This window comes from Tasmannia lanceolata, unplaced genomic scaffold, assembly GCF_043159265.1.
Source record: "Tasmannia lanceolata isolate RefF3 unplaced genomic scaffold, GAP_Taslan_0.1 ptg000037l, whole genome shotgun sequence".
NCBI classification, from domain to species: Eukaryota; Viridiplantae; Streptophyta; class Magnoliopsida; order Canellales; family Winteraceae; genus Tasmannia; species Tasmannia lanceolata.
Genome location: NW_027518714.1, coordinates 11,890,488 through 12,025,855, shown reverse-complemented (window position 1 = coordinate 12,025,855; position 135,368 = coordinate 11,890,488). Strand labels below are relative to the sequence as shown.

At 37.8% G+C, this 135,368-nt stretch overlaps 5 protein-coding genes across 11 annotated transcripts; 2 read left to right on the top strand and 3 right to left on the bottom strand.

Moving 5' to 3' along the window:
* Positions 1-1,382: 1,382 nt before the first annotated feature.
* On the bottom strand, positions 1,383-32,577 carry PTAC3 (plastid transcriptionally active 3). 2 transcript variants are annotated; one of them, XM_077371458.1, is made up of 13 exons: positions 32,150-32,577; positions 28,755-28,926; positions 28,432-28,649; positions 23,985-24,045; positions 23,251-23,323; positions 21,084-21,161; positions 18,719-18,876; positions 15,533-15,701; positions 8,026-8,488; positions 7,100-7,489; positions 3,965-4,168; positions 1,929-2,062; positions 1,383-1,793 (listed from the first exon to the last, which is right to left on the bottom strand). In XM_077371458.1, the coding sequence occupies exons 1-13, from the start codon at positions 32,546-32,548 to the stop codon at positions 1,619-1,621; spliced, it is 2,694 nt and encodes an 897-aa protein (XP_077227573.1). In that variant the 5' UTR covers positions 32,549-32,577; the 3' UTR covers positions 1,383-1,618. The 2 variants fall into 2 exon arrangements, with proteins under 2 accessions (XP_077227573.1, XP_077227574.1); XM_077371459.1 differs by having other exon boundaries at positions 28,755-28,964; positions 32,150-32,288.
* Positions 32,578-40,174: 7,597 nt separating this feature from the next.
* On the top strand, positions 40,175-42,515 carry LOC143862702 (photosystem I reaction center subunit IV, chloroplastic-like). The gene is made up of 3 exons (XM_077373780.1): positions 40,175-40,471; positions 41,150-41,215; positions 42,283-42,515. The coding sequence occupies exons 1-3, from the start codon at positions 40,235-40,237 to the stop codon at positions 42,385-42,387; spliced, it is 408 nt and encodes a 135-aa protein (XP_077229895.1). The 5' UTR covers positions 40,175-40,234; the 3' UTR covers positions 42,388-42,515.
* Positions 42,516-42,873: 358 nt separating this feature from the next.
* Positions 42,874-48,867, bottom strand: LOC143862701 (LOW PSII ACCUMULATION-like protein). Of its 6 annotated transcripts, none has more exons than XM_077373777.1 (5): positions 48,532-48,867; positions 45,338-45,904; positions 45,200-45,250; positions 44,776-44,944; positions 42,874-43,333 (listed from the first exon to the last, which is right to left on the bottom strand). In XM_077373777.1, the coding sequence occupies exons 1-4, from the start codon at positions 48,720-48,722 to the stop codon at positions 44,803-44,805; spliced, it is 951 nt and encodes a 316-aa protein (XP_077229892.1). In that variant the 5' UTR covers positions 48,723-48,867; the 3' UTR covers positions 42,874-43,333; positions 44,776-44,802. The 6 variants fall into 6 exon arrangements, with proteins under 6 accessions (XP_077229892.1, XP_077229893.1, XP_077229890.1 ...); XM_077373778.1 differs by having other exon boundaries at positions 42,874-43,246; XM_077373775.1 differs by lacking the exon at positions 42,874-43,333 and adding an exon at positions 44,095-44,683.
* Positions 48,868-50,692: 1,825 nt separating this feature from the next.
* MSH1 (MUTL protein homolog 1) lies at positions 50,693-119,163 on the bottom strand. Its single transcript, XM_077371130.1, has 22 exons — positions 118,888-119,163; positions 114,960-115,092; positions 114,733-114,830; positions 110,045-110,120; positions 106,489-106,608; positions 104,924-104,971; positions 100,238-100,302; positions 99,253-99,338; positions 97,567-97,731; positions 92,175-92,284; positions 90,386-90,491; positions 90,203-90,278; positions 86,677-86,735; positions 69,514-69,581; positions 66,263-66,436; positions 63,322-63,525; positions 60,060-60,316; positions 59,772-59,915; positions 57,179-57,236; positions 56,522-56,821; positions 51,646-52,377; positions 50,693-51,522 (listed from the first exon to the last, which is right to left on the bottom strand). The coding sequence occupies exons 1-22, from the start codon at positions 118,995-118,997 to the stop codon at positions 51,292-51,294; spliced, it is 3,420 nt and encodes a 1,139-aa protein (XP_077227245.1). The 5' UTR covers positions 118,998-119,163; the 3' UTR covers positions 50,693-51,291.
* Positions 119,164-124,357: 5,194 nt separating this feature from the next.
* On the top strand, positions 124,358-135,263 carry LOC143862329 (monothiol glutaredoxin-S10-like). The gene is made up of 5 exons (XM_077373355.1): positions 124,358-124,731; positions 124,831-124,904; positions 129,087-129,161; positions 134,321-134,347; positions 134,989-135,263. Exons 1-5 carry the CDS (start codon positions 124,445-124,447, stop codon positions 135,072-135,074), a joined length of 549 nt encoding a protein of 182 aa, XP_077229470.1. The 5' UTR covers positions 124,358-124,444; the 3' UTR covers positions 135,075-135,263.
* The last annotated feature ends 105 nt before the right edge of the window (positions 135,264-135,368 follow it).

Below are 135,368 nucleotides of genomic sequence, written 5' to 3'. Positions count from 1 at the left end.
AGGAGGAGGAGGAGGAGGAGGGGGGCAGAATCAGACATCGGAGTCAGGCAGAATTATAATCAGATCCTTATTCAAGGGAAGTGATATATTCACCCCCTTTCGTCCTTGAGCCACACCCCTTCTAGCGTAAAAATAGTAGTCCTAAATATACTAGAAGAGGCGTGGTCAAGTAAGAAAAGGGGGTGAAAATATCATTTCCCTGATTTGAGCGCCTAATTCCAGCAATCCAAACGCACGCACCCTTAATGTACCACCAAGGTAGTCCCAATTCGAGATAAAATTATCCAAGCTGGGTATATCCAATCCCAATAGCAGCTCATCAAAGGATTCTATTATTGTGGGGTTATTCACCATGTGGATAGCAAGCTCATGTTTATTTTATCCTTGGATAAGCTTCCTATGCGTAGGGTACTATGCAAGTAGGTTTAGCCAATCCTAGGTATGTGCATGTTTTGCAGGTTTGCACGGACACATCTGCATAACACATGGAAAGTGCATGACCATGCACACAACTCTGCTTTTCTTTCAATCCTATCAAAGGTGTTACGGTCATAAATGGGGCCTGGCTAGATATGGGACTAGTGGAACCCCGCCTAATATGGGATGGGTCTGAAGGGCCTGGCCTAGTGCGTTTCATCAGCTCTAGAGCCTTTATCACATCACATGAGATATCACAATTTGATTGGTGGCCACGATGAGTTCAATCCCCACATGCATGTCAACCCAAAGATTACACAGATAATTGTTAGCACTGTATAGTTCAACAAATGCCTAATTAAACCAAAGCTCAGAAACGTCCCAATAGGGGATCTAAGACTAAACCATAGCTTACTTCTATAGGTAAATTGTACTACTCCGAATGAGTTGTACGAGCCGATTGAAAAAAATTCTTAGACCTTGTTTGTTTTGGATTTTGAAGACCGATTGTGAGTCCAAAACTATTTATTGGACTCAAATTTATGACTAGGCCCAGTTTGTTTTGGATTTTGCAAACAGATTATGAGTCCAAAACTGCATATTGGACTAAAGATTAAATGTAAATTTGAGTCCAACAATCAGTTATGGACTCGCAATCTGTTCTCAAAATCCAATACAAACAGGGGCTTAGAGGTGATCAACATTCGGTCACAGCAGTTCATGTGTGTAATCAGGAATATTGATCTGGTAAATCGCCATTAGGCAATGCACTCACATGGTCTCGGTCCCATCTTGAACAAATCTCATATGTGAGATTAAGATCTAAAAAAATTCAAAGTCTTCAACTTCTCCTGGCAAAACCTCAAGGCTACTAGATAAGGGTCCAGGATCATCACATTGAGACAGAACAATTGTGATGGGCTCAATATAGGGTCAACAAAACCACTCACGTCTACCTGGCTATCTAACATATTGGGGCCCAAGATCATCGCTGTGAAAGAGCACAACGGTCATGTCTCTTTGGCATTTTCTTCTGCATTATCTCCTGTTACACAGCTCAAATTCCAGCTACTTTAGATATAAAATGAGCAACTCAAAATTTGAAAATTGCTTCCCATATGTTAATCTAGCAGCTACAAGTTACAAATCAGCACTAAAAACATAATGTGTGACCTCTGGTGGCGTTAAAGTTCGGGTGCTATCATGATTCATCAACAGGATCATCAGGATTGCCACTCTGCCGAGAGGAAAGTACCTTATCTAGGACCTGGTCTGGTACTGTGATCCCCTTGGTTTCCATATCTGCAACAATTGCTATCGCCGCATCAACTTCTCCGAGATCAAGGCACAGAGAGATGACTTCATCATACAAGGGACTACACAGAAAAACAAATGATATCAGTAATCCAAAATCTTGGCGTAAATCCTAATGACCGGAGCAGTAAAGACATAAAAGTTGGCATAAATCCTCGGTCATTTGTCCTTCATCTTATGCTGAACTTGATGTTTACCTCCCAAAAATGTAACCAAGGCTATGTGTTGTCTGTAATATTCTCAAGAAAGCTGAGGGGAGGGGAGCTCTAATAGCTGCGCGTAGTATCATAGCGCAGTCCCCAATAGTTGGTGTCCCACCCAATTCAATCACCTGAAATGTTAACAAGTTCCTTCTATTCAGCTTGTAAGAACACAACTAAAATTCGGACAATTTCTTTCTGTGATAATGGTCAAAATTTGAGATCAGGTGACAAAGCAGGAGTAGCAACAGAAACTAGAAAGCAATATAGGGGTTGCAGCATCCAGGAAATGAGATTCTTAGGTTGGGTGGGTGGTTGGGGAGTTCTTTTTTTCTTTTTTCTTTTTAACATGGAATTCCGGCACCTTAAATTTTTATTAATATGATAAAAGAGCGGGCAGGGCCATATGAAATGGATTCTACACCTGAACAACCAAGACTTATACCTGTCAAATTCCCATGAGTTAAAGACTTAAGACAGATAATTACATTCATGTCATGTTACTCGGCCTTTTACAGTTGTATGGGCACCAAGGACATTTTAGTCTAGTCGAATTACTTTGTAATGTCTTATTTTCATAAAGTTACTTGCACAAATAGTACCCAAACGTATCTGTATAATTAGCATCCATATGAACATAACTATGATCATTGTCTCAAAAGATTTTGTCATTTGTGAAGGATCTTATAACTTTCTGTTACAAGCTTCAACTTGCCCTTATCCATTGATCACATCCTTTACATAACCAAAATTTGAGTTTCCTTCCACGATGAACTTGTTTCCAGTCAGGGTTCAGCCAACAGCTAGTTGCATGATGTTTTGGTCTGAGGAAGCTATTGGTCAGCTAATCAAAACTTTGCTAGACAATCCTGGGCTCCTTGGGGATAGGTGGTCCTGGTGGAGGTGACACTCCTGGAAGGTGTATTTCTAGAAAGAAGACAAATATTAGATGGAATACTCGGAAGGTAAACTAGCCCTTTTATACATAGTGAGAAGGCCTACATGGGTAAAATGGGGTCTCCACATGCATTTTTTATTTTATTTTTAAAAGTGACTAGGATGTATTAATAGTTCATACGAAGGTTACATGAAAAGGAACCAAGAGTCCCCCATGGGGTCCATCGTAGGATGGCCTAGGAGATAACTCCAGGGCCCTAGAAGATAAAGTTTTCAACACTATTCCCCTTTACAAAGCTATTCCTGCTTACATACCCCATTACATTTTCCTTTCCAAAACACAAAAAGTACGGAAAAAATTCTGTGACCTCCACGAAGGCAAGTTTAAAACACAATCTCAACATGCATTTAAACGGCATGATATTTTTTTTTGAAGGAAAATTAGAAAAGTAGACACTAACTTTAAACTTAAGCAGGTGGAGGGAAGGCTTCTTATACTCACGCAGGTGAAGGGAAAAGGATTAATTGAAGGCTTTATGGTGAGCAGAATCTTACCCTCATATGATTTACTAGTATTTTTATTTGTGATAACTAATAAGGATGAAGTTTGAAATCTCGCTGCTCTAAATTGAGATTGGTTGACAATTTCTGGTGAGTTCATGACAATTTTTGAGATACAAATTTGATCAAAGCAACCTTATCACATGCTCCACTAGAGTTTTGGGGGATCTTATATCACAATGACCCTGAACATTTACATGTAAAGGTTATAAAATTAAATTCTGAGACAATATAAGGAACTCAAATTTGATACATTAACAAAGAACCCTTCCTTGAATTATCATTACCTAGAAATACTAAGAATTCTTGATGTCAATTATAGTCAATTAAGCATGGGTTGCCCGCAGGCAAACATTCTTTTTCTGTACAACTCACTCCTTTTGAGGTATCACTTCAATGAGAAGATGTATAACACGAAAAGAGATAATCAGATTGTAGGGAAAAACAAAGAAGAAAAAACAAAACATAAGTGACCAGAACAAAATGAGAGGCCAAACATTAAGTAACGGAATAGAAACATCATTTTGTTGCAAGAGGAAGCAGTAGATTAGCAAAAAAGAAATATAATAACATGCCTTTAGCAGTATTTTGATGGCTAGCTCGACTTCCCATTCTTGCGACCATCTTCGAGGAGGTTTCATCTTGATTTCTCTCTCCCATGTCCAGCCCCAAACATCTGCAATAGTATACATATCTGAAACATCAAAAATCCTTCTTTGTCTCATTTCCTTAAATGCCTCGTGTATATCCAAAGGGAACCACTCATCATCGTCATCATCCTGCATACACATCACCACATCACCAACTTTACGAAATGAAGACCAGGTTTAAGTTACCAAACTGGCCCATACAACAAAAACACAAGCTCATTACAGCCTCTTACCAGAAATATTGAAACCAAAAGCCAATATACATGGTAATTCACACTCAAATCGTATTCTATACAATAAAGATGAGCAGATTTCTCTTTAATGTAAGGAAATTGCTAGCGTCCATCACAGAAGGCACTTCGCGGATGGTCTGTTGCATCTGACAGCAGCCACAGAGGCTTACTTTTCAGCTATGATTTGTGGACACGGACACGAGTGTCGCGTGTCGACACGGAGACGGAGACGGAGTGTCGGACACGGCAAACCCCCCAGAATTTAGAAACGGGGACGCGGATAAAATAGAAAGTATATATAATCATAATTTATCAATATGGATTCGTGTATTGAGTTTCAACACGAACATGAATTATCTGACATGGAAATATCTAAAAATCTTGAAATGGTGACACGTACATATACAAAATTATTGATTATTACACAAATATGTGCCCACACGCCCACATTAACTCTAACACTCCTAGCAATATATTTAAAATAGTCCAAAGGAGTGTCAACACGGCTGGACACGCGTGTCGTGTCGGACACAGTAGGACACGTGTGTCAACAATAAATTCAAAGTGTCGGCTAAATCATAGCTTTTCAGCAGATTTTGTCTTCATTCACGAGGTGGCTGCTGTCAGATGCAGCAGACCATCTGTAAAATGCCTTCTGCGATGGACGCTAGCAAATCCCTTAATGTAAATTTCAATTTGTCTCTATTCTGAGACTAATCCTTAGACGGTAGAAGTCAGATGTTGAATCAATTTTTTTTTCTACTCTGCCTATCAATAAAGAAACTGAATGGAGATTGCATAATGTAAAAAAAAAGATATAATGTTTCTGCAATTATTCCAAGATGATTGGCAACTACCAATTACTTGAAAGAGTTATTAGGAGTTTCAGCATGGATATTCCAACATATCCAATGACTGTCTTAACATAATAATTTGGGTGAAATTATCCAGATTTTTCGAGATTATTCTTGCGTAACTCACACTCTTAAGGCATGCTTGGATCTAAGGAAAAGAAAATTATGGAAAATTCATTTTTCCAAGAATTTTTGTATATTTTTTATTTTCTAGATTTTCTCTTTCTATGGTTTGGTTCACACCCTTCTTTTTCTGGAATTTTTTTACGGGGAAACCGACAGATGGGAGCCAAAGAAGATGAAGAAGAAGATAAGGGAAACCAAAGAATATGAAAATCAGGGAAAACCCGTAGCTGGTTCCTAGAAACCAAAGAGGAAGAAATGTTACCCATTTGCCTTCTTCTCGTTTTCTCCAATAGAAAATCGGCTGCCTTCCTTTCGGCTTCTCCAACCACTCCAGAAAGGGGAAAGGGGGAAAGGAAAGGGAAAAGGGGAAATCATACACATTTTGGGATGGTGAATCACCCACTGGGTAGTAAGGAAACATGTGTAGGGAGGAAGATGAAAATCTATTTGTTGCAGATGATGCTGAGGAAGATGAAAATGGCATAGGGAAGAAAATGTGAAGAAAGGAAACAAGTGTCTGACCCAATAAATGAGAAATAAGATAAATGAGAAATACAATTTCTTGGAAAAAGATAACTGGGTCGGGTTTTCTTCTTTCCTTGTTTTTAAAGGAAAGTCTTGAGCGGGAATTTTAAAATCTCCGTTAAATACTTAACCAAACCTTCGATTTTGCATTTTCTAGAGAAAGTTTTTCCAGGAAAGAAAGAAACCTAGATCCAAACAGGCCTTAGGGATTACTGGAATTAGATAATGCAAAATCAGAACTCTCAAAGAAACAATTGATTCTTGAAATACACAGGATCTGGGGATTATTTTCTCCAAAGATCCTTCAGAACCTATTTCCCAAAATTTGATTCTTACTGGAATGAAAACCAAAGTCAAGCATGGGAGACCACTGCGAGACATTCAACTGGATTTGATGACACTACATAATGGTTCCCAGAAACGAAGAATAGCCTTCCATACTCTTTAAAGTCCCGCTAGGGATACAAGGATTGACCATGAAATGTAGAATCAAACTTTTCTCCCGAGACACAAGATCACACCTGTAGCAATAAGCTTCTTCAAAGGAAGAAAATAAATGCAAAGCTTCTTATCTTACAAACTTGTTTAATATTTATATGGATTTTTACACTATCTGAGAATATCTTGATCAAAGATGGTCACACCACGTTTCCATAAATAAATACCCTCTGGTAAACTATCAACAGTATCTACAATGGGGAATCTCTCAAATTCCTTCATATAAAAACAATATGCAACTAGTTCTGAAATCATGGTGATGGGCCTAGAAGAGACGAGATGTGAATAGATACTAACTGGAACTGAAGAGTCCGCCTCGTGATTCATGAAAGATGTTGACCAGATAAAAAAATGCCATAAAAGAAAAGGAACAAAAAAAAAAAGGAATTCGTGATGGAAGCATGCAGAAATCTCTCTTCTAATATGCAACAAATGCCTATTCAGAAGAATTTCAATCTATATAACATTCGAACAACAGAATATAGGTTTTTCACATACACTGATATGTCAGAAAAATCAGACACAAAATGTTTACCACTGTTTCAAGAAAATGTGTTCGAAAGATTTAAAAGGATATTAACATACACAGTACAAATAGGAGACAGACAAAAGTTACCAATAGAAGAATTAAAAATTTAATCCACTAAGTCAGACACAAAATTTTAACCTCAGTTTAAAGAAAATGTGTTTAAAAGATTTAAAAGGATATTACCATTCAAAAAAAAAAAAAGATTTAAAAGGATATTAACATACACAGGACAAATAGGAGACAGAAACAAGTTGCCAATAAAAGGATTAAAATTTTGGATAATCCACTTTCATACCTCCATTGCTACTCGGGAAGATCTCCTCCTTGATTTCCTTGATGTGCCAGTCGTCTGGTCAGAATCCTTCAGCAACTGGACTCCAATCATTTGAAGATGCTGAGGCTTAACCGCTTCCACTTCTTTCTCCTTGACCCTGTCTTCTACTTGACTTTCAGCTTGTTCAACTTCCTCCTCCTCTTCATCTGTCTCATCATCTTCTCCCTCTTTTGTGGTATCCTCTGCAACATCAGCATCATCTAACATATCTGGAAGGTTGGAGTCTTCTATGTTAGTATGTTGGCTATGAGCATCATTTAACCCTTCCCCAAGAAAACGACGTTTCCAGAACTCTGTATTTCCATCTTCCAACTTGATCCGTGAAATTAATTCATCCAGCTCTTCATCAACCTGCCAAGAAGGCAAAGAGACTCAGAACAGGATTTCTGAAAAACACCTGCCATTATTTCTCAGTATCAAGAGGAAAATAGCATCGAAAACACAGTTACACGATGATTGAAAATTTTATGTATTTTTCAAATAAAATGTGAATGTAGCAAATAAAATATGATTTTTTAATACAGTAGTGAGAAGTTCGTGAATCTTGCAATAAATTCAGATATCCATTAAAACCTAACATAATGAGATGTGAAGGCCCACATTACCAAGTGAATGTACTTAACCCGCATACAATGCAATTCGCTTCCATCGTTATTTAATATACAAAAACACAGGAAAATTTCCCAAGATTTTAGAGCATTTTCCTTGCAGATTTATTCCCGAATCCGAACTTTGTAACCTGGAGTAATTCTATAGAAAATGTAAATAGGAATGTCTACACTAAAGAAGAAGTGTGAAGTAAAAGAAAACTCCTTGAAACAAAAAAAAACAAAAAAACATACATGGCAATCCTAACTTCCTAAGTCATGAAAGAAGAAACCATTTACCTCTTCTTCTTCCTCCTCAATAGGAGGAACCCAGAGAGGTCGACCACGTGAACGATTTATTCTCCTCGCTTTTTGCACTCGTTGGTAGAGCACTTGTCTGGTTCCATCTGTAGGCAAACCTTGTGCTTCTAACTCCTCCTTTAACTCAGAGACTACCATCTTACTAGCAGCCTTTGGCTTTAGAAGATTTTGGTCAGGACCTTTAAGGATCTTCTTCAATCTCTCCTCTACTCTGAGATAATCAGATTCAGAAACATCTCCTAAAGCTGCAGGTCCTTCATTTTGCAGTAGCTTAAGGAGCTTACGATGGTGGATTTTCCAATTCTCAAGACACCGTTGTTTGAAAGATGTTTCCATTGGATTGGAATAAGCAAATCCAATGGCATCGGGATCTAGAGGGGTTTTTCCTCTACGTGGTACCCAACGCTTGCGCTCACCTGTAAGCCCCCCCTCTTCTATATACCTGGCAAATGAGCATAACAAAGAAGCATTTGACAATGCAATCGAAACATGCAAATGGAGAAGTATCTTGTTACTCAATAGTAATGACAGATTCTCAAATGCTTCCTGAAGGAACAGAACAATGTCTACATCAAGCAAGGAGCTCCATATAAACTGATTTGTTCTAACTTGGAAGGATTACTAACCTATACTTCAAAAGCAGATTAAAGCCTTACAAACTAGAATTTATCAAATTGGCATGGGTATTTTGATTCATTAATAGATAAAACTGCTAGTTTTCAAGGTTAAGATCAAAGAAAGTAATATTCATAGCAACCATCCAAACATACATGTAATCATTTTAAATGAGCAAAACACAGAGCTAATTGATAATTCAGTATTTAAAAATTGCAAGAGCAAGATGGCTCTCATATGCATCCATTCTGTGTCATGGGAAGAATGTTACATGTGGGTTCTATCTTTAGAACTAGGTATCTATAGGTAACAATACTGTAATCTGCAATGGTAGGTCAGAGTTAGTGTACATCTTGACAAGCAGAGACAGGGTCTCATATTTAAGTGATAAAAATTGGAAATTTTACTAACAAAGGGGGGAAAGTATTACAATATAACAAGGAATAAGGGGTATCACAGAAGAAACAGCAAAAGTTACGACTTAGTCAATCCTCGCTATAATGGAAAGCATATTCCCAATGAGAAAAGCATTTCTTATCTACTCTCACCAACCCGATCAGCAATCTCGTTGGCAGACCTTGGACTATGCCTAAAAGTTGAGGAAGTCACCCTACTATGATCTAACACTTCCACAATGACTCTTTAATCTCCACAGAGGCGGGGAAAATTGTGTAGTCCATGGTAATTCTTTCTTTGATCCACTTCCACACCAACGTGCCTGTTAATTCCTCCTTAAAAATACATGTCAGTAAGGAGATCTCACACTTCAACCTCGTTTGAATCAATATTCCCTATCAGACAGGAAATGCCGTAATTATTTCCACCAAATCATTTTAAAAGACCCCACCAACCGGATCTGGATATCCCTGTGACTTACAATTGGAGCATTAGTTTAAATGAGAGAGAGAGAGAGAGAGAGAGAGAGAGAGAGAGTTTTCTTTTTCCGGAGAGGGGGGGGGGGGGGGGGGGGGGGGGGAGTATACAATACAACCTCTCGATGCCCTTCCAGAAGTTGACTTCCCGTCTTCATACAAATAATTATAAAAGTGAGGAATGTAAAAAGGGCTCACATGTGACTTGCACAACCTCCGGAGGAGATGAAATACATTAATGAGAGGATCTAGAATTTAGATTGTCAACGGAGGACTTTGCTATACCGAAAGATACGTTAATTTCATTATTTCCTATGTACAACCTACAGAGATGAAATACACTGATGAGAGGATCTAGCATTCACCTAAGCAAGAAGCTAGTGCATATGATGAGTGGATTAAGGAGGCTGATTAAATCATCACTTGACTGTGGAATAGTATGGAGACGACCATTAGCATTAGTTTTACGTTCCTAGACACTGAAAATGATATATGGAATACACTGAGTGTGATGTATTCCGAGGTAAAAAATATTACCAGAACATACTAACTATTTCAGGAGTTTTTCTCATTGCAACAAGGAGATAAGAGCCTCAACAAATATTATTTACCTTTATGTAGCATGTGGGATGATTTGCATACCTACCAAACTCTCACACTAGATATAGAAGTGCAACGTGAAGAATTATGGGCTGCTAAGTTATTGTTGGGACGAATTCTGGATATGAGCATGTTCGTGCTCAAATTCTTACTAGCAAGGAGGCTCCATCTCTGACTGAGGTGTATGCTTGTCTCCAACATGTTCCATTGACCGGCATTGGTTTCACAGTCTTCACTAAAAGGGACAGATCTGCACTTGCCGCCTGAGGTGGACTTGGACGTGATACCTGTGGTGCCCACGGGTGCAATTGCTATGCCTCATTAGTAATAAATGCCTAGAATTAGAAATAAAATAAATCCATTAGTCCCTAGTTTACTAAATAAATGGTAAATAGTCCCTGAGAATCCCATAATATCTAAATATTTCTGCTTTTTTTAAATTGTTGCCAAAAAAGTCACAAAATCAAACCCACGTCAATTTACTCCGTTAAAATTTTTAAAATGCCAATTTTACCCTCAACCTTTAAGTTGTATTTTAACACATTTTCGACTAAAAGCCAATATTTTCGGCAAATTTTTTAAAGATTATCACATACTAGAAAACAGTATCTCTCCCTAAAAATTAGGCAAATTTTCCAAAAAAGTCTAAGTTGTTATCATTAATGTGCCTTCTAAGTAACTTTATGCTCCATTTTTATTGGAAGAAAAATAACTCTAACATACATTATTCTTTGGTTAACTTTTGATAGAAATAATTTTCTTCTAAATAATTCTGATAGAAATGATTTTCTTGGAAATAACTATCATAGAAATAATTTTCTTGGAAATTTTTTTCCTTTCCACTAGGGAAATTATATGATTATGGTTAATTTGGAGGGATGGCATGTTAAATTGAAGGTCCCTCTAAATAAATATCTGATAGGGTTGGTGCAAGTTATCTTTTTTGTGTGTGTGTGTGTGTACATGTGTGTGAAAAAAGTATGGGATCTTTTAATTTAAATTTGGCATTGTACTATTTTCGAGAATGTGATAATCTTAAAAAAACTTGCCGAAAATATTGGGTGGAAAGTGTAACACATTTAGTTGAAAATGTGTTAAAATACGACTTAAAGGTTAGAGGGTAAATTTTTTTTTTTGAGACGGACGTTAGAGGGTAAAATTGGCATCTTAAATTTTTTAACGGATTAAATTGGCGTGGGTATGATTTAGGGACTTTTTAGCAACAACTAAAAAAACAGAGGATTATTTAGATATTATGGGATTCTCTTTGACTATTTATCATTTATTTAGTAAACTAGGAACTAATCGGCAAAAATCCCAATAAATAAATAAGGCCTTGTTCTTTCTTCTTGTATTGTTATCACATTCATTTTCCTTCAATTCAATTAGTATATTGTTTATATATTTAATTAAAGGGGATGATAAATTCGCACCCCCTGTAGGATAATTCACACCCTAACGTGAATTGACGTCAAAAGGCGTAAAAAAGGAGGGTATGTGGCAGACTTTAATGCTTTTTTACGTCAATTCACGTTAAAGGGGTGTGAATTATCCTACAGGGGGTGCGAATTTATCATCACCCTAAATTAAATGGAAAGGGTTTTGTTTTAGTGGTGGCAGAGATTCAAGAAGAGGTAGTGGACCTCAGAAAGGCTCTTGTTGTGGTCGTAAGGGGCATATTGCAGATCCCTGTTGGGATTTGAATGGTAAACACATGTACGCTAATATGCCTCTTATACTGATGATAGTGGTGTGACACAGATTTTCGCAGATCCTTCACATCATCCTGCTACCAGTGATGTGATTACCATCTCCAAGGATGAGTATGCCAAGTGCATGAAGGCACAAGAATCCAATCCTTCCTTAACTCCACCACTATTCTTGTTCACTCAGGTAAAGTTTTTCTTGTGTCCAAGTCTCCATGGGTCATTGATTGTGGAGCCTCTAATCATATGATCGGTACTCTAGGTTTGTTTTCCTCTCTTGATCATTTTGTTTCTTCTCAAACATCTTCTCTTGTTGATGGCACTATTTCTGAAGTGTCCAGATTCAGTATTTCACATCCTAATCCATCACTTTCCTTCCCTTGTGTTATATGTTGCTAAATTTTCTTTTCATTTGAAGTCTGTTAGTAAACTTCAAAAGTGTATTTTCTTTTCATTTGAAGTCTGTTAGTAAACTTTAAAAGTCGTTGAACTATTCTATTACATTTGATTCTGTTAACTTACCAACTTCTCCAATAGCTTAAGCTTTTGGAGAAAGGCGTTATATATCTTTTATACTTTAACACTCCCCCGCACGTGTGGCCCACTTGGCAAACACGTGGCACATGTGGTCCCACTTTGGGCCGACCTCGCATGTGGATTTTTGCTATCCAAGAGGTTTGAACTCGAGACCTTTGGCTCTGATACCATGTTAACTTACCAACTTCTCGAATAGCTTAAGCTTTTGGAGAAAGGCAATTTCTTTTATACTTTAACAGATTCTTTTGTGTATTTCAGGATCTTCTGGTGAAGAAGATTGATGAAGGGCACGCATGTAGAGGGCTTTACTATTTGGATCGTGAGACAGAGACTATTGCTCTTCAAGTTACACTTTTTTGTTATCGACTTTGTCATCCTTCCTAAAAGAGTTTGAAGTTTCTTGCTCCGGCGTTGAGTCATGTGCTAGTTTTAGATTGTAAAAGTTGTCAGTTAAGTAAGCTTCATAGGGTCTCTTTTCCCTTGAGATTAAGAATCACTACCTTTTGGAGGTTACTCGCATTGTTGATTCAAATGAAGGCCCCTAAGATATTTTGCACTAATGCAAATACTCACACTGTGTTACCTAATTAATTGAATGCCTTCATCAATTCTTGATGATCAGTCTTCACACTCTATCTTGTTTCCTAATATTTCTGTTATTTCTTTTCCACGACTTACTTTTGGATGTGTGTTCTGTCTAGCACCTGAGACTTAGTTTTGATAAACTCGAATTTGGCTCTTTTTACCAACTTGATGAGTCCATGGATCTAGAAATTCATTTCAAACAATTGAACCTCCTAAGTTGATAAACTTGATTCTCAAGTGTATTTTGCTAGGGTACTTGTGCACACAAAAGGGTAGTAGTCCAAGGCTAAGAAAAAAGTTTTTGAGTCAATGTTACCTCTTTTCGAGTCTGTTTCTTTCTTTTCTATTGAGAGTCAGTTTGTTGATGATTCCTATAGTGTTGTTCAATAATTTCAATTACTTATTCCTACTGAGTCTTCATCTTCTTCTGTATCTCATAATAATGTACCATAATGTACCGAATACTTCCAAGCCACCTACCAGTTCAGGTCTATGTTCCCCATGAGAAGGGCTCTTCAGATGAAGTGTGCCCCACTCAATTTTCTTCACTCTTGACAGATCCCTACTACTTTTCATCAACAGATGATCTTCCCGTTGCTCTTCGTAAAGATAAACCATCTGGTACCGGACAACCTATTTCTCTCAGTTTGTTTAGCTATAATTTGTCTCATTTGCTTCGTAGTTTTGTGGCTTCACTTTCTTCTCTGTCCATCCCTAAGACCCTGCAGGAGGCTTGGATACAAGAAATGGAGGACGACATGGCTTCCCTTCATTCAAATAATAATTGGGAGCAATCTACTCTTCGTACTAGTAAACAGGATGTTGGATGTAGGTGGGTTTATACAGTAGAGTATTTACTCGATGGATCTGTGGAATGAGTGAAGGTAAGTTTAGTTATCACAGGCTACACTCAGACATGCAATGATGATTATTCAAAAACTTTTTCTCTTGTGGCCAAAATTGGATATGTACGGATTGTAATATTAGTGGAAGTAATTAGATTTGGTCACATTACCAAGTTGAAGTGAAGAATGGCTTCTTGCATGATGAGTTACAAGAAGTATATACGGAGAAACTGCATGGAGACCTGTTGTTAATGGGGAGTCAAGGAAAGTGTGCAGATTGAAGAAATCAATTTATGGACTAAAGCAGCCACCCCGTGCATTGTTTGGTAAATTCAGCAAAGTTGTGATACAGTTTGAGATAAGGAGGTTTCAGGCTGATCATTCAGTGTTTAGCAGGAACACTAAGACAAGTAAAATTATGCTGCCAGTCTACGTCAATGATATTGTGATCACGGGTAGTAACAACTTAGGTATTGTTTCTTCAACGACACTTCCATATTAAATATACCGGGAAGCTTCGATATTTTATGGGTGTTGAAGTGGCTCAATCAAGGCTTGGCATTAATTAAAGTATGAACTAGATTTGCTCAAAGAAAAGAGTCTCTCAGTGCAAGATCGATCGACACGCTTATGGATCCTAATAACAAGCTCGTAGTTGACCAAGGAGAACCATTTGAGGATCGCGAAAGATCGGTTGGTAAACAAGTCTATTTAACCATTTCCAGACCAGAAATCACATTCGTAGCTAGTGTGGTAAGCATGGTTTTAAATTTCGACCGAAATCCGAAATTTGATATTTCGCGAAATACCAAATTTTGTCCCGAAATTTCGAGAAAATGGCATTTTTTTTTTTTAAATGTTACAATTTTGGTCCAAAATTTCGAAGCTTAATACCAAATTTCGGATTTCGGTGGGGTCCGAAATAGGTACTGAAACCGAAATTTAAAACCTTGGTAGTAAGTCAGTTTTCGCGGAATTCACATGTTTCACACTAGGAAGCTGTGACTGTATTGAGATACCTTAAAGGTGCCCCTAATCATAGGATATTGAATAAGTCGAACAAACACATTCGGATTGAGGGGTACATTAATGCTGATTGGGTTGGCTCTCCTTCAGATAGTATACCCACTATCAGTTATTGTACCTTCATTGAGGAGTAATGTGGAGAAGTAAGGAGCAAAGTGTGGCTGCAAGATATAGTGCAGAGGCAAAGTAACAAGTTACAGCCCACATGACTTGTGAGTTGACGTGGTTGAATATTTTAGTTCATGAGTTTGGTTTTACCGTTGATCACCCAGTCAAATTATTTTGTGACAAACGTCACCCTTCAAAACTTTATAACCATAACTTATATGAACTACAAAAAGATTAACTAAAATGGAGGGTGCGAAGAAGCCAAAAATCTAACTTACTCATTTTCCAGACCATGAATCAGGAAGCAACATCAGATTGGTTTTACCATTGATTGTTAGAACTTTGAAAAGGCAACTTATAAAAATTGGAGGGCGCAAAGAAGCCAAAAAGTCAAAATTATACTAAAATTTTTAAATTGTCAACATTTACAAACAATTCCACACGCAAGAGCAATTAAAGCTGGCTGAATTGAGCATCAAGTAAACGGAAAACATCAAATCAAAGGAAAATAAAAGATGTGATCATGAAACTCGTTGTACATGAATGTATAAGGATACATATTACTTAAATTATTGATAAATATAACACATACCTTGCAACATAATCGATCTCAAATCCAAGTTCAGCTTCTTCTTGTAAAGGTTCAATCCAAGAGCTCACCAAGGTACGATATTTTCTGCTCAAGATCATTGCTCTTGGTGCAATGGGTTGGTTATCTTTAGCCATTGCTTCTAATGCTTCAAGCAACTCAACAATCCTTCCTGACACCAAATACAACTACACCAACTCAGATAACTATTAAGTTTACAAGAAAAAGGATAAATCAAATCTCGATAGCTAACGGCAAAAGTGGAAAGATTGGTATGGTAGAAAATTCTTGGTGGACATTACTAGCATTGTCTTTTTCATTTCAAACGAGATGCTACCCATCTACATCACAGGTACTACTTACTAACCCCCCTCGTGATTTACCAATTTCTTTGTGTTGTACAAAAATTACTGCTAACAATACTAAAGGTTTTCTGAATTCCATGATAAATGATCTTTTCTCCAAGGAAGAGATAATATAGGTGATTGACAATGGGAATCGACATTAATAAAGAAAAAATGGTTCCCTAATAAAAAGCAACAATAATGACAAAGAAGGAGAATTTTTGTAGTAATCCGGAGGAGATCCCTAAGCATTTTTTTTTTTTTTTTTTTTTTTTTGCAATTGGTCTGCTCATAATCAGTAGACCACTTTGATCTCTGTAATACCTTCTCCCTCAGTTCTGATTTCTCCTCAATCGTCAAGCTATGGTATTGGTGCCATTGTCCTATTGGCAATGCTTTATTGAATTGTCTTCGCAATGTCTTTCTTTCAACCCCCCTCCCCTCCCCCATAAATTTGCATTTCTGGAAGGAGAGAAAATGTAGAGTTTCCATAGGGAAGAATAAGGCGCCATTTGGATACGCAAATTTTAGAATCTAGGTTTTAGTTTGAAAACAGTGTAAAAGAGGGTTCAAGATCGAGCTGTTGTATGCTGTCCAGACAGCGTTTCTTGGATTTTAAGTAAGAAAACCAGGTTTTAGAAATCTCTCCCCCATCCTGAGATTCCTGAAATTTCTAAAACCTGGAAACATGGGACGATCGCCTGCTCTCTTGCTGTCGGAAAGAAGGGCAAGAAATCAGAGAACGACGGCTGGTCTCTTTCTTCTCTTGTCTCCCATCTACAATTTTGAGGAAATCCAAGATTCTAAAATCCTTGTATCCAAACGACCCCAAGAGTTTTGGTGGGGAGGGGGGTGGTAATTAGTGATGAAATGTATGATGCCCAAACAAGCTTCTAAATGTGAGCTCTTCAAGGGTGTACATATGAATACTCTTATTATTAACTAATTTGATGCTTGCAAAGATTACATTCCCAATATTAAAAAGCCAAAAGTTTCGGCTGCAGCTCCTGAGAATTGGCTTGAAGAATTTCAATGGTAGTAGCAAGATCACTTGTGATTATCTTATTGAGCTCTTTGGGTGGAAAAGTGGTTTTGGCCTATGCAAGTTGAAGTGATCAGGATCAAGGTTTTAAATTTCGGTTTCGGCTTTGGTTTCAGTCACAATGGAAATCAAAATATTTCGGTTTCAATGGAAATTTCGGCTGAAATCTTGTAAATTTCGTGGAAATTTTTCGGTTTCTCTAAACTTTCAGTGGGAATTTCGGTGCAAATCCTGTAAAAAGACAATTTTGGTGGAAATGTTAAACAAAATTTTGGAATTTTGTTTCGGTCTTGGTCGAAATCCGTAATTTCAGCCGAAATTTAAAACCTTGACGAGGATAATATGATTGATGTTGAAGTAAAGCTGCTTGGAAAGAGATGAGAATGTTGGTGGACATTGGTTGTTACAAAAAATGTATAGAAGGTGATTCCCTAATCTTTATCAATTGACTCGAGAAAGTTTCTTCCGTTTCTTAGCATATTTCTAGTAAGCTTAGGGAGATATTTATATCCCTACAAAGTGCTCTGATTCCCACCTCGACCATGAAGGAATTATTAAGGAAGATCTTTTAGTAAATCTTGGAGTGCCATGTAGATATTTGATGACATGGAATTATATGCTCTTTTTGTATTTTGTAACCTTTATTTTTTTTCGTTTTTAATTTTCTTTTATCTTGGGCCAAGGTTTTAAATGTCTCAAAAATACCAAATAGACTCCATTACCAAATATAAAATAAATTTCGTTTTTATTTTCGAGCTATGATTTAGGCGACACTTTGAATTTTCAGTAGACATGAATGTCGACATGTATTGCTAGAACTGTAATACTTAATGTGGACGTTATTGTACTATGTCAAGTAAAATGCTATTTATTAGCAAATATTTTGTTTACCTCCTCTTTTATCAATAACTCTTATTTTATTATTAAATCTTCTTTAACTAATATTTGTTCTTATCCCACATCCTCTAAAACCTAAAACATTAAAGAGACACTCTTCTAATATTATATTCATTGTATACTATTTGTCTCTCTTTCTGATGCATATTGGGGACTGAAGATAACTAGATTAGATTGATGACTGAGCTACTGTTTGATTATCTCATGTTTCTTTGAGGCTTATAGTTGCTTAATCCTGAGATTTATTAGCTTGTTAAATGAATACCAAATTTATTTTGTTGGAAATTATGATTAGTAATAAGTAACTTTATATGTAAGTACGTGTATGGGCATATCCCCATTTCTAGTTTTTTAGGGGATGTCGTGTCGGACACCTCATATGTCTCGATACTCAACACACGAATCCGTGTCCACATATCATAGTTTTTTATCCAGAAAGAAGCAGATTTCCTCGTACATGATTTTGGTATCCGCAGATCCTTCCAAAGATGAATTCTTTAGCATTAGATCATCAACATCAAGCTTGAAGTTTTAACAGACAGACAATAAATTCAGTTGATTCTACAAATTTCAAGGCTTCATTGTATCTCAGAAGGGAAATTTCTAGTCACTCTATATGTAGGGCGACTCCATACTTGAAAAGGCATTTGATACCTCTGTACTCCAAATTAAGTGATACATAGGACTTCATACAAGAGGATACCTTTCCAACAAAATTTGATAATCAATATGTTGGTTCCCCGAACTGTGTTAGTTCTTGATGGACATTTTATAAATCCCTACCAAATAAACCTATACGAGTTCCTTGGTAAATTGACAAATTAAAACCTGCTATTGTGATAAAGCGAAGGAAGAGCATAACAATAGGACTTACCAACCAAGCATTTTAAATAAAACAAAGCATACCTTCTCGGCATAAAGCTCGAAGATAAAGAGAAAGTGGATCCCCAAAGTTTCCTTCATTATATAAAGCTTTTGTCCCTCCAGGAAAGTTCTTGAGGGCACGAAAATGCCGGATAGCCTCCCCTACCACACAATACTTCGTAAAGCACTCCACCAATAGCCTGCACTTGAATGGGTAGAATTTGATAAATTTTAAATTAATCAGAGAAACATTTAGTTTATCAAATCCAACCATCATAGAAAAAATTGTTGGCATCAGTTAATTTTACAAAAAGAGGGATATTGGCTTCAAAACCCCTACATTGGTCTAGACTTAAAAATCATCAAGATGCAGTACCCAATGATGCAAAAGAAACAATAAAACCAATAGTTTCCACCAGTAGATGCATAAATTGCCCTATGGAACAAAACCACAGGTTAAATGATCAACAGGGGGAGCATCTCATGGACCTACGAGTCGGTCAAAAATGAGTTGGGAAGCGTATTTACCTCACCATTAGTCACTCGGACATTGCCTTTTTCATAAGCATGGTTAGCAGGTTCACGCACTCTCCTCTGACTATGCATTTGGAAGCAGTTCTGAAGATCCTACGATATCTCAAGGGAACACCTAGCAAAGGCGTTATGTATGCCAAAAGCAAGGTTATAAATTTCAGTTTCAGTTTCAGTTTCGGTTTCACACACCAGGGAAATGGGAACATTTCTGTTTCAGCTTGAAATTTCAGTCTAAAATCACGAAAATGTATGGAAACATATTCTTCATGAAGTGCTTGAATAAGGACAAATATGCACTTAAAAACCATCACATAAGCAAGACAGCCATCCATAATGGCTTAACAACATCGAACACCTAGTGGCATGCAATGTAGTGCATGTCTGATAATTAAGTACATACCACATTTCGTATGTAATACAAAAAAATATAATTATGTAATACGTACTAATATAGTATACCATTAATACACTGACAGTTCTGGTTTCAGTGTGTGTTTCAATTTCAGCATCATTTCGATGGTGATGGAAGTGAGAATATTTTGTTCGCTTCGTATCGATTTCGGTAAAAATTCAAAACCATGGACAAAAGAGGCCATTTAATTATAGAGGGATACGCAAATGAAAACTGGGCAAGCTCTCAGGCTGACAGAAGATCTACTAGTGGCTACTCTACCTTTGTTGGGGAAATCTACTCGCTTAGAAGAGTAAGAAACAAGATGCGATCGTAATATCCCGTCATGATGCTGAATATAGGGCAATGGCTCATGCGACTTGTGAACATATGTGACTTAAGATACTCCTCACAGAGATGGGAGTAGACATACAAATGAAACTCTATTTCTAGAACTAGGCAATCATGCACATCATGCCTAATCCAGTGTTTAATGAAAGAACTGAAGACATCAAGGCTGACTTCACTTTGTAAGAGAAAAAGTGAAGGATAAAATCATTACAATTCTATACTCTAAATTATAGAATCAATTAGCCGGCATTCACACCAAAGCAGCTAGACATGTTCAACATTCACAGTCCAACTTGAAGGGGATTGTTGAAAGATAGCACACTGTGTTTTCATTTCAATTTTATGCATTTAACTTAGGTCAGGGGGTATTTTTTTTTCTTTTTCAATTTATATATTAACCCTAATTTACATGGAATTTCTTATCCCCTTCTCATTTTTTCCTGAATGGTAATCTTTCTTACCCCCTTTGTAACTTCTTATTCTTCTTAACCACTCTTCTCCTTCTTCTTAACCACTCTTCTCCATCTCCTTGATTCTAACTACAATTTATTCATATTAATGTCAATATAATTACATAACTGCCGCTCATAAGTGAAATATAGAAAATAACTATCCTATCCTCACAAAAGAAATTGCTACATCTCATAAATCTCTATAGTTTTCTACACCAGAAAACCCCTTTTTTCTCTGTTGTGGAATATGACACCACTGAAATGTATGGTCTTAGTGGTTCCGTAATCCACAATACATGGAGTACCTAAGCGAATTACCAATATGAGTAGTTCTTCAGAAAAAAAATTCATTTAAGGTTGAACAATAAAAAATGTACGAATTGCTGGAAAAGGAGAGGGACCCCCCCCAAAAAAAAAAAAAAAAAACCTTCTCAACCAAACAAGGCCATAAAGAATTTTAAATGAAAAAAAGAGGCATAATTTCCTATCTTTGGCAGAGACTAACACTAGCATGATCTATGAAACAACGAAGTTCTCTCAATTGACACTCCTAGTGTGATTCTCATTTTTCATCAGGGAATGCAAAACAGAGCAACGAACCATGGAAGTTTCAATCATAAGATCAACTTGTAATTAACCATACACTATTTTATTGACAATGAAAGAGATTTGTGTTTACGTGTATGTCGTCATATTGGGTTGCAAACGCTTATGATCTTCGACCATCATTCCAAGTAACTCAGCAACATCTTGCACTCTGCACATTACATCCAAGCCAAAAAAAAAATTACAGTAAGCACCACGAAACATAACAAGTGTTTCGCCATGTATCATGGCAGTCTTCTATAAGTAATTTAACTCAGTAAAATTAAAAATATAGAGAAACTTGACAGTTCCATAGATAGTACTTAGTCTTGCCCTTAATAGAAGCAAACTGATCATCATTAAGCACTGATACCAATCTCTCTCCCCCTCTGTCCATGGATCTTATTATTATGACCAAAAAAAGTTCTCTATAGTTCTTCACAACTTGTACAGGAAATGTTCCATCGATGTAGCCGACGAGATCCTGTCCCTGCCTAATCACTTGAGACAGCTGACCTTACTTCGTACGACTGATCCGTTTTAAATTGAAACATCCGGTCAATGTTGAGGACTCCCCTCCCCAACCTGCTGGGGTACAACCTGTAAGTCATCTGGTAGCGAGCCGCACTAGCCTATTACATTTTTCATCCCTTTTTTCTATAGTAAAAACTGAGTAAAAAGAAAGAGCCATAGCAGATTCTTTTCTTATATATCCCAACTCTTATAGTAAAAACTGAGTAAAAAGAAAGAGTCATAGCAGATTCTTTTCTTATATATCCCAACTCTTATAGTAAAAACTGAGTAAAAAGAACGAACCATAGCAGATTCTTTTCTTATATATCCCAACTCTCTTAGTAAAAACTGAGTAATAATTAAAAAACCTTAAAAACTTTGCCATTTTAGAAAAATCAGCTAACCCCTTCACAACTCGCAAGCCTTTCCAAGTGGAGTCCAAGTATTTCTCAAACAATATAAATAAATACAATATGTGGGAAGTGTAAGACGTCCAGAAAAAGTTTTCCAGGCTCCATTCTTCGGCATAATTTCTTTTAAAAGTTTAACACATCAAACTTAAGCCTAAACACCTGCTCCATTCTTTGGCATTATTTTTTTTGAAGTTTAACACATCCAACGCACGCACTGACGCACGCACGCACGCACCCACAAAAAAAAGAAAAAAAAACACATCCAACTTAAGCCGAAACACCTTTCTTAGATAGATATCTCCCTCTTTTGGTCAATACAGAAATATTTACTCGAAGAATCCATTTTTAGCCCTGCTATAAAAAGCAAAACTAATGTTATTAGGGAAATATTGATAAGTTTACTTCTTCATGTAGGTAACAGGAAAGCATAGGAATATTTACAAATGTTAAAAATATGAAAAAACCACAGCCTAAGTTGAAACGAAAAATTGACAAGATTCTGGTCATACACAGGTGGGTGCTAGTGACTGACAAAGAGTAGGTAGCGGCAGGCAAGAGAAAATCATGAACAGACCTATAGACATGGATGAACTTGAAAATAGTAAAAAAGAACCATACGATACTGAGTCTAAAATTTAAGTCATTTTTTTTCTGGAGAGGAGGGCAACACAGGAGTCGTTTTCTTCATACAATTCTCCACTCCCCTCCAAAAGTTGTAGACCTGATCTTGGACCACAAACTAAAGATAGAAACATGAATGAACCCTACACAGGGACTATGAAAGAAAGTGAAGAAAACCTAGTGACACCAAAGTAGTGTGGTGTCAGAATGGCTTCCATATTTTATATGGCCTGGACTAATATAAATTGAACATGCAAGATTGTGAACACTTTTAACATCCAATGATAGCATCTTAAAGATCCAATGATAGCATATTAAACAGTAAATTACAAATTAGTCACAAAAAATAGAAGGCCTTCAATGTGAAAAAAAAAGTATCAGATAAAATATCAAGCTCTAATCAGCTAATGAACCAATTGCATTGCTAAACAGGTAAAATAAAATGAAATTGTTAACTTCAACTTCTCCAAAAGCTTAAGCTGTTGGAGAAAGGCGTTATTTATCTTTTATACTTTAACACTCCCCCGCACGTGTGGCCCACTTGGCAAACACGTGGCACATGTGGTCCCACTTTGGGCCGACGAACTCAAGACCTTTGGCTCTGATACCATGTTAAGTTACCAACTTCTCCAAAAGCTTAAGGTGTTGGAGTAAGGCATTATTTATCTTTTATACTTTAACAGAAATAAATAGGTCCAACACCACAAGGTTTACCTATCATAGGATTCAGCTCTAGTATATGCTTGGATCACCCAATTGTACGTCTCTGTGTCGGGTTTCATGAAATCTGCCATGAAATTTCCCTGATTATCATCATTGAAATATCGAACAAAATAAAAGTGTTAACTGGAATCTATCCTGACCCAAAAGACGGACCTCCCTCCGCAAACAAATAGATATTGTTTCCATAATATAGAGGAAATTCCCAATGCACAGCATCACTCCAAAAGCAACAGCATGATTTCCTCAATTTGACATACAAGCTACAGACAGACTATAAAAATTGGTAGTACAACACATTCTCCAATGTACATGTGGCATATGTAGATGATTGGAACCCTTCAACTGATGTGACCTACCATGAATGTTCCATTGCCCAAATAAAAGGTCAGAGAGTAAGAAATGTCAAATCAATGAACTCTTTTCCCATCGGATGGGAACCATTGGCAATTTCTTTTACTGTCCCATTGTAGGCTATCAATTGAATAGCTGGGATCATCTGATCAGTAAAAACCTTGGAATGCGGCTCACCCAATGATATGAGCAGTTCCAATCACCTAGATGTGTCGCGTGTATAGTGGAGATTGTATTGAGAGTTTACATAGGTTTACTGCTTAGGTGAAGTGCTCTTCTACTTAAACCAACTTTTAGAACGGCAACTGGATACTTAGAGACATAAAGATTGTTTATACGACCCAAATGTAGAAGTTCAGAAAAAAAATCTAAACCTTCCCCATATTCCATGTTCTCAAATGTTGCAAACGCTACTTCAGGTATTCCGCAAGTAGCCTACACAATAGAATCAAAATTAAAACAGATTAGTTAGTTGCATGTAAACATTATCATGTGAACAAAGCTTACATGCGCAATTCAAGACAGGGCTTGAGACCATCAACAAAATAGTTGGTGAAATAAAATTAGTTCATGAGTTCAAGAAATGTGTTGTTGAATGTAACATGAACTCAACTTGTAAAGACCACTTTTTGACACTTTCTCTCAATTCCTTAAATTTTGAATTTTAGACCGTTAGATCGTATATCGAGGATCAAGATCATCGATCCACTTTAGACCAACCCTTGATCCCGAAATATGATCTCTTATTTATCCTTGATCTACTTAGATCAATCGGTCTAGAGATCAATGGCTCTTGTTAATCTATTCTATATTTGTTTCGGTAGCTTGGGGATTAAGTTTTCCGCGGAATAAGAAATCATTTGAAACATATTAAATAAGAAAGTACGTCATATTAGGGGAAACCTACCTTCATTAAATGAAAATCCAGTAAAATATAAAGAAAGGAGGAGATAAATAAGATAGGTTGGAGATTTGATCTCCACTTTTGAGGGAGATCTTGCACACCTCTTTTGGTGGGATAGATTGATTCACTTAAAATTTAAATTCCCTAATTAGTAGCAAATTACTTTATGGAAAAGATCTTGTAGTTATAAGATTTGGCAACTTACCTTTATTGCTAAACTCTTTTGGTGGAATAGATTGATTCACTTAATTCAAATCCCCTAATTAGTAGCAAATTACTTTATGGAAAAGATCTTGTAGTTATAAGATTTGCAACTTACCTTTATTGCTAAACTCTTTTGGTGGGATAGATTGATTCACTTAATTCAAATCCCCTAATTAGTAGCAAATTACTTTATGGAAAAGATCTTGTAGTTATAAGATTTGGCAACTTACCTTTATTGCTAAACAAAAAGGAAGGAATATAGGTGATTCCCCATATCATGCCAAAAAAAAGAAACCCACACCCCACTCTTGCTTCCTTTATATATTGCCTATATTTGTCCTTGCCTTAGTCTCCTTGCACACAATAACAGTAGGAAGAAAAGAAGAGAAGAAAGAGAAGTCATGTAGATCCTTAAGAGAAGAATTCACTTCCTTCTACTTTTCGTGACTAAACAAGTAAGTACCCTTATTACCTTCCTTGTCTTATTGTGTTTTCTCTTGGTCCCAAAATGGACCAGATTTAACGATGTAATGAGTAGTTTTCCTTGGTCCCGAAACGGACCGGATTTAACACTGCTTTTGTGTGTTATTGTTGGTCCCAAAATGGACCAAATTAAGCGTTGTTTTGTATGTTGTTCTCGGTCCCAAAACGGGACAGCAACTTAATGTCTTCACGTATGTATTTTCCGTCCCAAAACGGGACAGCAACTTAATATTTTCGCGTATGTATTTTCCGTCCCAAAACGGGACAGCAACTTAATGTTTTCGCATATGTATTTTCCGTCCCAAAACGGGACAACAACTTAATGTTTTCTCGTATGTGTTTTCCGTCCCAAAACGGGACACCAACTTAATGTTTTCTCGTATGTGTTTTCCGTCCCAAAACGGGACAGCAACTTAATGTTTTCGTGTATGTATTCTCCGTCCCAAAACGGGACAGTAACTTAATGTTTTCGCGTATGTATTTTCCATCCCAAAACGGGACAGCAACTTAATGTTTTCGCATATGTATTTTCCGTCCCAAAACGGGACAGCAACTAAATGTTTTCTCGTATGTGTTTTCCGTCCCAAAACGGGACAGCAACTTAATGTTTTCGCGTATGTATTTCAACTTAATGTTTTCGCATATGTACTTTCCGTCCCAAAACGGGACAGCAGTATAGTGTTTCAGTATGGGTGTTTTTACGCCCAAAACTGGGCAGCAATATGATGTTTTGATGTACGAGTTTTATGCCTTTAAACAAGGCAGCTATTAGTGTTTTTTAGTGTGACGGTTTGCTCGAACAAGGCAGCAATATGGTGTAATTAAGAGTATGCGTGAGTCCCACTACGGGACAGGATCAAGATTAATTAGTGTACAAATTTTTAGCAACTTGAACCTAGTCTAAACTGTCATTCTCTACACTCAACTATGTGACTTCAGGATCGTTGCACTCTACTCTCTAATATGAGCCATCTCATCCTACTGCGTTTGTAAGATTAAGGCAGGTGATAGCAAACTTTGCTCGTATGGCTTTCAATTCATGCAACAAGAATGGTGAAGTATCTAAATTTTTATGGTTTTCTAAACTATTCTATGATGAATGAAATTTTGTCTCTTGTATTACATGTTGGAAATGGAATCTGATTTCTAATAAAGAATTATCAGTTTAATTGCTTTTATCATATGAAATAACTTAAAAGTCGTATGGAAACATAAGAAATATCCAAAGAGTAAATGGGAAAGGGTGATGGGAAACCATTGAGTTATCCCCGTAATTAAAGGTATACAACTTGGGAGAACCGCGCAACTCCTAGTTGATGTTGGAATCCTACGGAGACCAAGAGTCCCTAGGCGGTATGATCTACCGTAATAAGTCCACGCGGAGTCGACCGTGTCGGCAAGGGCAACAAGCTAGTGGGAGCTGGAGTGACCTGGGTTTAAATGAAATTGTTATGATAAGAATGTGGTAGATTTATAATTGTTCCTAATGTTATTGAATTATGCTCTTTCAGTTATTAGTACATTTGTTCACCCTAAATGATTTTTCTATTAAGTTGCAGAAGATTTTGGTAAAACATTATTTTGGAAAATTACAATTGTCTTATCTATAATATATGGATCTTGATATGTTGTTTTAAATTGAATTCTTATACTGGTTCAGTTTCTATCATTCTGCTGACCTTATTTTCTCCCCAGGATTAGAGAATTCTAGTGAGGGTGCGTTTGCGCACGAGGACGTTTAGGAGCGTAGGATGATGGGAGCAAATAATTAAGGAAGACGATACCCTTCGTCAACCCCTTTGAATTTATTTTAAATTTGCTAGTTCGAGACTTTACTTAATTGAGTAAATTGGTTTTAAGTTAAAGTTATTGTAAGGAGACATTTTGGAAATGGAATAAAAGCGATGGCTATTTAATTTTCATATATGGTTTTTTTTTTTTTTAAATAAAATGGCAGGTGTTTGCTTGTAGCGATCCGGTCATGGAAATCGGGTCGTTACACAACTCAACTCAACTAAGCCTTTATCCCAAACTAGTTGGGGTTGGCTAAGGAATCCTTTAGAAAAATCTTCATGAAGAAGGTGAAAGGATCCACCCGGCTCAAATTGACTAAGTCTACTCCTGACACTAGTTGGGTTCGTCTACATGGATCACTTTCTTCCATTCTATCCTATCCAAGGTCATGTTCTCTGTTATGTTCCTAGCCCTCAAGTCTTTCCTCACTCTTTTTACTCCATCAACTTGGCACGATTCACTTCTTCTCACTGGAGCATCCAAAGGCCTTTGTTGGATATACCCAAACCATCTTAAGTGGTGCTCTCTCATCTTCTCCTCAACTAGTGCCACCCCCACCTTTTTACGGATGTCTTCACTTTTAATTCAATCTAACCTTGTGTGGCCGCACATCCATCTAAGCATTCACATCTCCGCTACACTCATCTTATGCACATTTGAAATTCCCAAGCACTATTCTACAAAAAATAGCACAACTCTATGTGTCTCGCAACTTCATTTGAAATTCTAGCGCCCATACTATGTGACCTGGTAGGTTCTGATTTGTTCTCGAGCAACACATGTACGTGTCTCCATTATGCAAAAACATGAGCTATCAATAAGGGGGCATTAGTAGACAAAAATGGGGCACTGTGTCAACTAGATTTTCACAAATAAATAAATCAGCTCAGTTTCACAAATCTCTAAATGCCCATGACGACTTCGGAACAGAAAAGGAAGATTAAGTTCCCCAATTAAACTCTGCTAGAGCATCATGGACCTTAGGCAAAGTGTGCTAAATTACGTTAAGCTCCCAACGAACCAATGTGTGATTTAGGCTTCATAATAGTTGATGAATTTTGATTTCCATGTGTCAAGCTCAGAAGCTAAAGACATGATAAGTACGAGTTTCATTTAAGCAATTGTAGAGAACCTAACCATCCAGGCTCAATTTTTACGAAAGAAGCAAAGCATGGAACTAAAGAATCAAGTGTTGCTAGAAATAAGCAAAAGTTGTAAGTATAATTGTGAATGCTGACCAGAGTTGCACCAGATTCTAGTTCTTTTGGCTGAATAAGTCAATGATAAGGGCACAAGAAACAAAAAAGCTTTTAATTGTTGTTAACACTAGCCAAAGATTTAACGAAACATACACACAACTACAACTACTGATCTGGGTAGCACCAGATATAATTCGGTTGATTTAAATACGCAATCTAATTGAGCTTTTGACTTACCTGAACACTGAGAAGACAATTGAAATGACGTGTAGTTGCCATTCTTCCTTCAGCCTCCATTTCATAAGCAATGGTCAAAGCATTAGAATGATCCCCAGCTTTACAGTCCTCTTCAATTAAAAGATCATATAGCTCATCAGTGGCCCTCAGTCCTCCTTTTGCACCCTTCAAGAACACTTTATTGGCATCATCCAAATGATTGTTTCTGACTAGTTCCTCTGTTTTTACATGAAATATCTTAATCAACTTGGATCAATCTTGAATAATACAATTCAACAGCTACAGAATAAGTCAAATAATATCGATATAATGAGATTGCATACCCACAAGAACTATCCAAGCTCGGCGGATGTCAAAGTTCAACTTCTCCATTGCTGCAAGAATTTCTAAACCCCTGGTAGCACGACCTTTAGAACCAAAAAGGCGAACTAATGCGACAAATGTTTCATGCAGAGGACGGAGGCCGGCACTCAACTCCCTTCGCAATGACTGCATCTGCATTGAGTATAGTAGTTCTCCAGCATGAGTAAGTTCTGAAATTCACATACAACCACATCAACCAGGTGCAATGGAATGGTAAATCAGTTGTTAATTTCAAAATGATTTATTCATATCATACTTTCCAAGAATAGCTACAACACCAGAATATCTAAAAGCATCCATAAGCATAAAGAGAAGTCGCATGTCAAGTGCTACAATAGGATGTAGCGTTGAGCCATTTCCTAATTTCTATTAGCCACTTACTAGTTTGTGAAGAGCAAAAATTAAATAGAGCATTACCCTTCTAAAAGAATTAAATAGAGAATTTTCATTGAAAAAGCATAGCACAGCCAAATTTAATTCTAGGTATGTTTGGTATAAACGTGTAAAAAAAAGACATAGCACATGTAAAAATAAAGATATAACACATTAACTTTCCCAGCTTCAGTTCTCAACACGCAGAAATATAAAATAAATACAACGGAGGCTCAAAAAGCAACTAGTGAGAATGAAAGGAACAACAATGAAAGTCCCATCCTTCTTATGATTCCCATCATATAATTAAGCAAGAATTTTTCTCACAATAAATTTGTACCCTAAAATTGCATGTGATGAAAATTCCAATTCTATACAACTGATCAAAAGATAACAAAATAATTGTACTCCGCCTCAATTTATTTTGTTTTCTCAGAGTAAGAATCATTGATAGATCATGAGGCCTCTTCCCAGGAAACTTTCTAGTTGGATTGGAAGCCCTCTTCCCCAAAAGCCCACTTCTGAAGCTAAGTTCTCTCACTTCCCAAATTTAAAAGAAGCATGCTTCCTATGTGTTCTCTCTTAATTAAGAGCACGTTTCCTATATATGTGATTATTTTTTCCTAAAAGAGTGTTCTCTCCTTTCGATAATGTCGAAGAAGCGTATTGAAAAGAAGAGTGTATTTAAAACTTAAAAACTCATCATAAGTTTCAATTGAAAATGATGTGGATCTTTTTCCAAAAGCTTAAAATTAAATCTACATGAATAAAATATGCGAAACTATAAATTCCTAAAACTTGTAATTGTAATCAGTTGTGAGGACATCTTTACTACTTCCTTATCCACATTAACCCTTCCTCCCCAACCTACTATTAACCTTATTCAGTCTATACACTTCTTGTTCGCTTCCAATGAGACTCTTTACACTCTTCATGTTGACTTTCAATGATTTTTTGTAATGAAGAGAAATTTTGTTAGAAGGAAGAGAGGAACAAGCCACGACCAAGATGGTCAATACAAGAGGAAGAAAGGTTGTGCTACCAAACAAAAAAAACAAGAGAGCTGAAATCAAGAAGGGAGAAAGTCTAAAAATCCCAAGCTAGCCCTTTCCACCCCAACACTGGGCTCGCCTCCCTGTTAGCTGATCTCATAACATGACAAAAAAGAGACATGCTTCCCCTTCTAGCTGATCCTGAATCTCCTCTATCTAATCTGCGAGCGTCCATGGATAAGGGCTTCTCCCATCCAGCCACCTAATGACATTTAGTGAGTCCCCTTCCAAAATAAGCCTACGCAAATCGTCTCTCTATAAGCCTGATGCAGGATAGCTCTAACTTCCACTTCATTTGAGGCCTTAAACCCAATCGGTCCTCTTGAAAACTTAGAGATCTCTCATCCGTCAAAATATGATGTGCAACCAGCATCAAGATGAGATGAAAGAAACACAATACACAAAAGCAAGAAACACAAGATTTACTTGGTTCAGTAGTATGCCTACATCCACGGGAGAAGACTTTCACTATTTCGGTTACAATCACAAGACTCTCCTTCTTTCCTCTCAGCCAAGAAAAAAACACAATAAACCTTACTCCTTGTGTAACCCTAATACGGGGCTTATATATTAATGTCACTACATCAAGAAATTCAGCTGCACAAAAGGGCCGTCAAGGTACTAAATCACTGCCAGAATACAAGAAAACTGCGCAACAAGGCCAGCAATGGACCATCTGGTCACTCCATCCTCATCTCTTAGGAGGCCCCAGATTCCAGCCAAACAGGGGTTTCCAAGGCTCGATCCGTCGAAATTCAGCTTTAGCATTCCTGGGTCCAGGGTCCAGCAAGGAGTAGGCTCATCACTTTACTTTCAGTGATACTCCTCACGTGTTTCCTCTTTACTTTTTTTAGAGCTTTTAGCTTCTCACATTTTTTCTTTTCTAAACCAGTCGCTTACAGCTTATGCTTCCTGCATCACGTCTTACACTTGCTTCCCACTCTGGCAACTATGGAATGATAAATTGTGATGGAAAATGAATGACTAGAGCAAAAGTCTTTATAGGAACCCGATGAACCCTACACCAGATAAAGGTCTAACAACCCCAAAATCAATTGTAACTCAGTAGTTACTCTAAGTCGGACTCGCCTCGAGGCTCGATCAAGTCAATATGGGTTCTTTTGTTTGTTTGTTTTTTTTATGTTTGGCATGTAAGATGGGCTTTGATGGACCCTTACAAGTTACTAATTCTGAACAAAACATTTATGTTCATTCGAACCCATCTCCAATCAACCATCCATAGTAGACTTTAGGTTCAACAGGAAAGACTCAAAGCAGCAAAATAAATGGGTGGTGCATAGCCAACCAAATCAGCATCAATCAACTTGAACACGACCAATTTCAACAAGAACTTGGATTAAACTAAATCAGGTTCAAAATACTTCCGGGTAGGATTTTTTTTTTAAGAATGTTTTAGACACACAACTAATACAATCACGGCATTAAAAATGCCAATCAAATTAGTGCTTGTTCAAAAGTATGTACTACCTAAATAGCCAGTTAATGATAGAAGACAAGACACCATCTCATGGTATCCAATTACATGCTCACTAATTATGGATTTTGTCCAGCCTCATGTTACAATTCAAGACCTCTTCACTTCTTTTCTATATTGCAATAATAATATTTTTATCTATAAAGAAAGAACCATAAATGAATGAAAAGCCCCTGAACCAGCGAGGGCTACTCATCGTGCCGTCCATAAGTCTCCATAAGCTTAATCCAAATGCAAAGAGAAGTTCCAAAATAGATAATCAAAATGCTCTCTTAATTCAAATTGCGGAAACACAACAATAACTTCCAATCAAAAGAAAATGCACAAGTTTTCAATTCCCAATTGGTTACCCACAAAATCATATCAAAATTAAATCATGAATTCCAGAAAATTTCGAAAAAAAAAAATAATAATTTATAAAGGTTAAGAGAATTACTGCTCCATCTTCGTCTCCGGTTAGGGTTTGGGAGACAATCAAACCGTGGAACGAATGGGGGCCAGGACTCAGCCCTGCGGCAATCATGTCATAAATAACATCTGAAACTCCAGTCACATCGCGATTCCGAGCACGCTCCATGAGCTCCTCCATGAAGGTGAATCTTAGACCTTTCTCAATTGTCGAGATTGCAGTACTAGAAGAAGAAACTGAGTCCTTTCCCTGCTTCTTTTTCCTCGTTTTCTTCTCAGCTGTGGAAATTGCAGAGAGAATAACTAGGGTTTGAGGTCGAGGAGGAGGAGTAGATGTTGAGGTGAAGCTGAAGTGCGCAGGATAAGAAGACCACGCACCGCTGATGGGATTTTTCGGCGCAGGGGCGCGGAATAAGAGAAGCGCCATTTTTCCCTGTGCGAGGGAGAAAATGGATAAGAGAAGAGGAGGAAGAGGTTTAAATACGCTATTTTTTGTTTTTGGTTTGAATCCAGGTTCAGTAGTCCTCGGATTACCAAAGGTGGTAGTTTAAATTAGGGCTGCAACTCGAGCCGGGTTTTACCCGACCCGCATCAACCCGACCCGAAAATAGCCTGGGTTGGGTTCAGGTTTCATGGGTTTCAGGTCGAGCCGGGTTGAGCATTCAAAAGCCCGCATGAATCTCGGGTCGAGCCGGGTTTGAAGGGGCCCGACCCGACCCGACCCGAGTTACATAATTTATAGTATGTAAGTTTTTTTTTCTATTGTTAGTTAAAAGTTAAAAGTGAAAACCCACGCACCCACTGTTATTGTATGTGAGTGTAATTTCTGCTTCTATGAGTTGAGTTGATTCAAGTGTTTGATTCAGCATTGTTTGATTGTAATTACAACATTGTTTGATTACAACATTGTTTGATTCAAGTGTACAATGTGAGTGTAATTACATCATTGTTTGATTCAAGTGTAATGTGAGTGTAATTTCTGCTACTATGAGTTGAGTTGCCTTGCCAAACAAGAATTTTCCTTAAAAAATTGCGTCAACGTGAAAAAACCCGACCTAACCCGAGATTTATCATGGGTAGGGCGGGGTTTGAGAATCGTGGGTTTTCCGAAAAAAAACCCAACCGACCCGATTTCTCGGGTAGGGTTGGGTTCTCCAAAACCCGACCCGCCCGACCCGAGTTGCAGCCCTAGTTTAAATAAATAAATGGGATTTGGAGGATGGATTTGAAACGGGGGCAAAATAGATGATTTCATATTCCGGATTCTAGCACTCTAAAATCTCTATATACACTCCCAGGCTACGTATTAGGAATTGGAATCGAGATCATATTCTGATTCCTATTCTGATTCTTCCTGAAACGGAATAGGAAGAAAATATATATATATGAATATGAATGTGTATATGAATATGAATGTGAGCGAGTTTACCCATAAAATATATATATATGAATGTGAGTACTCCAGATCATCTCCCTAAGAATGCCTCTTAGTGAAGTTCCATTTATAGTGAAAAAGTACAACAAAAGAGTACGATGAATTAAGGAATATGAACTAGGGTTAGGTTAGTTGTTAAACGACAATTGTAACATAGAATGTTGCTAGTAACAAAGTCCTACACCAGAGAGTTTATGCTAAGGCGATAAGAGAGATTACCTAAAAATCGTGGGGAGACCGTGCTTAAATTGAATCAGAAATGAGTGTCATAAATGATCTTACAATTAGTATAATTTTAGGATGTTTAGGAAATGAGAAAAGTGTTCCTGAGTTCTAGCTCGGATAAGCTTATCTGAGCTAGAGCTCAAAAAACATATGTGACCCCATATTTTTAGGGTAATCCAAAACATTCATTTGGAAAGCCCTTCTCTGAATAGGGTGTGTACCAAAAATCAGCCCTATAGGATCATCTTAACCCTGCCATTTGTGGAGGGAAAAAATGGGCATGGACACACATCCATTTTCCCCTCCACCTTTGATTGGGTTAGGATGATCCTATCCATTTGATTTTTCGTACACACGCCTTCCAAATGAATGCTTTGGATGCCCCAAAAAATGTGGGGCCACATGTGTTTTTGAGCTAGAGGAACACTTTCCACTTAGGAAATATTCAAAACATAGTATTAATATCTATAGTGGCCCAACACGTTTCCATTGATCACAAAAAATGTCCAAGTAATTAAAATAATTTATGTAACTTCTTTACTAATTTTTAGATAAAGTTTCAATAGGTTTCGGTGGAACAAACTTGGCTCCAAACCGGTTTGGAGGAACTTCCTCCAACCCCTCTAATAGCAAGGGGTGTGGAAATATGAGAAGGAATTGATATTTCCACACTCCTTGCTACTAGGGCTATTAGCAATGCGTTGGAGGAAGTTCCTCCAAACCGAGCCAAGTTTTTTCGGGTTTCGGTGGGTGCTAGATAGAGAAAGTATGAATAATGTTTTTAGGACAACAAAACTAATACACTTTCTATATTTATTTTTGAGTTTTTATACGATGCCCGACCGTCAAAAATCAAGGCCCTTGCAGATTTGACAGTCGGCCACCATATAATTTCTCTTTATTTTTTGGGATGCTCTAAAATAGAAGTTTGGCTTTATTTAAGTTGATCTAATGGCTAAAATTAACTATCAAGGAAAATGACACCAGTGCTGCAATGTTTTGATATTTCCGCACTATTTTCTTGTTTTTTAGTATTTAAAGGGCTTGTGAGAGCTTTTTGGGAACTGTAATAACCTTTTGACAGCCCTTTAAATACTAGAAGACAAGAAACTTGCACGGAAATATAAAAACATTGCAGCGCGCTAATATCATTTCCCTATATCAATGGCTATAATTAAACTAGGATTTTAAGGTATTTAAGACTATAAATATTAAGTTTTGATGTACTTTTTAGGAGGTCAATGAATGGTTACGAGTTTTTCCTTTTGACTGCGTTTCTTTCAACATAAAATGAAAGTCAACAAATTTTATGTGAAAAAATTTACAAAATTTACTTTACGCCTAATTTTGGTCAAAAAAAAAATAGAGCCATTGAGTTTTTTTTTTTTTTTTTTTTTTTTTTTTTTTTTTTTTTTATGACATAGGGTATCCCTACCCCATTTTAGGGCACGTACGGGCAGGGGCGGAGTTAGGAATTTGCCCCACGGCGGCAAACAACTCATCAAATTTGTGCAGCTCAATTACAGTTTCCATGTAGAAGATTTCAAATATTTTAAGTTTTCAAGCTCATTTTTACTTTTGCTCCGTTTCTTTCAACATAAAATGAGTGCAAAAACAAATTTTACGCCCATTTTTACACTAAAAATGAGCATACAATTTGTTTTATGCCTATTTTACGCTATTTCTTTCAACGTAAAAATGGACGTAAAATTTGTTTTATATTCACTTTTACAACATAAAACACATTTTACGTCCATTTTTACATCGAAAGAAACAGAGCCTTTTCGGATAGAAGTGTAAAGTACCTTCTCAAGCAAAACTACAACATAAATTATGGGTAAGTTGAAGTTTGTTAGAAAAATGCTGTAAAAGAGAGTGAAAGAGTAATTATGTTGGGGTTGTTAATAAAGACAACATAAAGTATTATATTCACTTTTACCACACGCATCGGGTAAGCCCGGGGGATTCGAACTTGCATCGAATCCCCCGATCTTGCATCAGTAGGGAGCAAAACCACGACGCCACCCAATGTGCCAACCCCGTACGGGTTTTACCTTGTTACAACTTCTCCTTCCTCTAAAGTCTTACCTTGTTTTCAATTTTACCCTTGGTTAGATCATATTTTCATCAAATTTGTCATGTTATCACTCTTTGGCATTATCTCTGAAGATGTATTAAATTACTCGAGTGATTGTTGAATTCTTTAGCGAGTTTTCTCTACTTTTGATGAATTCTTAAACGACTTTTCTACTTTTGAATTGCTGGGTAAGTACTGGCGGATAACTAGGGTGTGGTCTTCCGGAAGGGTGTGGCTCTTTGGCGTAAAGTTATGGGTTTGCTCCCCGGCGACGAGCGTTCGAATCCCCCCGTGTTTACCCGATGTGCGTGGTCTTCCGGGTGCCTATGCGCATCCCTAGGGAATAGTCCCGCCCTACAAAAGTGGGGTGGGGATACCCTATATATGGCATAAAAAAATAAAAAAAAGGATAACTAGCCACCGGAAAAAGCTTTGCCAATGTTCTTTTAGCCAGTGGAAAGTTGGGCACTGATAATCCACCGGTAAAGAAATGGCCGGCCGGTCAGGACTACAGACAACAAAAGGCTAGTTTCTTCTCCATTAAATCCATTTCACCATATTCTTTCTTATGTTTTAAAGCCATATACGAACTATAATTTTAGTTTCAAAAACTTGGTGATTGTAGAGCCAAACACACCTCTCGTAAGGAAGTGAATCTCCTATTACTTGAACATTTACGTATGGATAAAGAACTACTCTCCTTGTAGAAGAATGCGAAGGGAGAAGGGCGCCATCAAAATACATGTGCATGCACTATGCCTTGTAACTATTGAGATACGCACATGAAACTATTTTCTCCCATGAACATCCTGCAGTTGCGATAGTGGGTTTGGATTTGATGCGACGCCCAACCTTAAGTCCTGTTTTGTTTCACTAAACCTGATAGTATGTGGTTTGGTAGTGTGTAGTTTCTCATGAACACCACACATTTGTAATAATGGTGTTGGATTTTGATGAGACAACCAGCCCTTAGAGACCTTTGATGCAATTTCCCTTTTAATTCTGTTGGATAAAAAGTCCTCGACTTGTTTTACTAAACATAATATATCATTGGGTTGAGTGTAGTTTCTCATGAATACCCTATGACTATCTGTAATAATTGGTTGGATTTTGATGTGATGACCAACATTATAGACCTTTGATTTGCCGCATCATCCAAAGTGTGCACCATGCCATCTAATATTTTTATTTTTACCGTCTAAGCCCCTTTCACAGTTGGATCCATCAACCAATGACACAATACCTGTCAAAATAATCACACCTCCAGCAAATATGAACATAACATTCAGATGATAATAAGTTATCCTGAGAAAAAGTACATGTAACTTTAGAAGTTGGTCTCCTACAAAATTGCCTTGCTCGTATCAACCACTACAAGTGAAGTACTCTCAAATCATCGTCAGCCTTCTTATCAATCTGTTGATGATAATTTTCTTCAGGTAGCTATATTTCTTGCAACAATAACATTGTATGTCATTTTTTTATTGACCATGAATCTCAATCTGCCTTTATCAGATCCCTTGTGTCTTTTTCTTTGATTTCCACCACGAACAACTAGTCCATGCTCTTGACTCCCCCATGGATGGTAGGTTCCTTCCTCATCCCATTTGATAAAAGTGATGTTGTGACCTCTTCTTACTTCACAGTATCATGTCATTTAATAGAGTCGTCAGTAGGTTGTTGTATAAATCTAGAAGTAATGTAAGAAGCATAAGAGTCTTGTCTTCTTCCTTCAACTTTTTCATCAATCTTGTATATAGTAGATTCAAAAGCCCATCAATCTTGCCTTCTTGCATTTTTATCCCGTGCAACCGTCACTTTGATATAAGCGATTGGCTAAGCTTTTTCACATGTAAATATTCTTTAACATCTTTCATAATTTAGACATTGGTTCTTCTTCCATAACATTGAACATAACATTATTAGCTATACACATGATTGAATTGTCTTGATTGCCTTCGACTCAATATCCTCCCACCCAGCATCTGTCATCTTTTCTACCTTCACATTCTTCTATCTACATAGCCCACAACGACAAAGAAATTGGGGAAAAAAGGAAAAAGAAAAAACGCATTTACTTGTAGGAAAAATACCATTTTCTCATAGCTAGTGATCTACTACTTGATTCTTCCTCCTTTGAACTGCAACTAAGCTCTAATACCACTTTGTTAAGTGGTGTACCTATTAGAATTTTGAACCCAAAAGTGAAATTTGAACTCAAAATTTTGGAGGGAAGATTCAAAATAAAGAATCTCCATTTGCTTTCAAAGCTCTTGTCTTTTGTGTTGCCTTGAGACCTGAACTCAAAACCTAGTATGGTGTGTGAGTGCGGTTTGAACTCCAATGCTAGTTTTTTAGCTCCACATTGGAAAGTTGAGGAGACTTTCACCTCCTTATAATAGTTATTGTGGAGTAAAGGCTTGGGCCTTCTATGAGGCATTGGAATTTGTTAGGTGGCCCAGTAACCAAGGTTCATAAAGAATCATAAACAAAAACGTGGCCGTGTTCCAGGTCCGGGTTGGGTAAATGGAATTTTTTTTTTTTTATTTTTTTTTGTAAAAACGGTTTTTGTTTTCTTTAATAGAAGTTTTAAGAGAAAATATCTTGGGTTTATTTCCTAAATAGTTTTTAATAAAACCTTAAATATTTATTACTGTTTTGAACCGTTTCACTCCTCCCAACAGTCACAAGTGTTGGAGAGGGCATTTTTTCTCCTTAAAGGGGCATCTCTTGCTGTATAAAAAGAGAAGAGTACCTCCGGCCATATTACGGAAAACACATTGTTTTACAGTAATAGAGAATGAGTTTCTACGCTCTGTTCTTCTATCATTTCGTTCCGTGTCTGAGCATAGTTCTAAAGTGATTCGAAGTGGACCAGTAAGAAAGTGTATATCTACTGGAGCCTGTTAGGGCTATTTTATCTTGGAGAGTTGATTCGCAGATCCCAATTGCACCGTAGTGGACAAATATGATTCCTATGGAGAGTGATCATGTGCCACGACTCAGCCATTTTTCCTTCTTCATCAACAATCTGATTTGCAAAGGGTTTTTCATCAAATCGATATGTGAAATCTAACTTCTTAATTTATCCTCATTCTGGATTTTACAACAGTACAGAAAATTTGGGTTCAAGTAACAACAAAGTTTGGATCCAGTAAGCTAAAGATTAGTCCCTTTATTGAATAATTTCCAATAATCTTAAGAATCGTAGTATTCCGAATTGTCATTTTTCTAACAATCTTAAGAATTGTAGTATTCTGTTTATCACGTTTTCCAACAGTACCCAAACGAAATACAACAAAGTAGAAAAACTAGCATGTACCGTAAGAATAAGAACACGAGATGTATGTGGTTCAAAAACCATGCCTACGTCCATAGGTGGGATGTGATCTTCCACCATGAGAACATTGGTGACATGGATCTAATGGGGGTACCCTTGCAGCTGGTTTTGTAAGGGTGCCCTTCAGTTTAGCATTCGTATTTTATATATAAGTTGGGCTGTCATGAGCAAGGCAAGAATATTTAAGACCAAACCAATTAAATAAATAGGAAAATCTTGTTTTTTATGTGCAGGATCTTGTAGTTGAAAATGGCTAATATCTTTGATCATCTAGAAATTAAAGGTAGTAGAAGATGTAGCCCAGATGAATCATCCACCATGGCCGATCAAGGTAAGTTCCTAATATCTTTGTTCATGGTTAGATTAGATTAATTTCAGTAGATTGTTAAATAGTTTTGATTAGATCTATTGTGTGTGATCATGGCATTCTAGATCCACAAAGTTGTGGTTTGAATATCCTAATCCTAGATTAACACCCTAATCAACAAACCACTTCAGGACTTGGCCAACAAAAGCTAAACCATTCATATGCCCCCAAAATCATTCCCATTGGTTGATCCTAATCCATAAACTTGCACTTTGTAAATGAAGGGCTAAAAAAGATATAATTATCTCCACAAATTAGTTTATGATTGTACGGGCCCACTCATTTTAGGATCACCAAACCACTGGACCCCACCAATGCTTTTGCCTCAAAAGCCCATTTTCGTAATTTGTCAAAAACTCCAGTGGCACTTTCCAAACCCCTACCATTTGAAATCTTCTAATTACAACCCCTTCATCCGTTATCCATACGGATGGATATGGTGTCCATCGTGGCATAACCCCAATGGTCGAAATCCTCTTGCAATTTCTTCAATGTGTGTAGATAATTTAGCTAGAAAAAGTCGTTTGTTTTGAGGTCTGAATTCTTTCAATATTTTTTCTCCCATCTCATCTAAACAGCCACTTTGTTATACTACACAAATCTATCTAAGAAACAGTGAGAGAGAGAGAGAGAGAGAGAGAGAGAGAGAGAGAGAGAGAGAGAAAGGCCATGGCTACCTCTAACATGGCTTCTGCAGCCTCTAGCTTTGTTCTCACCTCTAACATTCCCACCACCACCACCACCTCCTCACGTACCTCCATCTTCTTTTCCAAGAATAATAATAATTCAAGTTATAAAAGGTTTGTTGTACGTGCACAAGAAGCCCCTCCACCTCCACCTCCACCTCCACCCGCCCCTGAAGCTCCGGTCAAGCCGCCACCCATCGGACCCAAGAGAGGCACAAAGGTATGATGTTAATCTTCTTCAATTACTGCTTCTGTTAGTGCTAATTAAGCATATTCATCAGGAGCACCATTACCAATTTACTATATCCTCTGTACATCTATTGGGCGATGTGGATAGTAAGCTGGGGTTTATTTTATCCTTGGATAGGCTTATCATCTTACCTTCATCTCGTGATCAGTCTTGATTGGCAGGGTATATACTATGCAAGAAGGCTACCTAATCCTAGGGGTTTATTATGGATATAATATCCAAGCAGGATAGTCAATCTTAGGAACAGCTTATCCAAGGATTTCTATCGCCATGGTGAACCACTTCATTATTGATATATTGTGGATATTTTTACTTTATGGTAAGGAACATATTGAAAACGCAGTTGTGTTAAGGGTGTCCGAAACAACCCTCCTGATATTGCCATATGGACCTAAGTAGGGGTATATTTATCATTTTGTTAACAATTTGGGAGTACTTTTGTCATTTAAAAATGATCGTTGCTGTTTGGTAAGTGGCATAAAGGAATTATGGCCTTATTTTGAAGAAAAATAATCACCACCAGCTCCTATTACAGTATTTGGTTAATATTGATTTGGTCATAAGCTGAACCCAATACCTTAATATTGCGACCTTGCGTGATTAGTGCTACTACTAATTTGATTACTTTTCATATAATTCTCTGCTCAGGTGAAAATCCTTAGGAGAGAATCTTACTGGTTCAATGGTATTGGATCTGTTGTAGCCGTCGATCAGGTTTGCACGCCTTCTTCTTCTATCTTCATTATTCATCAACAACAACAGATACAACTACCACCGATTGAATATCTCTAAAAATTATTTGCACACACACACACATATATATATATATATATATATATATATATATATATATATATATATATATATATATATATATATATATATATGAGAAAACGGTTCCTACACATGTGTAGATAAGTTATCTACACACAAGCTTAAAATACAGTGGGGGCCACATTATTTGGGTGATCCAAACCATTCATTTTTAAGGCCCTCACATAGATAGGGTGTCCACAAAAAATTAGATCCATAGGATCATCCTAACCATTCGAACTGTGGAGGCAAAAAATGGACTAATTTGTAAAGGTTTAAAGACATCCATTTTACCTCCACAAATCGTAGGGTTGGGATTATCCGATGGATCTGATTTTTTGTAGACACCCTATCTATGTGAGGGCCTTTAAAATGGATAGCTTGGATCACCCAAACAATGTGGGCCCCCACTGTATTTTAAGCTAGTGTGTAGAGAACTCTCTACACATATGTGTAGGAACCGTTCTCTCTCTCTCTCTCTCTCTCTCTCTCTATATATATATATATATATATATAGGACAGTGATAAATCGACTCCCAAATATCTTAAATCGACTCCATTTGTGTCTTTCTCTCTCTTCTGGGTTAGAGAGAGAAAAATAGGAGAGAGATAGACACATGGGGGGTCGATTTAAGATATTTGGGAGTCGATTTATCAGTCCCCTATATGTAAATGCTTTTGAAATCAAATATTATTATTTGTAAATAACGGTTATATTATTTTTAAAATGATATATTTAATGGTTTCCAAAGAGGCTTTAATGTCCTATTTGCAAATAAGATTAACTTCGGATAATCAAATTTGGGTAGCTTCCAAAGAGGTATTCTTATTCCAATATTAGAAAGATGGATCGTCTTTAGATGTACCCAAGATGTTGGTGTATGACTGTGAATTGTAGTTTTCTCTATATTTTTGCTCATTTGTCTCAATATTTTCTGTTTTTTCCCCTCTTTTGTTCCCTGGCACAGGATCCTGCGTCCCGCTATCCGGTCGTGGTTAGGTTCAACAAAGTGAATTATGCCAACGTCTCTACGAACAACTATGCATTGGATGAGATTCTGGAGGTGAAATGAGCCTCGACTGGACCATTCTGAGATGCCAATGTATTTTTCAGTTGCGACTGTCTTTAAGAATTTGTAATATACTTTGCTTCTGTGTAATCTCTTTCTCTATTACTCAACCAGTATTTAATTCTCTATCACTCTATCACCATATACCGACTTTGCCCAACTTCATGTCTTGGTCATGGTGAATACATCTACTTAATTTTAATCAAGCAATGATAAGTAAAGTAGGTAGAGTTCCAAAAAAAAAAAAAAATTTGGAAATTTCAGTAATTTTCTCTTGAACTATAAAATGTGCCTCCTTTTTTTACCGTGTAAACCTCCTTATAGTGGTTTTATGACAACTGAACCTATTTTTAATCTTTAATCCCTTAGAAACATTTACAAATACATACTCTTTTGACCACTTCAGAGGATTTAATCAACACATAATTCATACCCATCTCCTTTTTAGTCAAAACAGAATTTCATCACAAATCACTGCCTATATCAACATACAAAATCACAAATATAGACAACAGTAGTTTCTTGATATGTTTTCTCACAACAAAATTTTTACTCAAAACCATTTGAGGATTCCATATACACAATCAAATTCAGATCTATCAACGGTGTCATGGCACATTGTCTTATGCTAAAAAATGGTAATGGGATACTTACCAAGCTGGAAATATCGGTTCAGTGCGACCCTCCAGGGTCGGGGATGCTTGAGTAGTAGTACAAGTGGTGCTTCCTTGTAGTCATGTTATACAAGTAGTGCCACCCTGATCGATTGGTCAAATCAGGGGCCTTGCGGGATTCCTCGTATGTTGGGCAATCTTTGCCAGCTGACTTGCACTTGTAATCTCCTCTCTTTTAATACAGTTATCTTTCGCTCAAAAAAGTAGTACAAGTAGTGGCCCGAAAAGTGCATCAGTGTTTCCACAGACAATGGTTGGATCATGTAAGAACCAATCTGCTAGAAGTGATTGGAAACAGGAGCATGTGTGGGAGTTGCAACAGAAATTTATGACACAAATTTACAAAGGAAGTTTCATATTAACAGAATATGAGATTCGTCCGAAACAAATCGATCAAGTAAATAAGAGATTGCTTATGGATGGACCAAACTAAACAACATATGCATCTTTTTTTTTTGGGTGGTGGTGGTGGTTGGGAGGATCGGAAAGCGGGAACCCACAATCAACACAAAGCACCTTCCAAATGAGATAAAGCACCTTCCAAATGAGATATGAGCCTAAGCCAATAACAGAGGCATCTTCCCAGCAAAAAGAAACAAAGTTACATGTTATAATCCAAATAATTAACAAAATATCAGAAGCTTAAGAATCCTACAGATGCCATAGCAAAGACCGATCTTCGCCTTTGTAACAGTGGTAGGATCACATCAGGCACAGTTCCCGATTACCAGATAATGATGAGAATGACAGCAACAAAGTTTCGATATGGGTTTCTGATTCATGGATTCCGATCTGCTAGCTCATGTTGTTCTAAATTAAACTTCCATTGGTTTTAACAGTTCTTTTAAGGAATTGAAATGACCAGTTAAAGAAAGCTTGAAAACAAAGGAAAGGGGAAGTACCCATTAAAACAAGTTCTTCCAAACACAGGAGAGTTTGTTTCAGTCACCAAATGAGGGCTTTCATCAAATCATACTGCAAACCCACCTTCTTTTAGACAACAGAATTTCTTCACAAATCACTGCCTCTAATAACATACAGAATAACAAATATATACAACAGTAGCAAGTTCTTTATATATTTTTTCACAACAAAATATTTACTCAAACCATGGAGGATTCCATATACACAACTAAATTCAGATCCACCAAAGGTGTCATGGGGCAATGTCCTACGCCTAAAAAACTAGTCAAGCAGTATAAATGGTCATGGGATACTTACAAGTTACAAGACTGGAAATATCAGTTCAGTGCCACCCTCCTAATCGGGGTCGGGGATGCTCGAGTAGCAGTACAAGTGGTGGCCCGAAAAGTAAATCAGTTTTTCCACAGACAATGGTTGGAAGTTGGAGCATTTTAGAACTTAGTTACTAGAAGTGATTGGAAGCAGGGCATGCATGGGAGTAGCAACAGAAAGTAGAATATACGATACTTTATGACACAAATTTCAAAAGGAAGAGCTTTAATATTAACAGAATATGAGATTCAGCTGAAACAGATCAAGTAAATAAGAGATTTCCTGTGGATGGACCAAATAAACAACAGCTGCATCTTTTTTTGAACCCACAATCAACACAAATCACCTTCCAAACGAGATATGAGCCTAATAACCAAGAACAGATCCATCTTCTCAGACAAGAGAAACACAATTACATGTTATAATCCAAATAATTAACTCTAATACAATCAATGCGATTGAATGTAACGAAGATACTAACCTTCTTTATAAAACTGAAAATTTTGGTTTAGAGGACTCTTCCATCCATGCCATCAAAAAGACCCGACCATAGTCCCTTTACTGGCGGTAATTGTGCAACAAAAGCATTCCAAGGTGGGTAACCAACACCACTTCCACGGACACGTCCATCCAAGCGTAGAGAGATATACCTTTAAAAGTAACAAAAAAGCAGAATTATTACCATAAACTAAAAAATGGAAAATACACAGCAGACATGCAATGGAAAATATACAACACATGCAACCCAAATTTGCACATTTTTGGATATGAGGAAGCATAATAATTTATAATTCTCGTACTGCCGACTGCAAGTCTTATTAGTCCAAAAATAACAATGCAGCATCCACATGCATGGCATGATTTTCAACGAGGAATTCATGAGAAGAGCAACAAAATGCACTTACACTGGAGCATCTAGAGGGACATTAGCCATTTGCTTCTGCTCATCTAACCACCTGTTAAAAGTAAAAAAAGAGAATTTACTGCTAGAAAATGAAGAAACAAGGCTTAACGAGTTTTGTTTTCTCAATGATCTCTCTTACTTGGTCCACTCAGAAGTGTATACAGGAAGCAGCTGCCAGAGCTTCTTTTTCTCAACATTAGTCACATCCTCACTCTCTTCAAATTTCAAACTGGGCATCTCTCCATCAGTAGCAAAAGGCACCACCAACACCCCCCGATCAAGAAGGTCATCTGTGAAAGGTTTGCAAAGTCTGAAGGATTCCATAATGAAGGAGGCAGGGCCAGCAAGAATGACAAGTCGTGCAATTCCTCTCAAATCACTGAGAGAAATAATCTTATTTTGGTCCACACGCAACTTAAGATTTGAGAGATTTTCCTCTCTTGAAAGCCTAGCTATTTGTTTATTCTTAGACTTATTCTCTCTCAAATAAAGAAATGCAAAGACAGAGACTGCTCCGATGTCTATGCCGAGACCCTTCGCGATCTCTGGGATTGCTGCTGCTTTAGATGAATTTGTTAGCGCAGATATCAATTGTGTGGTGGCAATTAGGCTTCCCAGAGAACCACTTGCAATGAAGGCCAGATAAAAAAACATCCGAACAGAGCGAAATGGAGAAAGAACTTCACTTCGAATCTTGGCTGCAGAACTGAAGAACAAAATAAGGATCATGCCAAAGCCAAGCTTGCTAAACAGAACCTGATAGCCTCAGAACCATGTGGTAAATATTCACTAAGTTACAAGAATCACCAGACATATCAGGTTTACTGGATTAGTAGCTTACTTTTATTTTCTGAAACATGTCCAAAAAACCAAAAGGGTAGAACATAGAAGGCCATATATTTTTAGCATGCATCATTTTCATTGTAGGGCCTAAGTTACAAGAATCACCAGACATATCAGGTTTACTGGATTAGTAGCTTACTTTTATTTTCTGAAACATGTCCAAACAACCAAATGGGTAGAAGGTAGAAGGCCATATATTTTAGCATGAATCATTTTCATTGTAGGGCCTAAATAATATAGGGACAGCATACGTACCATCAATATCATAAATTACGTAGTTTGATAATTAACAAGCCATCCATACATGTGACAGAGCCATCAATTACGGGGAACCCAAGACAGTCAAAGACAATCAAGCATGTGTTTAATACAGAAATTGTGGGCAATGTATAATGTTATTTTCACATCATTCAAAAAGGAAAAAAGAAAAAGAAAACAATGTTATTTTATTTGCAGCAAAGCAGGTCTTAACCATTGACATCTTATTGTGCTTTTCAATCTCATTACGTCTATCCAGAAAAATAAAAATCTCTAAAATTGAACCCAACAACTCACACGCCCAACCTAGTTTCATTGGGAATAAGTTACTGAGAAAGTGCTCCATGTATTCATTAGAAAGCTCCTCATCAGATTGTTAGGACATTACAAAGTATAAAGTTTAACTGGAAGACCAATCAGTATTGTTCATGCCAAAGCCAAACATATTCTGTAAGGAATAGGCAGCAAAAAGACTATCAGATGTTCCTTTCTCTATGATTGGCCAATGTTAGAGACATTGCATGCATTGTCACAAATGTCTGCAACTTTTAAAAAATATCTCTATTTTTTTCATGATTCTCTGACAAAAGGATAAAAACCAAAATTATCCTGAGATGTTGAAAAATATCATAATAGCTTCATATTTTATTTTATTTACCACGAAATATCATCGAAATATTTTATTTTATTGTTTTTTATTTTTCTAACAATTTATATGTCAAATATTTGTTTCTGTGATACTGTGATGCGTGCAGAATATGAAATGGAAGAAGAAAAATGAAAAGCTTACTAAGCCCGTCTCTGACCGTATGATACATGCAATCTTGATAAACGATCTTCAGTAGACAGCATAGTTGCATCCCCAGAGTCACAGTTGAAGAAAACTGACACTTCTCTTGGGTGATTTAGAGTACCTAAGTAGGAAGCGTGAGAGGTGATGCTTGGTAATCAAGCTGAAACGGTCTACAAGATGGCAAGAGAGAACAGAATGTGAGGAAGTGGCAAAAGTATGAGAGACTTGTGTTCATAATAAAGGGAAATAGAGCAGATTATCAATGAGCAGGTCTGATAGAGTTTTTGTTTTTGTACGGGCGATGCACTCGAAGATAGTTCATTCCATGAGCTGGTTAGTACTAGTCTAGAAAATGAGGAGTTTAGTAGAAAGATATACCCACATGGTTTTTTAGTAAGGAGGACACAAATACGTAGTGTTCATTCTTCATACGAGTTCAACCACAACAACAGGTAACAAAAACCAAAGGGCAGAGCAGATAAAACTTCCCCAAACACGGAATCTGGCCGCATCTATCTTAGGTGCGTGTAGCATTATAAATGGGAGTGAAGGTCCCTAGGTATCCATCTCTATTGCCGATGACTTGCTTTTACCGAGATAGAAACACAGGCATAATCCTTATGTTAGGTCTGTGCAGTATTACATATGAGAGTGCATACTCTAGGTGCCATCTCCAGTCCTTAGGACTGCTCATTTGACCAAGATAGCGACGTGAAACATAATCCTTGCAATGTTGGAAGTGATAAAAGCCCTACGACTACGAGCATTTTGTTTTACGTTTCAACCATGGTGAGAGAGAGAATTCCCTGAATATGCTTCTCTTATGTTTATTTGTCCAATTGATCCAGAATAGATGGAATTGGGGACCAAATATTTCAAGAAGATCTTGCTCTCTGTCATTCCTCTTAGTCCGTCCCATAACAAGATATCAAACCTTCCCAATCAAGTTCGAGGCGTAAGTTGAGAGTTAAAGTCACTCTTTTTACTGTTGTTGTATAACAATGTATGATGTTACTTTGTATCGCCCATTTTCATTCTACAATCGAATTGAAACATTTTCACCCACAGGTATCAACCATCAATTTCTAGGGCATACACTGTTTACCCTCCATCAATGAAACAATCAACTCTAATGTGACCCAATAGTTTCAAACCAAAGACTGAATCGAGCCATCGATTGGTACAAGTATAAGATGACATTGTCAAATACAGTAGAATCTCATTCCTTGTTGTCAATAAGATATGCGCCAAAACGTTATGCCCAATGAAGTTAACAATAGTAAACGCAATGCAATATATCACCCACGGGATTCAACATAAGAGCAGAAGCAACAGCAGGCCAATAGATCCACAGAACACCGTCTCAAAAAATTCAAATTGACAGAGAATAGAAACCAAAAACTCATTCAAAAGCGGTAGAAAAGAAGTAATAGAGGTACCTGATTTCCGTGGAGGGAGAGGGCTTATTTGCAGCAGAGCAGGTGATGTTGAAGCCTTGTTTTCTCCTTAAGGTTTTACAGATAAGAAAGTAGGTTTTATGGATGGAAGAGATGTTCCTTTTGAAAGAGAGGGGTTTCTGATGAAAATTAGGGCATCCGAGAAAAGAGGAAACGTGCACCACAGCAGCCATGGCGGACTCAAAAAAACGAGCCTACGAACGAGAATGTTTTTAATTTGCAGGTACATATAAGACGTGATCATGGGATGTGGCTAACGTGCGCTGGTGGCGTTGAGCGCTTAGCCGGAGCCACGCTATCTCTGCCTCGTCCGTAGTATGGGTGGTGATCTTAGTGCCACCCAAATTGCTTTTTACGGGAATTGTGGAGCGAGAAGCTTGAGATCGCAACGGGCTAATTCGATCCAACGGTTCAGATTCTCTTGGCTTTATTCTAAGATAGTGGGTCCCACCTTTAATACGCAAAGAAAAAAACGATGAGGAAAGTTACTTTTATGATCAATGGTAAAAGACAACTTTTAGGGTCTTACAGGGGGTATATATTTGAGATCTTGTAGAGAAAACATCATGAGCCATGAGGGACGAGGTTTAGTAAGTAATCAAGATGTTCTCAATTCCATTTGGATGGCCTTATGTTTACTGTTCCGGATCAACGGATATGATTAACACAAATAAGGTAGAAGTGGGGCCCGATATTTTATTTTAGGAGGAAGCATAAAAGTAGGTTCAGAAAAGGATATAATGGTTAGAAGAAAGTGCCTTTTACTCTCCTTCCTAAAAGATATTTATTAGATCCCACTTCTGTATTGCTTATGTGATCCAATCCGTTGATTCAAACACAAGAACCCTAAGGCCAGCTAAATTATGCTAAGAAAAGCTAAAATGTTGATTTTGTAGACCTTTGTCACACACATGGGATGTCTGTTCCGGATTCAACCAAAACCACGTGGGCCATGTTGTACACGATCAATGGTCTAGACTTCTCATGCATGCCTCTGCTGGGCCCTCTTGCAGAAGCCAAAAGTTATCTTTTACTATTGATCGTAAAAGTGACTTTCTCGTTCTCTAATGGTTATGATAGTTTTAGAAATGATGTAGTTAAAGCTGGGGTTGAGCCTCAAACTCAATGGTAAAGGCTTTGCCTTTCGACCTTGAGGTCGTAGGTTCAATCCCAGCTTACCTAACAAAAAACAAGTAGTTAAGGGTGCGTTCTTTAACCATTGGCATGATTCTCATTCTGAAAGTCAGAATCAATTCTTATTTTTTGAAGTAATTCCAAAATTAGAATCATGTTCTCTAACTCATTTTAAAAAAATTTCTTTTTCTTTAACTATATACCCAACGATTCAACTAGGTGCAGGTTTTCAGAATAGACTGGATTGCTGCAGCAATCCGGTACTTCCCCTATTTGATTTTGAGCGGATTTCGGTGGAGACCACACCGAAATCACACTTACCCGAAAGTGTATTTATTTCGGCCGAAATTTCACCCAAAAAACCTGTTTTTTTTTTCCCGAAAACCACAGAAAAAGAAATCAAACCCCATTCAATAGATGCCCTAACCCTAATCAAGATTCCTAACTGACAATAGAAAATCAAGAACAAAAACCACAGAAACAGAAATCAAACCCTATTCAACCCTAATCAAGAATCCTAACTGACCATAAAAAATCAAGAAGCATAAACGGAGAGAGAGAGAGAGAGAGAGAGAGAGAGAGAGAGAGAGAGAGAGAGAGACATGGTTATGTGTAGAGAATTATGAGCGTTGGATTATTCTGCACAGTTGCAGATGGATGATGGATGGGAGGCAAGATGATGGTTACGGTGAGAGAGAGCTTGAGCTTTCCTGTTTTGTGAATATGACAGACGAAGGGTGCTTTGTCGCGAGGGTGGATGGCGAGAGACACCCCGAAAAATCGCTCCAAAAAACAGTTAACAAAAAGGCAGTCATCTTCCAAGAAAGGGGCAACGTAATTGCTAAAAGAACACCTTTTTTTTGGCTCTTTCATTCTTTAGAGCAAAAAAATGCAAAATTAACGCTAAAGAATGGTTAAAGAACACGCCCTAAGCTTCCAAAGTGGCGAAAACAATCTAGTTGTCCAAAAAACAATCTAGGTGACCCTTAAGCAGCAGAAAAGCAAAGCGGACACCAAACAACCAATGATCAGTTTCTACTCCTTAAAGAATACACATCCAAAGAGTAGTGTAGTGTTCACATATTTTTTTCCAAGCTGGAACCCATATATAATTTCTCTACATATGAATGAAATTTTTTTTGGCCACTGATATAGGCACTACCATGCTCTGTAATTGCACTAACTCGCCTTGTCTTTTATTATTTAACCAGCTGTCAAAGCTATTACAATTCTCAAAATGCTCAAAGAAGGCAATTTAAAAAAGAAGACACGACAAGTTAGTGCAATTATCAAAACATGGTCATGCCAATATCACTAGCCTTCTTTTTTTTTTTAAATATGCATGCAAACACTGTCACTAACAAGTACATTTGGAACAAAAATTACGTTCTGCAATTGAAAAATAGATTACAAAAGACAATTACAACCGGCATATAGAAAATTGGCGCAAGCACCATCACACCCAAAATTGGTGCAGCTCCTACGGATCCATCGGCGATTCCTCATGTTCTGCAACTATATGATTACAAAAGGTGGTGTCGAAAGAACCCTCTAACAAGGCTTCTTCTGCGACTTAACTCAGCGGGCTTCGGATAAGTTTGATTTGAGTCATTGGTGAAAGGTCAGACTTTCCAATGAGAGATTAGTTGTCCCAAAGTTTCGATGCTTACCATCAGATTTGTTGACAATCTGGAAGCCTCGACAAGGAAGTTGATTGATGAGCAGAGTTTCCAGTTCACTAGCCACGCTTTTTCCTGGGACTGTAACATAAAGGAATGTTACATTTTGCATGCCTACCTTCGAACGATGAGCACGGACTCGGCCCGCAAGGTCATCCGTCTGCATCAAGAGTTAAACATCTAAAATTTGAATAATTTGCCCCTTTCAAGTTTATTAGAATATGCAGTAAGACAAAGGAATAACCAATGTTGAAACCCCAGTATTTTGGGAGAGAAAAGTAACCTGTCCAACGTATAATCTCTTATCCGGCCTGAACAGTACATAGACACTTGAGGCGCCTATTGTTGAGGGAGGTGGTTGTTCCCTAGCACCAATCATAACACAAGTGATCTCTGCAGGTTCTGATATGCTCTTCTGCTTGTAAAGCTCCACCAATTTGTTCTGGCAGATGATCGTAACAACACTTTCAACTTCCCTCTGTTGTATCTCTCTAGGGTTTCCGGTTTCTGTCCCGGAAGAAACTTGCCCTACAACAATCCTTTTCAATGACTCATCAGCTACATCAAAACCATTGACAGCAGAATCAGCACCCAAATGTTTGAATTGTTCATCAGCCTTTTTGGAATGCGTGGCCGTACCATTCAATGAAAGATATAATTCCTCAGCTCTTCTTATTATTGTTTCAGGAATACCTTCCTTCTGAGCAGTTTCAAAGGCAAGGCTTTCTCTGCAGACCCCATCTATCAGCTTCCATGTGGGTCGCGTTTGACCATCTACAACCTCTGTTCCCATTGCTTTATAGACAGTGCTCCTAGCATTTAGAGGTAAATGAAAAATGCTATGCAAGTGAGTAGATACAATACCCAGGCAACCTATGCGATCGAGAGTTTCAATGATGCTACCAGCAATGCATGTCCCTTTCACCATTTCTGTGCCCCTACAGATTTCATCCATGAGCACGAGGCTTCTTGGAGTAGCTCCAGTGATTAGAGAGCGTATCTCTGACATTTCGATCTGAGACAAGTCATTTTAGACAAATGCAATATTTGGGAAACATTCCAGGGTTTGATTTTGTAAAATGAAACCAGACATCACTAATATTTGGGAAACATCCAGAGGTTTGACTTTGTAAAATGAAAATGAAACTTAATGGCAAGGTAAAACTAAGTCTCAGCCAAATATTGGTTATGCTAGGAATAATATAACAACAAACAAAATTCACAAATGACAAAAAATAGGGCTTCAAGCAACTTTGCTCCCCATAAGAGGAGCTATTTTTCTCAAGAATCTTATCATCCAAAATCCCATGTTCAGAAAAGAAAAGAAGCTGCAGCAAGGGCACATGAAGAACAAAAAAACTCCAAATCCTCCTTTCTTTCATGTCACAAGAGGCTCTAAAAATTGAGCTTACATCATATTAAACTAAAACTAACTACAAAAAAAACCCTGTGAATAGTGAACAGTGAACATTACGTGAATAGTAATGGAAAACAAAAAACTTAAACTAACTACAAAAAAACCCTGTGAATAGTGAACATTACGTGAATAGTACTGTAAAAATACTGCATGAATAGTAAATTTGACTCTCTTTTATTCAAAAAGTCACTTCCTACCAACCTAAAAGAAATAAGTGATTATGGGTCCAATGTCCAAACTTATAACTTAAAACAAATAAATGAGCCCTATCAGCTTAGCTGACACAACTTAAACAAACTCCAGTGAAATCAGAACGTGAGCCTCTATATCGTGAGATATGGGTTTCCATTCCTTTGCGTAGCCTTTGATATTTCCATCCCTCTTTCTTTCTTTCTTTTTTTTTCTTTTTTTTTTTTTTGAATGGCTTTCGATCCCTCTTTCTCTCGTGCCTTTTTGCGACTTCAAAGCTTACAGGAGGATGTACAACATCAGTAAATCTACAATTCACATTTTGCAAAGAGTTGTAATTATGTCATTTTGAAAATGAACTGTAATAGACTTTTGATTGGTGAAATTGTGACTTGCTTTGAGAGGCATGATTTGCCATCCTAATTGCTATTTCTTGTTCTAGGGTTTTGCAAACCCCAATGGCGTGTTCACTTAATTTCTTTTTGGCGTGTCTTCTGCGGAAACCTAGCTTTTTTTCTACGGAAACGCATTTTTTACACGCTTTCTTGTTTTCCTCAGAAAACCGAATAACTGATGTGGATATTAAAATTAATGACGTGGATAATAGGTTTCAGCGAGTTTTCTCCCAAAATGGTTCCGATGCTGAGCATAGGAAAAGGTACTTTTCTCTGTCGGGGAAACCTCTTCGCATGTCCATCTACATTTAGACCAAGCTCAAAAACCCCTTTCCCATCTCCACAAATCTTCATCTCCCTGAAGCTCCCATTTTCCACATCTCCATCTTCATCTCTATGAAGCTCAAAACCCCCTTTTCCCCATGTCCATCTTCATCTCCATGAAGCTCAAAACATTTCCCACCTCTATCTTCACCTCCACGAACCTCAAAACCCTAAATTCCCCCATGAAACCCGCATCAAACAGAAAATCGCAGGAAGATAGCCAAAATACTACAATCTTCGACGTGGTTTTCCAGTAAGCAGACATATTCGAGCTCCAATAGGCCACAATCGATGGTTGCTTCGTGTTGATGGCATGCTGATGGAGCAAGGGACTGGATCTCATGTAATGGCCGGTGAGATGCTAAGTTCGAACTTTTTTTGCAGTTAGGTCTTAGAAGCTTCAAGATGAGAAGGTTCTCTCGGTCTCCGCCCCATCTCACTGGTTCAAAGATGAAAAGGGATGCGTTTGGCATTTTAAATTTTGTTTTCTTTTTTTTCTTTTTTCTATTTTATTAATTGGTTTCTTTTTCTTTTTCTTTTTCTCTTCTTTTCCTTTCTCTTTTGCCACGTCATTTTCTCGGGGTTTCCTTTCTGCAGAAAACAAGTGAACAGAGCATAAGGGAAAACTAGAGGAAAACAAGTTGCAAAGCTAATATAACTTTCCAAAATTTCGAACTAAATGGAGAAGAATGCCCTACTTATTTGTTATGTCCTTTCTCTTCGTCACTTTTTTTGTTTGTCCTTTCCGTTTCTTCTTTTGAGTGCGTTCGTGTAAGAGGCATCTGAGAAATGAAAATAAATCAAAAGACAAGCATCCATCTTCTTCCTTCATGTTTTTGCTTGAATTGAATGCAAGGTTTAAATATTGGTTTCGGTTTCGGGCCGAAATCATGTAAAAATATGATTATGAATTTTATATATTTTTTTAAATTTCGACTGAAATGTCTAAAATTTTGGTGTCAATTTCGGCTATTTCGGTGGAAATATCATAAATTTCGGTGGAAATTGTAACATTTTGGTGTACATTTTTAAAATTTTGGTGGAAATTTTGTAAAAAAGTCAAAAAATGAAATTTCGGTTTTTGGAGACATTTTGGCAAAATTTCAATAAGATTTCAGCGAAATCTTGTAAAGAAACGACTTCATGTGAATTTCGTTTCGGTTTATGCCGAAACGAAACGTTTCGGCCTAAATTTAAAACCATGATTGAATGAACATAGTAGAATGATTTGTTTTATTTGATTGAATGAACATAGTAAAATGTTTGGTATTAGGTGCTTTTATACTTTTAGGATCAAAATGCATTTGATCTTGAAAGGAAATAAGGGTCTCATGTTCGCCCTCTGCTCACGGAGAGAGAGAGAGAGAGAGAGAGAGAGAGAGAGAGAGAGAGAGAGGGGAGGGGATGAAGGACCAACTAATTCTCCATGGTCAAAGAGGAAAGGGCATGGAAGGAGAAGGGTAGACTTCTATAAATGAACAGGATTTTTATAGTGTCGTGGGGTGGGGTTGCTTTTAAAGAACTGGGAGTGGTCTTCGGAGAAAAGGATTAAGGATGGTCTACATTTTTGGGCTTGCCATGCAGATGAGTTACCGGCTGATTCCTTTGGGAGTTAGTAACCTCTTTAAGCCTCCTTTTAATCCATAAAGTCAAACTCAGATGGGCGGGTAAATGTGAGCCTCTTTAAGGCCCCTTTTAATCCATAGTGTCAGACTAAGATGGACGGGTAAAATATGTGCCACACTTTAGTTGGGTGAGGTCACACTCTACTAGAGCATTCCTCTTGGGAGCATAGGCGCTTTACCTTTTTTGTAATAAAATCCTGCTTGGTATACTTTATATTTTTGTAATTTCAAGAATGGTGTTTATTGTTGCTCAGGCATTCTTGACTGGAGATTATGTTAAGAGAAACACTAATAGAGCCTAGAGAGGCGCTAAAGTAAGGTCTTAGTGTTGTTCTTAGGTAATGATTTTCAAGGCAGTATATTTGTACTATTATCACATGATGTGGTATAGAGGTATAAAATCGTAGCTCAATATTTTTTCACCTAATGAACAATATAGCTCTTCTACTCTTTATTATGTATAAAATTCCACCTTGTCTAAAGTTTTGTTTTTTCCTCGCTCGTACTAATCCACGACCAATTGCTACACTCTTGGTGATGGTTACAAGTTATACACATCCAAAATGACTAAAGAAAGAATATTCATAACATCATATATCCAAAACAGACACAAACAAACGAATATTTATAGTATCATATATCCAAAAGACAGATACATCAATAGAGCCAATGCATATGATAACCATGATGATTAAAGTTTGGCACTGCAAGCTTGTACAGGGATTGCAGCCCCAGTGAGAATGTAAACTTTTTATTCCAACACTACTGTCATGTCATCTACATTTACAAACAGTTCTCACACATTTTTCGAAATTTTAGAAACCAAACAAATAAGGCTCTCAAAACTACAGGGGTCATTCTATCAAATTTACGCCCATCCAAAAAGTAAAGACCTTGACAGTGATAATTTATTCACACCATCATTGCAATAAAACCACATTGCGACTCAAGCTTGAAATCAAAACTGGAAGAATTTTGGATGGAGAAATTAAACTCTCCCCTAAGCTTTGCTTCTTCTTCTTTTTTTCCCATTATTGTAATGCAGATACATTTTAACACCTCTATAGACAATCTATAGATGCCAATCACCTCTAGGAAATAGTAATCAGAGATTTAAGACAATAGATCTTGTGTGTAACCCTAAGATAATACAAAAGCTACAAAAAAGGAAAATAACTAAGAAAATCTGTATCGGAAAACAATAGGTACCTGAAATGAGCTTTTTCCATCAGCAGGACTATCATAAGATTTCATGTGAAGCATAACAGAATCAAAATGAGGAATAACAGCTGACTCAGCTGGTACCATCAATCCACATATTCCAAGCAACGCTGCCGCACAAATAGATCGAAGCATGCTTGATTTGCCACCACCATTTGGCCCAGTAAGAAGAAACAACGACTGCATTTCAACTGTATTTCGTATAGCATTGCCTTGTGCCGCATCAAACCAATATGGTGACAAGCCTATTATCTCCATTTTGCTAATTTCTTCAGACGATTCATTTTCCTGCATCCATTTATAACTAAGGTATGAGAAAGTCCCTTAATAAAGATAGGGATGAGAAAAAAACCACTAAACATGGAAACATATGATGCAAAAGATTTATACAATGGGAGTTGATGAGATGAACTTCATACACTTAGTTTCTTACTTGGTAAGAGATAAACCTTGAAACTTAGGTAGTAAATAATCAACAAACAATTCCATAAGGAAGCATAATTAACGAGACATGAGCAAATTTTGCAATGTAGCTATGTTATCTATGGTTTCTTTTTAAATATTGAAATAAAACAATTTATTCTCAACCCTGTATTGGTGGAAATGAGAAATATGAGGTAAATCATAAGCTTGCTTACGCAATACCGGAGAGTTGCAGAATTCGACAAGAGCTGGAAACACCCATCTTCTTCTTCTCCCTTCACTGCAAGCATGTGAACATGGATCAGTATAAGAACACAGATAGGTCCCTCAGAACATTCGAGAAAGGTTATTTATGCACATAAGCTATGATGTGATAGGTGTTTAACATTTCACAAAATAATAAAAAGAACTTATGTAGCATTTGTCCAGAATGATAAATGCAAACAAAGCAACATCACACAATATCAAGCATGTATATTTCAAAAGTATGCGCCACAATAAAATATTCCACAAGGAAGAAAATTCAACAAGAGCATGTGAACATAGATTAGTATCAGAAAGCAGAATTAAATAGGTCTCACAGAAGATTCAAGAAATGCCATTTATGCACATGATTTTAAATTTTCATAGAAACCGACATGAAACAACCGAAGCGTTTTCATTTCCATCCCCATCGAAATGATACCGAAACTGAACCGTACACCGAAACCAAGATCATAAGTGCATTAGTGGTATACAATATCAGTATATGTTATATAATTATATTTAGATGCATGTGAAACGTGATTGCGTTACATAATTATATTTATATGGATTGCATGAGAAATGTGGCTTATGTATTATGTATAAATATTTATATGAATTACAAGTGAAACGTCATATATACTGAATTATCCTATGATTAGCCGACGTTGTGATTGCTGACACACGTGTCCTGCAGTGTCGGACACGACACGCGTGTCGACACAGCTTTGGAGACTTTTAAATGTACTACTATAAGTGTTAGACTTAATGTGGGCATGTGGACCCATTTTTGTACCATGTCAAGTGTGACATTCTGTTTTATTATTTAATGTTGTGTTTACCTCTTTTACTATTATCTCTTTTTAGCTCTTCTTTAACTAATATTTGTTGTTATATCCCCTCCCGAACCTAAAACCTTTAACAGACTCTTATTCCAATAATATATTCATTGTATCATATTGGTCTCCCCTTCTCATTGTATATTAAAGATGGAATGGAAGAATATTAAATTGATGAATGCATAATTAATTCTCATGTTTGTTTTAGATAATAGTTGATTAATTCTAAGATTTATTAGTTTATTAAATTAATACCATATTTTTATTGTTACAAGTTATGATATGTGCGTGTCACCATTTCTAGATTTTTAGATGTTGCTAGGTTAGACAACCCTAGGGGTGTCAACGGATCCACTTCGGGTCGGATCCACCTATGTCAGAGTCACAATCCATTCAAATTCCTTATCGGTCGGGTCGGGTCGGAGTCGGATTGTTCTTCGGATCCTACTTTCCACGCCATGATCACGATCCATTTTAATTTGGACCGTCCATCGGAGTGTCCTATTATGTCCCACTAAGCTAAGTAAACGGTTAATTTTGTTAAAAAGAAATAGAATGGCAGTCCACTATTAGTGTGCCTATGCATTTTCTTCAACTAAATTAAAAATTTATCTATGTTTAATCTATGCGTATAATAATGCTTGTAAACAATAAAACTAATCAAAATTACATACACAAATATAATGTATAACTATTATCAAAGAATATGATGCATAAAAAACAAAACCCTCCTCTCTTTTCCTTCGTGAAAGTATGAAATGAAACGACTGAAATAAGTGAAATCGCATTCCCATCCGATTCATTAAGTGATAAGAGAGGTTTCTACCAAAATACCCTTCATGGAAGGGTTAGCATTAACAAAATTTGGAGGGTATTTTTATAAACCATTTCGGATCGTGACTATCCAATGGGCATCTGTGGTGTGCCCATACACAACCCAAAAATTTTCGGATCCAAGATTTGATGATCCGAAATATGCCCATGGATCCTATTCATATGTTTAGATCCGTTCATTAACGTTCGGATTCGGGCGATCCATCAGACTGTCTGGATCCATTGACACCCCTAGACAACCCGTATCCGTGTTGAAACACGACACACAAATCCGTATCGACAAATCATGATTATACATACTTCCTACTTTAGCTGTGTCCCCATTTCTAAAGTTTGGGGGTTTGCCGTGCCCGACACTCCGTGTCCGTGTCCACAAATCATAGGAATTATCAGACATGAGCGAAAACACATGTCACTACGTGATCAATGTTATTAAGCCATTATAGATGACTATGTTGTTTATGTGATGGTTTCTAAATGTGTAGTTGTGCTTATTCTAGCAATTCCTGCAGTTTCATCTTAAAGTTATATCATTCGTCAATGTTACCATACATTTCTGTGATTCTATAGGATTTCCATCAAAATTTCCAACCGAAATAGAAATGCTTCCGTTTCAATGGTGACCAAAACCGAAACCGAAATTTTAAACCTTGTTTATGCACACATACTATTAAGTGATGGGTGTTTAACATTTCACAAAATTCTAAAAGAACCAATGTAGCATTTGTCCAGAATGATAGATGAAAACAAAGCAATATCATGCAATGTTGAGCATATAAATATGCAAAAGCCATATAAATATAATGGGAAATTAATGGGATAACCAACAAGTGCTTACAAATTCAGAACTAACAAATTTGCTTGATTTAAGGGAGCCATATAAATATGCAAAAGCCTACCACACATGAGAGAATAGCGCCTTAGCTATAACAAGTAACATAGAAGAGAAGACAAGGATGTTTATTTTAGTCTGCAACGCAGCAGAAAGTCCTCTCAACAGTTCCAAGACATTAGCCTTTGCCCTAGCACGTGCTTCATGGTACCTAAAGTACAAAATAGATATACCAAATTAATCACCATGAAAAATCTTTAAAAAGAAAAAAAACAGTTTAAAACTAACAGCACTTAATATGAAGGGCACGGGGCAAGAGATGATGTTTTAAACCATTGAATACCCATGAACTCACCTAAATAATGCATCATCCACTTTGGTCGTGGTAAACCATTCCTCTCCAACCTTTCTACCTTTTGAATCTGTAGCAGGTATGAGCTGTTTGATTTGTTCTTCTCCAGGGGTACCGGACCACACAGATGGTGAAAAACGTTTTCCCTTAAACCAAACAGCTTCATGCTCTCTTGCATAGGATATCTCACCCTTTGGGCCACCGAGTGGTGAAATGACGGCCTTTACTCTTAAAACAATTGGAAGGAAATCTTCCATGACCTAGATGAAACAGAAAGTTGCAAATAGCAAAACATCAAAGCAATAAAAAAATGTGTGGCAAAATAGGTCTAGAAAAGGATAGAAAAATTATAACAGTTCCATAAAAGGACTAATTGCCGGCCCATGATAGATGACCTCATGCAGTAATGGACGGAGAAATTACTTAACCATTACAATAATAATTGTAAAATTGCAATTGAACTTGTCACTTAATGAACTGAGCATGGAATTACTCAATCGCGTATTAATTTATGAAGTTTAATGGCTCATGGTTTGTAATGATGCTGGGATTGATCATGAAAGCAAGCAGTGTCTCTTCTGTTTTAGGGTTTTATAATCAATGGGAATGGAGAAGTTTCAACCTTGTATAATTAAGGGTATCTTATGAATAAGCTATCCACATTAATGCTCTAATTGCGCGCTAATAGATTTAACTTCAGCAATGAGTTGGTAGATGTGTGACATTAACGCATTAAAATGAAGCCCACATTTAGACATGTTAACACTTTAAAAAGACGATTCTTCATAAGTTGTCATGTTGAAGCTTAGATCAATATCTATGCTCCATTGTTTCAATAATGGCACTTCAGTTTATTAAAAACTTTTTTTTGCATGGCTTTCGGTAGTAATTTGGGAATGGTAACAGCCTCTAAGAGCTAATTAATAGTATAAAGTAAAGAGAGTTCCATTACTAAAAATTGGAGAGAGAGAGAGAGAGAGAGAGAGAGAGAGAAAGAGAGACAGAATAGAGTTCTTGTGCTCGAGCGCAGCTAAGCTTACCTGCGCTCGAGCACAGAAACAGGGTGGGGCCACATTTTGGGTGGGATCCAAAGCATTCATTTGATGGGCCCTTTCATGGGTACGGTGTCCACCAAAAATCAGCTCCATTGGATAACCTTCGGGATTCCATTTGTGGGGCCAAAAATGGACAGATTCGTGGACAAACAGTATCTGTCCATTTTTTGCCCCACAAATGGACACCCATTGGTGATCCAATGGAGCTATTTTTGGTAGGCTCCCCATCCATGATGGGGCCTTCCAAATGAATGGTTAGGATCACCCCCCCAATGGCCCCACCCCCCTGTTTCTGTGCTCGAGCGCAGCTAGGCTTAGCTGCGCTCACGCGCAGGAACTCTATTCTCATATATATATATATATATATATATATATATATAGAGAGAGAGAGAGAGAGAGAGAACATTTCCTACACACTTGTGTAGGTAAGTTACCTACACACTACCTTAAAATACAGTGGGGGCCCACATTGTTTGGGTGATCCAAACAATTCATTTGAATGGTCCTCACATAGATAGGGTGTCCACAAAAAATCAGATCCATAGGATCATCCCAACCCTACGATTTGTGGAGGTAAAATGGACGTGTATAAACCTTCACAAATTAGTCCATTTTTTGCCTCCATAGTTTGAATGGTTAGGATGATCCTATGGATCTGATATTTTGTGGACACCCTATCTATGTGAGGACCATTCAAATGAATGGTTTGGATCACCCAAACAATGTGGGCCCCCACTGTATTTTAAGGTAGTGTGTAGGTAACTTACCTACACAAGTGTGTAGGAAATGTTCTCTCTCATATATATATATATATATATATTGTTATTTTGGTGCAGCACAGGTGTCCTCCTGAGCTCTTGAAATTTGACATGGTAGTAGACCCAGTGAAAACCTAGCTCCTTTGATTCAGATCGATTTCGTACTATGCACGCCTGTGCAGAAACTATTATGCCTCATTATTCTTCTCTTCTTTCCAAGTCCCTGTCAGTGAAGAAAACAATCTTGAACAGATTCTGACCCTTGTATTTTCATTACAAGAAAACAAATCTGCACAAAAACCCATACTGCACAGATCCTTGTTTCTCGCTCTTCATTTTCTTCTGCTATCAGTTATCCTCCTTCCCATTCCTTCTCTGTAATGAGTAAAGATTGATGAAAAGCTATGATTCTTCACCGCATTGGGTATACCTACACGCTACACCTAAGCAACTGGATCTAGTTGCTATCACATGCATCTCATATCTCGCTATGATAAACATTTAACGTGCATGGCTACAACATGAGATTCTACCATATCTAACATCGCGATTCTAATAATTATCATATATTAAACATTCTATTCTAGTAATTAAAAACTCATAAATAGAGAGAAAATCCTCCAAGGTAAAACGGAGTCAACTGTGGCGAGTCATGGATCAGTGTGATGCTTTTTTATCCAAACAGGCAACAGATTTTTGATTGACTTGGTGGCCAAAAACGAGTTATCGACGCAAGGAGTTTTAAACAGTGTTTAGTTCAAAATGTGCCCATTTAACTGTATGAATCTATTTTTCAAAACTGAAAGAGGTTCCATAAATAGCAGTTATGAATCATTCGAAGTCATTATGTGATGCTAGAATGAAACCGGAGAAAATGAAGAGAAAGGCATGATTGAACATAACAAAGAAAATGAAGAGAATGGCATCATTGAACATAACATGAAGTGACTAGGAATCTCTTTGGAAATCATTTGAAGTCATTATGTGATGCTAGCTGGAGAAAATGCACACTGAATAATATGGAGTGGATATCAAAGTAAACTAGTATGGCACAAGAGAACAAATAGCATCAAATACATGCCATGAATTTGAGATGTGTTAACTTACCAACTTCTCCAAAAGCTTAAGCTGTTGGAGAAAGGCGTTATTTATCTTTTATACTTTAACACTCCCTCGCACGTGTGGCCCACTTGGCAAACACGTGGCACATGTGGTCCCACTTTGGGCCGACCATTGCATGTAGATTTTCGCTATCCAGGAGGTTTGAACTCGAGACCTTTGGCTTTGATACCATGTTAACTTACCAACTTCTCCAAAAGCTTAAGCTGTTGGAGAAAGGCGTTATTTATCTTTTATACTTTAACAAGATGCATCTAAAAGAAATTTATATATCAAAGAAACACAATGAGAGAAAATTCAGATAATAAAAAAAAGGTGTTTTCTGAAATATACCGCTTTAGATAAAGCCTCAGCGGCCCTATCCAATTGTAAAAAAGTAATTTCTGCATGGACCCTCTTCACATGGCCTTTCCAAGGGGACTCCATATCCTCAAAAAAGTCTCCCGGAATGTTTGGGAATGAACTTATTTCATCTGTTTCACCATCCAAAGAGATCATTTCACGTATTTGATCTGAAATCAATTTGCACTCATTTACCTAGAAAACAAAAAGTTAAACATAGTAAATTTTACAAACAAAATCTTGCATACTGGTAAGAAGAACTACATTCATCCAGTTTCTATTTGAAATGAGAGTCAATCAAACAAACATAGCAAAGTGAGATAAAATGCACATAAACTGATAGCATACATTCCATAAAACGGAGCGTGTATCCGATTCAATGGGTGTAGAACTAAACAGAAACTACAAACAACTGCACATTTATAAATCCTTTGAGCATACTGAACTCAACTCAACGAAGCCTTTGTCCCAAACTAGTTGGGGTCAGCTAAAAATCCATTGAGCATGCTTGAACATATTAAATACATAGATTTTATAATGCATGTTAGTCATTTAAATAATAACAAAAAGCAAATCTGTTAGATTCATAGTTATCATCTATAATAATAACTATTCCAAAAAAAGAAAAATAATTATAAGAGTCAAGTTCTTTTTAGGAGAAACTGGGAAACATCGATGACTTATATAAACTAAGATTAGTTGTATGAAAGTCAAAAGAAAATACCTTCGTAAACAAGTGTATACATCAAGTGTACATAATTTGATCAGAGTTACCTTTACATCCCTTGGGCCTTAGTTAATGTACTATGGTGAAGGGCATACTTGTAATTCGATCAAATGGGTATTAAAAATACAAGGAGAGACTCATCATTGGGGCTCATTTGGCTTCTCCCTTTCCTCTCATATTCATGTGCTTGCACTAGGGCAATTCTTCCTCCGCATTTATATGCTCCCTTTAAGAGATTTCGTTAAGATTGTCATGGTATCAGAGCACAGGAGATTCATAAAGTGAGGCCATTTGGGAATCAGCGAAGGATCAAAGCATGACATCTTTTCCCAAACCTCTTCTCACCTCCTGCCTTTCTTTCTATTTTTCTAACTCTTTCATGTATTCAAAATTTCAAATCGATCACTATCAATTCGAAAAACTAGATCTACGCTCTCATACTTCTTGAACCTATAGATCTGCTCCTCTAACCCATTGAAAAAACTACACTCCTTCGAAAATCTAGATCTGTAACCCAATCTCATTCGAAACCAAAAAATCTGCAATCCAAACCCATCAGATGTGAACGCACCGATCCTTCAAAAACCTATACTGGGGACCCCCACTTATTTGAAACCCACAACCCATCATATCTGTGCATACATACCACTAAAAACTAGAAACTCATCAGATCTGACCACACCAATCCTTCGAAAACCAAAACCCAACAGATCTGTCTATAGACTCTATACCTATCATACGAAACCTAAAACCTTAGATCCACAATCCCAAAATCCTAGATATACCCTTCCAACCTATAGGTCTGCGGTCTGCCCTCCAAACATCTAGATCTAAAGCCTTCAACTATAGATGCGTACCTTGAATTTCTAGATCTGCACCTACACACCCTAGGCCAAACCCTTTACACCGGAATTCTACCCCTCCTAACTCCATTCAAATCATTAGACCTCCATTTTACACTACAACCATCATTATAGTTGTCTGTCCCGATTAAGCTTTTGACCTCTCTTGCGGTTTCCGGACATGCTTACATTTTTAGCCATTTTTGTGCTATGAACATTGGATGCTTCTAGAAGCCTGCATCTTCCTATGTGGCATCACCTCAGAGGCAAGGATTAACAACCCGAAAAGATAATCAAAGATGTGTAAGATTTAAAAAAAAAAAAAAAACAATAGAAGAGGATAGCAAAACTTGAAGCAAATCAGATAAAATCGTTTCATGATGTTATGGAGAATATTAGTCTAATAGCCAACTTGTTGCATACAGTATCAACAACTTACTGACGCTTACTCTTTTTGTGTGTTAGATTTGGTGCCAAATCTATGGATCTATGACATTTCCAGAATCTACCTGAAAATGTGTAGAGACACATCCATTGAATACACAAATAAGTCTAGGAAGCAAAGTCCCAAAAGAATGGTACGCTGAAGCTGTGTTTGATTTGCTGACTACCACCCTTATCAACAACTCAATAGTTTACTTTAACCAGCACCAAAGTCATTTTGCTTTGATTTAGAACACTAAACAGTCATGAATTGCTGGAAGACGGGTTTTGACTTCAACTCATATTTCTTGAGCCGAAGAAAAAACAATTCGTACCTTCAAGCTATTGGAACATTACCAAAGGCAATCATGTCAATAATTTTGAAACAGTGAAGTATGCAATAACCACGAGTACAAAGAAGCACTCAAAGGTTCTTTATCAAACTATTTAGCAAATTCTCATTGACCGGTTTGGCTGCCAGAGGTTTGCCTTACATAGGTTCCACCCAAGTTCTGACAAGTGCCTCCAAATCTCTAATCATACGATGCTTTTACTGTCAGATCTGACATAAGCAGCAATATTCCAAATCAAAAGTAATCATAATGTAGTTAAAAGGTTCAAAACCACTTTAACTTCAGGATGTATCTCCTCTATATGTGCTAATAAACAAGAGATTCTTCTTTCAGTTGATACAGACCCATAAAACATTCATTTTCATTTGTGTGGAGCCATCAAATGATTATATGTAGCAAGTCACATGAGATTTGGAGAGATTTGGAGATAGCGCTTCAGTTCATTAATACGGATAAATTCAAAAAGGTCTTTCAGAATGCATTATTAACACAAATAATTAACTTTTCATAAACGCAAGTGCCCCAGTTTGACATGCACATCTTGCGCTTAAAAAAACAAAGCTATAGAAGCATGCATAACAACATACCAGGATCTCAGATTCAACTTTCAGTCCAGTTGCCATCCATGTAGGTTCTAATAACATCTGAAGGATGGAAGATAGCTCAGAGTTCCCATGCATATGCAAAATTTCATCAACCACATTCTTGATTCTAACAAATTCAACATGATTAGCTTCCATAGACTCCAGCAATTTCACAAGCTGCGAGCAAAGAATCATTCAGAGAACGGAGGAAATTATAGCAAACAGATGTGTTTGACATTCGTAACTGTGAAGAGATAGTGTACTAAGCATTTTCGTGTAAGAAAATAAGGGGCTGATAGTTGGTAAGAATGTTAAATGTAGATTACAACATCACTCCAACAGAACTGTACTACACAACAATAGAATTGAACTCATATAAACTTATGACCAGAACCAATCAACGAAATTTTGATTGCCAATGACATAAGACAGTATTAGATGAGTTATATTAGAATGAGGGTATACTGGTCATTTCACCATATAACCCTAACTCTACACACACATGTGATATGTATATGTGTGCGTGCGTGTGTGTATAAATATATATATCATATTGGTAAGAGGGATATGAGGGGCTGATAGACCCTCATTTTTCCCTCTTACCCTCTTTGTTCTCTCTCCTTCTCTCATCCTTCGATCCCCAAGTCAAATTGGTATCAGAGCCCTATGATTACTATGACACTTATAAAAAAAATGAGAGAGAGAGAGAGAGAGAAGGGGACGAAACCCTGGGAGCACCCCCTCACAAAACCCGTTTTGGGTTTCGCTGCCGTCGCCCCCTCCCAAACCCTTTATTGAGTTTTGTGCCCCCCCCCCCCCCCAACACACACACACGCGCACAAAAAAAAAACTTCATGTAGTGACTGTTCGCAGTTGTGATTTGTGTTTGCAATGTTTTATGCGTCGCTTGCTTATGGTTGCCTCTGCTGTACCCCCCACTATGGACTTTCAAAACTTTCATATGACATCCATTAAATTGGTTGGATCCAATTATCTGCCATGGAGAATGACAGTTGAAACCTTCCTCCTTGCCCGAGGAAAGCTTGAGTACATTGAAAGAAACCTTCCTAATAGTGATGATAAGTCTTATAGCAAGTGTAGACAGGAAGACATCGTTATCAAGACGCTCCTCTTGAACAGCATGGAACCCAGTGTTGCGGGACCTATGATGTACCTTAAATCATCCGAGGACATCTGGAAACGAACCGAGACTCTGTATTCGGGCGTCAATAACTTGACCAAATTTGTGATGTATACTCCGAAATGTTCAATCTCAAGCATGGTGGTCGGTCTCTCTGAGTTCTACTCGCAGTTCATGACTCTTTGTGAGCAGCTGGATATGTATATGCCCTTTACCATGGATCCGTCGGTTCTGGCCACGCGTCAGCAAGATTTACGGGTGGTCCAGATTCTTGATGCTTTGGGGCCCGAGTTTCTTCCCACTCGCCAGTAGATCGTGGGTTTAGGCTCTCTACCATCTCTTGAAGAGGTGTTCTCCTGTGTACAAAGGTCTATGAGGACGGAAGGGTCCTGTGAGTCCACTGTTCTTCAGTCTGGTGAGTCCCCTGTTGACCGTTATGCTCTTGCTTCTCAGTTGGGAGCCGATCGTAGTGGTCATGGTGGACGTTCTGGCTATGGTTGAGGCCGCTGTGGCCGTGGAGGCGGTCGCGATTCAAGGGGAGGTTGTGGCAATGGTGATTGTGGGACTTGCTTCTGCATGCACCGCCTGATGGAGGACCATTCAATTGACTATTGTTATGACTTACATCCCAAGTTACGGCCTTCCCGTAATGTCGACCATGCCGAAGCTGGTGTGGTTGAGAGCTCATAACCAACAATTTGATATAGTTCTGCTTATCATGTCAATCTATGAAGCACGGGTACAGTTTCAGGGTGCGGGTACGTGATTTTCCAAAAAAAAACGGGTACGGGTACGTTCGGGTACGCTGAATATAATAATATATTTTAATATTTTATTATATATTTATAAAAATTAAAAAAAATAAATTTGGAGAGCAATCAAATAACAATAGCATCACCAAACTGGAAAATTCTAATATTATTCTTCTTTTCTTAAGTGATTAAGTTCCATATTTCATAACATGAGGCATCAATACGTCATTCATTTGAAAAAAAAGTCTGTCGCTAGTGTGTTGACCAGTGCCTAACAAGATGAATAATTTTTAAAGACTAAATTATGAGATTTTTTATACCAAACTTCTGGGATTTAATAATGTTTGGACATGATAGATTTTATGAATTTTTAAAATTTGAAAAATACCCCACCGTTTGGAAGTTAAGAAAGTTAAAATTTTGACCCGACCCTTTTTCTGCGAATTTTGTACTATAACTAAATCTTAAGGACAGGACCCTACCCTATTCTCGAACCCTCTGCCGAGCTCTACCCCGCCCGCATTTCTTTTGAAGGGGGCCAAAGAAATGTCTCCACCTGACCTGCTGCCAACAGTCTTTCTTTGGAAAACGTTGACTTTTTTTCCGTTTAGATTTAGGTCTTGAAACTATTTTTAATAAATCCAAATGGGGGTATTCCGTTATTTACATGTAAATTTTAAGTAGACATTTACTTAAATAGTTTACATGTAAATACTAAGTACAGGAAAGGAGAGAGAACAAGCAGGAAGGGTTTACAAACCAGATTAGAGAAACAGGACGTGTCGAGTACGCGTGGGTGCGCACCCGACACGCACCCAGTACAAGTTATTTTTTAAATTATGGGGGTGCGTACCCGGGACGTACCCAGGGCGTACCCGAACGTACTCGCACCCCATATGTGTCGGGTACGGGTATGGGAGGCCCGGGAGAGTACCCGTGCTTCCTAGATGTCAATAAAAGCATTTCAAAATCCATTTTTTTATGAGACATCTAGGAGGAAGTCCCATCAACCTTTCTATCTATGCTCTGAGTCATCTCTTGAACAATAGAGATATTGTCAAAAATATTTCAAACTTTAACAAAAGCACGACGTTCGGACAAAATAACTTTTTGAGAGACCTCTGTCACACTGTTAGTAATAACTAATGATATGATTTTATAGCTAAAATTGCAATGACCAACAGGCCAAAAGTCAGAAATACCATGCTTAACATAATATTAAATGCAAAACCATAAGTACCATCAAATATAATAATCATGTCAAATAATTTGCAAAAAGCGTAGGTTGATGAGCCAAACATAAAGAAGTTAGCGTTGAGAGAAAATATTATTTTACAATGACAAGGAACTGAGTATACAACCTTTGCAGCAGGTACACAAGTAAACTCAGGAATTGAGCAGGTTACACTGCTCATAAGCTTGCATGTTGCTGCCAAAAGAACTACGACTTAGTACATACAAAAACAATAACATATATGTGACATGAGCACATGCCAAACAGAGATGTAATACACAGAACTAATTAAAAAATGAGTATGCACAAGTCTTTCACATGAATCACAAAGATAATAAGAATCCACAAACATTTTGAACAGCCAATAAAGATGAAACAAAAATTCATACTTTGATACATGATAAAACAATGTTTCCGTGAAACCCCTTTGTGTTACCAAGGAGAAACGCATGCCAAAGATCAGTCACACGCCTTTTCCATGTATAAGTAGTCAGTTACAAATATAATTTAGTGACTAACAAGTATACTAGTCTCGCAAAAGTAAATGTCGTATGACGTAATAAAAAGAACAAATATGACAGCTTGATATAATGCTCAAAAGGCAAGGATACCATATACAATTAAATAAAAAAGTGAGGGTTATAGATCAACCTCCTCCAAGTACGACAATGGATCTTGGAGACTAAAAGCCGCTTCCACAACTAAACTTTCACCAAGAGGAGTCTAATGTGGTGAAGAGCTAGCTTTATATTCACATTGTTGCCTTGATAAAAGGCAAGGAACAAAGACCAAGTCCAAAAACCTTGATGATGTCGTCTGGTTCTGCATGAGGGTGAATGTATGCATTAGTGCTCCAATTTCTTTCACAATATGATGAAGCAACTGATTGTAAAAGAGGTATTGCGGTTAATGCTGATAACATGAGCACTTGATCCACTCTTCGCCCACAATACCATAGACTCCTTTGAATATAAATTTGAGAAAACATCCTATGGCCAAAGTCATCAAACCTAACACCAAATCATCTATACTCAATAGAATATGATTTTTCGCTCTAATGTTTTATAGAAGAGGCTCCTAAAGTATCTATCTCGGTTAACCGATATTTCTCTACAAAAAATAGTGAGGTATCTAGAAAAGAGTCTTTCATCTGATCAGCAAAAAAAATGCCCCATTCTCAATCATAGAAACCCACATCTCATGCACAAGATACAGTGTAGTATGATCAGTGTTGCGAGCCCTTAACATACACATAATAGGCTCTGTGAAAGCCAACATATAGTCGAATTTAACCTACCATGGATCAGATACCACGAACTCATTTAGCTTCGTTGCTATTCCTGTTTTTGCAGTATCTTTATAGTATTTCCGATCCTCAAGCATTACCATCAATTGAATGAAAGATTTGAATTGCCTAACTCGATCCTCAAGCATTACCATCAATTGAATGAAAGATTTGAATTGCCTAACTCGCACCACCGTTTAAATTGTCGGTGCAGATCGTGCTTCACTCATACCAATAACTTTAACTTAAAAATTCTAGTGAAAGTGGTCGACACCATTCAATGTTTAATAACGAAGTTTTGAATAAACTCCACGTCCTTCACAATATCTAAATCTATTGACTGCGTATGCACTACACACGGTATCCATAAAGCCTAGTTCAGCATATGCACTACACATGGTATCCATAAAATCTTATCCCTGCAAATCTACAAACAAGTGTATTATCGGTAGTAATTTGCACAACTCTCTTTAATTTATCCCAGACCCAGGCACAAATCCAGATAGAAATCAAGTAGGGAGGCTATTGTAAGATTGCAGCAAACAAAGAACAAAAAGAAATCAAGGATTCATGAGAGTCCAATAGAAAATAATAATAAATAAATAAAATCGCAACATCCGATGATTTCAAATGGGATTTTAGCTGCCATCAGGCTCAAATCCTATCGAAAGCCTAGAGGATGTTGCAATCTCCCCACTAAAAAAAGAAAGAAAGAGAGCTTTCTGTCGAGGGCTACGAAGGATTTCCAGGAAAAAAGTCAGTACATTTTATAGCAGACTATGGCTGCTTTCCATCAAGGACAATCAGTTTCAATGGTTTTCTGGTAGACTGTAGGCCTCCCTTGTCTCCTCAAGTGTCTGCAAGGCTGGGATTTTGCATAAAAAAAGGAAAATCGATGAAAATCCTAAACTAAAAAAAGTGCTTCACATATCATAACCTTAAAGATGAATCTGCCACAAAATGTCACTTAAGGACATGTCAGATTCGTACCGCAAATATGCAAATAGTCGGAACACAGGTATGGGAGCAATCATAACGTGTTCTATGTGAATCTGTGTTGAAATGAATTTCCATGCAATACGACAGCTTTCCCTAAGTGGGTTGAGCTGGAGTAGTCAGGAATACATGAAACTTAAAGAGAAACAAAGGCCTTTACAAACATTGCTTCATCTTGAAGTAGTAAAGGCTAAGCATAACAAACATTGAGAGACACTAGTGTGTCCTAAGTTATAATGGACCAACAAACATTGAGAGACACAGTTGTGTCCTGTTATAATGGACCATTCAAGTAGCTTAGATTACTTTTCATTCGTGACAAGCAAATAGTTTTGTAATAATCAGATAATAGAACAAGATTTCGGATCACTCCCCAACAAAGAATTATGATATCAAAGTAGAATTATAAAGGATGTTAGGAAAGCTTACTCTTAATAATGAAATAAGCATAAAAAAAATCATTTGCAGAATGGTAGGTGCTTTCCTTAATTGCATGACTCACCAGGTAAAAGTCTTATAGATTTAGTTTCCGTTTCTTCTTTTTTTTCTCCTTTCATCATACAAAGAGTATTAAGAGAAACTTGGCCCCTCAGTAGCCCAACTTCTTGTCATCATGCCAATTCACTCGCACGTCAAAAACCCACAGCATAATTTGGATCATACCTAAGTTATAGGATAGCAATGCTTCACTAGTCGAAAAATTGTTTTGGTGCATGTTTTCAAATGCATCGTTTGCGATTCCTCTAAATGTTTTTAGTACATTTTTTTGGTACTCATGTCACTGGAGCATTTTTGGATTTTATTTTGACAAGCCAATCAATCAAGGCTAGTTGTAGTATATACATTAGTATAATTATTTTGAAAGATGATGTATTTCATTAATATTAAGGTGGCATTCGGGACCAGAAGTCCCAACCTGCTTTACAAAATATTAGAGCAAATGCACGGGCATACCCGAAGCCAAATTGAAGGAAGTACAATATCTAAGATTACTCCTTCCATCCTTACAGCAGCCTGAATTGGGTTTATAGGAAGGATGCTATTTCAATTTCTTCCCTTTGGGCTCCAGCCTTACCTAAGCTATCCGCTACCTCATTCGCCGATCGCCTACGGTGTTCAATCCTCGGATCAAGTACCCTTATCAGATCTAATATTTCCACAACTAGTTCCTGCAATCTCCAGGGTCCCTTAGAGAAACCAGAGGCCCAGGCTACAACATTCGTAGAGTCCCCTTTGACAATTAGGGGACGTTAGTTGTTCTCAAAAGCCTAACGCAGTCCGAATAGAAGAGCCCTGATTTCCGCTTCATTTGCATCACAGATACCAGCTGGTCCAAAAAAAGTCATAACCATCGAGGCACTAGAGTTTCTGATAACTCCCCCTACACCAGCCTTCCCTGGATTACCGAGGGAGCAGCAGTCAAAGTTAAGTTTCAGCCACCCCAGTGGCGGTGGAACCCATTTTGGTTTGGGTTTGGTTCTAATTGCTTTGTCCTGTATGACTGACCACCAATTCCTTATAAGATCACCCATCCCATAGGTAGTTCGTTTCTTAGCCTTTGTCCATGAAACTAATTCAACTTTAATGTTCGAAGCCAGGCGACCAGAAGTTCTACTTTTTTCCTCAAATATCCGCCTGTTACGCTCCTTCCAATGGTTTCAAATTATGGCGTAAGGGAAGGTCAACCATAATGTTCTACCTGTGTCACTGAAGGGGCCAGAGTGCCACCTAAGGAGCAAAGAGCTAATAGATTCGGGACATACCCAGGATATACGGAAAACTCCTACCGCTCTTACCCATAGGCAGTATGAATACGGGCAATGCAACATAAGATGATCCAGCGTTTCCTCTTGTTGCCGATAGAGAACGCACACACTTGCCAGGATGAAATGTCTTCGCTTCAAGCGAACACAAGTATTTATTTTCCGATGGACTACCGTCCACCCAAAAGCGACCACCCCGGAGGGGCTAGAGATTTCCAGATTCGCCCGATTGGTGATGGATGGCCATCATTTAAGGCCGAGAAAAAGAATTTTGCGGTAAAATCTCTGTTGGATGTCGGCATCCATATCCGTTCATCTTCCTTAAACTATGAGCAGTATTTCAACTCCAGAGCAGATAGGAGCCTCTGTAAATCATGGATTTCCTTCTCCTTAAGATTCCTACTTAAACGTACATCCCAGAAACCTCTGCCTCCCTGCCCTTCTCGCACTAAATAATTTGAAATCGTTGCATCAGGACTCACTGCAATTTTAAATAATCTTGGGAATTCTGTACTCAGTAGTGATTTACCACACCAGAGGTCTAACCAAAATCTTACATTCGCGCTGATACCCACTTTGTAGCGTATTTTCCATTCGAAGCCTTCCTTAACAGAACAAATGGATTTCCATGCTCCCGATCCCTTTCCTCCCAATTGTTTTTTAATATTTCAGTCCCCACATTCAGACCCGTATTTCAACCCAACTATCCGGTGCCACAGTGCCGTTTTCTCCATACCGTACCTCCATAACCATTTATCGAGTAATGATTTGTTTCGCAATCTGAGCTTACCAATCCCCAGGCCTTCGTGTCTTTTGGATTGGGTCACCTTCTCCCAATTAATTAAATGTTTCAGCTTTTTTGACTCACCGTCTCCGTCCCAGAGAAAATTCCGTTGTAATCGTTCAATTCTCAATGCAACTTTGACCGGAATTTTCAAAAGAGACATGAAATAAAACAGCATGTTAGAGAGTGCCGCTTTTATTAGTGTTATTCTGCCCCCAATAGAAATATGCCTTTTCTTCCACATTGCTAACTTCCTCTCTATTCTTTCCACCACCAGATCCCATTGAGCAGTTGATGAAATTCCAAACCCATGCTCTATTTGGTTGCTAGGTTTTTTTTGGTTCCTGGGATTTATGTGGGAGAAAAAAAATCCCAGGAGATTGGTGGGGAAAAAAAAGTCCTAGAAGTATCCTGGTAAAAGAAAAATCCCATGTTTGGTTGACCAGACTATGGTGGGGAAAAAAAAACCTATGTTTGGTTGCTTGAACTGTTGGGTAGAAAAAAATTCTTCTCAAGCTTATTTTTGGTTCCTGGGTTTATTTTTGTTCCCTGGGGTTATTTTGGGATGGGATGAAAAGGCAATCATTTCAAAAGTGGGATTAAAAAATTCACCACACAAGCAATCATTACAAGAGTGGGATTAAAAAAAACCTAGTGCTAAAAGGCAACCAAACATGGATGGGACCAAAATTTTACTAAAACTTCCTGGGACAAAAATTTAACTGGCAACCAAACGGAGCAGGGTAGGCCCAAATACGACACAGCGAAGGTTCCAACACTACACCCAATTGTCCTTGCCAGCCTTTGGATCTCTCGCTGATCCATGTTGATTCCCAAGAGCATGCTTTTGCTGAAATTAATTTTAAGACAAGAGGTGACCTCAAACCATTTGAATATCTTCATGGTGTTAGGGATCGCATGGGGGTTGCTTTGCAAGAATACTAGCTTGTCGTCCGCAAATTGAAGGTGAGTAATTTCTTCACTAGTAAATCCAGCTTGCAGCCCAGGAATCAGGCCTGATCTATTTGCTTTACTCATCATCTGACTAAGGGCCTCCACCACCATTATAAATACGTATGGGCTAGGGGATCCCCCTGGCGGATACCTCTAGATGCCATGAAAAAGCCCTCTGTTGCACCATTGATGAGGACTGAGAAAGAATTAAATAATATGAGTGACCTGACCCACATCCTCCATTTTGCACCAAAACCCATCATTTCTTGTATAAAGTCAAGAACGTCCCAGTCCACATGATCGTAGGCTTTCTCAATGTCTATCTTAAACACTAAACCCAAGGGTCCGCTTCTCTTCACCGAGTCAATAAGTTCATTAGCAATGATGACCCCATCCAAGATTTGTCTTGATTCAACGAAGGCTCCTTGGAACTGGGATATGATACCTCCCATGGTATTTTTCACTCGTCTTGCCAGCAGTTTTGCAATGATTTTAGGAATGCTATGCATCAAACTAATTGGGCGGAAATCCTTAATCCCAATCACTCCTTTTTTAGGGATTAGAGCAATAAAGGTTGCTTTTGCAGCCTCACTGATGATGCCCCTTTGCTGGAATTCGTGGAAGAAAGCCATAATGTCTCCCTTTAATATGCTCCAAAACTATTGAAAGAAGGCCATTGGAAAACCATCCGGACACGGGGCCTTATCCCCGGCCATTGAGAGAATGGTCTGTTCAACTTCCTCTTCCGAAAAATTCCGATCCAACATTAGTCTTTGATCCGGAGTAATACTCTTGAATTGAACTCCAGCCAGCTTCGGTCGCCACTCCGAGGATCTAGAGTATAAAATCGAGTAGTATTCCACAATTTTTGTTTTGATAAGAGTTTTGGTCTTCAAATATGGAATCCCCATCCTTCAAGCAGTTAATTGAACTGATTCTCCTTCGCGAATTTGCAATTCTATGGAAATACTTCAAATTCATATCCCCAACTATAAGCCACAAGGCACGAGATTTTTGCCTCCATCATGTCTCTTCTCTTCGTAAAATCGCCTCATTTTCCTCCATGAGTTTGAGGCGAACCAATTATTCCTCTACTGATAACGGTCCGTCCTCCTCTTTGCTTTCTAAGAGGACCAAACGACTAGAGATCTCCTCCTTCCTTTGTTTAGTTTCTTTATCAACGGTCTTTTGCCATTCTTTAATTTTCAGTTTTAGCCCCCTCAATTTTTGGCAGAGAATGTATCCTTTCCAGCCTCTGATTTCAATTTCTTCCCACCACTGCTGGACCTTGTCTTCAAAACCCGTTACCTCCAAGAGGTCCAAGTCAAACCTAAACGGCCGGAGTCCCCCAGAGAAGTTAGAGATTTCCAGAATAACCACGGTATGATCAGACACAGATCTTGGGAGCGCCTTCTGAGAGATAAGAGGAAAGCATTCCTCCCAATTCTCGAGTGATAAGAACCCGGTCAATTCTGGTCATTACCAGACGGTCCTGATAATTGGACCAGGTAAACCTTGCTCCATTTAGTGCAAGATCTATCAATTCACAGTCTTGGATAAAGATAGAGAAGTTTCTCATCCTAGTTGTGATTCTAGTATGTGTGTTCTTCTCTGAAGGGAATCTTACTGTATTGAAATCACCACCAAGGATCCACGCCCCCTGCCAGGCTTCTCTAATGCTCATCAAATCACACCATAGTTCTCTTTGAGGCCCTGACCGGTCCATAAATGACTGTAAGTCTGTAAGCATCCATTTTTCATTCCAGTCGAAAGAGTAGATGATCGATATCGAGAACCTCCCCATGCGAACTTCCTCCCGATGGAATCGCCCTTCTTTCCAGATTACAATAATACCTCCTGTTGTGCCCATCGCATCTTTTGCAACCCATTCTCGCTGATTTCTACCCCAAGTCTTGTTGATGATTGTGTCTGCTACCCCCAATAGTTTGGACTCAATAACAGCCACCAAGTCTAGCTTGATTTGGTAGATAAGATCATTCACCGCCTGTGTCTTCATGCCTTCCCGTAATCCCCTAATATTCCAAAAACTGAGCTTCATTGGGAGCGGGGATTATGACTCCCAAAGGCTTCTCAGCCCTCTCAGACTAGGACTCCCCGCTGACAGCAGCTCAAGCGAGCAGGGGCCCGCCTCCCCAAAGCTGGAAGCAACTTTATTAAATTTCCATGGTGTGGTTGGTCGGTCTTCATGACTGTCTTAAATTGATTATCCTTTCTCCTAGGAACTTCCTTTGCGAGTCCCTCCCAAGGGTTTGACGACTAGTAGTCCCCTATTTTGCCACACTCCACGGTCGTTTTTGTCCTTTTGCGATCAGTCCTAAAGCTCCTAATTTTTTCGATCCCTGTTTTAAGACTCGAAGAGCCTTGGCGATTTTTTCCTGCAAGCTTGTCGAGAGGAGGCAAAGAGGGTCTTTTTCCGCCCCTTTGCGATCTTCATTGATTCATTACGTGCTCTAGCAATGATATCCGGTTTGGTGACCGCTTGGGATGAGCCTGTCAGAGGCTTTTGAAATTTAAAATTTGAAAGCTATCTCTGGGCCCACTTTTGATACTTGGGACCAGAGCCACCCTGTTTCATGACACGAGGCTGCCATGTGGCAGCAGGGCCAACGGTCATCTTCCCGGTGGCCGACGAGTCATCGAAAAGTGCCGGCTCAAGTTCCGGTGTCTTTCTTCGTTCATTCCAGCCCGTAATTTGTTCAAGTTCCTTCAGCTGGCAAACATTTGGTCGATGGCTTCCCGGTGGATGGAAAGAGGTTTGGGGATCTTCTCATGGGGTCCTAATGGGCCCTCAAACCTCCTCTCTACCCACTATCTGAGGATCAAAAACCTCAACACCTATTTTGAACAAGATATTGTGGACCTGCAGGTCAACGAATGGCCTTGTTAATTCCACTCCGGTGCAAAGATTTTTGCCGACACAAACCTCATACAATCTGTATAATGCCCTTTCATATCCGTTTCAAGAACTGTACCGAATATCTTCCCCAGGGCTTCCACAGTTGAAAGAGCCCACGCATGGAGTGGGATTCCTAGGAATTTGACCCAAATTGCTTTAGACCCTTGTTGATAATCCTTATCCCATGCTCGAAGAGATAGCAACTAATGACCGCATGCTTTCCCCCCAGCTGCAATATTTTGATGGCCATACTTTCCTTCTCAAACATGAAAAGGTCCTTGTTGGAATCAAGGATGGAGGGTTTGGGGAGAGTTGGAATATCCCAGAACCATTTAGCCCAGTTTCATAGATCTTCTACGTTCCACTCAGTTTGTTTTAGTCTCCCAATTAGACATGACTTTAAGATCTGCTTCCTCTCATCAATTTCCTTTCCAGTTACCGAGACCACCGGTATTCCATCTCTTACACTAAGTGAGGTCATCCCAGAATCTGGCCAAACCTTTTCCTCCTCCGAGTTGCGGTGTTTAAGAACTTCCCATTTTGGTTTAGAAGAAACAGATGGCCTACAGCTTCTTCCATCGTGACACCTTCCACAGGCCTTGCGCCATTTGAAGTTCTGATAACTGCATGTCGTGCATCCCCAATCCCCATGTCTTAGAAGCCCCTCAACTTGGGCCACGGCAGCTTTGTGCGACGTCTTGTTTCTTGCCGCCATTACCTTAGAAGAGAAGGAATCGAGACGGGCTTGGGCCCTACAAAGATGAAGAGGAACCAGAAGGGCTTGCACTCACGACACCGGAGGAGAAGCGAGCCACTTCTGATATTCATCGTTGTCCAGGTTATGACCAACCTTTCCACACTGTTTTCTGCATGCAGAGAAGAGAAAAAAAGAGACAAAAGAGCAGAATCTCAGAAGGCTAACGAAGCTGTTACAAAATGAGTTTCATTAGTATAATTCATTATAATTTTATGCTATTTTGAAAAGTATTTTGATTAATCATAGAATTAAGAGATTTACAAGAAATAAAATAGATAACACAACCTCCATATATATATTTATGCAAAAGAAATTTGGTTATGTTTATTTTTAATAGATAGAATATAGAATTAATAATCAAGTTTAGCTGTAAAGCCCAGACTACTCTAAGATTTATGCAAAATAAATTTGGTTACAATTTAGATTTAGTAGATAGAATACAGATCTAGTAATCAAATTTAGCTTTAAACCAATTTCGAGATTGATTGGAGCCTATTCCCATTATAAACAAAAAAGGTTGAAACTTATCAAAGCTAAGGTTGAAAGTAGTTTTAAAACTCCCCCGCGTCATCTTCGACTCCCCCGAGTCAACTCTCTTTTCCCTTGGCCGTGTTCCCCGTTTTGCAGCCGCATTCTGCGTTCTGCCAACAGAGTCAGTAAAAACTCTTTTGACTCTCCTCTGTTGTGGTCGTGTCAACTGAGTACTTAGTTGCGCAAACCGAGTATTCGACCACATCGTGCCAGTCAACTAGGAATTTCTTTGACTGCATTTCGTCCCGCATCCGCGTTTTGAACCACTGGTTGAAACACAACACAAATCCAATTCAAACTTTTTCCAACTAGATACCAGATACATTCAATACCCAGTTCCTTAGTAGGTGGGAGAAAGACACAGAATAGATTAACCAAGGATTGCTTTGAGTAACTATGATCTAGCTTTGGCTGCTAGCACCACCAATAGGTAAGTTAAAAACTTCAAATGTCCTGGGGAACAATCCAAAACCATACTTCCACATATGGAAGCGGAACAACCATTCCAGAAGCAACAAGATACTTCCCAGCATTAACGACATTCTCCACCAAAGATTCATTCACAATCCTAAACGAAAACAATTAGTTTTCCATAGAAGAGGCCTACCAATTTATGATGGTAAACTTACTTTTGCATAACAATCTAAGTAAATAATATGGCAGGAGGAAGAAAGATGCAAAATAAACATATATTAAGGAATTTGAATGTTTTTATCCAAAGGAAAAAAAAAATATTTACTTGTACACCATGAATCATATCCAGTGTCGAGGCATTTTTCTTCAACAGGTCAACTTAGATCAAACAATCTTATATCAAATCAGATGTAATAAATAGCACATGCTATTCCGTTGGTAAAATGTTTCCACTTGGTTTTACACGAAATAACCGTGAATAAAGAAACATTGTGATGTAGCATCGTGAAGAAAAATTGAGGAAAGGGGACAGAAATAGATGAGAGGGAATAGCATTAGAAGAATATGGGAAGAAGAGACGAAAATAACCTGAAGAAGAGACGAAAATAACCAGAAGAATACACGAATTTGGGGAGAGAAGAGAAGAAGAAAACCATAATTAGAGGGAGAAGAATCTTTATTCTCCACTGAAGTAGTAGAACGCGTAATCTGGCGGAAGCAATTATGATGTCTAACGCTCGAGACAATCGGGAGAGCATCTGCAAGGTCGGCGGAAGAAGAGGGAAAAAAGTGCCCCTGTAGACTCATGCGAACAGAATCTGCGGTGGAGAAGTAAACTAGCTGGGAAGATCGCAATGTACTCCTCCTGGATCCGCAAAACAGCATGGGCAGTATCAATCCATGATCAGTATCAGGATGGTCATCTTGTGCACTGAAATCGGAGGCTCGACCTCCATAATCATCTCGATCGGGGCATCTACTGGAGAAGCAATGCTATCAATGTGCTCATGTAAAGATATGGAATCGGCATCCTCAATGATCAGCTCGTGCTGTGTATGCTCTGGTAATGCCTCAACGATCTGGTCACTCGGCTCGAACTCAGGCAATGGATCTGCCTCACGTGGATCTGCCACAATATCTGCCTCAGAAGAGTGAAGCTCACGCTCTAGATAATCGGCAATTGGTGCGGCAGAAATCTCAGAAGCATCATGCGCAACGATGTCGATATCAGTAATCAATTGAGTCTCTAACTCTGGATCGTCCATCTCAGAGTCTGAATCTGATGGAATCAAAGGCTCAACATCAATGATCTCATCAATACTAGCATCTGGACCTGTAAGAATATCAGCAACGGGTAAGACGGATGAAGTAATGGAGCGGCTCTGCAAATCTAACTCACGCATGCGACGCTCTAAATTCTCAGCTTCAATTTTAGCTTCGTGTGCACGACGGGTTGCTGCTTCTTGTCGAGCGGCTTCTTCGCGCTTCAATCTCCGTAGATAGTGGAGCGTATGAAGAGTAATAAAAAAATCATGAACATCCTTCCAATGACAGATTGGAGGCTCGCTTCTTCTCCGACGGTACGTTTCCATGTGGTCCCATGAGCATCGGCCTTGTCGTCGCACAGTTTCTTTAGCCCAGTAGATAGTCGCTTGGTGATCATAGCCAGTGTACTCATGACATGCGTCTAGAGCATCAATCCACTGTAAACATGCATCCTCATAATAGCTAAAGGGAGTGCGTCCATTCCAATAGCTTTCGTCGTACCCATCAAAATATGGAATAAATGGGGGAGGCATAGGGATCAATGTCGAAAATTGAAATCAACTGTCTGATCTGTCTGGCATGTCGAAAGAAGCACAACATCTGTCGCAGATCTGAAATCGGATGAGTAAAAGCTGATGGTCGGAAGAATGGGCGCGATCAACGGCTGAGATGGCTCCTGAAACTGTGTTGAAGACTGCTGTCCGCTGATGAAAATAGGCAGGATGCGCTCTAAAACTGTGTTGAGGGCCAATTTTGAGGAGAAATGGCTCGGGTGAGGAGGGAGAAAATGAGATGGGATAGAGAGAGAAGTTGTTAGCCCAAGGGTTCCCCATGGGTTCATTCAATCACCTTATTTTGATGATTAACAAACGCAAATTGATTAGTCTTTTATGGACTAATTGTTTGGCTTGAGTGTTGTGGTATGGACAGGAAATTCACAGGTTAATCCATGCTAGCACACAACATTTATGGCCTATGCTTGAAGATGAACCAAACACGTGTCAAAGGAGCTAGAGCATACAAAAGATCAATCATACCTTGGAGGATCAACCAAGAAGAAGCTCAACATTAGTCATCTCAAAGCATTGAACAAACAAAGAAAGATCAATGAAGGCCAAAGCTTGGAGATCAACAACTTGAAGGAGTGATCCATGCAAGAGACCAAGACTTGAAGATGAGCTTTAAAGTTGAAGATGTGAATAATGAGTCTTGTGTTAGATTGTATAATTTAATCCCACTTCGGTATCCCTTGTTGAGGCATAATCAAATCATTAATAAGGTCCCAAACAATATTAGAATATAAGGAAAAGACCCGTGGACCAAAGCCCTAGTGCCATGATAGCTTAGAATTACAAAAGATTCAAATTGGCACACTTGGCACTTGAATTTTGAGATCAAGTCATAAATCCTATCATAATTTATCCTAAACATTTTTAAATATTTTTGAAAATATTTTTAACAGAAAGCGCTCATCATTTCCGTTCAAATCAAGTATAAGAACATCGAAATCCGACGAGAAACGAGTGAGATATGAATTTTACAAAACCGAGTCTGAAATCTGGAAAATGTCAAAAATGCCCTGAAATAGATCCGTTGGGAAGTTGCCCAGAATTACAGAAATGCCCTTGTAACGGCTAGTTTTGGGTTTTCTCTATATATATGGGTTCTCTAACCATGTGAACCAATCTCTCTCATTCCTAAACTTGTTGTAAACATATTAGAGAGTGGAAAACACCCGTGCCTCAATTTGGGAATATCTGAAGGGATTAGAGCTAGGCTTATCTTTGTAATTATCTTTGAGAGACTCTTGTGAGCTTTACATTGTATCAAGCCTTCAAAAGGCTAAAGAGTGTGCTTCAATCTTCTTCTTCATTGTAAACTTGGCAACAAAGGGCGCCGTATTTAAGACCCTTTGAGCTTGGACGCTTGGATTGTACAAGGCGAAAAGAACGCCGTATTTAAGTTCCTTGGAAGATAGTGGATTCCTTAAGGAGACAAAACTTGAGAAGAGTGGAGTAGGTCTTGGGGTTAAGACCGAACCACTATAAATCTTCGCGTCTCTTGTGTGGTATTTATCTCTCACCCTCACTCGTATTTGTGCTTGCATTTATACACTTAGAATTGAGTGAATAGTTAGCAATGGTAATTAACTTGCTTATCTAGTACCTTGCTAATTAGCCCATTTAATCTTGTTAATTAAGTTTGCATGAGCCTTCCACCAAGTGTTTGATAAAAGGCCTAAAAGAAACCATTCATCTAATTCCTTTACCTTGTTGTGGGATTTACAATCTTTAATCAACCACCAAGTATTTTCATAGAAAGATTAAAAAGGGAATAATCAACTAGGGTTTTCAAAAACCATCTAACAAGTGTTTGACAAAAGGTCTAAGAGAGGATATTCATTTAAGATTTTGAAACTAATCTTACAAAAGTTTTTAAAGAGGATAAATTTGTTTAAAGACACCCAATTCACCCCCCCCCCTCTTGGGTTGCCTAGTGGGATTTCACTTGGTATCAGAGCTAAAGGCTCTTATATAGATTTTTGAACTTTCAAATTTCTTCAAGAGAAAAGATCTATATTGGTAACCTAATGGCTTCTAGACTTCATTGTTTTGATGGAACCAACTATGGATCTTGGTCGATCCATATGAGGTCTTATCTCAAGAGTCTAGATAGTGAATTATTGAAAGTAATTGAAAATGGTTTTGTCTTGAACTCCAAATCTAAGAGAATTAGTGAACATGATAAAAGATTATATTGCTTGAACTCAGAAGCTATGAATGCCATATGTTGTGCCTTATCTTCTCATATGTTTGAGAAAATAGCTAATTGTAAAAATGCCAAAGAAATATGGACCTCACTTGAAAATATTTTTAATGTTAAATGTTTTATGGCATTAGAAAACAACAATGAAGAAAATAATGATTTTGATATGGATGAGCCTCTTACAATTGAAGAACTTCTTGATGGATGTGAGAAACTAAATAACGCCTTAAATCTTGAAGTCTCCAAGAATCAAAAACTTAAAAACTCTCTCAACTCAATTTCTAAGGAATTTGAAAACCTTGAAAATGACTATCAAAATTTGCTAAATGAAGAAAAGAAGTTGATTAAAGATAACAATATTCTTGAAAAGAGAAATTTTGAATTAATGGAGGTACTCAAAATCTTGATGGAAAAAGAAGATGAAGTAAAAACATCCCCATCTCATGAAATAAATCACTTGAAAATGAAAATTGAAGAAATGAGATTGAAAAATAAAAATCTTGAGTTGGAAAACAAATTCCTACAAGAAATGAATGCTAAACATGTTTGTGTGCCTATGCATTCTTGTAATTGTTCATCTAGATCATCATCTACCTATTCTTATGATTCATGTGATTATTGTGGTAGATTAGGTCATCACAAATCTATGTGTAGACTTAGGTTTGTGAAATCTTGCAAGTTTGTGTGGATTAGAAAAGATGATCTATTTCATAGAACAAACTTGCATGGACCCAAGATGGTTTGGGTTCCAAAACTCCCTACTTGATCTATTTATGACTTAGTAGATGTAGGGATGTGCTTCAATGTTTATATCATATGAAAATGGTTGTTTGGATACAAAAATGTCTATCTTGCATGAATGCCATGTATCCATATTTTGTGCTTAAATGTTTATCTTTTTTTAAAATCCAAAGTCTATATGCTTAAAACTTGATTTGTATTAGACTTTAACACATTGCACTAAATTGTTATATCTATTGGAAAATGTTCCCTAGATATCTCACTTGATGTATAGTTTATATTTGAGCTAAAATTGTCAAATCCCATGGAATGTATACTTCTAGATACAATATGCTTGATTCCCATGTATCTAGTTAATCTTGAGCTTAAATGCCTAGTGGGATTTCAGAAGTATAGAGAGAGAGAGAGAGGGAATTTTCTTTCCTACTTTTTTTTCCTTTTTTCTGATTTTTGTTGGGGGGGGGGGGGGGTTCCTGAAGGAAAAAGAGGGGGGTTAAATCTAGTAGTACTAATATGCGGGGGGGTGACCAAAGGAAGAAACGGGGTGGAATATAGAAGTCTCTCTACCTTATGCAAGTGGGTGGTCCAAGGAAAAAAGAGGGTGTATAATTAGTTCTATATAATGAGTGGGGGTGTGCAAGGAAGAATCGGGGGTGTTAATATAAGCTTCTTTATATTTGAGCAAAAAGGAGTCGTACTCTGTTACCCAACCTCCTTAACCAAAAGTAATAATTACTTTTAACTGTGGTGTTACCAAAAGTAGTCAGGCAAGTACCTTTTCACGAAAGTAAAATCCCTTTTTTTGTCTTTTTGTGAATACTTATAGTGCAAGCAAACTTACACAAAAGGAACCTTACTTTGTGACGGTAGGCTTTCCTTTAGCATACGTTCCTTTTGAATGACATATACAGACAAATAAGCCTTACCTTCTATTTCTCCACTTGTGCTTATCTGTCACTTGCCCACTTTTTTCACCAACCATACTTCTCTCACACGCAACATGAACATAATAGAAACCTTTCGGAACAGAGAGTCGTCTGCTACCTTACGATTTGCGCGTTGCAAATTTGGGCTAAAACTCAGGGATTGCACAACCTCACTTTTTTCCAGAGATTTGGGCGACCAGAAATAGGATAGGAAAGGGGCGACAAAATCTGGGCGATGGTGAGATGGCCCAATGATGGGTTAGGGTTTATGATAGGGATAAAATAATGGGAACAAGGGGCTGGTTTGGGGTGACGGAGAATAGAGGAAAGCGATGGTTAAAATAGTAGGGTACTGGGAGTTTATGGTGGACTACAAGTTTATTGAGAAGAGGCCTCAAAAACTGGGGAAAGAACTTGAGGTTATGGGCGGTAACAGAGTTCTTGTTATAGCTGCGCTGATGGTAGGAGAGGGTTAAAGTACTGTTTTAATTTAATTATAGAAGAATTTTGGGTGCTGAAAGTTATGGGTACAGACTTAGGTATATGGGTGGCGATTAGGCAGCAGGGACGTGGTGGAAAAGGGGTTCTAGGTTAGGGAAAAAGATAGGTTGGGGCTCATTTTTAATGGGAAAAAAAAGTGATAAACGAACCTGAATTTAAGGGTGAGTCGTTGCTTGATCTTCGGAGACTTGGACCTTTTGGCTTTGATACCAAATTGATTTAGCACGGTGAAGAAAAATTGAGGAAAGGGGAGAGAAATAGATGAAATGGGGTAGAATTAGAAGAATAAGGGAAGAAGAGACGAAAATAACCTGAAGAAGAGACGAATTTAGGGAGAGAAGAGAAGAAGAAAACCAGAATTAGAGGGAGAAGAATCTTTATTCAATATCAATAATCATCAAAAGTTACAAAATAAGTTGTAAAGGGGCCTATAAATAGACAAATAACAACCTAAAAGATAGAAACCTACTAAAATAAGCATTCCTAAAAGACTAAATTTCCTAATTCTAAATAACATGGAAAATAAAAGCCTAAAAACTAAATAGCATGGAAAATAAATGCCTAGAAATCTAAAGGGCAAAAATGCCTCTTATTTAAGCCTAAAATCTGCATCACATTGTCAAACAATATTAATAATAGCAAAGCATAATTCTCAATTCAATCGGTATTAAGAATTAGAAACATCTGACCTTGAATTGCTGATGCAATGGCATAACTGGGAGGATTGAGAAGAAGATCTCTAACATACCTGAGAGATAAGCATATACCAAAATAATAAGACATTTGAAGCACCTTCATAGCTGTGACGATTTCAAAAAGAAACAAACAAGAAGGATTGAATGATCTGACAGTATACATTAAACTTTTTATACGGTGGAACATCTCAGAACCGATCTGTTTATGTGACACGTCAAATTATTTCTGCCACCTGGTCTATCACTCTGACAAAGGCCCACATAATCAATTTCCTATGTTGTATTGGACTGTGATTTATTACAAGTATAGCATAATAGTAACATGTTTAACACCAAAATCCATATTTTCTAGTAATAACAAAAGAAAAGGAAAAATGGCTTCAAAAACAATGAGAGACCATTCAAGGAAATGTAATTTTTTTTTGGAAATGCATATCATACGGAAAAAATAAAGGTTGATAGTCTTGCCAATTTTGACAAACTGTTTGGCAATGATGCATTATGATATACTCTTTGCCCTACCCTATTTTTTATGTTGGTGTTTAATTAATAAATTGTAGTTGCCAATTGAAAATAAAAACAAGAAACAGGCGAACCCATTGGGGAATCCTGGTCCTATTGGAATTGGGGGAGTCTTGAGGGACGGATTTGGAGCTATGAAATGGACTTTTGCAGGTCCCATTGGAGTCGCAGATGTTAATGAAGCCGAAGAGGAATAAGGTATCTTGAGAATGAAGATTTGAATAAGGTAGCGGTAGAAGTAGCGGTAGAAGGAGACTCGCTCAATGTGATAAGGTGGCTTAGTGGCTCTCATTCCTTCCCCTGGAGATTTGTCCTTTCTTCGATGAGATCCAAGACAGGGTGGTGGATGCATCGATTTCTTTCCATAATGTAGGCGATCAACTAATGGTGTGGTGGACAGTTTACCTAGAGATGGTGTCTCTAGGGAGAGAGTTGAGCTATTTAACTCCATTCCTCCTTGACCCATGTAGTGGGGCTTGTTCTTGTCTTTCTTTTTCTGTCTCTTTATTTGTATAAACCTCCTCGGTCTTTTTTCGCATTTAATGCAATTGCCTACCATTCAAAAAAATAATAATTAACTTCTAAGTTCCAAGTTCCAAGTTTTCAACCATCAAAACAAGAAAGCCCAGGCCCAGCGACTCGACTTGACTCGTAAGAGTCTTAGTTTTTCGACTCGACTCACAGCGACTCGTAAGAGTCACCAGACGACTCGTAAGAGTGATCATCAGAGGCGAGTCGCATGAGCGACTCGACTCAACTCGACTCGAGAGTTGACTCGTACGACTCGTAAGAGTTTGACAACTATGGGCACCGCAAGTAGGGCTGAAGAAATATAAAGGTGGGGAGGTGGGGCCACAGATTCGCAACTTGCTCAAACACCCATGCAAGATATAGCTGATAAAACCACTATGGCAAGCGCCCGAGATCACATATACCATGGGTCCCATACAGAAGGGCAACTGACTTGGCTTTGATGTGAGAACGAAGAAAAAAACCCATGCATATCCCAAGATCAAAAGTAGGAGCCTGTTAGGACAAAATGAACATAAGGATTGCAAGAAGAAGGAAAAGCATGGATAAAAGAAAGTTACATAAAGTGGAGACCATTGATTTATGAATGATTAACTAATGCATACAATATTGTTTGAGCCTATGAAGGTAGAAGCAATGAAGCACGGATACCGGTACGGGCAATGTTCTGAAAATCGGAATCGTATCGTAAATCCTAAGAGGGGTCGAATCGTATCAAATCGTAAATCGAATCGTAAATCGTAAGATTTTTCAGATTTATAAATATATATCAGAAAAAAATAATAAAAAAAAGGAAAAATTATAAATAAAAATAAAAAGAGTAATTATCAATTTTCCATTCAAAACCATTAAAATAAATAACATGAAGTGCTTGACATGTGGAAACAGCCACACATGGCAGATTTTATCTTATTCATTTAATTCATCAGAGGCAAGAAAAAAAACATATATATTGGAGGAGAACCCTACCTCAGCTGGCTTTGGCATGTGGGAATAGACACACGGATTGATTTTTTGGCAGAGTTTATTTTATTCTTTAATTCATTTGAGGTGGTTGTTCCCACATGCAAAGACAAGAGAATAGCAGATATATATATTGGAAGAGGAGAGAAGACAAGAAATAAGAAAAAAAAGGGAAAAAACTGCAAAATCACTCACGGGCTCAAGGCACAGTGAGGGTTTCTTTTTGTTCTTCTCACGGCACAGATTTTCTTCCTCTTTTCTTTCGTGCTAGCGAGGAGCAAGGACGCCATCAAGGGTTTCTTCCTCTTCCCAAACCATCAAACCCTAGCTTGCAATCCCAAACCAGCAAACCCTAAATCGATTTGGGTTTTTTTTTCTTGCCGTCTTGTCGTCTCACAGATATGTGTTAAAGAGAAGGAGTCAAGAAGAAAGGTAAAAGTCGATTGGGTTTTTAACTTAAGACCTGGGCCCACTTTTTCTAACAAAAACGATAGATATAATGAATCGTACGATTCAAGATCGAATCGTACGATTCAACCCAAAACCAATTCATTGAAGCGATCTGAATCGTTACCTGTACGATTCGATTCAAATCGTACGATTTTGACAACATTGGGTACGGGGTGCGGGTACGTGGATACGTGATTTTAAAAAAAAAAATAGGATACGGGTACGTTGGGGGTACGCTGAATATAATATATTTTTATATTTTATTATATATTTATAAAAATAAAAAATTAAATATTTTGTTAAAGATTCAAACAATTTAATTGGAGAACAATCAAATAACAATAACATCACCAAAATCTAATACTATTTCACCAAAATCTAATATTACTTCTAAGTTGTTAGGTTTTTAATTACGGGATATAGATATATTATAGATATTTTGATATATTCAACCCCCCTTTTGTTAATTGGGACAGCCCCTCTATTGTAAATCTGTAATTTTCAATTTAATTTGCATCGGGTGCGCACCTGATATGTACACAAACCTAGGTGCGTACCCGGTACACACCCAAAGAGTACCCAAGAGCACCCGCACCCGACACGAGTACGTGGGCCTTCAGAGAGTACCCATGCTTCTTAGCGTGGAAGTTGTGGCCCAAAATCAAAAAGCAGTTCAAATATAATTGAAATGTTGAACGTTGACACGCTGAACATTGAAATTATTTCAAGATTGACTAAATATAGCATAAGGAGGCTTTAAAATTAGGGTTTACCAAATATAATTAGACACGAATTACGGAATAGCAACAAGTGAACCAACGTCAATATACATATTTCCACATGATAACAATAATCCAAGTGAGTCGAGATTCATGTAGAACACATATTACGGCCATTTAAGGTGCCTATGTTAACAGGTAATAGAAGCAACAAAAAAGAAAAGAAAAAATCACTATCATATAAACTAAGATGATATTTCACCAACACTAAAGCCATAAATACATATATTTTTTCTACAATGTAGGGAATGGACAGAATGAAGTGTTCCACTTACACTACAGGAAGGCCAACACAATTTGATGGAAGCGACACCTTCAACAAGCTAGGTATCCCCTCAGTAGGTATGGCTCCTACGTGACGAAAAAATGTATTTTTCAATTATCGCTAGTGATGAAAGAACTAAATAAACAAAAAAACTATCAGTTGGAAAATTTTCAAGAAGTATAATGTGTCTAACCAATTTGTGTAGCTGTTCCAAGATATAAAGGACGAGGTCTTTTCTCTGAAGAAACAGTGACATTTCGAAATGTTGCTTCTGGATCAAGCCCATAGAGATCCCTTACCTATAAAAGAATACAAATACTTTAGCAATGCTAATTTCAACCTAACTACAAAATTGATGACAGTATATCAAATAACTCAACAATTGAGTTGTAATATACAAAGGGGCTACAAAAAATGTTTCTAGAGACGTATCATTCAACAAAAAGAGCTGTCTAAGGGACCCTCACGAGTTCAATCGCCGTCGGTGTTTGCTTGGTAAATTTTGGTCGGTGTTTGTCCTCCACCAATTGATCACCAGGTCTCGTGGTTGGTCGTAATTTGCAAGGCCAAACAAAGTGTACATCCATGAGGATCGGACCATGGCCCCACATGTTGACTTTGGCGGGCCAAGCAAGAGTATCAAAAAAACCACTCTTGGAATATAAATTCTCCGTTTTAGTTGCTCTATGAAATATGTTTTTTTTATTGAAGCCTCCCTTTTAAAGGTTGTCTTTGTGTGCGCGCGTGCAAGCCCACAGCTATTCTATATGAACTTTATGTTTTGAGGAGAAACATTATGGATGACCCACTTCTTTCTCCAAGCTTCACTTTCTATTTTACTTTTTACTTATATTTGCCTAGTGTTCTTATGATGCTTGAAAAGAACTTAATAAAAAAAATGTACACTATGGATGACCCAATTAAGGCTATAGTTTTCAGAGTTCATAGTTAACGATAATATCTACATTTTTTGTATTCATGTGTTACAGACATCATTATATTAATGGGAAAAGGGGATGAAAGACCCAACAACACCATTCTTTATTAATATATCATAACTATAAACTCCAATTTTACAAGGTAGATGGATGGTGTGTGTTAAAGTTGGCGATGGATGCCCACACTAAAGTTCGTAAGTAGAAAGGAGGAGAGACTATGAGAGAGAAGGAGAAAATAGCAAGCACAGGTTATAGTGAAAATTGGCGTCCTCACACCCCATCCTATCATTCTTTTATATAAGCCACTTAAAAGAAATTACATCACATGCCATTACAGTGATCCTAATGATGGGCCCTATCAAAAGAAAGCAAAATCTTAAAGAGCTTTACCAAAACATAAATACAATGGAGCATGCACTTATTTAACTCTCTAACACTCCCCCTCAAGCTGGAGCACGGATAACAGCATGACCAACTTGAAACAAATACTTAGTGTAATGTCAATTGATCATTTTATCTTTGAAAAAAAAAATACATCAATTGTTTGACACAACCACTTCCTCATCCAAAACTTCAAGAACGTGAGGAGGGATCCACACCAATGCTTCCATCTACTAAAATACAATACAGAAGCAGCTCACACATCGAACGAGGGAATGGGAATGCACATCGACTCGCATAAATGGCATAGTAACCACACAAATGGCATAATAACCATACAAAAAATGGCAGAACATCTACATAATCGCTTAGCAGCCACAATAATAGCTTAGCAACCATTGCTCACAAATAAGGCTTTGCAATAGACCGCATAAAGGCTCTGCAACAGCCCACGCATAGGGTAACAGCCCACAGAAAGGCTTTGTAGCAGCCCACAGGACCGCTCCAAAGTCGCCCACAATAACCCACATAAAGGCTACACAGTAGTCTGAAATGCAGTAATCCTCACACCAATAGTATAACAGTTATGAAATAGAGGACAGCAACCTCAAACAATAACAAAAGAATCATTCAAAATAGCTAAGCCCATTGTAAGATGCAAACCTTGAACAAAAGCTCAGTGACAGTAATGCCATCAAACCATTCAAAGTGCTTGCCAGAACATTCCCCCCATAGAAGTCCACCTTCACCAAATTCTCCCCAACGAGAAGTGCCTGCAGTTGGAAGTGTCTAACATAGTAAACATTCAAATATACACTCGCAACAAGATAGTAAATAGACCCCTATTTTGTAATGGTGGCAAATGCTTTAGGTAGTTACAATAAGATTTGCAGCTGTAACTTGTCATTCAAAGAATGGTTTGACGTTACTAGATGGTTAACAGTGTACCATGGTTTGTCCCATTAAATGAGATTTTGTGAAATTTTAAATTACTTAATAAGTAATGAGAAATATTTAGGGGTCGACCACAACAGAAATCCTGACAAAAATGGATAGAAATCAATTCGAAGCTTAAACAATTGATGATAATGGTGGTATTACTTCAAAGATCTAGAGGGCTATGTCAAAGGACAATGAATCAATGAGCTGAAATCCTGCCCTCAACACGCCCAAATAAAATAAAGTCACAAAAGGAAAAAGAATTGGCATCCACTTTAAGTCATGTTCCATGGAAAAACAGATTTTAGCTAAAAAAAATATTGGTATAGATCTATTATGATTGACTACTAACTCCAAAAAAAAAAAAATGCCTTCTCGGGTTCTTAGGAGCAACACCCATTTACAGTCCACAACCTGACTCGTTTGCATCTTGCTGCACTACATGTTTTGTGTATTTTCTTGTTCAAAATCGTGATCTTTACAGATAAATTAGACAATAGTGCCACAATGTGTGTCATTATTAGATACCTATGATTTGGCCGACACTTTGAATTTATTGCCGACACATGTATCGTGTTGTGTCCGACACGACACCCGTGTCGACACTTCTTTAGACACTTTTAAGTGTACTGCTAGAAGTGTCAGTAACTTTATATGTATGTACGTGTATGAGTGTGACACTATTTCTAGATTTTTAGGGGTTGCCATGTTAGATACCTCATATCTGTGTCAAAACTCGGCAAACGAATCCGTGTTCACAAATAATGATTATATGTACTTTCTATTTTAGGCATGTCCCCGTTTCTAAGTCTTGGGAGTTCGTCGTGTCCGACACTCCGTGTCCGTGTCGACATGCAACACTCGTGTCCGTGTCCACAAATCATAGTTAGATACTAAAACAACTTTATACGTTAGATAAGCTTATGCTGAACAACATATGTGAGGGGAAGTATCGTCTATAAGACATTGTAATACACAGATAAACTGATCAAAACACATTTTCTCCTTTATGTTTTGTCCCCTCTCTACTCTTACTTCACATTTCATCCATATTACATCCCTATTTTTATTTTTATTTTAAAGGAAATTTACATTAAGTAAAGCAAGGAGACCGAGATGGTCCACACAAGCAGAACCAAGAACAGGAATAAAGGACCAAAAAAAAAAAAAACCACACACACACACATCCCCACGATCAAGGTGGAAGTAAATAATCTCTAACTCCTTCCTGACGACTTCAAACCGAGCAAGAGCATCAGCCTCGGGATTGGACAAATGCCAAACATGCCAAAAACCAAGGGACCCTCGACCTTATCTATGAAGCAAAGATTCAAAGTAGCCACGGAACTCCTGAACGGTCATCACCCACTACACAATAGTAAGAAGAATTTGGGATTTAGCCTCCAACTCAATGGCCAAGACTTTGTTCTTCAACATAGAGGTTGGAGGTTCAATCCCAGCTAACCTACCCAAAAAATAGTGAGATGAATTTGATGTTGTATAGACTGCACCTTTTTTTTTCAAAAAAGCCTCAAACACTGTTATTGTGTTCCTTCCAATGAATCCCAATAGCTGCTGCCAACGCAAGGCTACAAAGAATTCGACCCTTGACTAGCCAAAGGACTAAGGACCATTGCTCAAACAACTCTCTAATATGGCAAGCAAAGATCCAGACTATCCAGCTAAGTTAAAACGACAGAAAACTTTTCACCAATTCTCCATCCAGCCCACATAAGGCACAATGATTAACAATCAAGCGATGTCAGCTCCAAAGAATATCCACCATCAAAAGTTAATTCAGGAATGTAGTCGAGCAGAGACCATCAGAGGTACATCAATCTCCCAAACTTTTTCAGCAAGGGAGATAAGTCAAAGGGGAAACTTTTTTTTTTTTTTTTGAGAAGTCAGTCGAAGGGGAAGCTAAACGCCAAGATTTATCAACGTAAAGAAATATTTCATTCCTTTTTCAGCTTGTTAATCTCTTCTAGATTCCATATTTTCCCATCTTCGCAATCAGCATGTTTCTTCCTTGTTCATCATCAAAATCATACTCATTCTTCATCCCACCTTTGAAATCCTAATTTCTCAACTTTCTTTCACTCGAAGTCACATTTTTTACTACTTCAAGCCTCTATCTCCAACCGGAGAAAATTTTATACGGCTTATTCTCTTCTTTTCATCTAATTTTTCCCTCTTGCCAACATGCACCTCACTTAAGAGTCCAATTACCATTTATCTCAAGTGAGCAGCCTTTAAAACACAAAGAAAGATCCCAAATCAGTCATGTGCATTTTAGCACCCAAGCTAAAGAAAAGGCACATTTTAGCATCCTCTTCATAAAAAATGGCCAAAACCCACAATAAATAATAAAAAACCTGATAATTCAAAAATAATAATAAAAGACCTAGCTTCTTATCCATTTAAATCTCTTAAATTAACTTCTACCAACTTTCAAACCCTAACTCTTCTCCCGTCCCAATTACATTCGTAAGGCAAATCTTTTTAACCACTTTCTTCTCATATCCATTTTGTCTCATGATATTTCTCTTCTTTTCATCATCAAATTTGTTCATATACTCTAATGGCCACTTTTCCCTCCTTTCTTTCTTCAGCCCCTATGGCAACTCCTTTCATCATCCTCCCTCACAATCATGCTTACCAGTGACAATTATCTTCTTTTTAAAGGCCAAATTGCACATGCTCAGGGCATTCTAAATCTAGATCATCTCGAAGGACGCTCGAATAAACATGGTGAATATGTGAAGATAGGAGATGGAGACTTTTATATGAGAGGAAAACTAATCATTGGGAGAAAAAATCTAGTGCATGAAGCATAGGCATATGGAAGCTCATCACATGATTGCGTGGCTGAAATCTACAATGTCTCCAAAAGTTCCAGCCTAGGTTCTAGACATCACATCTGTAAGGGATCTATGGAAGCATTACGAAGATAACTTTTCCTAGCAACCCAAATCTGACATCATGCAACTTCGAGACGAAGTGAAAAACTATCAGAATGGTAATGTTATGAATGTCAACCGAAAAAGTATTAATTCTTTTTTGCAATTGGATTTGCATTGTTTCAGTATCAATATTTTTTGCGATAGGATTTGTAATGTTCCTATGGATTTTGTGTCGAGGGCAATCAAACTAATACCTTTCAGCCAAGAACTGAGACCATGCTCTTTTGAACCTCAGTACAGATACAGTTGAAGCGGCCGAGTACATGGTTGAATTGGTCATAACTTGGGAGAGTCAAAGGAGTTTTGATTGAATTTATAGCGCAAAACGCAGACCATGCAAGAACTTTGCCAAGGTATACAAGATGACAGGGAGGAGTTTGAAACTATGGATGAGACTTATTCCGGTACTAAATTGCACTAAAGGGAATCAGTATCACACAAATTGATGCTTTCACCAATATACTCCTTGTCAATCAAATCTTCTACTTGCCTCCGCCATTCTTCATCTTCTTTAGGCGACATCCGGTATTATTGCTTGTCTGGAAACAAGACATCGAGAATGAGATCCATTTTATGCTATATATCTCATCGTAGGTAAATCCAATTGCAACTTTTGAAGCCATTTATCTATCTATACCAATTATGACTAGAACGTTGAGGTTGCCATGAAGAACAATCCCTATCTTTAATACCAAATGCAAATAAAATAAATGAAAATTTAGGCTGTTTTGTAAATCTCTCTATCAAGCACCTAGGCTATTTAAAACCCTAGAAATGCAAATCTCTCTCTCTTAATCATCTAGGCTATTTAAAATTCTATAAATGGGAAAAAGGAACGATCAGTCCCTTCCAATGAAGCTTAATTTTTATATTTTGTCATGTAAGATGAACTCTATTTATGAATATGAATGGATCATGAAATAATCTAGTATAGGCATTTGGAGGTTTGAATAAAGGAATATTTCATTCTTTATGAAAATTTTCTGGTCTCTGTTGCGGAAAGGTTTGGATTCGTATAAACTTATGCTGGAGAAGATTACTTGTAATGTGCACAACTCACATGCTAACCAAGTTTAACTGTAGCAATAACCAACTTAGGAAACCTGTAAATCAAAACTGTCTTTGAAATCTATTTATAATATATACTAAGCATGTTTCTTTCCATTGTCATTCATTTTCTTTCTGTGAAAAAGTTTTATTGTAAAAGATTTTTACTAGAATTTTCTATGAAAATTTTTTTTACACCTCAGGCATAGCATGGGTGGGGCCCATCATTTTACAACACATGTTTTGATAAGGTAAGGCCCGTCATTTTACACCCATGTATAGCATGCGTGGGAACCACCATTTTACACCTCATGTATTGATACGGTAAGGCCCATCATCTGTACCCAAACCCATGCATATGGTGCGCCCACCATTTTACACCCATGAGTGGGCCCAACATCTCCACCCAAATCCATGTGTAGGGTGGGGTCCACCATTGTACACCATCTTTTTGTAGCATGGATCCCACCAACACAACTCAAACTCATGCATCGGGTAGGGCCCTCCATTTTCCTACATGTTTGACGGGGTGGGGCCCACCATTTTACACCTCAAGTTTTGATAGGGTGGGGGCCATTATTTTACCCCCAAGCATAGCATGGGCCAAGAATGCTAGTCCTCTTATATTCTGCAATTATTGCATGGGTAAAGTCTGAGATCTTCTATTAAATGAAGCTTTTTGTTCTTCAAAAGATAACAAGAGCAATAACCACTGAGGGCCAAAACAGAACTGGAATTTTGACTGAAGCCTGCCTTGCTTTATGTGCATCAATGTCCAGTTTTTCCCACCACAAGTAAGAGCTGCACAAAACCAGGTTCTTGATATTGCTCGGAATTCAGAAATTAAGTTAATTACCGAGTAGTCCAGTACTGAAATCAAGTTAAACACCCTAAAGAAACAGACTGAAGCTATAACATATTATTGTCACCGTTAAGAAAATTTGTCAATTCCCATATTTGAAAAGAAAGCAAAGGAAATAGTTAATGTAACCCAACTATATACTGCTTTTAAGAGAGGGCAGAGCAGCACTTTTTCCAGGAAGTTTACTACAGCTGTCATTTCATAAACGTAATGTCTGAAAAATTAAAATGAAGAGCATCCAAACCTGAAGAATTGTGTCTCAAAGATGTATGTAGAAACAAATGATGGTAACGGGAAGTACGGAGCTTGGTAACTACAGCTTCTTCAGTCAAGCCATCCTCCTCGGAATATGTTTTCATTGTCTCAAAGATGGAAATCATACAATACCCTTTTGCAGAGTGAGAAATGCCTAGAAAACCCAGAGCGGAATTGTGATCAAAGAGAAGATATTTGTAACATAAGTAACCATTAAACAAGCAAGGATAAAAGCATTGGCCACAATCATATATTTCATATAGGGGAAGAAAAAACAAAACGAGTACCAAAAAGTAGTTCCTTCAAAACAACACGGCTCAAATACTAAGGTCAATACATTGCGGTTTTCAAACTGCATTTGCTTCAAATAGTGTAGAAAAAATTAAGGTTTTAAATTTCGGTTTCAGTTTCGGTCGGCACGGAAACGGAAACATTTCGGTTTCGGTAGAAATTTTGTTGGAAATTTTGTAAAATCATGGAGAGGTATGGAAACATATGCAAATGATGAAATTTTAATATGAAACTTTGAGAAATGCTAGAATAAGCACAATGCATACTTAGAAACCATCACATAGGCAAGAAAGCCATCATCCATAATGGTTTGACCACATCAAACACCTAATGGCATGCAACGGTCCCATACCGATCTGACATCACATGCATAAGATACGGTTACATTGTTGTGCAGGTCATCAATGATGTTGCCTACCAAATATCAATCTGTACATTAATGAAATGAAATGAAAAGCAAATCATAACATCTTTCCATTTTTTTGCCGTTCCAACCATTTCGATCGAAATTTATGGAATTTGGAGAGAAATAATGACGTGGAAGGAATTCATTGAGATTTTGTCCCCCCAGTTGGGATGGAAAAGAAACATTTCGTCGTTTCGGGGAAATTTACAACCATGGCAAAATAGCATACAGGAAAACACAGACCAAATGGACTCAATAACATTGGCTGTTCATATCTTCTGAATGAACCATAGCATTAACATGATGACATGGCCAACTAAAGTAAAATTGCCAAAAGGAACCCATTAACGAGCACCCAAAGATAAAAACAAACTATAATCACAGATCAGCAGTACTAAAAAATTGCCCTCTCATTTATTAAAAAAAGGCAGAAGTGATTATCCCATTTTTTGATAACAAAAATAGACATAGGCATGATAGCATTGGATTGGGTTGATTATTTAACAAAGTGTAAAGGGCATCTCTCAATCGGAAGATCAAAAAGTTCATGAAACGTGAACAATTCCAAAAAACATATGCAAGCTCATGATAGTTCTACTAGAATTTTGTGAGAAAAACGTCCTAGACTTGTGTGAGCAAAACGAATAGTGTTGAAATCACACCCCTCATGCACCACCAGCTAATGGGAAAAACGTGAGGCTCAACAATTTATGCCGAAAAGAATGGAACAAATATCAACATAAACAATGTCATATGTAAATACAACCACCCACATTCATTTGGGGAAAAAAAACCCATCAAAATCGTGTTTAATTTGACCTGATATTCTCCGTAATGTAACATCCAGTAATCAACAAAACCACCAGGAAAAAACACTCACAAGATGAAAAGCTAATACCAATAAAAAATTTATTTGATATAAAAAGGCAAAGGTATCTTTTCAAAAAAAAAAAAAAAAGGCAAAGGTAACTTGGGTACCTACTACAGGCATTGGTTCGGGAAAATCAATGTCATCATTGAGCCCAACAAGTCCAAATACATACGGACAGCCAGGATGTGCATGCCTGAAACACTAACCATAAAACTAGATAAGAGCATCACATAAACCACAGACATTTTAACTGTTAGAAGAAGCAAAAGAGGAAACAGAAACCTATACAGGCATTTACAAGGTTATGGACAATACATATTCCAATTATGTGAAATATTATAGTTATAGATAGATCTTAATGTAGGGTACCAAACATGAAGGCTTGATATTGTGAATGCTCCAACAGAATTCAGTGCTAGTAGCAAAAGATCTAACCTCATCAACGGCACCAAATCTAAATCCTTCTAATTGTAAATGAACCAATAGGATTCAATTAGTACTAGTATAAATAGCCCTGAAGGAACTAATGACACATATTTCACTTTTCAGACTATCCTTGTTTACCATGCACGTGAGGTCTATCAAGGGTTTAATTTTAAAACTTTCAAACTAATCCAAGATTCAGTGGGGTAAGCTCCATATTATTTTATTTTCAGCCACAAATCAGTTCAAATTCACTAGTAAAGTATGTAAAGTACTTCCCTAGCGAAAATTTTGGTGGTAGAATGTTGTCGATTTAATTTTTCTAAAGTAAGAAGAAATTAGATTAAAAAGGAGACTAAAGTATGAGTAAAGAATGAAATAAACATTCTTAGTGGAATTCTATTATGCAAAGCAATTTCCCCATCTGTTTATTTTGTGCAGGATGCATCATGTCATAAGAAAAAAAAAAGAAATTTCTCTTTCTTCGAAGCAACCAATTGAAGATTTTTCTGCCTACTCAAGGATAGGATATACAACAATTGCTCTAACAACACAAAACAAAGAAGACCTTAGGTAATAAACGCATGATATAGACATATGTGGATAAAGTCAAACAAAAACACACATAAAAAGCAACACATAAATAATAGATCATTACACTTTGATTACCCCGATATAAAACGACCTTTACGGGTGCGAGCTTGGGCTGGCCCCTGAACCTCCTCAACTATGCACTGCCGACAAAAAACAAATAACATCTCAACAACATAAAGCCATTGGTCAACTTTCTTGTTGAAAAGAAAATCATATTAGAACTCAATATTAGCAAAACAAAAAGCATATAGGAAGTGTGATAATACTGAAAAATGAAACTAGCTACCAAGACAGGTCAAAATATTCAGAACACCTCAAATAAGCGATCTGAAAGATTAAAACCTAAGTCCAAAAATATAAGACGAATTAGCCAGTTTGTTAAAGGAAAATAAAGAATACCATACCCTACGGTATATTATTGGGATCCAATAATGAACTCGTTATTTGCTGAAGTGTGTGGCTCTCTGCATTGATAATCCCGCAATGATGATATCCGAGACAAACAGGGCTTGGTTGGACAATGAAATAGGACAATTACTTTTATTTTTTAAAATATGGCCTTTGCTTATGTGGACCTGCAAAAGATAGGGTTTGGCTTGTAATAGAGAAATTGGATGTTCTTATCCATCACTACACTTTTATGTCTTAATCAATGGAAGTTAATGTTGTTTTTCTTGTAACAAATAGAGGTTTTAGACAAGGTGAACATATATCTCCTTTTCTCTTGACTTTAATTACTGAGTCAATAAGGTACTCTTTATAATAGCTACCAAGCCTAGTATCCTTTCTGGAATTGAAGCATGAAATTTCAGTACGATTCTAGAAAGGCATTAAATTTCGGCCGTCTTATTGCATTTATCGAGGAATCCACTAGTGAAAGTATTAATAAAGGTAAATACTAAATACACTGTATGTACCATTAACTTAAAAATGGGGGTTCTAGCAAGGCGTGAGTCTGCCCATTCACTACCAATTATAATGGACATTCTCTAAAGGAGAGTTCCTTCCCGGAGCACAAGTGAGACCCAATGGCAGGCAGATAGAGTCGTGGAGTATCTTGACTTTCTGAGAAAGATGACATTATTCAAGGCTACCTTCGCTAATATTCAACTCTTTAGTCTTTACCCATTAATGATAAGGAATCATTTGTCAATCGTACATTGGATGAAGAGATAACAAAGAGGCTTTGTGGAAAAATGCCCCACCTTTTCGGAAAATTCATTTGGTTAAGTCGTCTCTAGTGAGTGAACTGATGCAGTGAAAGGGATTGGGTGTGAAAAATATTAAGAGCCAAAACTCAGCTTTTATTGCCAAATGGTGGTAGCAATTTCTTCAGTCTGGGAGATCTCCAGACCAGAATTACTTGTACGAAATATTTGAAGGATGTTGAGGCTCACAATTGTGGGTGAACTTACTAAGGCCCTTCTTTATAGAGATTTAGGAAACAAGAGTTTAAATTCTTTCCAGAATGACCGATACCATTCTGGTAATCGCTCCATTATTGACATATAGTATAGGGATCCCTTTTCTGAAGAGCATTGCTTCAACAAAATATTTGAAGGATGTAGAGGCTCGCAATTGGGGGTGAAGTCCCTAAGGCTCTTCTTTATGGAAATTTGGAAACAAAAGTTAAAAAAAAAAGTTAAAATTATTTCCAGAATGAATGATATACCATTCTGCCAATGTCTCCATTACTCTCTTTTGCCTTGTGACATATAGTATAGGGATCCCTTTTATGAAGAGCATTAACCCAATCACCTCAAGGCTCGGGCCCTCATTTCGAACTACCATGTCGGCATGTCTTCTAGGATATGTCTGGTGTGGCCTCCGGAACTCAGAAAAGATGTACTTAAGAGGTTCTGAAGAATTTTAGGAATTGCAAACTTAACTTCAAGGAGTGTATATGGATCCAACTATAAGAAAGGACAAAGTTACTTGCGTTTTGATTCATGTAGTAAGTTTCCAATCAAATCGTATTACTCCTTCCAGCCTTTACGCCTTCCAACTAATTGGTACCCCATTTTCTTCCCCTAAGACCTTGGCTTGACATTCTTATGGCTTGTGACTGATGAGATTGTCGGTAACCCTTACCAGAAACAAACTTTAGATAAGGAGCATAAGACCAATGACTGCTTGTAAATATTGTGAATTCAAGTTTGAGAATCCACAGCCCTTATTCATAGTTTACATGAACTCTCAAAGCCTGGCTATTTTCATGTCATGGTTGTTTTATCTATCACACTGGAAGATCAAGCAAGAAAACTAAGCTTTCTTATTGATTTTATCAAGGAAACCCCTAGACAAAGAATTAATAAAGGTAAATCCCCTATATGTAGAATTAAGTGGCTGTAGCGGTTTCTTCAGTCTGAGGGAACTCTAAAACAAAATTATTTGGGGTGAACATTTGGAGGACAAAGGTTCACAATGGTAGATGAGCTTCCAGGAGCTAGTCCATGTGATTTTTCATGGGCATATTCAACATCTTTATGGATATATCTAGCTTCAATAGCATTGAGAATTTTAGAATTGGGAGTGTAGATGGATGGGTACTATGAGATTGAAAAGCTTGTTGAAAATTCATTACAGATTTGTTTTGGGCAAATATGGAAAGAGTGGAACTCAAGAGTCAAGAGTTATCGAGAATTTTTCAAGGCAACTATTGTAGCATGAGGGAAGTCAATTCAGTCCATCATCATAGAAGCCTTGGAATATACCTTAAATTGCAGGAGGCAAGTGGAGAGAACAAGTTGAAAAAGAAGCGCGCAAAAAGAGGGAAAAAAAGTGTAAAGGCAAGTATGACGTTTGTAGGGATTTTCGTAACAACCCTCTATAAAATTAAATTCTGACACATAGTTAATTAACTAACCATGGCTCTGGAGAGATTGGAGAAGATGGTAATTGTAGTGTTCCCTGACTCTTCCAGTGTAGTAATTTTTGCCGGTGCAAGTTCAACCGGTAACTCTGATGCTGTTGCTGCTGAAATTAAAGAGGTTTCAAGCTGGATCAAACACCTAGACAAACATTGGCCCATTCAAAGTGTGGATTAGTGGCCAGTCTATGCTGGTTCTGAATGGGTTAAAGATTGGGGTTCATCCCCAGCGTTAAACTAGCTATTTTAGAGAAATCCAAGCTTCGCTGAAAAATTTTGAAGACTATTTCTGCTTCAATAATGGGAAGGAAGCTTTCTAACGAATGGTGTAGCAATATGTGGAGAACAATGCACTAATGGAGTCAGTTGGAACTTCCCTATAAGAATAAGGAAGCTTTAGTTAGGGCGTGTAATTGTTTGGCTTTCTGTTATTCTATGATAACAGGATCCATTACAAACCTAGAATATCCAAGTAATTGATATGTCATGCCTCAAATACTCTTGATTTGTAGGCTATTTATATTTTCCTTTTCTTGACAAGGGATGATGCTCAATTAATGATCCTCACCTATATTGACAAAAGCATATCATATCCGCAGATACTCCTAAAAATGGTCATGCAGGGCATTCAACTCAGATAAAGGATATAACTAAATGGGTTAGAAGAAAAGATGATGAATATCATATGTGTTTTTCCATTGATGCAAATAGAACAAAATTTCCTAGAATACGAGGTTGGTAACGACTTCCTTTGGTAGCATGACAAATTCATGAGATACTAAAGAAGTCAACATTACCATAATTAAAATGGAAAAGGAGGTGGCCTGTGTAAAAACAAATCTACCCATTACTCTTATTAGGAGCGATAGGACGGACGACTCCAACACCATCACCACCCACCCCCGCCATTGAATTGGCACAGGTCCCATCTTTGGCATAACCAGTTGTCTCAAAACCAGTTCTCTCATGCAATGTTGCCGCCGAGGAGGGAAGCGAAGGCTCTCGGGAAGGTGGGAAGAGGGAAGCATGAAGGGTCAGGGAATTTATTTTTTTTAATAGTTAAAATTTTTTAAAAAAATTAAAAAATAAAAAAATTACAAAGAAATATAACAAATAATTATATGAACCAAATATTAAAAAACACTTTTCCTTAAAAGATTCAACATTTACTTAAAGGAAAATCACTATCAGTAGAAGTGCATGTGTTGACCAGTGCATTGACTAGTGCCTGACAAGATAAAAAAAAAAAATCAAAGACCAAATTATGATATTTTTTTACCAGACTTTTGGGATTTAATAATGTTTGGACATGATAAAATTTATGAATTTTTAAAATTGGAAAAATACCCCATCGTTTGGAAGTTAAGATTTTGATTCGACCCGATTTTTTGAATTTTGTACTAGAATTGGAAATTTGATTTTTTATCCTTTAGGATTTGGGTCTTGAAACTACTTTTAATCGATTCAACTGGGGGTTATTCTCTTATTTACATGTAAATCTTAGGTAAATGGACAATAAAAATTGGGGGAGCGAACGTTTCCCGTTTCAGAATCGCGTCTCGGGGAAACGCAATTCCCCATTTTGAGTACCGTTCCCTGCTTCCTTGCTCTTGCTCTTGCTCTCATGGAATTACAGCACGACACAGCTTCTCAATCCATCAGTCGCTAAAATTCAAGCAATTCATAAGGCACAAGTTCAAATTCCTAGCATCCTTCCATCTAAACCCTAAGTCTAAGCTACCGTTCGGAAAAGAAATGAAGTCTAAGCTACACATTAATAAAGGATTACTTAATCTGATATAACGGAGGAAATTATATGAGCAATAAATGAGCGCGAAGTATGAACCCAAACAAAACTATGTAATCTGACAGTAAAAAATCAATGTACTCACAACAGAATAGCCGTTACGAGTCAGATCATCCAAGGTCTGCCTCAAGTTCTGCAAAAATAATATTTAATAAAAAAAATCTATTTATTCATTCCTGTTCTTTATTAAGGAGATGGCGAAAGAATTATAGAAGGAAACAAACAGAAAAGCTAAGTCATGAAAGACATTAAGCCAGGATAAAGTAAACACATGAAAAAATAATAATTAACGAAAAATAGTAACTATCAATCATGTATAAATTATGAAAAAATAGGAAGGTATGCTTTACTCTCAATACATTGATATAGAAATAGGAAACAGACATGAAATAAGAAATGTCAGGCTAATGGGTCAGAGAATTCATGTACATTGTATGTATTACCAGTATTAGCCAAAGCTTTTTAACTTCAAAAGAAATCAAAATAGAAAGCTTAGTATTCATATAAATAACAAAGACATATCAAACCTAACTGCAACTGCAAATCAAATACATGAATGGCACCCAATCCTCTTTAGAATGCACACGTGTTTAGATCCCAAATGAAATAAAAATTTCGGAAATTTGATTAATATGCCCTGAGGGTTTCATGGTTTAGAGCATCTCAAAAATTACTATTAAAATTTATCACAAATTTAAAATAAATAGCAGTTACTATTATTCAAAATATTGCACCGATACAATGGCTAGAATTACTTTCCTTTTTGAATTGTAATGGCTCGGATTTCTTGCACAAGGTAATTTTTGGGCTATAGTTCATACTTCATACAACTGGTGGCCCACGATATCAACAGGCTTAATCTTCAAACATATGTCAACTGTAATATTATGCGGCTCAAACAAGCCATGCTAGTATTTCCAAGTCATTACAATTAGACTCTTTATTATAATTCATTATCTTTTCTTTATATGAAGTTCAGAACTCACAATTTAGTAAATCATGAATGAATGTATATTAAAAGGGTAACTAATTCTAAAAAAAATCAATAGAAATAAATTTGGGTACTAATAATGTGCAAACAAGGCAATGAATTCATAACTAGAAAGAAATCCATATTTAGTAAACCTTCGAAATTTTTAGAGCAAATAAATAAATACCTGTAAGTAGACCTCGTTGGTCCAACAACCATCTAATTTTGTCAATGTTTGCAGGAACAAAATTATATTCAAACTATCCCCAAAAACAAAACAAAAAACAAATTTATATTCAATATGAGACATGGCCACAAATTCCAACTAGAACCATATATTTTCCTGTATATCGGATATGACTTGAGACAGAACGTGTGATGACACCATCAATGATATGGTTAGTATACTTCTGTACACTACCCAAGATAGAAATTTTCAAATGTGCCAGCCATAGAAAGGACAGTTCTTTGTAAGAGATTCATTGTCACTATATTATTCCATTTCCAAAGTTAACCGTCTACTTGGCAAAAGATACACCATATCTTTACTGCTGTGCAGAACTCTGTAAGGAGAAATATTCCTACCAAGCAAAATTTTTAAGAAACGTATACAATGGATTACGGAGTGTTCAAGACTCGGAACAGATTACTAGAGTAAGATAAAAACAAAAGATGCATACCACAACCGGACAACCAGCTCTTGGAATACTCTCTGAACGCATTCCACCAAAAGGATTCAAACCAGCATGTTCAACAAGAATACACGCATCAAACCCAATAGCTTCATAAAAGTCCCCTACCTGAAAATGCAAAAATATTCTCATATACATCATGCAATGATTGACTTCTGGGAATAAAGATGCGAAGAATCCTGGTGAGAAATAAAAGAATTTCCCTAAACTAAATGCACTACCAGAAAATGATGCATACCAAAGCAAACATAAGGAACCATTTCGTCTACGATATTGATCCCACAATATATAGATAGACACACCTTTCCAAATGACCAAGTCATCCATGGATGGTCAACAGTGGTCAGTGATAGGATATGATTAGTTGTTAATCGCCACCACGGACTAAGAATGGTTTAAATATCACAATGATTTTATTTAATAGATTAATTATCACAATGATTTTTTTTAACAGATTAAATATCACACTGATCCTGCAATTGGGATCGTATTCATAGGTACTCTCCACAGTGTACCCACTCGATGGAGGTGCAGATCATTGGACCACTGTGCCACCTATATATACCTGTGATGATTTTTGTCACACAATATTGTTTTTCTACACATAAGAAAATCCTTTGACGGCACATAAAATGGCTTAATTTCTTCGGATAAGATAATTTGTTATGTACCGGTTGACTTTAATGTGAATTGTTCAGGCCAGTGCTTAAAAACACGGATGCGGTGCGGAGTGTGGCTGAAGAAAATTCATGTCGACCCGGCACGACACGGTCAAGTACTCGGTTGACATGGTCGTAATTCGGGAGTCAAAGGAATTTTTATTAACTCTGTAGGGCAAAACACACAACGCGGCCAAGGTAAAAGGGAGTCAACTCGGGGGAGTCCACGATGACGCAAAAGAGTTTTAAAACTATGCTCATCCCACTCCACATAATCTTGGATCAAAGCATCTTTATTGTTTGCCACAGTGAATAGGTCCAGAAAACTATCCACTGAGGGTGTCTACTGACACCACTTGTCTTTTCAGAATCTGATCCTATTCCCTTTCCCAACTCTGAATCTAATTCCTTCCAAGAATTTATCATTATGCCTCATAATATCCCTCCACACAGTCAGGCATGTGCCCCTGTATATGTCATCGGGAATCCACTGGTTAGGCCCAACACCATACTTGTTATCGATCACTCTAACCCAAAGCAATAAGACAAACTAATATGGTGCAAAAGGTGTGTCCACATCTAAACATGTGCAGGGAACTAGAGAAGTGTAAACAATAGGGGGAGGAGTGCCCTCCATCAATCCATATGCCAGTCTATCAATATGGAGTGTGTGTGTGTGTGTGTGAGTGTGCAAGTTCCGATGGAATGTCGTTATCGCTAGTCCATTTGGATTAGTTTTCTATAGCAAACACTTGGCACATGGTTGGGTGTGTTGATTGTAGATTGTCCAAGGCACAGAGACCTCACCCGTTGGAGAAATGCCATGTGTTGGATCAATGCCGGTGCCATGCAAACCATTGGTAACATTTGATCTGACATATAGCGCTAGCGCCTAACTGACTGGCAAGAATTTTGGGCCGTAGGCAATCCTTTGCACCAAGGATCAGCTCTAAGCCCTTATCTTTTTACGCTAGTTATGGATGAGCTTACGAAGGGTATCCAGGATGAGGAGCCGTGGTGTATGTTATTTGCAGATGACATAGCATTAATCGACGAAACCAAAGCAGGAGTAAATGCTAAGGTAGAGTGATGGAGAACTACTTTGGAATCCAAAGGTTTTAAACTGAGTACGACTAAAACAGAGTATATGGAGTGCAACTTTAGTAATATAAGGAGGCGGGATGAGGATGTAGTAAATATGACTGGACAGGAGGTACCTAAAGAGGGATATTTTTCGCTATCTTGGTTCAATTCTACATAAGGAGAGATTGAAGAGGATGTTAACCATAGAATAAGAGCAGGTTGGTTGAAGTGGAAGCTTGTCTCAGGAGTTCTGTGCGACCGTAAAATCCATACCAAGTTGAAGGGAAAGTTTTATAAGACAACTGTGAGGCCAGCCATGTTGTACGGCTCAGAATGTTGGGCCACCAAGAAACAGCATGTACATAAGATGAGTGTAGCGGAGATACAAATGCTTAGATGGTTGTACGGCCACACAAGGTTAGATAGAATTAAAAATGAAGACATCCGTAAAAAGGTGGGGGTGGCACCAATTGAGGAGAATATGAGAGAGCACCGCTTAAGATGGTTTGGACATCTGACGTAGGCCTTTGGATGCTCCAGTGAGAAGAGGCGACTCGTGCCAAATTGATGGAGTAAAACAGAGGTAGGGGCAGACCTAAAACAACTTAGGTAAAAACAGTGAGGAAAGACTTGATAGCTAGGAACATAACAGAGAACATGACCTTGGATAGGATAGAATGGAAGAAAATGATCCACGTAGAAGAACCCAACTAGAGCCAGGATTAGAGCCGGGTAGATTCTTTTCACTTTCTTCATGAAATTTTTCTAAAGGATTCATTTAACCGACCCCAACTAGTTTGGGACAAAGGCTTTGGCGAGTTGAGTTGAGGCAATCCTTTGCCAGACTCGTCTATTTTTCTAAGATCCCACATGTTCAACAAGCACTGCATGTGGAATAAAAAAATAATCAAATAGCACTATAGAACATTGTATTGTGACTTACATATTGCAACTAATGCATCAAGAACAAATGTTGTCTGCAAAAACAAATGCATCATCTATAAAAAAAGAAACCACAAACATAGTGAGCACCTCTCATTCAAAACAAAAAGATTCAAGCCATAAGCTTCCAAGGTACACAAATGCAGCATTAAGGGTGAGCCATAGCAATTGGTAGAGGAAGATTAGTAAGATACTCAGATACACTGATTCCTGAATTTCATCTTATTCCAAATATCAAAGAGGAAAAAGCATGCACCAAAATAGGTCAAAATACCAAACCTATTTTTGGGTCACATAGACCAATGGTCATTCCTATAAGCATATCGTCAATCCCATCAATACTAGCATTTACTACAACTAGGGGAATAGGATGGTTGCACTAATAACAGTCTAGGAAAAGACAATTGTTCATCCAATCCATCTTTTGCAGCCACTGTTGGTGCCTAGACAATTTCAATAATGAACTGCAATAAATGTAGTGGTAAAAGTTCATGTAGTGTGTTTGTTTGAGCAGCAAAGCCCTCATGAATGATGTCTTTAATGTTGTTCCCATCTCAAGCATAACATACAAAATAGAGAAAGCTCGACCCATTAAACACGAGTAAGAATATAAATTTACAAAATATTGTGTCGCAATAATTTCAAGGATGCAGCCGACCCCAACTAGTTTGGGACAAAGGCTTAGTTGACTTGTGTCGAGAATAATTTCAAGGATGCAATAAGGGCAAACTTACCTACCTTAAGAAAAATGCCCTAAATATTTTCAATGCTTTAAAATCACACAATATATAAGAGGATCTTTAGTTCAAATATAATTAATCATTTCCCCAAGAAACTGTCAAAGGTGTCAAACGGCATACCCTGCAAAGTAAAACTTCACGTGGAAACCTCGACTTGAATTGCAATAACTCAAAGTTGAGTGCTCCTTCTTTCAAACTGCATGGTAAACAATTAGAAGCAAGTATACATAGAATCCATCAATAGATAAAAGAAACACATCCAAAATTCACAAACAAATAAATGAATCAACATAAATATGGTTCAGGAAGATCAACAACAAAAGATAAAATAAAATAAAAACATAATATAATTAAAAAAAAAAAACTCTCAAGAGTTGACTTGATTGAAGCATTTATTAAAACTGGGCAGAGCATGGCGGCAAAACGCGGAACGTGGCCAAGGTAAAAGGGAGTCAACTCGGGGGAGTCCCCAATAACACAGGGGAGCTTTAAAACTATGGCACATATTACATGAGTTGACTTGATAGAAGCATTTATCACAACAATAGGGATTTTTAGTGAAGATGTCAATGAATTTATTAGTTCCAATTGGAAGTGGAACTAGATTATGGTTTTAAATTTCATTTATTACCTTTTTTGAGAGGGCATGGTTTCAAATTTCTCCAAATTTCCCCGAAACGATCAAATTGTTTCCATTTCCATCCCACTAAAACAAAATCTCAATGACTTCCTTTATCGTCATTATTTCCCCGAAATTCGACCGAATGGTCGGAACGACAAAAAAATGGAAAGAGATTATGATTCGCATTTCATTTCATTAATCTAGAGAATGATATTTGGTAGGCGACATCATTGAAGTGCACCACAAAGTACTTGTCTGAGGGAGGAGATCGACCGAGACTAAAGGGGTTAGAATTTGCCACTTTATCTGCCGAAAGAGAATCCTTAGAAAATCCATTTGAAGAAAAGATTCAGAATTGCCCTAAGTAGGGATCGAGCTCCTGGACAAGATGGCTTTTGCATGGCATTTTTCCAGACTTGTTAAGATTGTGTGAAAGAAGATATCAAAGCATTCTTCAAGGAATTCTATGAAAGTAAAAGCCTAAATTGAAGCACGGGAGCCACATTTATAGCTATAATTCCGAAAGTGATTGGAGAAGTCGGAGTATAGGACTTCCGCCCAATCAGCCAAAGTGGCTAAAGTTCTGTCTCTTAGGCTAAAAATGGTGCTCCCTCGGATCATCACTCATAATCAATCAACCTTCATTCAGGAGCGTCAAATCTTGGATAGCGTGTTGATTCCTAATAAAGCAATAAATTTCTAAATCAAGAGTGGGCGTAAAGGTATTATACGCAAGTTGGATATGGAGAAGGCATATGATAGGGTTGAGTGGGATTGCTTGGAATACTTGATAGGTCAAATGGGTTTTGGCCAAAGGTGGACAGAGTGAATAATGAAGTGCATTTCGCCAGCGAGGTTTTCCATTTTAATCAATGGCTCCCCTCGGGATTTTTTTAAGTCAACAAAAGGTTTGAGGTAGGGAGACCCTCTATCCCCTTTCCTATTTCTAATTGTAGCCGAGAATAAACTGATAGAAAAAGGAAGAAATCATGGTCTCATCGAGGGGTTTAAAATTGGAAAGCAGGATCTTCCGGTCACTCACCATCAATTTGCAGATGACACTTTGCTGTTTAGTGAAGCTGAAGATGAAAAAAATTTGAAGTTAAAGGCAAATCTCAAAAGCTATGAGATGGTAACTGGGCAAAAGTCTAATTTTAGTAAGTCTAAGTTAATTGGCCTTAATACACCGGAAGAGGAGAATGTCCACTGGTAGGCTGATTGGGTGTGTTAGAAGTGTATGTGCCTAAGGGCACTTAGGTCATTGTACTTTCTACTCTTTTATATAAATACATAATTGAGGGGGAGCTATCCCTAACTCTTCTCTTTCTCTCATTCTCCTCTCCTCTCTCCTCACTCAACATGGTATCAGAGCCCCAGGGTGGTGGATCCCCTAGGGACCCCCATTGCCCCACCTCTCCCTTCTTCTTCTTCATTCTCCTCCCTTCCCAAATCCTAACCCTAAGCTGTCGGACACCATCCATCCACCCTGAGCCCCCTACATCCTAGCCCTCCTCTATCTCTATCCATGCCAGAACACACGTCGGGAAACGTCCCAGCCCTCCCCTCCAACACTGGCCGACGCCTCCACCACTAATTGACGCCTCCCTCTACCCCATATCCACTCACCTCCCACTTCCTCTCCATTAAACCCCAACCCGCCACATCCTCTACCGAAAAATCCACCCAAACCAAAAAAAAAAAAAACGACACCCCACCTCTCTACTCCATTAAACCCTAACCTCCCCCCTCACCTTAAACCCTAACCCTAAGTCCCAAACCTCACCTTAAACCCTAACCGACTCCAACCCTAGCCTCACCCATCACCACTACAGTCTTCCCACCTAGCGGGACATCCCCAAGCCTCCCAACCAACGCCCCTAGCCTCCTCCTTTTCCTTCCTTGTCCCTCCTAACTCTCGAACTTATTTCTCTTCCTTCTACACCTTGAAGCCCTATTCTCTCTCTCACTTCTTTTCAATGGTTTAAATTCTTTCTCTCACATTCTTCATACGTCTTCGCGGCTCCGATTTTCTTCATTCGGTTATCTTCTCCCTTTGGCTAGTCGTCATATCCCTATCTTTACCATTTATCTGCTTCGGAGTCGAGGTATGCAGTCTGGGCCAATCTTGCGATTTCCCTGTCTTTCTATTGTCCCTCTACCGTCGTTGTGGTTGTGAGTCTCATTTTATCTTCTCTTCATGGTTCTTCCTGTCATCATGGATCCTCCTGTCAGCTCAACTTTGGTTGTCAGCTGGACTCCTCCACCTGTGACTCCTTTTTCTAGTTACTCTTATTCAGTGGAGCACTCTTACCCAATGATGACTTCTAAAAAACTTGACGGGTCCAACTATCTCAAATGGCGTATGGCGGTTGAGACCTACCTCCTAGCTAGAGGTAAGGTTAATTTCATTGAGCGTGGTCCTTCCTCTTCTATAGATCCCTCGTCTGCTCGATGGCGGCAAGATGATGCCCACATTCGTACCCACCTATAGCAGAGCATGGCACCTCACATAGCAGACACAATGATGTGCCTTAAAACCTCCAAGGAGATCTGGGATCATGCAGATGTCTTATATTCTTGGGTTGATAACCTCACACGCATTTGTTCCACATACTCGAAGTGGGTGCGCCTCCAGTGTGGCGATACACCCCTAGCTGCCTTCTATAGTCAGTTTGTTTCACTCTATCAGCAGCTTGATGCATTTATGCCCCTCACAGCTGATCTGGCCACTCTAGCCCGGCAACAAGAACAGCTCCGCATTGTTCACTTCCTCGACACCTTGGGCCCTGACTTTCTGCATCTCAGACAGTAGATTATTAGCTCCGGCTCCATTCCCTCCCTCACGAAGGTTTATTCTCGTGCCCAGTGTCATCTGGTTGATTCCTCTCATGTTGTCTCTGTTGCTGGTTTTGCACTCGTTGCATATGATAGTGGTGATCATTCTGACAGTGGTAGGGGTCGTAGAAGCCGTAGAGGTGGGCGAGATTTTGTGGGGACAGTGGTATTGGTGGGCGCGGCCGCCCTTATTGCACTCATTGTCAGGTGTCTGGACATCATGTGGATACTTGATATGCTTTGCATCCCAAGCTCCGTCCACACCTTTCTGCTCATATCACTTCCGCTAGCGTTCCTGATGCACCTGCAACATCCTCGGCTAGTCCAGCAGCAGCAACTGATGATGCTTTTGTCGTCTCTAGGGCCGACTTTGAGGAGCTTCAACGCGCATTCATGTGAGCAGTCGGCCTCCCACTGCAGGTTTTGCCCAGCCAGTTAGTTCACCTGCCTCTCTTCTCACCACCTCCAGTTCTTGGATTATTGATTCCAGGCTATGTCACAAATATCTCCGATATTTTCAAAATATAGCGTTTTTATTGCCAGATTTTGATAAAACGACAAAATCCAGAACTAATCCCGAGATTTTAAAAATGTAGCAATATTCAAAATATAGCATTTTTATCGCGAGATTTTGATAAAACGACAAAATCCTATGGATGAGTGACAAACTTACAATGCCACCATGCAACAGCATGCACATGCATCAACCAACAATAAAAAGGGAGGCCCAGTGCACGAGGCTCCCGCCATTGCGGGGTCTGGGGAGGGCAAGATGCACGCAGCCAACAATATTGCTCTTTAATCCTCTAATGAAACCATGCATAACCACATACACACAATCACCTTATGAATACCAGTAGAAGGAATCTAAATTGTGTTCCCAATTTCTGAGAATATAATCAGGGTGCAAGCCCATCATACCAATCGTAGCCCAATACAGTTTAGATTCGCTGAAGGATGAGAATAGTTTTCCTTAGAGGTTCGCCGAATATTTGGAGTAAATTTTTCATTTGCTCGAGAGGTTTGAGTTTGTTGCTAGACATGTGTGGAGGCCTGCAACGGTGAAGCAGAAAGTTTGGCTAGGAAGGGTTTAGGAACAAATCAGATTACTTCTTTGATTCCCTCCCTCCGTGAGGTCGGTGCGTTTTTTTGCTTCTTTTTTTTTTTTTTGTGTCTGTGTTGATTTTTTATTTTTTTTTGTTTCCCGATTCTCTTTTGTTGTTTTTGGAGACCTACTCGGTCTGAGCCTTGAGCATTCTACTGAACTATTGTAATTAAAAAAGAATAATCAGGGAATAAGTGAACTAGGCAAGCAAGGGGGTGAAAAACTTCATAATTTTGTATCTCTCACCTCCCATTTTTCAAACTAACATCTAACCCAAGTAAATTGGAATATATGAGCCTTTTAACCAGCTGAACAGAAGAAGGCTTTTTGCATAGCTGCATCCTCTGCAAAAGAAAATCATTATATTAGGAAATGATGGAACGAAGATAAGACAGTGTATGTAACCATAGTGTAATTATTCCAAATATGTAGCCCAAGCGTCAATCTTATCACTAGCCACTCCATCCGCACACCTCTTTCCACCACATTACATGTGAATGATCTTCATCAGAAAGATGTTTTGATTCTTTCGATTTCTTCGTTGCGTTAGTGGTTCCTCTCAAAACCCTCTCTACTTTGAAAGAACGAATCCTATCTCCCTGTTTGCTGCAGCATTCGAAGGGAAATAAGAAAGCACATACAACAAATGAAGCTAAATAATTTATGACAAATAGCATTGCAATATTAAAACAAAATGCAAGACTGGTAACAATCATAAGGTAAAATATAGATAAAATTATCTTAAAAATAACCACCAAGTAGGCCAGAAAAGTGTAGCAAAATTAAAGACACGAGAAGACATGGACAAGATGTGGACATGGCAAAACGCTAAATGTGAGAATTGATTACATGTTAACTGCAAATCAGCATTGCAGATTGAACATGACATGCATAGACAATTTGATGACTTTTTTTTTTTTTTGAATGGCAACAATTTGATGTCAAATTTTATTTTATTTTTGAATGGCAACAATTTGATGACAATGGTTTGACCCAAGTGTTTTAAAATCCAGATACGACTCAAAACTCCACCATGGCCATAATGAGTAGGCTCAGCTAAGCCAAACCGTGTGAGCCATTGAAAAAAACTAAAAACATTAGAAAAGCAGGGAAGGCTATATATTAGATTATATATTAATATATTAAGAAAATAAATTTACTTCATAACTATGGAGTTGCCTATATGTGTAATTCATAAGTTATAACTTGACAAATTATAAAGGAGTGGTAGGTTCGGCGGTCAACTTAACTATTAGAAGAAACACCAGGGAAGAAGAAATTGGTGATGAAAGGGCAAGGTAAGGAGGCAAAGCACAAACCCTCGCATCCGGAAAGGGCGTGGTGGACTGATTAATGGCACAAAATTGTCGTAAACAACAAAGATCAATGAAAAATTGGAGACCAAACAGGAAAAGGTCCGACGAATGGAAATGAGAAAATAAAAGCAGATATGAAATGAATAAAAACAAAGATTAAGGTGAGGATTGAAACAATGGCAGGCTGAATTAAATGAAAACAAAGGCATATGGGAAATAGTTGGCTTCAAGATGAGTCTCCTAAAGGACCAGGACATAGATTTGAGGATCTTTTCGTTTTTTATTTCTTTTCTTTTTCTTTTCTTTTTTTGCTTTTTTCAAACAAGGGAAGAAAAATCAGTTCTGTGCACTGAAAAACAAAAAGATTCTGTCTGGTCATCACCAATCTAAAGAGTGTTTAGATTCATGTTCCGCTCCGTCAGCTTTCCACTCAAAAACTTGGAGAGTTTAGACTCAAGGACTCGCTCAGTTTCAAACCAAATCAACTTGATAGAGTTCCGAGACAAGTCGATGATTGCTGTAACACTGGTTTGACCCATTTGCTCATATTGACAAACAAGTCCCCGAACTGTAAAAGGTAGATCACAACCACAATTTCTACTTTATATCACAGTACTAACACTCTCTACCTAAAGATAAGCAATAACTACAAGCAGCATGAGCAATTAAGCAAAGCCCACTGAACAGAATGAGACAAGGCCCTATCAAGGTTGTAGAAATCATATGATTCAAAGCATGGAGCATGATAAATTTTCAAAAGCAGTGGGGAAAGTAGATAAGGAGCAAATAATGTTTCAAATTCTAATTAGTTCCAAAACACACAGGCATTTCACAAACTGCATAAATAATAAGCATATCTATATGGTGGCCATTTTGGTCCATAATGAAAATTTTCGCCCATTTAAGGCGAAACGAAACGAATTTTACAACTTAGGCCACCGCATAGAAAGCTCATACAGACTCTGTTCAAATCAGAACATTTGTACCATGTTCAGGCATAATCTACACTACTAAAAAAATATCTAGTTTAATCACATCCAGCTGTACAGAAAAAAAAATCACATTTCCTTTCTATCTTGCGAAGCCATATCTTCAATTTGATTTTTTTTTTCTCCATATAAACTTTAATGTATTCTCATTATTGTGTCTTCTTGTAAATTTCCTTCAACAACTGTACAAATCTTCTAGTTAGGATGTAGCTCCTGCTTCATGTCATTGCAATTTCCAGACCCTAAAGGTATTCATTTAGAATATTTCTAATTCAATTTGTCACTTCCCTCACTCAGTATTTCAAAACACGGATGTGGGTCAAAACGCGACGACAGCAAATATTAGTAAATACGGCACGGACGAGTGTTTGATTGACATGGTCAGGAGAGTAAAAAGTGTTCTGATTGACTCGGTATGACGAAATAAGGAGTCAAAAAATAAATCATCCAAAGTAAACGGGAGTGACTCCAGCAAGTCGATGATTGATGCGGGGAGTTTTGAAACAAAGCTCTCACTTTCAGCCAATTACCGTAATAAAAAATATTTCCCTGCCATGTTTTTTAGCTATACATTTATTTGTCATTTATCACTATCCAATTGTTTTGCACCAGCTTCCCAGTCATAATCAATCATCATTACAGCAACAAGACCAATTCTTATCTTCATAATCGCAGGCTCCAATTCTCAAATCTCAAGGGTGGTAACTTTTTCATACCAGCTACAAGGTACTTCACAGGTGGCCACCATATAATTTATCATATGTATGCTCAACAAAACGAAATTCAAATAATGAAGAAAAAAAAAACTCAAATCTCACACATGGTTTGTAGCCAAAAGTTTGTCCAACAACTTGATAATTTTCAACACAGATTAAAATCTAGGACTCGCAGCACATGTCATTCAGCTCCAGAACTTGGCACAGATTGGATGACATCAATAAGCTAAAAAACGATTCTAACTGTCTACAGTTACGCACAAGTGCTATGCAAATATGTTATGATAAGTGATTAAGTGGTTATTAAAAGTCTAAAGAGAGTTTACACAAATATGTGTGGTTTTGTGGATGTTAAAAATATAGAACTCTAAATCATAATAATATAGCCAACATGATGGCGAGTATGGGATAAGCAATGATAATTTGAACCAGCCCACTCATGTGCATAAAACAAGTGACTCTTCTAGAAACACAGTATAATTTTGTATATGTATTAGAGTTCGGATGCTGGTAATCAGTCTGAACTCAACTTAAATTGTACATTTCTTGCTTTAGTTGTCGCTAAAAGCTAACCCTCATGATGACACGCAATCAAAAAGCTTATTCAAGGCAATCAAGCCAGGGTCATGCAACTATGGGCTGCTTGTATAAGTTTGAAGGCCCTGCTGCCAACAGACGGCCATTACGCGTCATTTTTTTTAATGCATGTATAGATTGATTGCAGATCAAGATCTCTACCCCTTGGCCATGTTATTTGAGTTTCTAAATTTGATGTTAGTTGTTCTGTGTGGCTTCCGGGACTCTAAAAGAGGACTGCAGAACTTTTATTGCAGGGCTAGTGTTATCCTTCCCTGGTTATCTTCTTCGAACCTTTTGGACGAGATATGGCTTTAAATTTTGTTCTCAATGCTTATTTGTTGACAACTAATTGCTTCTGCTGTCTGAGCGCCTCACACTGATTCAGTCGATTCGATAGACATGCAGTCATAGATGCCGAACAATGGCATATCAACCAGTGGAGCATAGACTGTGAATGTACTCGTTAGCGGACCTAATTCCCATAGTATTACTTCAGAAACATTACGCTCCTAGTGTGTTTCGCCGAATTTCTATCTTAGGGAACCAGGGGAAAATATAAACAAAATCATATGAAACCCTAATTGAAGAACAGAGTGCAGAAAAGAAAAAGAAAAATAACCGTGACCTAATTCTCATCCAGAGAGAGAGGGGAAAGAAAGAAAAAATCAAAAACCTAACCACCAATGTGAGACCATTTACAGAAACCTAAGAAGAAAAGAGAGCAACTATGTAAAACAAAACTGTTAGAAAATCCATGAAAAAAAAAAGGAAGAAGAAGAACATTTGAGATAGAGAACTTACAGTGGCGATGGTAAGGCATTAAATCTGCGAGCAGAAAAATGAAGCAAAAGTGCAAGTGATCGCCATCTAGGCAAGGAAACAAATATGGATTTGGTTGCTAACCAATGCATGATGATGGAGAGGGGAGAGAGGGTTTTTTTTTTTTTTTTTTTTTTCAGGGCTTGGAAGAGCGATTAGGGTTCTAGGGTTTTGCGCTCGGGAGAAGAAACGTTCGCGAGGTTTTGGCTTTTCCCTCTCGCCAGTTCTTCCCGCCTGAGGAACAAGCGCGGATAAGAATTAGAGAATGTTTCGAATAAATGATACGAGAGGAGTATATAATAAGCTGGTAATGGGATACCACAAAATTGGGCCCACATTTTCAATGACACAGGGAAATGATGCATCCGTCCCATTTTCTTACACGGGCCACCCCTTGTTGTCTGAAAGGTGCGTAGCATGACTCGTATGCATGGTTTTAAATTTTGGCCGAAATCCGGTCATGACTCAAGGTGGCAAATGGGTCGTGCCGGCCAGCGGCCCAGCAAGGCATGGGACGCCACTGCCCGTGCCGGCGCAGCACGGATAGCTACAGTGACTGTGCCGTGGCCTGCACGGCACGGCACGGCCTGCGAGCCCTGTTCCCCTTTAGAAAATGTATATTTTTTTAGGAAAACCCGAAAATGCCCCCCAAAAGTTGTTTCAAACTGCTAGTTTGTGGGGTATTTTCATCCAAAACATATATTTTCTAAAATCTTGAAAATACCTCCCCAACAACTCTTTTTTTAGGCTATTTTGGAATTTTTATTGTTTAAATCTTTTACATCCCCTAAATACCCTCCCCAACAACTCTTTTTGTGGATATTTAAGTCATTTCATGTCTTTTACCAAATTAACCTCCCCCCAACAACTATTTTTTTTGAGTATTTTGGGGAGTTAAAAATTAACCCACTCAATCCTATAAATACAACTTTCCACCCCCTTCGTTTCTCACCAAAGCTCACTCTCTCTCTATTATCTAAATTCTCCAATTAACTTCTCTCTCTCCCTAATCAAGCTCTCCTCTCTCTCTCTCTCTCTCTCTCTCTCTCTCTCTCTCTCTCTCTCTCTCTCTCTCTCTCTCTCTCTCTCTCTCTCTCCCTAATCAAGCTCTCCATCTCTCTCTCTCCCAATCAACTTCTCCCTCTCTCTCTCCAATATACTTCTCTCTCTACTTAGTAACACTAACTACTTATCAAGAGGGCGGCGATTGGCGATTAACACGAGGGCAACGATTGGCGATCAACAAGAGGGCGAGATTTTGCTCAAATAGGTTGAGGTTGGTATCCATTTAAATTATAATTATAATTCTCCTTTCATTATTTTTTTTAAACATCTCTTAATGGCCGATTCGGAAGAAGTTTTCTACCCCAACATTGGCCATGACAGCAACCAAGTCATGGGCATTGATGAGTTAATGGAAGCTTGCTTTAGGAATTTAAAGTCCAAAATGAACCCAACCTCGGTGCTAGTAGGAGCCAAGCTTCTTCTCACTCTATAACTTCAACTGTTTGGTCTACCTTCACTCGTGAAGAGTTAAGACATCCCGATGAGAAAGTAGAAGTTAGGGCAATTTGTAAACATTGTAAAAGGGATCTTAGTTATAATGTTTTGAGTGGAACGGGCCACTTAAAAGGGCATGCCGCCTCTTCGTGGTAAAAAACATGGTCCGTTAGACCCTAAGCAAACTCGACTAAGTCGCAGTTTAGTTCAATAGGAACATTTTCCTACTCTCATGAAAATAATAGAAGAGAACTAGCTGCATACTTTATACACTTCGAACAACCATTTGTTTTTTGAGAAGATAAACGTTTTGAAAAAAATATACTAAACAAGCTTTAAATCCTATTTTTAAAATGGTACTTAGAAACACTCTAAAATCAAATAGTTGTAAATTTTTTAATGAACATAAACAATAACTGATTTCATATTTTGGGAAAAATTGCACTTACTTCCGATATGTGGAGTACCAAAAAGGGTTATTCATATATTTGTGTAACCGCACACTATATCAAGTCTAATTGGCTTTCAGAAAAAATAATTACTAGCTTTAGTCCTATTGATTACCCACATTCTGAAATTGTTATCTCAACACATCTTTTAAATACTGCTCGTGAATATAATATTAAAAAAAAATTCTATAACTCTAGATAATGCTAGTGATAATACTTTCGCAGTAGAGTTATTAAAAACTGAATTGAAACCTATTTTAAGTGGAAAACTTTTTCATATTAAATGTGCATGCCATATTTTAAATTTGGATGTGCAAGATGGTTTAGTTCTTATTGACCCACAAATAGAAAATATTAAAACTTATATTACATTTATCAATTCTTCAATGTCTAGAAAACAAGAATCTGCAAAATTATGCAACCCTTATGGAAAAGAATTTTTTAAATTCAAATTAGACGTTAGACATGGGTGGAATTCAACTTATTTAGTGTTGAAACATTGCCTCCCATATAAAAATTTAATTCAATCAGTTGGTAATGAAAATATACCTCAACCTCTCTGTTACACTGTAGGTCCCCCATATTGGAATACTTGTGAGGGTTTCATGAGTTTTCTTGAAGTTTTTTATACTGCAACTAATGCTTTTCTGCTGTTTACAAACCAACCTCAAACATAATTATGAGTAATTTATATAACATCAAGCTTTAAAAAAAAAAAAAAACTGAAATACATGAACAAATAATTGAAGTCATGGAGGCAAAAATTTAAAAATATTTTAATGAAATTCCACTTTAATATTCATTCACTACAATAATTGACCACAGGTTTAAGTTACAAGGTTTAGAAGTCTTGTTAGAAGAGTGCAATAACAACCTCGGTAATGATCATGAAGATTCAGGGAACAGTATAAATGAAATTAAATCATTACTAAGGTCTGTGTATCATATATATGAGGTGGAACATGGACAAAGAAGACCCAGTTCTTCTACAAGCTCGGGGCCTAAAAATAATCCAATTTTTACTTTCATAAGCCTGGAAAGAGCAAAACCTAGTAGTATTGGTGAAGCATCCTGCAATGAGTTATCATTGTATTTGGAAAACGAACATTATATCAATTCCGAAGAATGGGAAACTTTTAAAATTTTGCCTTGGTAGAAAACAAATGAGAAAACATATCCAGTGCTATCCCTCATGGCACGTGATCTACTAACCTCCCGGTGTCTACAGCAGCATCGAAGTCGGCTTTTAGTGAGGTAAGAAGGTATTAGAAGACAAAAGAACCAAAATGTCATAAAAAACATCGTAGGTATGTGTGTGCTTGAAGGACTGACTTGATGCAGATACTATGATACAAGGACTGAAAGGGTCAAGCTCATCATCTGAAGATTGTTGAAGACTTTTAATTTAGAAGTTATTGTAATTTCAAAGTTGTATTTATTTTTTTCTCTTACTTCCTTTAAAGGGTTAGAGGCAAGGTTCTATGTCCTCCTCAACTCCTCTTTTCTTGTTAAAATATTTAATATTAATAAAATTTAAAGGTGCGTCCGGGTTCCTGGATAAATATTCCGGGCACAATCGATATTTGTTAAATGCAATTGACAAAAGAGGGACTAAGAAAATTGTAAACAAAAATTGACAAAAGGGAACCAAGAAAAGTGTTCACAAAATTTGAAATATATATTTTTAAAAAAAAACAGAACATTTCTCGGAACTCCATGGGATCCCACGGAATTCTGAGAAATGTTATGTTCCCCACAGAGTTCCGAGAATTTTTTTTTGAAACATAACCCGACAGAGTTTCGAGAAATGTTTTAATTCAAAAAAAAAAAAAAAAAAACAAGTCGGCACGGCGTGCCTCGGGCCGTGCCATGCCGTGCCTAGCCTCGAGGATTTCGGCACGACCCATTAACCCTTCCCTGCCGTGTTGTGCCCGGTCCGCGGGCCTATCCGGGCCTCATTTGCCACTTTGAGTGAGGACCGAAACCGAAACGATCCATAAGGCTCTGTTCACTTGCGTTCTCGGGAAAGCAAATCCCTGGAAAACAGCCTATTTTTTCCCTGACAAGACAGAATTCTGGTGTCACTTGCTTTTCCGGGAAAATAGAATTACACATGTGGAATTTCTATGCTAAGTCAAAAAATGCATGGAAAAGCCCATTTCCCCCCTTTAGGGATTTCATTTCCGACAAAAAACACACCCGGATTTCGTTTCCCGGGAAAACTAGTGCAAAAAGAAGGGCAAGCAATTTCCTCGGAAACCTTTTCCTGCGCAACTGAACAGTCTAGAAACAGTTCAGGGAAACCTTTCCCTGCACAGATTCCCTGGATTTCTTTTCCTTTCCGGGGAAAACAAGTGAACAGAGCCTAAATGAAATTGTCGAAATTTACAGAATTTCAGTCAAAATTTCGCTAATTCTGACGAATTTTTGGAGAAAATATTAATTCTTTAATTCTTTACAAAATTTCAACCGAAATAAATTCGGTCGTTTATCGAAATTTTTTACCGAATTTTTGGTATTTCAACCCAAAACATTGACATTTCGAGCCATTCTAACGAATTTCGGCTGAAACCTTGGTCATAATAAGTCATAAGTCATAACTTGTAAATAAGAAGGGTGTCCGTCGCAAGAAAAGGAGAGCTCAGTGTACTTTTTGAGAAAACATGTGCGCGTATTACAGTACTCCGAGACATCACATGAAATCTCATAAAATTAAAGTGAAACGATGTATTGCCCCTTTTTCTTCCTAGGGACTCCCCTTGTAGTGTAAAATAGTGGACATAGGGGGCAGGGACGATGTTAGAAATTTTGCACAAGGGAGGCAAAATTTATTGTAATTTTTTTCTCCAAACAAATGAAACCAATATTATAAAAATGGTAGGAGGATTTAATTGGTTTTGGAATGAAGGAGGATTTACTTCGGAAGGGAAAAAGAAATTTTTTAGAAGGAAGGAATATAAAAATGGTAAAATTAAAATTTGAGGGCATATTTTTTTTTTAAAAGGGGGTAAGTATAAAAATTATTAAAAATAAAGGTATATTTTTTTTCCCAGAAAATTAAGGGAGGCAAATGTCCCCCTTCCCTTTCAAGGGCCATAGCCGATTTTTGAGGAACAACCTATTTACATTGTTGCCCAACAAATGAACGGTTTAGACCTGCCTATGAAGTGTGCCCTATAGTACTTTTTGAAAATTAATGAACTTTAGGGCCACACACCATATAAAATGATATCAGCGCACATCCATGTTGTGATAATTGCACCAACTCATCTGCTCTCACAACTCACAAGCCAATTAAAAAGTAAAGACAAGCTGACTTCGTGCAATTATTAAAACATGGTAGTGGCGATATGAGCATCCAAATGCAAATCTTGAGGGTTTGGATTTTCGTAGCACGAATCTACGGTTTGGATTAGTTACGAACTTACAATGAGCGTAGCCCAACTTTCCCACGCGCGTGTGCAGATAACAAATCCCGTTCACTCGTTAATCCTGAGAACGTGGAGAGAGATTGAGAACCGAGAAGACTAAAAAGCGCAGAGCCAAAAAGCAAAAAGCAAAAAGCAAGAGCAAAAGCAAAAGCAAGAGCAATGGCGGAGAGCAGCTCTGTTCTGATTGGACTCGGAGTGGGTCCCACCGTCAACAATGGCAGATACCATAACCTTCTTCCACCAAATTCTCTTTCTCCTTCTTTTTCTTCTCTTCCAATTCTCCACTCGTCTCTCTCTTCCCGTAAGAACATGAGTCTTCATGGAGAGAGAAGAGACAGAGTTTTAGTCCGAGCCATGGCCGCTTCTTTTGGGTCCAGGTTGGAAGAGAGCGTCAAGAAAACTCTATCTGATAACCCTGTTGTCATTTATTCTAAGACATGGTGTTCGTGAGTTCGAATCTTAGTGCTCTCTCTCTTTCTTTCTTTTTCAACTGTTTAATTCTTTTATTGTTTGTATGGTCTGTTTAATGTTCATTTTGAATGAAGGTATTCAATGGAGGTGAAGGGTTTGTTCAAGAAACTTGGGGTTGAGCCGTTCGTGATCGAATTGGACGAACTGGGTAGGTGTTTTTTTTTTAAAAATTTTATTTACAATTTATTTATTTGATTGGTAGAATTGCGTGGGAGAAATTCTTTTGGCGAATTTTTTTTCTCTCTTGGTTATTATTTTGGCATTTTATCTTACATGATTATTATGGTCTTCATCTTGGATTCAATTGGCAAACAGATATGGTGATGGCTGAGATTGGTAGAGTCATGCGATATGCGTTTGTTAGTACCGAAGGAATGCATGGTTGAGTGATGAGAATTAGGGGTTTAATTTAGGGCTAAATTCATCCCTCGCCTATTTAGTTTAAGCGTAGCATAACTCTGGATTTGACCCACAACTAAAAAATGTATGTGGGGGTAGGGTAATCTTTAGAGCAATTTCTTCACGCAATTCAACCACAAAACACACAAATTTTAGAAGACCCAATTTCAAACCCTTTCAAATCGCCAAACATTTCCCAATCTAACCTCATTGCCCAAATCATTTATTTTTCTTTTAGTTTGGCATAATTGGATAGAATTATATGGGAATCTAGGCGTTGGATATGTGATATTGTAAGAGAACAGTCACCTGTTTAAGAGCTTGAGTACAAACTTTTTCAGTGTTAGGATGCCCGAACTAAATTCACACACCTTTTCTCACCGGTCACCAAATTAATTTTCTGCTTCTATCCTGCATATTAGAGAGATCTCTGATAATCATTCTATAATGCAACAACATAAGCACAAATCTTTAATAAATATGCAAGATAAATAAGAATTATCACCTATTTGAAAATGTTGACCTGCTTTTATTTACCAAATGTTGACAATCCTGACCCAAAAGGGAGCATCTCATTAATATGGTGGGAGAGTTTATACTTATACTATGCTTAGCTCATTGTTGATACATATTGTTGTTGGATAGGTTACCCTTTTGATTAGCAATGGCTAACACTAAGCAGGAAAATGGTCTTGAAGGTTAGGTTTGACCAAAAGAAGTTTATGCACAATGCAATTTTAAGATGTTATTGAGGATTTTTTCCCTAATCCTGGATTTCTGTTCTTTTTTAAGGATGTTCCTGTGAGCATTCTTAGTTTTGATTTGTTTGATGTTATCGACATTTTTTTTCCTACTCTTGGTTTTCCCTTCTTTTTTATGTATGTTCATGTGAGCATTCTTAGTCTTGATTTGTTTGTATTCATGTTAGTTGTTGTTGTTGCGTGTTTTTTTTCTGAGACTCTGTATAATTCTCCTTCACTTTTTTTGACCAGAAGAATAGGGCTTAACCAACAAATGTTGATCCAAAATTAAGATGGTATTGATAAAAGTTTATCTTGGCATTGCCTTTTCATTCTCTTCTCATTGATTATACACAACTGAACTCAACTAAGCCTTTGTCCCAAACTAGTTGGGGTTGGCTAATGAATCCTTTTTCTTTCTCATGGATTATATACAAATAAAATACCTAAGAAGAGAATGAAAAGGCAAGATAAACTTTTACTTCGTATTTTATTATTTATTTTTTTTCTTTTTGTGGTTTTGAATATTTTTTCCTTTCTCCTTTTGCATTTCTAGTTGCATGGTTATCTTTTTGTTTTATATGGTTTTTATTTATTTTTTGAAAGGTGCAAGATATTATTAATAGTTTAATACAAGGAAGATGCTCCGGCGACCTAGCTGGTCTATACAAAGAAAAAGAAAAATGACATAAAGAAAAATACAATAAGACGAGAGGCCTCAAGGAGGAAGGAGGTCGAACATCTCTAATTCTTCCCTCGCGGATCCGTCTCTACCTAATCTATCCGCATCTCCATTCGCCGATCTCCTTGTGTGACGACAACAGATGGATGACCATCCCCGCCGCTCGATCATGAATCTCATCAAGCCAATGTGTGAATCTCCATGATGGTGATGACTCCCCTTTAGCCATCTAATCTCATTGAGGGAGTGTCCCTCTACAATCAATCTGTCCAAGATGCTACTATTGATCATCCTCATACTCTGGAGAGCCGCTCTCACCCCTGCCTCATTGGAATCTGCAATTCTAATAGTTCCTAAGAAGGCCCACCTCATCACATCACTCCCTAATCATCCCTCAATACCATACTTACCCGTGCTGGCACTGGATTTCCCAAACTGGATCTGTCAAAATTAAATTTCATCTATCCAAGATTTGGGGGCTCCCATCCAGGGGATGAAGTCGGCACCTAGTCATTGCTAAAGCGTATCTCTCCCCAATCTTACGAAAGATCGAAGGTTGAAATAAATATGAAGCTCGGCAGGATCTTCACCCAAGCAATTATTAAGGTGATCACCTTAGTGTTGATAAAATGTGGAGAGTTGACCAAGCCTTTGAATACTTTATCATTCCTTTCTTTCCAAAGGACCCATTGCGTGGCTAGCTGGGCCATATTCCACACGGCCTTTCCTTTTGATGCTAGGGACTAAAGGAACTACTCTCCAATAGGTCGATCAGCGTGGACGAAAAAATCCATGTCATGCAAATCTACATTATATCTTGCTCCATACCTATCTAGCCAACTTGTAATACAGAAACATATGGTCCACTGACTCGCTTGACTCCACATAGAGACTCAGAGAGCATAATGATCCACTACTAGAATGTGGCGATTGTGTAGATGATCAACTGTCGAAATCCTATCTAGGAATGTTGTCCATCCAAACACACAGACCCTGTGAAGCGTCAGAATGCCCACACTGGTTAGAAGCAAAGCCCCAGGTCAGGGACCAGCTGTTGGTAGTTTTGGTAGTTCTGTCATTGAATATCCCAGAGGAGCACCATGTCGAAACCCTTTTATCTTCACCGGTCCTCCTAATATAACATGCTTCCAAAACCTCCAGAAGTCTTGCTATCTGATCCAATTCCATGTCGAAGAAATTTCTTCTAAAGTTTATCTCCAATGAGACCCTTCCCCCCCATCCGCTCGAAACAGTGCTGAACAAACACGTCCTTATCCACGACGGCAGAGAACAAGTCTAGAAACATCTCCTATGGAGGAACATCTTGGCACCACTCATCATGCCAAAATCTGATCCTGTCACCTTAATAAACTTTGTATCTAATCCTTTCATTTGAATTGAATTGTTGTTTTAAAATATCCGTCCAAACTGTCACACCACTATTTCTAAATTTGTTCTTTGATATCCACTGCCCCAGAGCAGACTCATACTTGTTCTCCATAACCTTCAATCATAGGTGTTGTCTTTCCTTCCCAAATCTCTGAAGTCACTTCCCAAGCAAGGCCGGATTCACATATTTTAACCTTCCGATTCCCGGACCACCTGCCCTTATGGGCTTGCAAACCTCCTTCTAGCTAACTAAATGCGATTTTCGCTTATCATCCGATCCTCCCCATAAAAAATGTTGTTTCTTTTTATGATGCTGAATGGGCATTTAAAGTTTTAAACACGTATAGTTATAATAAGGGTTTTTATTATTGCAATTGTTTGCCATTCAGCATCTTCATAGTCTGACTATCAGCATTCCGAAATTTCTACATCATTTACCATTGTTCCAACATTATTCTCCAGGTAGACCTACCCTTTCACCCAAATTTCTTTTTTCACACGACTGTTAAGGTGTGTTCACCTGATAGTGTGTCAGAATGATAAAAATTCAAGACTTCTATTTTATGCAGTTTCTGAATGATAATAATCACAAGGGTGGTAAAATGCCCAAAACATAGTCTCTGAATGAGAATTGCTCACACAATTGGTTACGAAAAAGCATTTAGTCCCTTCTATGTATTTCAAAAGAATTTCTCTCATTTTGTCTTTTATTTTAAAATTTATTCTACTTCCTTCATTTCATCTTTCTTGCTTAGGAAATGACTTTTTTAGTTCTTTGATTTCGTTGCTTTCTTGCATAGGAAATTACTAGTAATTTCTGCTGATGCATTTCAGTGTAAGGTTAGTCAATGCTTTTTAGTTTATCATAACACATTGTCAGTTGATAGTGATATTCTTTCTTTCATGATATAATATTTTTGTTGTTATGTTACTGTTTGCTTGAAAATGGTTTATGGTTCTTTTTGTTTCTTTTATATTGGGAATACTGAAGGTTTATGTAATGCAAAAGCTGTATGTGCTTAGAATTGATAATTCTGTTCCAATTTGAAGGAGAACTTCTATGTAGTTGTGAATGTGGTGTGTTTTATATATATATTTACTACTCTTTGTTATCTTTTAGGCGCCCAGGGCCCACAACTGCAAAAGGTGTTGGAAAGGCTCACTGGGCAACATACTGTCCCTAATGTCTTTATTGGTAAGCAATACCTTTTGAATGCTTAAAACTTACCCTGCATGTCCTCAATTGGTCTTTTACACATGATTTATATTGCATCTGTGGTTCTCATTACTTCATGGGGCCCACATGGGACATTAGTATATTATAATGGAATTATCCCAGAAATTTTATTTAACCTGGTCATACACAGGGACATGAATTCAACTACAATTAGGGCCTGTTTGGATACCTCATATATTGTATTCGGATTTGGAATTGAGTTTTGAATACAAAATGAAAAGATCCGGCAACTCATGTTGAGGGAGAGAGAGAGGGAAGGGGGTACTTGCTATTGGAGGGGAGAGGTTGAGGAGCAAAGAGGGTGAGGGAAACTGCCAGATCTGTGGATTTTCAATTTCTTATTTGCACAGCTTATTTGGAAATCTGATTTTTTTCACTGTCAGTTGCTGAATTGGAAATCCAAGAATTTGATCGGATCCAAATTACAGTGCAAAAAGGGCTGCAAATGTGAGAAATCCAAATCCAAATCTTCTCTGCATCCAAACAGGCCCTTAGAGTTCGGGTGTTCCAAATTGATATAAACACCTTGTAAGTCCAAGTTTATGCTCTGTGACCACTTAGCTTTACAAGGACCATAGTTGATCATTGCCTTTCTTTTACTTTTTATGATATTAATGAATGGCTCACCTTTCCCGAAGAGATTAACATTGGAATGACATGAAACTTTATTATAGAAGCATCAGCCACTAATTTTCAGCAAGTGCTTGAGCTTTTTTCTCAGTTCAAGTATTGCACTTACCCATTTGAGATGGCTGTTTGACCTCTGTCATGAATGCTAAATATAGCTTAAACTTTATTTTCTAAATCCCATGCACTTGAGTAATTTATAAAAACAGAAGGGTATGAAATTTTACAAGAACGAATTTGGAAAAAAATAGCTTTGGAAGACTTCAAGCAACGATTAAGTGGTCAAAACTTTTCAAAATATCCATATTTATGCCTTCTTCTTTACTCTAGAAGGTAGAGCTTGTTTGAAAGATACGGTTCTTAGTTTCCACACAAAGTTGGATATTCCATCAGTGATGACTGACTGTTCTGTTTTTTTCCACAAGCGACAATCGTTGTTGATAAAAATGAAAAAGAACAAGAAAGTTATACGAAGGGTGAACAGGTAAAATCCTTAGTAGAGGGGAATGTTGATATATAGCTTCATTTGCCATTTACGATTACTCCAGAGGCTCACTTAATGCAAGTACTATGTTAAAATGGTAGCAGTCTTTTATGATTTCCCTCTATCCCAAGGAATCAAAGATGAGTATTGGCAGAGAAAAATATCTTCAACAGTTTCCAAAAATAAGTGGGATTGATGTCCCTAATGATAATTGTATGCCCATTTTAGTGTGATTTTGTGCCAGTTAAGTCACAAAGGCTATTTTATCCTTGTCATATGCTACGTTATTTATGTACCTAATGGGTATTTTTTTATATCTAAGGGATATTTTTTGTTGGATGTCATGGATTTTGAAGCCCAACCTTTCAAGACGATGCTATTACTTGCGCGTGCCATAATTATTTTAGATCATAGATGAACATATGTGCTCTATGCTGTGCTTAATAACTCGTACTTGGAGAAGAAATTTCTCGAGGTAAAATCGAGTCAACTTGGGGAAGTCAATGATTGACATGACAAGTTTTCAATTGACTAGGCCTGGTCAAAGGAGTTTGACTGACTTGGTAGGGCCAAAACTGAGTCGATTTAGGCGAGTCAATGGTCGATACGAGGAACAATGTGTCTATGTTTTAGGTTGTTGCTTCTGATGTACGTGTATATAGAGTAGTAGGGATAAGTGATGTGGCTCATGTTTCTTGATATTTATGAGCTATTCAAGATGAGATAAGCCATTCATGTTTCTGGAAATTAATCCAAGTCTCTCAATCGTGCTCTCTCCCGACATTCTCTCCTAACTAGTGCTTTGTGGATCCATGGAGGCTTGCTCAGTTTATTGACAGGCCTGCTGGTTGTCGTAGAGGGAGATAACTTTTCTGTTTCTAGTGTTCCTTGAAGAACTAATGAGCTAGCTGACTAACTAGCTAAATCTGGTGTATGTAGAGAGTCTCTATATGCAGAGAAACCTCTGCCCCTTTGTAATTGTTTTTGCTTTTTCTTATTTTAATTTCTCGATATCTTTTTCAAAAAAGTATGTAGGTAAAGGGACAATACTCTTTTTGTAAGTGAGAAGTTAATCTATTTTTTCATGACTAGTCATTTATTTATGTTATCCTCTAAGGCTTCTGTTGTAGCTTGCTCATGTTTCGTTACATAAATATCTTCTTTTTGTGTCTAGCAATATTCTTTTATTCGGGCATTTTGGTAATTTCCCAGTATTGGACTCTGCATAAAACAATTTTTGCTGGGATTTAACAATGTATTGGCGACTCAAGCAACTTCTTGAACTTAAATTAAGGTTGATCCCTATTCTCTTAGAAGAGATTGATTTGTTATGGTATCCCTGTCAATCAAACAAAATCAATCCTTCTGTGATAGCAAAGAGATCCTGTTGAAAACCACCAATCATATTTGTGAGAAATACACCATTGGATCAACTTATGTGGTTTCTTTCTAGAGGCCTTCTTCTGACTCTTAACAAAAGTTGCCAATAGCTATTATCATTGTCTTATTTCATATCAAGATTGAGCCCCATGCATTTAAACCTTGAGGGGGCCACTATGTTAACTATGCACAACCAAGACATTATTGAATACCTGGAGCCTACTCATGAAGCCAGGATTTTTATATGTCAATTGGCATATTAATTGTTTCTCTTGTGACTAGACGAGCTTGGCCAAAGTTGTGTACTTTCTTCCGACCAAGCTGATGAGCCTAAGCTTATGGATTTGGAATCAAAGAGATTGATGACATGAGGTGAAAATCTAAGGACCCATGTGAATGACACCATAATTTAAGTACGCAACACCTAAAAACTTTTAAAAAGGCAATGAGGAACTCTTAAGAAGACTTTGTGGAAAATCACAACCTTGATGCATGGGGTAGCTCGGCTGTTGGATCTATTGGGTTCTTGCTACATTAAGAAGTCAGGCAAAGGTAAAAGGGTTTGGATCTAGAGCTCGTCTGTCGTCTTTGTCGTCAAGTTCTTCTACCACCATCTTGTTCCTAACTCTATTTCCTCACAGCAGGAGTGTTTGTGTGGACTGCCTTTCAAAATAAAATTTCTACGTGGATCATTTGTGAAATTGTAAGATGCTTATAATCGATCACTGTGCCCTATGTGTAGAGGCAAGGGAGACTGTGGACCATTTCTATCTCCATTGCAAGATTTTTAGAGAAGTCTGGTGTCACATTCACAGGAGTTTCGGGTTATCATGGGGTTTCCTGGATCTACATTTTGACCTCCCTGGTTGTTGGTCATTCGATCCCTGGAGGAACAGGTGGAGAATTTTGTGGAGAGTGGTGTTACTGGCTACCGTTTGGGTTATTTGGGAGGAAAGAAATGATCGTGTCTTTAGAGGCTCGGTCAAAAGTTTGTATTATTTACTTATGAAGGTCATCTCGCTCACCATTTCTTGGGTGAAGATTCTTTCTTGCTTCAGTTTTACATCGAGCTCTGATCTTTGGTGGTGATGGAGAGAAATGTGCTCTAGTGAGGAGAAGGAGGCTGCCGCTCCCAACTGATCTCCTCCTGATCTAGGGATGATGAAGCTTAACTTTGATGGATCGAGCTTGGATAATCCGGGGCCAACAACTATAGGTAGAGTTTTCAAGGATGATCGAGTGTGACTAGGTGGGCTTTCTCTGGCTCCATTGGGATCTCAGACTCCAGTGTAGCATAGTTGAGAGTGGTCTTGCAAGGAATCATGATAACTGAGCTGAGAGACTTAAGCATGTTGATAGTGGAGGGAGATTCGATAAATGTCATCAGGTGGATGGAAGAGAGGCACCCTCACCCATGGAGATTTGCCCCATATGGTTGACAAGATTCAGGACCGAGGTGTTACCTTTTAACTCTGCTACAAAAATCTTTTAAAAACACAATTTTTTATGGTAGAGTTGTGGGATTTACGTCTCTCTCTCTCTCTCTCTCTCATACACACACACACCGTGTCTGCTCTACAAAAGCAACAATTTCAAAAGGGATTTGACATCGTTCTGTTTCTTTTTCATTACTTTTTGAAATCCAGTCGAGTTTGTAAGGAGTAGGGTGCTTCTCTGTCTCTAACTTTAACTTTTTCACCATGTCCTTTGATGTGAAATTCTCCGCGCTATCTCCATCAATGAAGATGTTGTAAACTCTTTCTTTGACAATGCACTTGCACCTGAAGAGATTACTACATTATGTAAACTCCTCTATTTTTTACGTGCACATAACTTGCTCATCACCAATGATTGCCCGGGAGCACACATATTATGGATGAGATCTTCTGTATTTTGTTCCTCTTCTTACTCATCTTCATCACAGCGCTCCACTCTCTATCATCTTCTTTATGCTCATCGCCAACATCTAGATTCGTAGTGAGCCAATCACGCTTGGGAGACACTGGTTGGATTTGTGACTCAATTGGTTACACTTATAATACATAATTTGTTGCACGAACCGCGACTCGTAAGAATCACACGGTGGAACTAAAGTCATTTCTGAATTAGATGGGATATATTAAAGCCTAATAATAAAAAAACAGTGCGAACGAGAAATTTAGTCTTATTAACTTCAAATAGTTAGTCAATTTCACCATTCAAAACAGTGAGAAAAGAATAGTCACAGTCGATTTTCCCCATATTATGAAGTCCTTTTTTACTTACACGGAATCCATTATTAACTTTCTATGTAAGGACCCTAATATGCTAGTTATATCTCTCTTTTTTTTCTATTTATTTTTTAAGTTTATGAAGATTACAGTTCTTAAGACACTTGTTATTGATTCAACTGCATTCTTCTAGTTAACATTTGACAATTTTAGACATGCAAACCAGTTCATCCTTTTTTCTCTACTTGAAGATTGAAACTTTCTGCCTTGACGTCCTATATTGGAACCATGGTTTACTTCCTTTGATTATTCAGCATCATATGTGTTTTGGAAGCAGCAGCCACTACTATCTCTTGATTTTCTGTTGATTTTGCTTTAGATAGTTCAATCATTTTTGCTTTCTCCTTTGTCACCAGGGGGTAATCACATAGGCGGCTGTACAGGTACATTTTTTGTGCAGTATTATTTTCCCTTTATGCTATATAGCAACAAGGTTCTAGGGGACATCATATAATGGTTTTAAGGGACCCTAAATAGGATAAATCATTTACAACACAAGTTTATCACTGAAACCATGTATGAGATAATCATAGTTTCATAAGCTTGTGACTTGCTAAGTCAACTCGGATCAGAGGTGGGCAAGTTGAGTCAGCTACATAATCACAAATATATTTTCGAAAATATAAAGCAACAAAATCCCTAAATTTTGCCGATATGCTAAAAAATCATTTCTATCTTCATATTTTATTTTTATTGCAAAACATTATCACAAAATTATCCCAATAAATTCACAATATTATTTTTTGTTCAAATTTTGTTCTTAATTTTTATTTTATTTCTTTTTAGTATTTTATTTTCATAGTTATTTCCTGGTATAAACATGAAAATAAAAATAAAATGTCGAGGGAAAAAACAAAAATGAAAGAAAAAATCATTAGTCCTCTAGTCCCCAAGTCACTCCTGAGTGAAGTCTTGGTTCAGGCTACTAGTTTTGTTATGTCTCGAGTCCCAACAGTATTTTTTAATCTTGGTATGTCCAACTGGTATTGCATGTTTCTTAATGAGTTTTTCTTGGTTGGTACAGAAACTGTGAAACTATACCATAAAGGAGAACTTGCACCCTTACTATCAGAAGCTAGCAGCAATAACTCCCAGACCTTGCAACCTTGAGGATCCGGTTTCCTGGAACCATAATTTTGTTTTTACTTCTCTGGGATTTGATAGCTTGTTAGCCTAGTGTTTCTTCATAATGTGATCCATTTCATTCACATCAGTTTATTTCAAATTTGAGACAGATTGTGAAAATCCCTAGAAACTAGTGTAAAAATATTACCTATTTAGAATTTGTTTTTTGTTTTACTGGTTTTAAGGAGCTTTTCATACTCCCCTCACTTGCAACTTCCCAAGTGTCATTAGGCCAACTGTTCCTCTCCTGATACAAGTCCCTCCCTCCCTCTCCTGCCC

Excerpts from the sequence above, each read along its gene's own strand:
- MSH1 (XM_077371130.1), bottom strand. The coding sequence starts at position 118,997 with ATGCATTGGTTAGCAACCAAATCCATATTTGTTTCCTTGCCTAGATGG. Across the intron at positions 115,093-118,887 it reads AATGCCTTACCATCGCCACT|CAAACAGGGAGATAGGATTC; the intron begins GTAAGTTCTCTA and ends CGAATGCTGCAG. Across the intron at positions 69,582-86,676 it reads CATTGCATCAGCAATTCAAG|CAACATGCAAGCTTATGAGC; the intron begins GTCAGATGTTTC and ends TTCTTTTGGCAG.
- PTAC3 (XM_077371458.1), bottom strand. The coding sequence starts at position 32,548 with ATGGCGCTTCTCTTATTCCGCGCCCCTGCGCCGAAAAATCCCATCAGC. Across the intron at positions 21,162-23,250 it reads AGAGCTGAATCCTATGATAG|AGTGCAAGATGTTGCTGAGT; the intron begins GTAAACCTTGTG and ends TGTAATGTGCAG. Across the intron at positions 15,702-18,718 it reads TCGAGCTTTATGCCGAGAAG|GAAGGATTGTTGAGTTGCTT; the intron begins GTATGCTTTGTT and ends ATTTGGTGTCAG.
- LOC143862329 (XM_077373355.1), top strand. The coding sequence starts at position 124,445 with ATGGCGGAGAGCAGCTCTGTTCTGATTGGACTCGGAGTGGGTCCCACC. Across the intron at positions 124,905-129,086 it reads GATCGAATTGGACGAACTGG|GCGCCCAGGGCCCACAACTG; the intron begins GTAGGTGTTTTT and ends GTTATCTTTTAG. Across the intron at positions 134,348-134,988 it reads TCACATAGGCGGCTGTACAG|AAACTGTGAAACTATACCAT; the intron begins GTACATTTTTTG and ends TGGTTGGTACAG.
- LOC143862702 (XM_077373780.1), top strand. The coding sequence starts at position 40,235 with ATGGCTACCTCTAACATGGCTTCTGCAGCCTCTAGCTTTGTTCTCACC. Across the intron at positions 40,472-41,149 it reads GACCCAAGAGAGGCACAAAG|GTGAAAATCCTTAGGAGAGA; the intron begins GTATGATGTTAA and ends TTCTCTGCTCAG. Across the intron at positions 41,216-42,282 it reads CTGTTGTAGCCGTCGATCAG|GATCCTGCGTCCCGCTATCC; the intron begins GTTTGCACGCCT and ends TCCCTGGCACAG.
- LOC143862701 (XM_077373777.1), bottom strand. The coding sequence starts at position 48,722 with ATGGCTGCTGTGGTGCACGTTTCCTCTTTTCTCGGATGCCCTAATTTT. Across the intron at positions 45,905-48,531 it reads TCTCCCTCCACGGAAATCAG|TTCTGCAGCCAAGATTCGAA; the intron begins GTACCTCTATTA and ends TTTGTTCTTCAG. Across the intron at positions 44,945-45,199 it reads GTCCCTCTAGATGCTCCAGT|GTATATCTCTCTACGCTTGG; the intron begins GTAAGTGCATTT and ends TTACTTTTAAAG.